At 47.9% G+C, this 144,179-nt stretch overlaps 1 long non-coding RNA gene across 1 annotated transcript; it reads right to left on the reverse strand.

Annotated features, from left to right (window-relative positions):
* Positions 1-110,414: 110,414 nt before the first annotated feature.
* LOC149357047 (uncharacterized) lies at positions 110,415-113,974 on the reverse strand. Its single transcript, XR_016289860.1, has 2 exons — positions 113,279-113,974; positions 110,415-110,583 (listed from the first exon to the last, which is right to left on the reverse strand). It is a non-coding gene; the product is annotated as an uncharacterized LOC149357047 (long non-coding RNA).
* Between the last annotated feature and the right edge of the window lie 30,205 nt (positions 113,975-144,179).

The following is a 144,179-nucleotide window of genomic DNA, read 5'->3' on the forward strand; positions in this document are numbered from 1 at the left end:
TGAAGTTCCTGTAGAGGACACAATCAGATTTCTAGACTTGAGCCTGCAGTTTTGACCTTGCAGCGTGTGCTGGTCCTTCGAGCCTAGGGCTAATAAACCGTTGCTACCGTATAGTTCCGCGCACTCGAAGCTTCTTAAAAGAGGAATTGTCATGTTAAGCTTCAGGAGTGCACTTACAAAATCCTGTCAACATAAAACCGCACGCAGCTTTAATAACCAGTTAGAGAGGCTTACTGCCTGTGGCTATCCGCTTCATGTTCTTTCTTCTGTGGCCGATGTTTTGTTGAGGAAACTGAAATGCTCCCCGAGTCCTGAATGTCAAACAAGTAAGCCAGTAGCAGCCATTCCCTATATTTACAAGATATCACATAATTTGAAAAGTGTTGGAAAAAGAGTCGGAGTGGATGTTATTTTTCTGCCCCCAGTAAGTTGTGCATGCGTGCCAACAATCCAGGGAAAACTATCCCCGTTTGCCCGAAAAATCATGAGTGCAAATTCGTGAAGTGTCAAAAAAATGTCGTGTATTCTATTCCTCTCACTTGTAATAGGTTTTATATTGGTCAGACAGGACAGTGCTTAAATGATAGGCTTAGGCAGCACCGCAACAATGTTGATAATAAAGAGTCCCGTAACCTCCGCATGCACTGCCCTCAGTGCGAGTGCACCCCACAGTTTGAATCTTGCAGAGTTGTGGATAGGAACAGAGATAAGCTGTGCCGTGAAATAATCGAGGCTTCGAACATCAAGACGCATGGTGACACATGTGTAAGCGCTCCATCAGTGTTTTTATCTCAAAAAGAACTTCGCTTCGTGAATTGCACATCTTAGCTTGTGTTGGCGCGCAGAATCCCAGCGCATGAATGAGCTCTTTGCTTTGTTTTCTATTTTGGTGCCTGAATGTATGTATACGTGCAGCGTGCCAAATAAATGTCAGTTGTTAGTTCAGCGCTGTGCCTTCCGTTTCCTTCTCTGCTCTATTCTTTGGCTTCGGCCTTGCGCTGCTTCAAATCGAACAATGAATAACCAACTCGCCCATCAGCTTGTGCTTTCAAGTTAAAAAAGCTTTTTGCAGACCCAGTTTTGCGTCCGCACTGCAGCTCACCTGGATGAGGCAGAGCACATTTCATATCATCTCGCACTACAAGAGAGGGAATTTCTAATATTAGATAGCCTTCTGTGAGATGAACCATGTGAATACTGTGGCTGTGAATAATGTGTGCGAACATGCGGCTGTTGGAAAAGCAGATCAACGCGCTAGGAAAGCCGAACTCAAACGCGCCCCACGACAAGATCGCTTACTTTCCGAGCAAGGTGTGTTGCTGGGCGAGTTGGTTGGGGTACATCTTGAGAAAAAACAGCGCTTGCAGACAAAGGAGCAGAACAAGAAGGATCGATCCCTTTACCCTGCGGCAGGAAGTGCATCGGCCAAACAGGCCGATGTATCAACAAGCGGTTACTAGAGCATAAAGCTAATGCTGAGGATAAAAGGTCCGGTAATTTGGTCATCCACTGCCGTGATTGCAGTCCTTGCCGACGCATCTCCCCCACTTTCAAGGAAAAAGATATTCTGGCAAAAACCTTAAATCAACTGACCCGAGAAATCATTGAAGCAGCCACTATTAGCAAGCTAAAAGATGAGTGCGTTAGCACACCATCAGTTGCGCTGTTAGAGAAAGAGTGTTCATTCCTCTCTGCTTCGATTTGATTCAGTGCATTCTTTTGGTTTCATCCCGTGATGTTTTGTTGGCGCCCACTTTTTGCGATTTTTGCCATCTTAAACTTTTCTGTAAAAACTTCTCTGTTATTTCACCTTAGGTTTTATCGCCCACACGTTTTTTACGATTCATTGCTTGTTTTTAGGGATTTGTAGTCTGATCAATTTCATTTTTTAGTGACCACCTTTCCTGCTTGTTTTTATTCTCTTCGGCTTCTCAGGTTTTTGCTTTTATCTGTTTTAACGCTTTTGGTTTGGTTTATGGGGTTTAACGTCCCAAAGCGACTGAGGCTATGAGAGACGCCGTAGTGGAGGGCTCCGGAAATTTCGACCACCTGGGGTTCTTTAACGTGCACTGACATCGCACAGTACACGGGCCTCAAGAATTTCTCTCCCAAAGAAATTCTATCCGCCGCGGCCGGGATCGAACCCGCGTCTTTTGGGTCAGCGTTTTAACGCTTTTAATTGCGTCATCTTTTCGGCGTGCCGATTTTTTACATCTTCCGCAGGCTTTTCCTGCACCTTTTATGCTTGTCTGTTCAGTTTTTAGTGCCTTCATCTTTGTCACCTTTCATCGTCATTCGTTTAGGCGTGTTGGTTGTTGGCTTCTTCGGGATCTTTTTAGAACTTTCCGGAATTGTTTCATTACGCTTACGCTCCCTGCCTTTGTTTCCCCCGTTGTTTCTTTCCTTTTTTTCTTTTTTCTTTTCTCGCTTGTTTTGGCTGCGTTGTTGGTTATCAGTGACGATATGAATAGTTGGTCTACGTGTTGGCTCTTTCCATGCTCCCACTTTGCTGATCTGTGCGCGTGCACATCATTCCCTCTAGTTCACAGCGCAGTTGTGTGTCCTTCTTGTTCTGGTCCTTTGTCTGCAAGCGCTGTTTCTTCTCAAGATGTACATTCCGAGGTCCAAAATGCTTGCGCCCCCAAAATCTGGTCAGAATGACGTATACGGGAGTCCTGAGCTTTGCGGGCATGTCATTCTGTCGCTGCAATTCCCGCTACTAGTGGTAACTGTTCCGCCAGATTTAGTGCAGGAGTGCAACCCGCGGCGGAGCAATTAGGTCAGCTTCGCTGGCCACTGCACGAGGACGCGATGCTATTACCGCAACCGATGACGTCTCGGGTTAAACTGCAACACACTTTCGCGCTGTGGGTTGCAGATCGCCTCTTCAACAGCTTCCAGCCGCGGCGCTCCGCTCGCAACACGTTTCCCACAACCGGTAGATAGCCGCCGTGGTGGCTCAGAGGTTAGCATGCTCGGCTACTCAGCAGGAGTAACCGGGTTCGAACTCAGCCGCGGCGGCCTGCGCTTCGATGAAGGGAAAACACAAAAAGCGCCCGTGTGCTGTGCGATGTAAATGCACATTATAGATCCTCGGGTGGTCGAAATTATTCTGGAGCCCTCCACTACGGCCCCTCCTTCTCTCTTTCTTCTTTCACTCCCGCCTTCCTCCTTTCCCTCACGATGCGGTTGGGGCTTCCACCGAGATATGTGAGACAGATACTGCGCCACTTCCTTTCCTCAAATCCACGTATATAGAGGTATATATAGAAGGCACAGTGACCAAATCACAAGTTTCTATTTCACCAGAAACAGCTCCAGGTATTCAGGCCCCTTAGGGCCTTCTTGACCATCCAGGGCCACAGCGTCATGTTTGACTACCGAGGCGTCCGGAAGGTGTGTTCCCGCTGCGGGCAGGACGGCCACATCGGCGCGGCGTGTCGATCGCCGCGGTGCGCTCGCTGCGAGGTGTTCGGCCACGGCACGGCCGGATGCGGAGCGGCTTGCAGGCGCTGCGGCGGAAGCCACGCCACAGCGGACTGCCTGCGACCACGGTCCTATGCGGCGGCCGCCGCCTCGAGAAAGGAACCGAGCAAGGACAACGTGGTCGCAGAAACGCGGAGCACACCAACCGTCCGGACGCCTGTTGCCGACGCGGACCCTACGACCAGCAGCCCGAGGGAGCCCGAGCCCACCCCCGCGACGGAGGTGCCCGTGAAGGAGCAGCTCGAGGGGACGCCTTCAAACGAGGTGGAGCCGTTCGGTGCTGTTTTCGCGGAACCCTTGCCGCCGCTACCCCGCACAGCTTCCTTCAACACCGAGAGCAGCAGCGGCGATGAGTCGAGCGTGGCGTCGGGCGACCTGGTGGACGTACCGGACAAAGTCACGCCGCTTCGCCTGACAGGCGACTTGACGTGCGGCCAGGTGTCAGGACCGACGACTCCTGGAGGTGCGGACGACGCGCGCTTCCCGTCACCAGCCAGCCACACCCTCCCATCGGCGACCCTGGCGTCGGCATCGGCTTCAGCTGCGAGCGTCGCCAAGACCACGCAGCAACCGGTGAGCGAGGCCACAAGCGCCGACGACCCCGAAAACATGGACTTTTCCCGACCAGACTTCAAACGTGCCCACCCCCAATCATCGGAATCTGAAGGGACAGTTAACGAACGTTGTAGTAAAAAAGTGCCGAGCGCGTCAAGCGCCGCCCATGGCAGCGCTATTTATGTTGTATGTTATGCCGTCAGTGCTCTTGGCAGTCATGGCGGTTGTGCATCTCCTCTCCCTGAATGTTCAGGGATTTCAATCCGTAGACAGACAGAGAGAGGTGATGCACTTTGCCAGGGCTAGAGGCGTCGACATCCTGTTTTTACAGGAATGCAACTTCCGTACTTCACTTGATGTGCTGAATTTCACCACCCGGTTTTCTGTTTTTGCTTATTTTTCGTTGACTGATTTTCATATGTGCGGTGTTGGTGTCGTTTTTGTAAACCCCTGCCTGCGCGCGGGTGCTCATTGCACTTTCGGGCTGGACGGCCGCACTCTTGCGGTCGACTTCACATTAAACCAGCGGCGGGTGCGTGCGTTGGTTGTATATGCGCCAGCACGGCAGACTAGTAGTTCTGATTTTTTTGAGCACCTCGACTCATTCCTCCTTATTCCTACCCCACTTTCATCGTCGGTGACTTCAATTGTGTACTTAACATCGACCGTGACGTCCGCGGACAGGGTCACGGTCGCCGTTATTGCGGTGCCCCCGCGCTCCGCGATCTCGTGACTCAGTTCCGCTTGTCTGACGCGTGGGTGCAGCTTCACGGGGATGCCTTTGGAGCGACGTGGGAGAGAGCACAGTCAGCGAGTCGGAAGACAAATTCTATTTTCCACCAGAGCTCGCTTCTTTTGTCGTTAGCTGCGAAGTTCTTGCGTTCCCTGCAGGCACGCCGGTGATTTCCGATCACCACCCCTTGTCAGTCAGGCTCGACTTTGGTGAGGACACCCCACGTACTGTTACGTGGCGCATGGACACGAGCCTACTGGCGGACCCGGAAAGCGTGGCGTCGCTGCGTACGGCGTTGGCCGCATCGTGCAAGAGCTTCGTTGCGACTGATTCATGGGACACACTCAAGGCTCGTTGGCAGGCAACTCTGGTGGCAGCCGGTCAAGACCGCAGACGCCGGGTAACTCATGCACTGAATGACAACCTCAAGCGCATCCGTATAGTGCAAAGGGGAGCACCCTTAACCTTTGCCATGAGCGATTGCCTGAGCCTACTCAAAGCACGTTACCACGTGTTGCTCTGCCAGTCATCACGGGCAGCTAGTCGCGCACACCAGCTCTGGCGGCCTATATCAGACCCGGCTGTGCTACGACACGTACGCGCATGCACGGCAGAGGAATTCGCTCCCGCTACTGTGCCTTTCGTGACACTCTCAGACGGCACCCAAAGCAAAACCGCGTCCGATATCTGCACGATCTTTGCAAGTCACTTCTCGAACCTGTTCTCTACGGACAGTTGGCTAAATCTTCAAGATGGTTATGACAGGCTTCTACAAAGCTTTTTTGGAAACTTGCCACGAGTAGCTGAAGAGCTGCATGAAAACCTTTGCGCACCAGCCACAAGCCAAGAGCTGCACGCCATCCTGCAGAGTATGAATGCAGCCTCTGCCCCCGGTCCAGACGGCATTCCAACAAGTTTTTATTCAACTTTTTTTTACCAGATCCAAGGAGCACTGCTGAAAATGGTCAACGGCTTTCTCGCGGATGGGTTACGTCCGAACTCTTTCCGCGAATGTCGCATCATACTCATTCCGAAAGCGGGCGGTGACCCCTCCGACCCGCAAGCATGGTAGCCCATAAGCCTCTTAAACACAGACTACAAAATAGTCGCATCTTTACTAAACAGAAGAATGCGGACGATCCTGCCTCACCTAATCCACCGTGCTCAAACCAGCAGCGTCCATGACCGCTCTGTGTTTTCTGCATTGGCACTCACAAGAGACCTGTTCACATTTGCCAGCAGGACGGGCTTCACCGGGTGTTTTGTTTCACTTGATCAGGCGAAAGCATTCGATCGGGTGGAGCACTCCTATTTGTTCGGAGTCCTCGAAGCCTTCGGATTCCCGCCGCAAATTGTCAGCAGGCTGCGCCTACTTTACGCAGACCTGAACGCTCATCTCACCGTAAACGGCCACCAGAGCGCTCCCTTCTCAGTCACCCGGGGCATAAGGCAAGGATGCCCTCTCTCCCCAACATTCTTCGTGTTATGCCTGGATCCACTCATCCGGCGCATTAACGACAGTCCATCCATACGCGGCTTCCCTCTGCCTGGCCAGGGCCAAATCAAAGTTTCGGCCTACGCCGACGACGTGTCGCTTTTCCTCAAGGACGAGGATAGCTACGCCGCTTTTTCGCGGCTGTTTCTCGAGTACAGCGAGATATCAGGGGCCCTATTGAACAGGAGAAAAAGCAAGGCACTAAGGTTTGGCACCTTCACACCGAACCTTGCGGGCGAGGTGGAGTGGGTGTAGGGAGTGAAAGTCCTGGGAGTAGTATTCCTCGCCAGCGGAGAAGTAGCCCGCGAAACCTGGACTAACCTCCGCACGAACGCTGAGAAACGCCTCTCGGTGGCGTCAACGTTCCGCCTTTCAATGGCAGAGCGCTGCTATTTAGTTAAGTCCACAATCCTAGCCGCATGTTTTTTTGTCGCCCGCGTCGCAAGCCCACCGCGCACGTTTGCTCGCAGGCTAACCTCGGCCTGTGGCTCTTTCGTTTGGGCGGGCAAAACCGAACTTGTGTCACGAATGTTCATGCGCCTTCGATCGTACATGGGTGGGTTTGGATACCTTGTATCCGCACCATGTGCAATGTGCTCGCTTTGCGAGGAGTACGAGATCTTGTACACAACCCAGACTATCCCGGGAGAACACTCCTCACATACTTTCTGGGTACAGCACGTAACGTGTTTTTTACACAACGCGTGGTTGGCCCTACAGCCGAGCGGCCACCGGCATTTTTCGTTGACGTGCGTCGCACACTGGCGTCGTTGTCTGCCAGCGTGCCCGATCTGGATGTTGATTAAACCCCGCCCTCCAGGATGTGTGAAGCACTAACGGTAGCTGAGCTGACACGCGAACAACTCCAGAAAACGAGACGGGCACGCTGGCGCCAACTGACCTCAGCTGCGCTTCCTGCAGATGTCAGGGACTTCGGCTGGCTGCGAAGCTGGCGGGTCCTGCCCACAAGAGACCGCCTTGCGGCGTGGGGCGTGGCGCCCTCCGCCCGATGCCCGCAGTGCGGTCTCTTAGAAACATTGCGGCACGCAATGTTCGACTGTGCAGTGGCGCGCACCTTTTGGGTACTAGTGTCAGGAATGTTCGTAACCCGCCTCGAAGCGCGCACTAGTTCACGCGAACTGTTTACAAATATGCTCTTGTGTGTCGGCATGTTCGTTTTGTGGCGGCAGCGTGGAGCGGCTTCCTTAAATGGGCGTCTGCAAAGAGCAATGTTTTCAATGTTGCAGCGCCTCCGCACGCGCCTCTTTGAGCAAGCATGCGTGGACGCACTGTCAATGAGTGAGGATGAGTTCTTGCGCAAATGGTCGACATATTTCATCGTCCTGCGCGGCGGTCGAGTGTCGGCTTTCTTACTGCCTTACTGACGTGCTCAAGGCTGCGTCACTGTGCATGTGCTTGACTGATCAGAGCATTGAGTTCAGCAGTTTTTCATTGTATTTTTGTTCACATTACAAAAAAAATAAACTTCTCTTTCTAGGCCCCTTAGGCATTTCTTACCAGAACAGCAAATGAAAAGGCGAAATACCAACGATTCACACCACATTTCCACCATCGCGGCAAGGCTGAACAAAGTGGTTGTTGCTCGCGATATGAATAGACCAGAGCTGCATGACACCTATACCAAGCACCTGCTAGACGATAAGGCAGCAACAAAACATGCGCGAAACGAAAGAAAAAATATGGCTGAGGATTAGCTAAGGTTAAGCCTAGTCAGATGCGAAGCATATTGGTGGCTAGGCTTGGTAATACACGGCTTTCCTTTAGCGCAGGATTTAAGCATTATGAAAATGTATTTCACGTTTATTCTTAAGGCCGCCATATATTCAATCCCTATCAATGCGACTGGCATGACCTATCAACTAAACAAAATTCTCGATTGGAAAGCGTTAAGCACCTATCATGTTGCGTCAAAAAAGCAGTTCGATCTGAAACAAACCCGTAATGGCAGAAGAGCCCTCCTCACCACTTATGCGCACTTTATAACGGCTTTTAGCGCTTTTAATCTTGGTAACTGCAAGAGTACGTCATTTTTCGAAGATTCATTCATGTGAGTGTCATAAAATGACAAACATATTCAAAAATCTAACGGAAATAGTCACCCGTCGACGCACTAAGTCTGCACACGCCACGAATACGGATCACCATATTGCTGCTTCAGAAAAAAGCCGCATGATGCCACCGCCATCGCTGGAATGGCCGGGCGTTGTTTCTTAGAGAAGCAGGTGTATCTGCAGGATGTGGACGGTGCGGCTAAACGGCATTCCAGAGCATGTCACCCGCATGGCTGTACGCATCAACGGCAAGGTCTACTCGTTCGCCAGTTGCCACCCGGCATTGAACTTGGTCCACGTGTTCATCTTCGACCCCGCATCGCACCGGTGGGATGTGGTGCACACGCAACTTCCCGACGCCGGGACGATTACCATTTCCCTCCCCACAGTTGTAGCGTACGGCCACTGCGCGTATCTGTGGGGCGGCGCGCCCTACTGGCCATTTCCAAGTGTTCTTTATCGTTTCGACACAAACGCGATGACACGCAGCCGTCTGGCGGTGTCCGGTGAGGTGCCCTCATCGATGTACGGCAGCACAGCTTGAGTTGTGGGTCACCGCAAGTATATCTTCAGTGACTGGGATCCTTCGCCACATATGCGGGTCCTTGACTTGGATACCCTAGAGTGCCATCGTGTCCCCACCAGCGGAGAGGCTCCGGTTCTACATGCCTGCCAATCTGCGTCTGCCATCGGGACCCGCATGTATGTGTTCGGCGGCAGTCCAGCAAACCGTTCCCTCATCCTATACTATTTTCAAACGACGAACTGTTCCTGGGTGTGCCCGCAGGTACAAGGCGTTCCCCCTGTGTATCGGCGAGGACATTAAGCCTTCGTGTTCAACGAACAGCTGTACATTTTCGGAGGGTACAGCGATGTGCTGAAGACCTTCTTAGCAGATGCGCACAAGTACGGCCCCGTGACGTCGTGCTGGACCGATGTGAAGCCATGTGGCTCACCACCATCTCCCAGGTACTGGCATGGCTGCTCAGTGATGGGTGAAAGAGTGTTTATCTTTGGTGGCTTCGGGCCGGCACCCAACCAGGATGAGTGGCAGGTTGCTGAGGAGCGAAGGCCGCTGACGGATCTCCACGTGGTGCACTTGGCACCGGCGCTGCAGAACCTGTGCTTGCTTGCAGTGATTGATGCACGGCTGGATCTACGCCCCTTGCCAAGCTTCATATAAGAAATGGTCAACGCTATCACTTCCCTCCCATCGTAGTCGATGGTAGATGCGGCGTGGCAACCAAATGGAGTGCCTTCGGCGTAAGCCAGCTTGGGGGTGCGACGATAATACAACTTCGGTGCCGCTACTTGACAGAGCAATAAACTCTTCTTTTATACGAAATGAACGCCTTCCTTCAGTGCTTGATTTTCGCGGAAGTAAGAGAGTCACTAGTGTTTTGTTTATTTCATGAAACTCTGAAGCGGCACTTCTTTTCAAATATTACCAAGAACAAATTTTCCGAACGAAGAACTATTCTCTGAAATTGATTCCATTCCAGCCTGGTGGTTGATCCAAGAGAACCGCATCAACGTCACTTTTTCCTGAAGCTCGCGATGAAGTCTAGGTTCAGTAACACGTCCTGCTGGGCGAGTTGGTTCATCTTGGTAATGTAAAAGCTTTTAGCGCAAAAGGACTAAGAAAGGACGGGGACAGAACACAGACAGAAAGGAGCGCTACTCTGAACTAATTTTATTGCCAGATGAAACAGTCATTTTATACACTAGTTCCAGCACAGAATCTGCTCACATTCCATAGACTGCGTACATGCGCACATGCCAGGCGACGCTGTCGATCACACATTTCGTAAGATAACCCTATCTATAAACTTGTACTCGTTATAGTATCACCGAGGGGCAGCTGACGCGCACAGATCCCTTCTTCCTGATGTGGAACGCCTCTGTCAACACCCGTGAGGCATCATCATCGCCTCTTCCGATAACCCGAGTATGTTTTAGCAATGGCACGCATGTGCCTGCCCGATCACAGGATCTACAATGAACAGCCAAGTTTGTTACGGTCCCCTGCTCAAGGCATCTTTCGTGTTCCCGCAAGCGCTTATTCGAACAACGTCCAGATTGGCCAATATACACTCTTCCACTACTGAGGGGTATCTCATAGATGATTCCAACATTGCAACCAATATATCTGAATTGGTGCTTCGTTAGGCATCCCTTATTTTTCTCCTCACCATTCACTCTAGGGCACAGGCTTTTCAGCTTGCAGGGCGCTGAAAAAAAGTGCAAAAAAGTGGCATATGTGTCGGATCGTGTGTGGCGCCCGTGTTGTGCCGGATTTTGCTCTCTTCCATTGACAAAGTTTTAGATGACGCGTTCGGCCGGAACAAAGTAATCAAAGTATTCATTCATTCGTGTGAGTGTCATAATATGACAAAAGTATTCCAAAATCTGACGGAAATAGTCACCCGTCGACGCACTATGTCCGCTCACGCCGCGTGGAGTGGCTTCCTTAAATGGTCGTCCGCAAAGAGCGATGTTTCCAATGTTGCAGCGCCTCCGCACGCGCCTCTTTGAGCAAGCATGCGTGGACGCAGTGTCAATGAGTGAGGCTGAGTTTTTGCTCAAATGGTCGACATACTTCATCGTCCTGCGCGGAGGTCGAGTGCCGGCTTTCTTACTGCCTTACTGACGTGCTCAGTGCAGCGGCACTGCGCATGTGCTTGTATGATCAGACCTTTGAGTTCAGCTGTTTTGTTTTGTATGCTTGTTGCCATCGAAAAAAAAATATGTTGTTAAGCTTGGTTTAAGCCCTGTAATTGCGAAAGCAATATCCGTACGTACACCATGGTACAACTCGTAGTGTAGCTGGTGGTGGTGCTTGTTGTTAGACTTGTGGTGATGCATCACTAATACAATGCAATCCAATTCAATCCAATGCAATCCAAACCAATTCAATCCAATCCCATTCAATCCAATCTAATCCAATGCAATTCATTCCAATACAATTCAATCCACTCCACTGCAATCCAATCCAATGCAATCCAAACCAATCCAATCCCATCCAATCCATTCCAATGCAATCCAATTCATTAAACTCCACTGCAATCCAATCCCATCCAATCCAATTCAATTAATTCCACCCCAATCCAATCCAATCCAATCCTATGCAATTCAATGCAATCCAAACCAATCTAATCCCATCCCATCCAATCCATTTCAATCCAATCCAATTCACTCCACTGCACTCGAATCCAAACCAATCCAATCCCATCAAATCCATTCCAATCCAATCCAATGCAATCCATTCCAATCCAATTCAATCCACTCCAATCCAATGCAATGCAATCCAATGCAAATCAATCTAATCCAATCCCATCGAATCCAATGTAATCGAATCCAATCCAATCCAAACCAATCCAATCCCATCCAATCCAATTCATTCCACTCCACTCCAATCCAATGTAATCTATTCTAATGTAATCTAATCAAATCTAATCTAATCCAGTCCAGTCCAGTCCAATCCAATCTAATCTAATCCAATCTAATCAAATGTAATGCAATCAAGGTCAAATGAAGGTCAATGGTAGCTCCACCGCCGCGCTCGACGGGCTGTAGTGTAGCTCTAGTAATACACTTCGCATAATAAACTTCTCTTTCGATGCCGCGAATACCGATCACCATATCGCTGCTTCAGAAAATAGCCGTATGATGCCACCGTCATCGCTGGAATAACCGGGCCTTGTTTCTCACAGAAGCAGCTGTATCTGCAGGATGTGGACGGTGCGGCTAAACGGCGTTCCAGAGCATGTCACCCACAGGGCTGTACGCATCAACGGCAAGGTCTACTCGTTTGACAGTTGCCACACGGCATGGAACTTGGTCCACGTCTTCATCTTCGACCCCGCGTCACGCCGGTGCAGACGCAACTTCCCGACGCCTAGCCGATTACCATTTCCCTCTACACAGTTGTAGCGTACGGTCACTGCGCGTATCTGTGGGACGGCCCGAACAGGTGGCCAAGCGTACTTCGCTTCGACTCAAACACGATGACATTCAGCCGTCTGGAGGTGTCTCGTGAGGTGCCCTCATCGCTTTTCGGCAGAGGAGCTAGTGTGTGGGTCACCGCAAGTATATCTTCAGTGATTGTGATTCTTTTCCATATATGCGGGTCCTTGACTTGGATACCGGAGTGTGGCATCGTGTCCCCACCACCGGAGAGACTCCGCTTCTACGTGCCGGCCACACTGCGTCTGCCATCGGGACCCGCACGTAATTGTTCGGCGGCAGCCCAACAGACCGTTCCCTCATCCTACACTATTTTCAAAGTACCACCTCTTCTTGGGTGCGCCCAGAGATTCAAGGCGTCCCCCCTGTGTATCGGCGAGGACATTCCGCCTTCGTGTTTAACGAAGAGCTGTACATTTTCTGAGGGTACAGCGATGTGCTGAAGACCTTCTAAGCAGACATGCACAAGTACGACCCCGTGACGTCGTGTTGGACCGAAGTGAAGCCATGTGGCTCTCCACCATCTCCCAGGTACTGGCATGGCTGCTCAGTGATGGGTGAAAGAGTGTTTACCTTCGGCGGCTTTGGGCCGGCACCCAACCAGGATGAGAGGCAGGTTGCTGAGGAGCGAAGGGCGCTGACCGATCTCCACGTGTTGCACTTGGCACCGACACTGCAGAACATGTGCTTACTTGCAGTGATTGATGCACGGCTGGATCTACGCCCCTTACCACCTTTCATTAGAGAAATGGCCTACGCTATCACTTCTCACCCATCGTAGTCGGTAGTAGATGCTGCATCTCAAGCAAATTCAGTGCCTGCGGCGAAGCCATCTTCCTGGTACGGTGAGACCCAAGTTCGGCGCAGCTCCTTGACACAGAAATAAGCACTTCTTTTATACGCAAAAAACGCCTTCCTTCAGTGATCTATTTTTGCGCAAGCAAGAAAGTCGCTAGTGTTTTGTTTATAATCACGTCGCTCGGGGCTTCCTCGTTTTCGTAAATAATAAAGGGAACAAATTTTCTGAACAAAGAATTATTCACTGAACTCGATTCACCTCCAGCCCGGTGGTTTCTTCAAGCCAGTCGCATTAACGCCACTTCTGCTTGAAGCTCCTGATAAATTCTAGGTTATCGCGTAGCCAATGCTGGTCATCCTTTTCAAAGCAGATGGTAGATAGAGATATGTGGTGTTAGGCGTCGATTTCAGCTCTTGTCCGGAAACAACTCACTTCTTTTGCGACGACTTCAGGACGCCAGTTATAACTCATTTCCGTATGTCTGCCCTCAGATTGTCGCTGCATTAAATGTTCACTGATTTTGTAGCCTGCTAGTCATGGTCCTCTTTTCCCGATATGCATTATAAGTACAACCTGCAAGGGCCCGATCAGTATCTGTCTTGAATCGGGGCCGATAGAATTCGTCAAAGCTTGTGTAACTGATTGTATCCGGAGCAGATCGTATTAAAGGCAATCGACAGCATGCTGGCCAGTATTTAAAGCTTCTCGACAGCCTATTTACACTGGTGTGATCGCGCTCCAGCGCACCGCGCACGCCAGATACATTGTCGACGAGCCATCCCACGATGGTTTGGGTGGATGGTTGGGGAAATGTGTCTGTAGGTGACACCATCTTGAATATACAAAGTCGTTTTGTGCCATGACGCGCTTTAGCCACACATTACCTTGCGCCGTGAAAATTCATCACCATCAACAGCTAAGGGAAGATGAGAGGATAAAACGTGATAGCCTCAGTGGATGGCCGAATGGGAAACAACGACCAACTGGAGTAAAGAGGCGATGATGAAGGATTGAAACATTAGACGGTAGGAGAAAATAAAAGCAAGCATGTCGGGAAGGTAACAAGAAAAAAGCGTGTGTACGGATGAAAGAAAAAAACCGAATTAAGCATTATAACACTGCCAGAAACGCCCTGGAAAAATCCTTTTGCTCGTAAAAAAGAAAAAAAAAACGATCAGCAACTGCAGCTCTTCCGTTCTACTACCGAGCGGAAAGAGACTGAGAACAAAGAAGCGGTTGAGGTCATGCCCTACATTCATCGCGTTTCATGTAACGTCGAGGGGTCAGGTTTGTCTTCTCTACGCTGTGTAAACATCGCAGTATGTGCTCGTTTGGTGATTAATGTAAATAGTAGGCCGCAGTGTACGAAGGAGCACGATAAGAAGTTCGCGAGTGCGTTTCAGGAGTTGCGCAGAAAGTTCCCCTCACTTCCGACAGGTTCTAGATTGGACAGACTGGTATATGTTTAAATGAAGGGGCATGTGAACACAGGCTGCAAATCCAGAATAATCCAGGAGGCCATTTAGCACACCATTGCGAGAGATCTAGAGGCAAAGGTGAGGGTAAGAAAATGTTTATTGCAAACCTGTATTTGAAAACATGACCTTTTCTTCCCAACTTCCCAAAGGGTGGTCACAGAAGCGTTTCACGGTATTAAAACTTGCGACAAGTGAGTCAGCACGCCGCCTATTTCGGTTCTGCCGAAAGTTAATCTGATGTACGCAGCTTTTTTTGTGTTTTCGAATGTTTGCTACTACTATGAAGCAACTGTCAAATGCGACGGGACACAGATTGCGTTAGCTAATCGTTTCCCCTCCGATAGCACCAAGAAATTCGTTAAATACGTGAGTGGTGTTCTTCAAAGTGTTTCTCTTTTGAAACCTACCGTTGCCATTACGTCAATATTAAAATTTTAGTCAAGAGAACGGCAAGTTTCAAACGAGAAACATGCTGAAGAACACCACTCACGTATTTAATGAATTTCTTAGTGTTATGAGAGGAGATAACCCAATCAGTGCCCCGTCGCATTTGAGAGTTGATCCATAATGGTAGCAAACATGATGGTGAGTAAAATCCTTGCTAGCCACCAGGGGAATGCCTGTGCTTTTAGTCACGAAATACATTTCGGACATCAAAGATCATTTGAATATCCAAACTAAATCTACAGGGTGTGAATAAAGACTTTTAGTTTGAGGGACCTGGTTTTGGAGTCTTGTCTTAAAACCCATGCACGGTTGCGTTCGTGTTATACCACTTTCCTAACTTAAATATGCGTGCCAATGTTGAGAGGACAATGATAGTTGGTAGAATTTTCTCGAGTATGACTTTTCTTTTCAGTTCATGATCGTGGATGCCGAATTCGTGTTCAGAATCCCTTGCGATTGGGCCCGTCGGAATGTATTATTCATCTGTTGCGCCACTCAGAAGTACAAAACTCGGACAAGGGTAAGGGGAAACTGACAGGTAGAATAGCGAGCACCTGATTATAGGTCTCCTGTAGATAGCTAACAAATGCATTCCCATCTCGCGAACAAACGACGAAAGCCTAAAACCTGTCGCTGGGTTGGAAGACAACAGGCGGTTCATCTGCTTCGACTACGATGGCCCTGTAGACGTTGATTGCTACTCAATCTGAGTAGGTCGAAAGGTTTTGAAGACAACGATCACGCAGCTCTCGAAGTTGGAGTATCTGATGACTTCTCCGACGTAGCTGAGGTGACAACGAAGGTGAAGGTAATTTCTCCTAAAATGGAGGATCGACATGAGCCGGTGACAACCTTTTTGCATGGTCCGCTTTAGAAATTCTCAGCTTGATCTGAGAGGGGTGCTGAACAATTGTTTTCGTGCGCAGAAAGATTGTGAAGTGAGCCGTGGCACCGAAAAGGCTTTTGGTAGTCAGGTTTTTGAAAACAACGGTGAGATGGCTAAAAAATTTGCTTTGAAATACAAGCGTTCGACCACACTGTATCTCGCCTCCCCCCTCCCCTCAGCGTTCACTCTCGAGAAAGGAAGCTGTCCTGTATCGGCAGCTACAGACAGACATTTTGCCGACGCCACAGAACCGACGAGCCAGCCTCTCCGCCGACATAACTACAACTTGTAGCTTATGCGCAGGCTCGCAGACTCCCTGCAACATGGTCTGGGAATGCGTGGTGAGCATCCCCCAACCGCCCACCCACTGAGCCTCGTGGGACTACTGGCTGCCCAGCCACCAACTTCTGTTGGCCCGCCGTGCGCTGGAGATTATAGTCAGCGCTGGGCAATTCCAGATAAAAGTTTTACCTTCGAAGCCAAAGTCAACTTTAATAAAATTCTCTCTCTCCCCCGTACATGTGAAATTATACTTCCGTCTAATGAAAGCCCACAGAGGCATCTTCCGTCCATTTGTTTTTCCTTCCATGAGTACTCTTATATTTGTTTGTTTCTTTGTACCCTAGACGCGCTGCGATGTGTTCCTTCCTTCTATTCTTCTTTCATTAAAAAAATACTTTCTCTTTCTGGCGTCTGCTCGGTATGCCAATCTCGTCTTCGTCGTCTTCTCCGACGCCGAATATCAGGTCACTATACAACTATTCTGCGAAATGTGTTCTTCCTTTTATAATTTGCGTTATCTTAGTAAGAAATAGTGCGAACAACGAAGAATTCCTACCAGATAAATCTGTTCTGGCAATGTCCATGTCTCGCGACAGAAATAACGCGGCTTTCATATTAGACGGAGAAAGTGAATGACAATTAGGACGGCGCCAGCTCATGCCGCGCGCAAGCCGCGCGATCCACGCCCAGAGAACAAGCCCTCAGTGGTCCTGGAAAGACGCACATGTCCCGTCTGCTATCAATGGGGACCCCGGTGCGAATTGCATCACCGACGGCGAATGACAGGAGTCGTTCGGCGAAAGGCCGGAACATCCCCTTGGCCGCTATCCACGGGGTGCCGGAGGAGTCCGCGGACGAAACGGAGCTGCGACGAGAGCCGCCCCGAAGTGGAGATGAGCCCGCCGTTCTCCGCGGCCTTCCACCCCGGACGACGTATTCCCCTCTGTCCAGCGGGACGCGGTGAGCATGCCGCGGGCGTGCCTCATCTTCGCCGTCCTGGCGGTGATCGCCACCACGTGCTGCATCGTCGTGTCGCGGCTGGTCTTCTTCACACAGTGGCTGTCCGCGAACGGCCTCCCCTCCTACAAGAATCACCGAAGTCCGGCTGCCCCCGGAGCCAAGTGGTGAGCCCCGCGGACCTTCGACACGGTACCGCGAAAGGTGCCCGGGTACCTCGCCACGGTCCCAGTCGCCGGCATCACCGCAATTTTAGGTTCCTTCCTACGACCGGGACCACTACGCTGATGGTATTTCAGCCCAGAAGATGCGGTCAATAAATGTTACTATTGTACGCAAAAAAGTTCGTACCGGCACGTGATTTACACATAGCTACGTACTTTGATTTTTTTTAAAGCTGCAATGCCTTCTAAGGATTCCAAGTTAGCACACCTTTTTGCAGAACCAGTTTTGCGTCCGCACTGCAGCTCGCCTGGATGAGACAGTGCACATTTCGTATATGTATACAGCCGCAAGTGTGGGAGGGTCACCCATATTAACGTGATAGCGTTAAGGATACTGTGAAGCGGAAGACCTGGCGTCATTTCCCGTCGGCGGCGTGAACGAAAAATTCCCAGAGAAGCAACCTAGGAGGGCCATCTGGGCCAAGGGAACTTGTGACGTCATTACAATCAGCCCATCGGATTGTGAGCGAACAGCCTGCCATAGCAGTGTGTGCGAGAGGTTGCCCGCGTTTCAATGGTGTGGGATGCTTTCAGGTTCCTCTGGACCCAGAATCCCAGAGTACTGGTCTTGTTGCTCTCTGGGATCTCCTGGCCCTCTACATAGAAGTCTATGGGGCTGGCTAACTTGTAGATTCCTCCATCGTGCAACCGAATTAGGTTGGCAAAACTAATCGTCCGGTCAATCCCCACCCTTTACCTTCGTGCCCCTTCCACCCAATAACGGCGCACGCCTCGAGATCCTGCGGCTACCCGCAGGATTTATCCTCACCCTCACAAAAAGCTCAGCACTGAAGACTGAAGAAGCACCAGCTCTCAGACTTATACACATTTCCAAACCTACCCAGATACAGCAAAATGTACCCCCTAACATATTGTGGCGTCTGCGCCTGGTACGCCGATACAGATCCCACACTCTTCCACTTCTCGTGGGGGTACGGACGCAAACCACAACACTTCAAAGACGCCTAGCACGTCATTTGAGCTCTGGGAGGTGCACCTGTTCGGCGACACCCTGGCGGGAAAAGAAGCGCTCGTCCAGCGAATTCATCAAGCAGCCATGGCCACTCGAGTCCTGGAATGAGAAAGCCACCCACACGAACTCAAGATCATTTATCTCATTTGTTTCAAGAAATGTTTCTCCATTCTTCCTTACTGTCTCACAAGCCCCACCGGTGGCAGCACCTGCCATCGCTGGGCAGCGGCGGATTGCTTAACTGCTGCACCGATGCCCCAGGATTGGTATGGGAACTCCCAGGAATCTATGAATGTACAGAATGACAAATTCAGTATATATGGCCATTAACACTACCGCCTCATATGCTTAGGAAGGAACATGTGTCCCCTGCAATTTTTAATCTCGTGATCTGAGAAGAAGAGAAAGTAGCAGGAAAAACTAGTAGACGTACAAAGGATATTGCTTACCCTGCCTCGGTGGCTGAGTGCTTAGGACGCTCGGCTGCTGGCCCGAAAGACGCGGGTTCGATCCCGGCCGTGGCGGCTGAATTTCAATGGAGGCGAAATTCTAGAGGCCCGTGTACTGTGCGATGTTAGTGCACGTTAAAGATCACCAGGTGGTCGAAATTTCCGGAGGCCTTCACTACGGCGTCCCTCATAGCCTGAGTTGCTTTGGGACGTTAAACCCCAATAAACCTAAACCAAAGGATATAGCGTATACATAAAATGCATAGGCTTCCACGCTTGCGCCCGTGACGAGCAGTCCTGACCAAAGACGCATTATTTCATCCCTCACCATGGGAAATTAAGGCGTCATTTAAGGGGCGGCCATAAACATAAATATTCCTTCAGCAATGTCTAGGGGTGGATGCCGCTGCGCTAAAAAAAAACCTGGGCTCTTGTAAGAAGGAATCAGAACAAAGAACCTTCAGTGAGAGAATCCAGATATTCGGCCGGAGGAGGTAGACAATGTGTTGACATCTGTGTTCACAAATGTGTTGTCGAATCAGAACGCGAGCTGCACTTTCTTTCTTTAAATCGATTCAGAGTAATGCTCTTTGTGGACCACAGTTCATTGTAAAACTGCCAGATTGCAAACGTCTGAAGGCTGCCTTTCAGGGTTCTGTATTTTTCTCTGAAAGGATCGAAGAATAAGTGCAGGGTTGAAAATGTTCACCACTAAACACTACATAGAAGACCTGCAACTCAACGCTTATAAGCATGTGATTGCCCACTTATTGTCTAGATATTGTCTTACCTTCCGCTAACGTTCTGATTAACAAAGGAAGACTATGCACGTTGTACAAAGGCAGGTTCAAGCACTAGGCGGCGTTCATTATGCTACGAAAAAAAAAGTACTACGTCGAAGCTCATGACCTGAGGGTGTAGCCATTTGTCAAGAGCTGAATTATACAAAGTCTTATGAAAAATTTTACGCTCCCATGTATATGCACAGTCATAAAAGCATCGGCTTGTTGACCTGTTGGGTCAGTACGAGTCGTCGAAATTAGGCAAGCAAGGTTGCAGACGCGCACACAGTGGCCTGGCTTCTCGCCACAATTTCTTCACCGTGAAGGTGTTCAAAAATTATAATCTAAGCAAGATTCTTTTTAAAACTGTGACAATAGCGCAGCGGCAAAACAACGGCGCAATATATTGCTGCTGTGAAAATCATCAGCTCTCTCACTTTCCTGCAGCAACTTTCGACAGTGAACTAAGCTGGCGCGTAGGGTTTGTGATACTTATGCCAATTTTTTTATTCCCTAAAACACCCCATGATCATTCTTTTCTCGCAGAAACGAAAATGAACATGCAGGAAAATGCTCATAAAATTTCGGCTTATGCCATGAAATGCAAACAGCTTCGTCACATTTACCACCAATCAACCACAGGAGCATATTCCTTAATTTACCTGCACATTGCTTCAAAATACACGTGGCATCTGTACGTACTCGACATTCATATGCTGGCCTTCGGAGCCGTCGTCAACAGCATAATGTGTGCAGTGCTTCGCACTGCACACTTATGCTGTTGACGACGGCTGTTGAAATGGCCTCCTGGATTATTCTGGATTTGCAGCCTGTGTTCACATGCCCCTTCATTTAAACATATACCAGTCTGTCCAATGTAGAACCTATTTGAAGTGAGGGCAACTTTCTGCGCACCTCCTGAAACACACTCGCGAACTTCTTATCGTGCTCCTTCGTACACTGCGGCCTACTATTTACATTAATCACCAAACGAGCACATACTGCGATGTTTACACAGCGTAGAGAAGACAAACCTGACCCCTCGACGTTACATGAAACGCGATGAATGTAGGGCATGACCTCAACCGCTTCTTTGTTCTCAGTCTTTTTCCGCTCGGTAGTGGAACAGAAGCGCTGCAGTTGCCGATTGTATTTTTTTTTCTCTTTTACGAGGAAAAGGATTTTTCCAGGGCGTTTCTGGCAGTGTTATAATCCTTAATTCTGTTTTTTCCTTTCTCCCATAGACACTTTTTTTTGTTACCTTCCTGTCATCCTTGCTTTTATTTTCACCTATCATCTAATGTTTCAATCCTCCATCACCGCCTCTTTACTCCGGTTGGTCGTTGTTTCCCATTCGGCCATCCACTGAGGCTATCACGTTTTATCCTCTCATCTTCCCTTTGCTGATGATGGTGATGAATTTTCACGGCGCAAGGTAATGTGTGGCTAAAGCGCGTCATGGCACAAAACGACTTTGTATATTCAAGATGGTGTCACCTACAGACACATTTCCCCAACCATCCACCCAAACCATCGTGGGATGGCTCGTCGAGAATGTATGTGGCGTGCGCGGTGCGCTGGAGCGCCATCACACCAGTGTAAATAGGCTGTCGAGAAGCTTAAAATACTGGCCAGCATGCTGTCGATTGCCTTTAATACGATCTGCTCCTGATACAATCAGTTACACAAGTTTGACGAATTCTATCGGCTCAGATTCAAGACAGATACCGATCGTGTGCTTGCAGGTTGTATTTAGAATGCATATCGGGAAAAGAGGACCATATGACTAGCAGGCTGTAAAATAAGTGAACATTTAATGCAGCGTCAAAGTGAGGGTAGACATACAGAAATAAGTTATAACTGCGTCCTGAAGTCATCGCAAAAGACGTAACTTGTTTCCGGATAAGAGCAGAAATCGCCGCCCACCAGTCGCATATCTCTATCTATCATCTGCTTTGAAAGCCATGACCAGCAGGGGCTGCGCGGCAAACTAGAATTGATCACGAGCGCCTTGCCCAAGTGGAGTTAATGTGACTTGCTTGAAGAAACCACCGGGCTGGAGGTGAATCGATTTCAGTGAATAATTCTTCGTTCACAAAATTTGTTCCCTTTATTATTTACGAAAACGAGGAGGCCCCGAGCGACGTCAGTGTAAACAAAACACTGGCGACTTTCTTGCTTGCGCGAAAATAGAGCACTGAAGGAAGGCGTTTTTGGCGTGTAAAAGAAGTGCTTATTTCTGTGTCAAGCAGCTGCGCCGAAGTTGCATCATCACCGTAACAACAAGCTGGCTTCGCCGCAGGCACTCAATTTGCTTGAGATGCAGCATCTACTACCGACTACGATGTGTGAGAAGTGATAGCGTAGACCCTTTCTCTAATGAAAGGTGGTAAGGGGCGTAGATCCAGCCGCGCATCAATCACTGCAAGTAAGCACAGGTTCTGCAGTGTCGGTGCCAAGTGCAACACGTGAAGATCCGTCAGCGCACTTCGCTCCTCGGGAACCTGCCTCTCATACTGGTTGAGTGCCGGTCCAAAGCCGCCGAAGATAAACACTCTTTCACCCATCACTGAGCACCCATGCCAGTACCTGGGAGATGGTGGTGAGCCACATGGCTTCACTTCGGTCCAACACGACGTCACGGGGTCGTACTTGTGCATATCTGCTAAGAAGGTCTTTAGCACATCGCGGTACCTTCCGAAAATGTACAGCTCTTCGTTGAACACGAAGGCTGAATGTCCTCGCCGATACACAGGGGGGACGCCTTGAACCTCTGGGCGCACCCAAGAAGAGGTGGTCGTTTCAAAATAGTATAGGATGAGGGAACGGTCTGTTGGGCTGCCACCGAGCAAATACGTGCGGGTCCCGATGGCAGACGCAGTGTGGCCGGCACGTATAACCCGAGTCTCTCCGGTGGTGGGCACACGATGCCACACTCGGGTATCCAAGTCAAGGACCCGCATATATGGCGAAGAATCCCAGTCACTGAAGATATACTTGTGGTGACCCACAACACAAGCTCCGCTGCCGAAAAGCGATGAGGGCACCTCACCAGACACCTCCAGACGGCTGAATGTCATCGTGTTTGAGTCGAAGCGAAGTACGCTTGGCCACCTGTTCGGGCCGCCCCACAGATACGCGCAGTGGCCGTACGCTACAACTGTGCAGAGGGAAATGGTAATCGGCCAGGCGTCGGGAAGTTGCGTCTGCACCATATCCCACCGGCGCGACACGGGGTCGAAGATGAAGACGTGGACCAAGTTCCATGCCGTGTGGCAACTGTCGAACGAGTAGACCTTGCCGTTAATGTGTACAGCCTTGTGGTTGACATGCTCTGGAACACCGTTTAGCCGCACCGTCCACATCCTGCAGATACACCTGCTTCTGTGAGAAACAAGGCCCGGTTATTCCAGCGATGGTGGCGGCGTCATACGTCTTTTTTCTGAGGCAGCGATATTGTGATCGGTATTCGCGACGTGAGCGGACATAGTGCGTCGACGGGTGATTATTTCCGTTATATTTCGGAATACTTTTGTCATTTTATGACACTCACACGAATGAATGTTCGAAAAAAAAAGCATGTACTTTTGCTGTCTCCAAGATTAGAAGCACAAAATGCCGTTATAAAGTGCGCGTAAGTGGTCAAGAGGCTGTTCTGCCATTACGGTTATGTTTCAGAGCGAATTACCTTCTTGATGCCAAATCTTGATTTCCAATCGAGATTCTCGTTTAGTTGATTGGTCATGCCAGTCGCATTGATGGGAATGAATATCTGGCGGCACTAAAAAGAAACGTGAAATATATATTGCTTAAATCCTGCGGAGCTTTTTTCTTTCGTTTCGCACGTGTTTGGTTGCCGCCTTATCGTCTAGCAGGTGTATAGTATCGGTGTCATGCATTCACATCGTGAGCAACAACCCTTCTGTTGAACCCGCGGCTTTCGGGTCAGCACCCCGGAAGGCGCGGCCGGGATCGAATCCGCGTCTTTCGGGCTGCTGACCCGAAAGACGGGGGTTCGGTCCCGGCCCGCCGTGGCCGAATTTCGATGGAGCCCAAATTGTAGAGGCCCATGTACTGTGCGATGTCAGCCCAGGTGGTCGAAATTTCTGGAGCCCTTCACTACGTCCCTTATACTCTGAGTTTCTTTGCGACGTTAAACCCCAATAAACCAACAAACCACCAACCTGGCCGCGATGATGAAAATGTGGCGTGGATGGTAGGGATTTAACCTTGGCATTTCATCTTTTAGCAAGAATTGCCTAAAGTGGGTCAATTCCTACAGCTGTTGGTGATCAACTGGAAACATGTGATATTAGTCATTGTGCCTTCCATATATACCTTTAAATAAGGTTTTGGAGGAAAGGAAATTTTGCATTATTGTCTCACTTCTAGGTGGATACCCCAACTGCGCCGTGAGGGAAGGGAGGAAGGTGGGAGTGAAAGATTTGGATTGTGGGGGTTAAACGCTCCAAAGCGGCTCAGGCTATGAGGGACGCCGCAGAGAAGGGTTCCGGTAATTTCGACCACCTGGGGATCTTTAACGTGCACTGACATCGCACAGTACACGCGCCACTATATTAACATGGTATAACTGCTTAGGCTTCTGCGTGTTTTCTAACGTTTCTTCGGATCGCCACTTTAAGTGTATGACCAGTAATGCTAACCGTTGTCTAGGTTACTTGGAACAATCTTTCTTGTCTCTATATTCCTTTACCTACAACGTTAAAAATCACTTGTTCGTTCTAAACCTGAGAATGCGGCCTCAGTACGGCACCCTGGTCTTGATTTTCTAGTTAGCTACGAACATAATAAGAATCGGTCTGCTCGTTACATTCTCAACGGCTGTCATCGTACCACCAGCACCCCTAATATGAAAACTAATTTGTACCTTCCTCTATTATAGTTACGCAATCAAATTCTGCGGCTATGTTTTCTCCGTAAAATATACTGCCAGAAAAAAATTTACGATAATATGGTTCAGCGGCCCATTAACACATCGCGCCACTTGCGCCGCTGTGAAAAAGTTGCACTTTTTTAATGATACACGAATGCTTGTTATCGCTCATTCCATCCTCGTTCAATTCAGGACTGGAACCACTACCATTACGCGCTAGTTTCAGTCGCATATATTAATTCGTTTACAAGTGCTCTAACAGCTGATTATAGTGTTACGAATATGCAATATTTTCACACTATATATTATTTTTGTTTGAAACCACTGTATTTACGTCTGCGTTTTCTCTTTTTCCTCTGATGTAATGCCTTGAGATAAAACCTCACGTCCGCGAAGCATACGTGTAAAATGCTACAGACTTCGCGCATGACTAGTATCAGCGGCGGATAACATGCTCGCTACATTTCTGACATCCGCCATTTAATTGGATGTTATCAGAAGCGGCTCAGTGATGAACATGCCGGACCCGAAAGCAGGCCGATTAATGTGGCACGTGTGCAAGGCGCGTGCCGCTGCGATATTAAGTGTGGCGCGTGTGTGTGGCGCGCGCGCGTGTGGCGGACGTTGTTCATGTGCGTTGTTCGTGCGCGGTTTTTTTTTTGCGCGGTTTTCAACCCGGCGTGCTTCCTCCGCGTATGGACCCACTAGAACTTTCTTGGACACTTTTTATTTTTGGACACTTACGTTCCTTGTGAGTGTGTGTGCATAGGGCGACATCAGTTGCCGCAATGTATCTTTGTTTTTGTAGAGGGACAAATGTCCCGTTTTGATCGAGGGTCCAAATAAACTTCTCTTATGTCTGCCATTACTTCACCCTCCCTACCCAGAATGAAGCAAGCTCATTTCATTCTGGGTAGGGAGGTTGAGGTAATGGCACACGTGCCTTGAATGGATGATTTCTGTTTCTTTGTTTTCTCTAGTTTTACGCTTGTGAGTTGCAACAGTGTATCTGGGTTTGACAAGACGCCATTGCGTATGTTTGTGTAAATGTATAAGTTGGCTGCCTACGTGTGAATATAATTCAGTTGTAAGTTCAGCGCCGTCAGTCTGTTTCACCTTGTCCTCCATCCGTGTTCTTAAGCGCTGGTTTTTTACGATGGATCACCACCAACTCGCCCAATCCTCAGTTCTTCTGCAAACATGAGCAGGGACAACGGACAAGCTTGTTTCAAAGAGCACCACATGCGGACTGTTTGTGAAAGAGGGCGATTTTCAATAAAACACGAGGAACAGTTTTTGTGGCAAAGGCGCATCCCAGTCGGAAGATTTAACCAAGATTGACGTAGTTTACAAGAGAAAAAAAGAAACGGATAACACACGCGATCAAATGCCTTTGCCAGGTCGATTTTCGCCTGTGTAATTGTTCGTGAGCCCCACTGCAATACTTGAACACGGTACGCACTGCATTTAATTAAGCCACATGTTTGGAGAGGTTCATTCAAAGTAGGCATTGAAAGCTGTAGCCTATTTGAGAGAGCTCAAGCGAAAATCTTATAAACAAGGTGAGAAAATTCAGAGGTACTTTGGCTCTCCAAAGTGCTGGAAGGCGAAAGGCTTTCCTGGCGCACTGTTTGGCGTTGCCTGCAAGACTATTTGCGGTGTACTAGTGCTTTATTTGACTACGCACTTTGACTACTCATTTTAATTACACACTTTGACTGCTTCTCTAGCACGACTCTCTCTCTGCTTCGATGTGTTCAGTTGTATCCATGGTTCTGTTCGCAGTAATGAGGTATGTAATGTGGTCAGTCCGGACTCCTTACGCCCCCTGTCGGAGCGGACAACTATTTTATTAGTAGTCGCGCGCTCCAAAAGGGGGCGTCAGACATCCATGGGTGACCTCATTACATCGAATCTGCGCACTCTGACGTCATAACCATTTCGACCAACCGAAAAGCGTGACACCTCTGCTGACAACCCTCTGTCGACAACGATGCGACATTAAAGGCTTTCGCCTTAAAACGTGAGAGCCTCGTAGCCATGTGCCTGTCGCAGTTTTTCCTTCTCGTCAGTGTCTGGTATTAAGAGAATTCGACTTCTCTCAAATGAATGCAGCAAAAATGAACATCAATGGTGGTGTAAAAAATTTCATATTTTATTCACAAATATCAAATTTTATTCTTTCGCCTTCTCGTTCTGTTGTCTGTGATGAATTCTTATGGCGCAAGGTCATCTGCGGCTGAAGAGCGTCATGGCACAAAGTGAATTTGTTTACTCAAGTTGGTGTCACAGACATATTTCCCGAACATTTCACCCCAGCCGCCGCTGGATGGCTCGTCGAGTGTGTATGTGATGTGCGCGGTGCGTCGGAGCGCTCTCACATCCGTACATATAAGCTGTCGAGAAGCTTCAAGTACTGGCCAGCATGTAGCCGACTGCCGTGAATACTATATCCACCTGATACAATCGCTTAAGCAAGCTTTGTCGAATTCTATCGGCTCATGTTCAAGACATACACACCGGTCGGGTGCTTCCAGTTTGAAATTAAAATTTATGTCGGGAAAAGTGGACCATAACTAGCAGACTGAAGCAAATGATAACTGTTCGGCTTTCTGAAGTAATCACAAAAGACGCAAGTTACTTCCGTAGAAGATCTAACATCGACGCCTACCGCAACATCCAGCATCGCAGTCTGCCTACTGCTTTGAAAAGAATGACCACCAGGGGCTACGCGGCCACCTAGACTTAATCGCGAGCTTCTGGCCGAAGTAACGTTGATGCGATTCTCTTGATGAAACCACCAGGCTGGAATGGAATCAATTTGAGAGAATAGTTCTTTCGAAAAATTTGTGCTTGGTAATCTTTGAAAAAAAGATCCGCCTGAGAGTGGCATGAAATAAACAAAACACTAGCGACTTTTTTGCTTGCGCGAAAATCGAGCACTGAAGGAAGGTGTTCATTGCGTATAAAAGAAGAGTTTATTGTGATGTGAAGTAGCGGCGCCGAAGTTGTATTATCGTCGCACCCCCAAGCTGGCTACACCGAAGGCACTCGATTTGGTTGACATGCCGCATCTACCATCGACTACGATGGGTGAGAAGTGATAGCGTAGATGATTCCGCTCATCTTCTCGACTCACAAGAAACCTTACACATAGTAACTTTAATCTACCACCGAATTATAACGTGTACAGCGAAAGATTGGTGCAGTTTTCAGCAGCCAAGCTTTGGAATGCTTTACCCCTAGAAATAAGACAGTCTCATGAAACAAATAGAGAATTGCCAACATACTTCATGAGCCTTATTTGACATATGTGACAGTTGTCTTCGGTTTGTCTGTTGTACCATGATGTTCGTGAAAGATTTTTTTCATTCTGCTGTAAAATGCACATTATTTGATTTTTTCCTTGTTGTATGATGTATTTGGGTCTTTCGCCGTGATTTTGTGCTTTTCATTTTTCACAAGTGCTGTGTCATTGGCTTCATATATTTTGTTTCTGAACCCCACACTAGCCTCTGGCTATGGGTTCAGTCAGTGTTTTGGTAATTTGTATGGCAAAAGTAGAAATAAAATGAATGAATGAATGAATGAATGAATGAATGAATGAATGAATGAATGAATGAATGAATGAATGAATGAATGAATGAATGAATGAATTTCTCTAATGAAGGGTGGTAAGGGGCTTAGATCCTGCCGCGCATCAATTACCGCAAGTAAGCACAGGTTCTTCAGTGTCAGTGCCAAGTGCAACACGTGGAGATCGGTCAGCGATCTTCGCTCCTCAACTACCTGCTCCTCATCCTGGTCGGGTGCCGGCCCAAAGCCACCGAAGATAAACACTCTTTCAACCATCACTGAGCAGCCATGGCAGGACCTGGGAGACGGTGGTGAGCCACATGTCTTCACTTCGGTCCAGCACGACGTCACGGGGTCGGACTTCTGCACATCGATTTATTTATCTATTCACAATACCTTACAGGGCCCGGAAGGCCATTGAGTAAGGGGGGCAAAGAACGACAAATGTGCAAAAGAAACCAATTAATACAACTTGAGATACAAGAGATTAAGTAAAAAGAAACTAATGTACAAAGCAAAATTTAAAGGCGAAATTATACATAGGATACAAGGTACTTATTAGTTTCATGAATGCCGGACATACGGCCAAAACAAAACGTAATGGCAACGAAGGAACAAAAGTACACTGCGACAAAGAAAACCAAAGATAGGAGATAAAGCGATGTCATGTGAGATATCTACGTAGCTGATCCGGGAATGGTTGATGGTTGCCGATGGATGCGATATTGTCAGGAAGATCATTCCAAAGAGCGATGGCACGTGGAAGTGCAGATGAATTAAAAGCCAGGGTTCTACCGTGAATGCGTTTTATGCTCTTCTGGTTATGCAGGTCTTCAGTAGGTCTTCAGCACATCGCTGTACCCTCCGAAAATGTACAGCTCTTCGTTGAACACGAAGGCTGAATGTCCTCGCCGATACACAGGGGGAACGCCTTCTACCTCTGGGCGCACCCAGGAAGTGGTGGTCGTTTCAAAATAGTATAGGATGAGGGAAGGGTCTGCTGGGCTTCCGCCGAACACATACATTCGGGTCTCGATGGCAGACGCAGGTTGCCAGGCACGTCGATCCGGAGCCTCTCCGCTGGTGGGGACACGATGCCACTCCAGGGTATCCAAGCCAAGGACCCTCATATATGGCGAAGGATCCCAGTCACTGAAGATATACTTGCGGTGACCCACTACACAAGCTGTGCTGCCGTACATCGATGAGGGCACCTCACCGGACACCTCCAGACGGCTGCATGTCATTGTGTTTGGGTAGAAGCGATAAAGAACACTTGGAAATGGCCAGGTGGGCGGGCCGCCCCATAGATACGCGCAGTGGCCGTGCGCTACAACTGTGTGGCGGGAAATGTTAATCGCCCCACCGTCGGGAACCTGCGTCTGCACCATATCCCACCGGCGCGACGCGGGGTCGAAGATGAAGACGTGGAGCAAGTTCCATGCCGCGTGGTAACTGTTGAACGAGTAGACCTTGCCGTTGATGTGTACAGCCCTGTGGGTGACATGCTCTGGAACACCGTTTAGCCGCACTGTCCACATCCTGCAGAGAGACCTGCTTCTATAAGAAACAAGGGCCGGTCATTCCACCGATGGTGGCGGCATCATGCGGCTTTTTTCTGAAGCAGCGATATGGTGATCGGTATTCGCGGCGTGTGCGGACTTATAGTCGGATACAATTTAAGTCTGCAGAGAAGCTCCGCCCGCATTCAGCCTCGGCGTATAGAATTCCTCCACGATGAAAAAGTAGTCCGCTGCTTAAACGATTCTTGTTACCTAAACAAGAAGCTTATCACAAGAAAAAAATTATGAGCTCTATAATTTTGATACATGGATTGTTGGATATAGTCAAACATTAAAAAAATTGATTTCGTTTACTATTGTGATTGGCCAGAAGAGTAATACAAGACGCAGTGTACCGCGGCCCAGTGTTAGAAACTCCTGTTTTTTATTTTATGATGCTCAACGAATGAATGTTCAAAATCGAACATGTACTGTTGCTGTAACCACGATTAAAAGCGCTATAAGCGGCGCATAAGTGGGCAATAGAGCTCTTCTGAATTACGGGTTTGTTTTCAGAGCGAATTACCTTCTTGACGCCGCGAGATACGTTTATAACGCTTTCCAATCGAGCATTTCGGTTAGTTGATCGGCCATGCCAGTCACATTGATAGGGACTGAATATCTTGTAGCCTTAAATGGAAACGTGAAATATATATTGCCTAAAACCTGAGGTACGTTTTTTCTTTCGTTTCGTGCGTGTTTGTCGCCGTCTTATCGTCTAACAGGTGTTTGGTATAGGTGTCATGCAGCGGTTGTCTATTCACATTGCGAGCAACAATCACTTTGTTCATCCCCTCCGTAATGGTGAAAATGTGGCGTGAATCGTTGGCACTTCACATTTTCATTTCCTGTTGTGGCAAAAAATTCCTGAGCAGGTGAATACCTGCAGTTGTTTCTGGTGAAATCGAAGGCCGCTAGGGGGCCGTGTAGTAAAGACGCACCCCACATCGGCTCCGCACAAATCTGCATCACGGCTTTCCCGCTGCGATCAACCCAGCACAGGCAACGGACGCAGGTCGACGCCTTCCCGGTCGTCGTCTAGAACCAGACAGAATGGCAGCAACAACTCTTCGCGTCTCACCTGGGCAGACCGCGTTTCTGGGAAAGCCATTCGATTCAGGCACGAACGCATCGGCCCGACGCTCATCCTACTTTTCGTATTACAGTTGGCCCGGCTGTCTGGATCACCGTCGCGGCTTCCCGGTTCGCCAACACGTGCCAACACACGTGCCAACGATTGCCAACGCAACTTGCTGGCTTCTACTAACTTCGTCACACCGGGTTAAGTGGTTACTGCGTCGGCGCATGTGCGCATTCTCCAGCTCTCCGACTGTGGCGCACTGATGCAGCGGGGCGTATAAAAGCTGAACTCTTGGCCCTGGACGAACCATTGCTGAGGACGATTCAGGCACGAACGCATCGGCCCGACGCTCATCCTACTTTTCGTATTACAGGTCTGTAATACTCTTTACTTGTACACACATTTTGTAGCTTGTGCCTGGGTCGTCCTAAAGCAATGAGTGATGATGAAGGGTCCGGTACCCCGTCTAACACGAAAGAAAAGAGTGAAAAGCTATTCGACAAGGCTCCAACTACTGTGAAAGAAGTTGGAAGTTTTCTTGTGAAGCTTAATAGCAAGTTGGAAGCCTTGGGAAAGAACCTGAACCATGAGCTTGGCACCCTGCGGGGATCAGTCGAATTTATGAATGAATGTTTTGAAGAATTTAAGAAAGAACTGGCCGAGTCTCGTCGGGAGATAAGCGAGCTTAAGGAAGAGCAGAATTATCTAAAGCATGAAAACAGTGAACTTTCGAAACAGCTGCAGCGTACTAGAGCAGAGCTAACTGAACTTCAGCAGTACAGTCGCAGAAATAACCTTGAGTTAAAAGGCATCCCTACTACTGACAGCGAGTCACTGACAGGCATTGTCTCCGCTCTTGCCACGAAGGTTGGAGCAGAAATAACGGTGAACGATATTGACCTCGTGCATCGAGTGCCAACAAAAGACAGGAACAAATCGAATATCATCGTTAAGTTCAGGTCAAGTGATGCCCGTGATAAACTGCTCGAATCGGCAAAAAAAAACTCGCTTAATCACATCGGACCGTGGCATTTCTGGATCAACATCCGTGTTCGTAAACGAACATCTTTGCCCAGAGTATAAAGTGTTGCTTGCTAGGCCTATAGCGGCGAAGAAACTTCACAACTGGAAGTATGCATGGGTATCTCGTGGCCGGATCTTGGCGCGAAAAGCAGACAACTCGGACGTGATCCGAATTTCTACAGAGGCCGACCTCGGCCTTATAGTCTAGTTCACTCAAAATGCTGACTGTACGAACCACTCATAAATTTTTCACGTCAAATGAATCACGCACCATACTGCATTGCAATGTACGGAGCATAGCTAGAAATTTTGACGGCCTTTGTACGTTTCTAGCAGAGCACAGCTTTCTTTACGATGTTATAGCCATTACGGAAACCTGGCTGATGCCCGGTGAAAGCTATAACATTCCCAATTATGTATTTCTATCCCGTCCCCGCATTTCGAACAATCGAGGAGGAGGGGTAGGTTTGTACATTAAAAAGACCCTTGTACACTGCGAATGTCCGTTTCTTAACGAATCCGTCAGTAGCAGTTCGGAATTTCTATTTGTTGAACTTGAAGGTGTCATGGTTGGTGTTGTTTATAGAGCCCCCCACGCAGATCGCAGTAAGTTTGTGAATGATCTTGAATCTGTTTTTATACACGTAACCGATATGAACAAAAAAGCAATCATCGTTGGCGATACTAATATTGATACTTTAGGTGCCAACCACAGTGAATACACTGACCTGTTATTTTCATATGGATTTACGAATCTTATCTCTACTCCGACCCGAATCGCAGGTTCCAGCTCGACATGCCTCGACCATGTTCTATGCAATTTCGTGCCACCAAGTTATTTGGCTGGGGCATATGATACAGCAGTGGCAGATCACTTCGCGATTGCCTTCTTATACCGCGTAGACGATAGAGATAGCCGTAGAACTTCTGACAGCACGTGCGAACATAGGAAGAAAATTGACTATCAAAAATGCGCACTCAGGCTCTCTGAAATGAGCTTTGCAGACCTCGCCGATATGAATGCCAATGAACACTGCTGCAGCCTTGTCGATAGAATTAAAGCTGTGATAACTGATTGTAGTTTTACGCAGAAAAAAACGTACTATACACATCCAGTGTGCCCTTGGATGACAGCAGCTGTGCTAAACATGATAAAAACGCGCGATCACTGGCACACCAAAATGAAACAAAACAGAGGGAACGCATATTATAGTGCTCAGTATAAGATTCATAGAAATAAAGCTGTTGCTACCATGCGTGTACAGAAGAAGGTATATTTTAGTAACCAAATAAACGCATGCGCCGGCAATTCTAAGAAACTCTGGGCTACAGTGAACTCGATAATTCAGCCTACTTCATCAAACCGAATACTTCCTGACATGGCCCTTTCCGCAGATAAACACCTGCTATCAGATCAGTTTAACAATCATTTCTGCTCAGTGGGTGCTGATTTACGTTTAAGTATGGGTCTCACAGACGAACCTTCTCTGCCTGAGTATCTTGAAAAGACCTTCGGTTTTATAGAAATAAGCAGTGACGAAGTAATGAGTGCACTTAATTCAATGGATGCCACTAAGGCCACGGGTCTCGATGGTATTCCGGTTTCCATAATTAAAAACAACAGCGGCGTCCTAGCTGCCACCCTAGCCTCTTTATTTTAATAAAGCGTTTCTGTCCGGCATCTATCCTGATAATTTGAAGCTCGCCAAGGTAGTCCCTATCTACAAAAGTGGGAATCCTAATGAACTCGGAAACTATAGGCCGATCTCAATCCTTAGCTGTATCAACACTCTCTTCTAAAAACTATTGGCTAAAAGAATTACGCAATTCCTGACTGAAAATGCAATTCTGTCTACGTCCCAACATGGTTTTCAGAAATTTAGATCGACCACCACGGCTGTGCTTTCTATAACTGACTCAATCAATGAAGCACTCAATAATAACAATATTTCTGTTGGTGTATTCCTGGATATTAAGAAGGCATTCGACACTGTGGATCTCGATATTTTATGCAAGAAACTAGAACGATATGGGTTCAGAGGTGTATCACTCGATTTCTTTAGAAGCTATTTAACAGGGCGACGGCAGTGTGTTATTATTGATGAACACGCGTCAAGTTCGCGTTCTATTTCCGTAGGTGTTCCGCAGGGCTCAGTACTGGGGCCTATACTATTTACACTCTACATAAACAACTTACCCGATTGCCTAATAAATACCCGTGCCATTATGTACGCCGACGATACCTCATTGTTGGTGACCGCTAACTCCGTTGAAACAGCCAAGCATATTTTAAACTCAGAACTTCAGAGAGTCAATAAATGGTTTTTAACAAATAGACTGACTTTGAACATAGGCAAGACTAAATATGTTATATTTGCATCCCCTTATAAAAAATACCAGAATACCTGCTCCGCAATATCGATAGGAGATAAAGAAATTGAAGAAGTTAAAACTATTCAGTACTTGGGTGTAACCTTAGACGCTGCATTAAACTGGAAACCGCATATCGAAAAATTGCGCAGCAAACTATCTTATGCATGTTTCGTTCTGGCCAAAGCTCGGCGACATTTCGAAATACACACACTAAAAACAATATACTTTAGCTTTTTCCAGTCACAATTAACTTACTGTATAGAATCATGGGGGTTCATTTACATCACTTACATTGAACCTGTTTTACGCCTACAGAAGCGGGCACTGAGAATAATGACTTGCACAACACCGTATACGCCTTCTCGCCCTTTGTTTTTTAGACTCCAAATAATGCCGGCATTGCAGCTTCGAGATTTTCGCGTTGCACTACTCGTACTAAGAGTCCTCTCCGGCATCTCCACCTTTCCTTTGAACACATTCCATAGAGCCCCAACTAACAGCCGTTCAGCAGCACAGGGAAGATTTCTGGTTCCTACATCTCGCAATGACTATGGCTAGCGCCGCTTCGAGTATCAAGGGGTAAAAACTTGGAATAAACTCCCCTGTGCAGTCTTTGCAACGTCTAATCCTTATATTTCACTGAAGACCTTTTTTCTGTCACAAATAATTACCTGATTTACAATGCTAACCGCTTTGTGATTGTTTCTTATTATTCTCTGTAGTGTCTATGTTGGGTTTGCCATTTATATGTCCTTGAATAATCACTTCTAAGGCAACTGCGTTTATTTTGTATAAGAATGCTGTTCCTGCCTTCATGTTTTTTTGCACACTCTTCTATTTTTTTGTAGTGAGCCCTCTTGTATTTCTGTAATTTGAACCCTCTTGCTTGTACGCTTTGCATTTTTCCACCATTCTTATTTGTATTATTTTGGCATGCATGTAGAAAGCATTTGTCCTCACTAATATCTTTGCTTTTATTGCATGGATCCATAACTAGCCATTGGCTAAGGATCCAGACAGTGATGTTATGTACTGTGCTGAAGAAATGATAATAAAAAGAATAGAATTGAATTGAAATCCCCACCATACCAGTCCTCCCAGGCAGATCCGAGAGACCAGGAACTCAATGCCTTGCATGACGAGGTAAGCTGCCTTTCCTCCCTCCTAATTACCCCCGCCGCCTCCATGCCCCCTCAACCCGCACCCCCTGTCATTAACCCGACCACATCATCTACAGACACTTCGAGCACCCCTCCTGCAAAGAAGCAGCGCACCTCAGACGCCGCACCCCCTTCCGTTCCCCCAGAAATAGACGGTAAATTAGCAGCACTCGAGGCCAAATTTGACCACAAATTAAAAGAGCTAGACGCCCGCCTCGAGGCCAGATTCAATCACCTTGCCGCCACCCTCACCGAAAAACTAGAGCAGCGTATGGACACTATGCTTACCAAGATGATGGAGCTCTTGGAACATAACCTTACCCATCGCTTCACCCAACTTCAAACCCCCCCCCTCCCCCCAAGCTACCTCCGCAAGCACAAACCACCTTTCCTGAGCCACACATACCAATTGACACCCGTCTTACTACCACTGACAATACCGTCTTACTACCATTGACTCCACCATTGACAATAACGTAACCGAAATTTGCACAGATTCCCAGGCCGCGTACCGCCACTACCTAAAGGGCGTGGCGACGCCTGCAACACATCGTATTCTTACCACAGTCACCTCTCTCGACCGAACGGTTACTCTGTCGTGGGTCCCTGGGCATGCCTCGATCCCCGGTAATGAGCGCGTTCATGCGCTGACTCGAGAACTCTCTTCCCGGACCCCGGAAGATCAGGCACCCAACCCTGCGAAAGAGGCTACATCGGTCCTGAATACATATCATCAAATTACAACATTCTACAAGCTCAGCCGCATGACACTGCCACCACCCCACAGTACCTTGTGGTGGTGGTGGTGAAAAACATGTATGGCAAATTAAGTTTTCTACAGAAAGGTGATTGGGGTAGGACCCTATTGGCCCTTTCCAGTTACAATACTGGGTGGAGCCCCTATTCCGGTGCCCCATTGGCAAGCAACGCCGCCCGCGTCCGTTGAATCAAAGCCTTTTGGCTCTTTAGGTCTTGACAGCCGAGCAGGGCCGCCTCCCAGTCCTCTCGGGTGGGGTTGGGGTTGGGGGGATAGATGGGTTTGATTGACACGCCCAAATCATGTGGAAGGTGTCAGCCGCCTCCCCACAGAACTGGCACGCGCCATCAAAGGATGTATTGAAATGTTTAAGCACCGCCGGGCACAGTACAGTGTTGGTAAGAATTTTGATGAGGAGGCACTCGTAAGCGCGATCCAGACATTACAAGGGGCCGGGTAGCGCCGGTGCTCCTCCTTGTAGTAATCGGTGATTTCTTTGAATGTAAGGGCCAGAGTGTCTGATTGGGAGTACCCTTCCAAGGACATGGAGATAGCCCGGGGAGAGAGTGCGCGGGCGGCCTGATCGGCCTGGTCGTTTCGCTGGAGTCCCTGGTGACCGGGGGCCCAAATCAGGTAGCGTGGAGTTGGATCTTCGCATCGACAGCTATATTCCAGTATGCGCCAGGCAAGCGGAGGAGCCCAGCCCAACTCGTAGTTCCGACAGGCCCCTCGCGAGTCGGTGATGATGTGTTTTGACTTGGGATTCGTGAGAGCCAGAGCAATGGCAATCTCCTCTGCGTGTGTTGCGTTGTAGGCTTTGAAAGTGAGCCCGTTAACTGTGTTTTTGTTGTGTACGACTGCGGCCGTGTACCACCCCCCGTGGTGTGGGCCGGCAACGTCCACATAATACACGTGTTCCTGGTTACCATAGTATCGCGCCAACGCTTCCGCGCGCGCCTGGCGACAACCGCTATGGTCTTCTCTGGACATGTTGCGGGGAAGGGGTCGGACCCGGAGGGCGCGTGTCCAGGGTTCTGGCACTCTCTCCCTTTCCTCAATGTGGTAGTCATGTTTTATGTGTAGCCGGTCCAAGAGGCGGCGACCGGACGTGGTCTGTGCAAGACGCGTGTATTGGTTCACTAAGTAGGCTTCTCGAAGCTCCTGAGATGTGTTCACCAAGCCCAAGGCCAGAAGCCTCTGGTTGGACGTGGTGACCGGGAGATCGAGAGCCCGCTTGATGATTTTCCGCAGGATGACCTACAGTTGGTCATCATCGTATTTGCGCAGGTGCAAGTAGGGAGTTGAGTAGAGGATTCTACTCGTTACGAAAGCATAGGCAAGCCGCAGTGCATCATAGCTTCGTAATCCGCCCCGCTTGTTGGAGACCCGGCGGACCATGCGCCCACCTGGTCTCCCAGCGTGCGAAGTTTGGCTAGGGCGGTGTCGACTCTGCGTTGGTGGTGTATGAAGAGGCCAAGGACGCGGATCTCCTTGGCCTCCCGGATCGGTCCCGAGGGGAGACTGATGAGAAGCGGTGTTGTGTCCCGAGGGGAGGGACGTAAGTGCACAAATTCTGATTTAGCTGGGGCGCACTGGAGTCCGCAGTAGGCCGCGTAGTCGTCGACTAGGGTCGCCGCTGCTTGCAGGCAGGACTCCATGTGGCCCAGGTTACCTTGCGTGGCCCAGATTGTAATGTCATCCGCATAAAGAGCGTGATGTATCCCGGGCAGAGAAGGCAATTTGGAGGGAAGACGAAGCATTGCCAAATTGAAGAGCAGGGGAGACAGGACCGCGCCTTGAGGTGTTCCCCTCGAGCCGATGGTGTATGGCCCGTGTTCGGCATCTTGTATGCGTATATAGGCTTGACGGTCTGTAAGAAATTGTCTTATGTAATGGAATGTTTTGTGGCCACAGTTGGTGTTACTGAGGTGGTCCAGGATTGCTTACCTTGTCGCTCTCATCCAGCGCCGCATGGCGACAATTACAGACAGGCTGTTTTATATCCCCCCACCGTCTCTCATGCTTTCACCCCACCTTTCCTCCTGATTGTAGCACCTGTGGCGTGCCCAGATCCACACGTTTCCACTACCTTTGGGAATGTCCTTCCCCAAAGGCAGTACCCCCCATCCCCAATCCCACTCATTCTTCCTGGGAGGCTGCTTTACGGACCGCTCAGCCCGCCGGCCAGAAATGGCTGGTGGATCGCGCTTTACGTGAATCGAAAGCCCGTGGACTCCTATACCAGCAGGGGACCACCCTGGAAGATTTTTTTTTGTGTAATAAAGTTGTTTCCATCCACCCATCCTGCTGAGTAGCCGAGCACGCCAACCTCAGAGCCACCGCGGCGGTAACTACCGGTTGTGGAAAACGTGTTATGAGCGGAGCGCCGCAGGTGGCACTTGTTGAAGAGGCGATCTGCAAGGCACAGCGTGAAAGTGTGTTGCAGTTTAACACGAGACGTGATCGGTTGCGGCGATAGCATCGCGCCCTCGTGCAGTGGCCAGCGAAGCTGACCTGTTTGCTCAGCCACGGGGTTGAAACGTCGTTGTGGCAATATTAATCTCTTGAACTCATGCGCGCTAACGGTGTCCGATAAATTACGTTGGTTTTACCCTTACGGTACTGTGTGAATTGAGAATGGAATAGACGCTTCATTTGCAAACACCGCTCGCCTTTTTTTTTATAACTACCGGGCATAATTTCTTTAGTTATTGAGCCGCACAAAGAACATTAGCACTGCATCTGAATGCCTTCTATCGACTTAAAGGCCCCGGTGTCCTCGTCGGCGTTGTGAGCGAGAAATCATGGGCATGGCTCTGGCAGGTGGTTCCCAGAGAGCAACCTAGGAGGCGGATGGGCCGCCTTGGTCACGTGTCCTTGTTGTGGCATCACAACCTTCCCACCGGATAGTGATCAAACTGCCCACCGTGGCAGTTAAATAAATTATTGGCCGCTCGGGCAGGGGAACCTGGGTCCCACAAGGCCCATCGCTTAACCACTGCACCAGTGCGACTGGAGGGCTATGAGGACTCCCAAGGATCTATCAGTGTAAAATAGTGAATGGACTGCATATACGGGAATTAACCCATCATGCTATCGCGTCGTACTCTTAATGCGCAGTTTAAGTGTCCCCTCCAATTTCAATTTTTTTTACGCGACCGGATTAAAAGTCCCGTTCGGCCGGAAACCCATCGTCAGCATCGTTGACACTGGAAAATCCTGATTGGTCGAGAAGGTAGTGGAGGAGGAAAGTTATTTGGCTTATATTAAAAAGCAAATGGGGTCAGTCGGAATCGAAACCTCCACTGAGCAACCTGCGATAAGTTCGATAAATAGAGGCCTTGTGGGAGTATCTCCCACCGCACAGCAGGAAAATTACACGAGAGGGCCACATAGCTAATGAGGGTCAATAGTTATAGGCACTAAATAATGTGGACGACGATGTGCAATAAAACAGTTTATGATTTCAAAAGGTGTGTGTCGGTGTCTGCAAAACGTTGCGCCAGGGGACACCCTAGCGACCGTACGGACACTTTAACGCTATCACGTCGTACTATCAAGATGAACTGAAGTTTGTCAGTTTTTTCCTGTCAAGTAACAATCCTTAATCATGCCGAATATGCAATGCTAGATTAAAACTAAAGGAGCAGTTACCACCAGTAACGTGAATTGCAGCGAGGCATTCGCTAGCACGCAGATCTGAGGACTCGCGACAACGTAACTCTGTCCTGATACTCGGACCAGTGCCATGGTTATACGCGCCCTGGGCACATGCGCGTAATATGAGGGCTGCGCCGTGCCCCTGTGGCCTTGAACGGTCCAAACTCGCTTGCATAATAAAGTTTTCCATCCATCATGGGGGCGCAAGCATTTGGACGTCCGGATTTGAGGGGTCCTGTCGCGTAGCGCGTTTGAGGTCGCCTTTCCTTTTGCGTTGACCCCTTTTCCAACGGCCGCATGTTAGCTGGCTTTGGCCTCCCTCTGATGTCAAGTGGCCCAAGCCCGAGCCTGCCTCCTGACTCCATCCACGGCTGCCCAATGCTGATGTTAGCATTTATTTGTTACCTCAGCTGCCCGTCTACGCAGGTCTTCTTAGACACCGGGCTCGTTTTTGCAATCTTACGAGCGCCGCAAATCTTGTGTGTGCGCAGGGCCTACAGTTCCGTGGCTTCCGAAACAACCACACAATGCCTTTGCTACTCAAGAGGTTCAATATTACTATCGCTTCACGCCATCACACCGAACGATGCATTAGGCTGTAGCGAGGAAAAATGTGTCTCGGTGTCACACACGCATGCGCCACCCAATGCGTAGCGTCCTCGCTGCTCTCCTCGTGTCCCCTCTTTCCCTGCGCAACCCTTCTCACACGCTTTCCCTCTCCCTTCTTCGCGTAAGCCCAGGAACAGTTGTTATATCGTCATGGCAGCAAAGGGTGCGTTAGAAGCTTTCTCACTAAAATCACCACAGGCTTGCAGAAAAAAAAATAAAAACGCCTACCATACCTGTTCTTACCCACTGCTTGCTCTTCAGCAGGGAGGAAAAACTAACGCTCGGTTTCATTTATGAGAAGATTGGTTACCACTGCACGATGTGGAACATGCTGCTGAACAGCGTTCCAGAACTCGTCAACGACATGCTGTCGCCATCAAAGGAAAGGTCTACTCGTTCCACCCGTTCTACAACTACCACGATGACAGCGATGAAATCTTAGGCATCCGCTTAGGCGTATACATCTTCCACCCTGCAACGTGCAGGAGGGGTGTGCCGCTGTCTGTGCTGCACCCCGAAGGCGAGCCCATTAGCTTTAGCGACCACAGCGTTGTCGGCTACGGTGACTGTGCCTACATGTGGGGGAGCTCCTCGGACATAAGGTCACGGATTGGCGGCTTATACCGGTTGTATACCCTCGCTATGACATGGCGCCGCTCGGAAATATGCGGCCAAATGGGGGTACTGAGCATCTTCTTCTCTGCTTGTGTGCTGCGTCAACGGATGTACATCTTTGATTTCTTGGACCCGGAATCCTCACACCGTGTATATTATCTTGACCTTGAGAGCCTGACGTGGCATAGCGCTCCGACCAGTGCAGAGGCCCCGGCTAACCGCTGCTTCCACACGGCGTCCGCAGTCGGAACCCGAATGTATGTTTGGGGTGGCCAGGCGGTGGACACAGAGGTCAACGACTTTTCAACTATTACTGTTAGCCTCCCTCTGTGTTGGGAGGAGTGTAGCTCACCGCGAGTAATATCCTATCAATATTTAGAACTTCGAATACAAGGTTACTCTCGACGCAGTGACGTGACAAATTTTGGCTTTTTCGACGGGTTACATGTACAGGATCTGTTGTTTTGCCTGCGGGCTTTTCGAAAGTGCAGGTATTTTGGCGCGGTGTGAGCAAAATTTGTTGGGCTATGCGTAACTGCGTTTTGGAAATTCTAAAAACTGATATGGACATTACTTGAAGTCAACTACGTGGCCTTCAATTAATAGAGACTAGCACTAAGAGAAAAAAAATTGGCGGGGATTATCTTTGGTTAAGCCTGGTAGGTAGCGAAAGGAGGTGTTTTATACTGAATATGCAGCGCCTCTAGTGGGAAGAGCGCGGCGCGCCGTGCCAAGCGGTAGCCGTTACCCGACGAGCCGAGTTGTAGCCCGTCTCTCGCTCCTGGTTTGACGTCACGATGTCACATCGCTAGGTATGGTATGACGTCAGAGGTCAATCTAAAGGTCAATGTGACAGGTGGTTGCCGCTATGCGAAAGGCCGTTCTTGGGAGTAGTATGGCCTTCGCAATAAAAATTGGCAGAGGTGTAGCTCTGGTTAAACCGGGTAAATTGCGTTAGCAATGGTGCGCGCGTCATTCTGGTGGTCAGTCGGCGCGTTGCTTCCGGCTGGTAGCATTGCGGCGTTCCTGAGCAGTCAGGTGTTGAGATTCATCGGCGACCGATGGCCTCGAACAACTCTGCGAGGTAGAACGGTGTCGCCGAGCTGCATCCTTCGCACGACGCTTTGCAAGGCGTTCTTCACGCTGTTCTGGCGTCTCTTGCGCACGTTGTCGCTTTCTCGCTTCTTCCTGTCGCTGCCACTTCTCTTTAGAGGACTGCATAGCAAAGCATTCTCGCCAAAGCAAGCGTGCATTTATAGATGCTCTACAGCGCGGGAGCATGGGCCCCGCCATATTTGGTCACGTCACCATTCCGCCACGCTGCCAGGGAGTCCACAGAACGCCATCGCCCTTTCGGCTGTACGCCTTGCTCGTCGGTTAATTGGTTTCTGAGGAAGGGAAGTGTATCCGTATCACATATCTCGATGGACACCTGAACCTCGCCGTAACGAGAATGGAGGAAGATTGGAGTGAACGAAGACACTGTATTCATTAGACGCGCCTTTGTTGATTCGAAACCATCCAGCTGGAATAGCGGAGTGGTTAGCGTGCTCGTCTCGCACTCCGGAGACCCTGGTTCTATTCCCCAACTCGGCCAGTTTCCTACTGGGTGGTATTTATATATGTGGTCTGATTAGAAATTAAGCGAATTGCTTAACCGATATTATTCGAATGCCATCGATGCACTGCGCGCCAATGTTGCTAACGTCGGCTTCGAAGGCCAGAAGAAGAAACACGGTAAAGGAATAAAGGCATGGCCAGAAATGGTTACAGACAAGCAAGGCGAAAACAGCCCGTGAAAAGTAGCGAAAACGTTTACAATCGGCTTCCCAGAAAAGCGATTTCTTTCGGCAGGAGCGAAATAGACGGCGTGCCGATACACTTGTCAATGGGTTTAGTCCTCTCAAACGCTTCTGCGACCACCATTTTTGTATTGTGTTTAGTTAACAAAAGCTCATGTTTTCAAATACAGGTTTGCAAGGAACCTTGCTTACCCTCATCCTTCCCTTTAAATCGCTTACAACGGTGTCATAAATGACCTCCTGGGTTATTCTGTATTTGCAGCCTGTGTTCACATGCCCCTTCCCTAAAACATATACCACTCTGTCCTATGTAGAGCTGTCGGAATTGAGGGTAACTTTCTGCGCAACTCTTGAAACACACTTGCGAACTTCTTATCGTGCTTCTTCGTGCACTGCGGTCTATTCTAATTTACGTTAATCACAAACGGACACATACTACGAAAATTACACAGCGGAGAGAAAACAATCTTGAGCGCTTGAAGGCTTGCCACTTTTTTGATGTTACGTGAAACGCGACAAATGTAGGGCACAAGCTCCACCGCTTCTTTCTTGACGGTCTCTTTCTGCTCGGTAGCGGAACGGAAGGGCCACAGTTCCTGATTGTAATTTTTTTTTCTCTTGTATGATCAGAAGAATTTTTCCAAGGCGTTTCTGGCCATTTTTTTATTATGTTTTTTCCTTTCGCTTATACACCCGCTTTATGTTGTTACATTCCCATCATGCTTGTTTCCATTTTCACATGGCATATAGTATAATAGTCCTGCATCGCCTCCTTTACTCCGGTTGATCGTCGTTTCTAATTCGGCCATTCACGTAGCCGATCACGATTTATTCTCGCACCTTCGCCTTTACTGTTGATTGTGATGAATTTTTATGGCGCTAGGTCATCTGTGGCTAAATAGCCCCATGGCACAAAGTTGCTTTGTCTATTCAAGTTGGTGTCACAGACACATCTTCCGAACATTTCACAAGAGCCATCGTGGGATGGCTTGTTGAGAATGTATCTGGCGTGCGCATTGCTCTGGAGCGCTCTCGCATCAGTATAAACAAGCTGTAAGGAAGCTTCAGATACAGTCCAGCATGCTGTCGACTGATTTAATTTGATTTGCACCAAATACGATCAGTTACACAAGCTTTGACGCATACTATCACCTCAGCTTGAAGACAGATGCGGATAGGATGCTCCCAGATTGAAATTAGAATTTATATAGGAAAAAGAGAACCATAACTAGCAGACTATAAAATCAGTGAACCTTTAAAGCAGCATCAAAGTGAAAGCAGACATGCGGAAAAAAGTGATAACTGTTTGGTTTGTGCAGTCATCGCAAAAGATGCAAGTTGTTTCCGGACAAGAGCAGGAATCGACGCCTACCGACACATATCTCTATCCACCATCTCCTTTGAAAAGGATGACCAGCAGTGGATACGCGGCTAACTACAATTTAACAGGGGTTCATACCGAAGTGGTGTTAATGCGACTTGCTTGAAGAAACCACCGGGCTGGAGGTGAATCGATTTTAGTGAATAACTCTTCGTTCAGAAAATTTGTTCCCTTTATTATTACGCAAACGTGGCGGCCCCGAGCGACATGAATATAAAAAAAACACTACCGACAAAACACTAGCGGGCACACAAGGAAGGCGTCCTGTGCGTATATAAGAAGAGTTTATTACTGCGTCAAGTAGTACTGAAGGAAGGCGTTCTTTGCGTACAAAAAAAGCGCTTATTTCTGCGTCAAGTAGCTGCGCCGAAATTGCATCATCACCGTACCACCAAGCTGGCTTCGACGAAGGTACTCAATTAGCTTGCGATGAGGCATCTGCCATCGACTACGACTGGTGAGAAGTTATAGCGTAGACCATTTCTCTAATGAAGGGTGGTAAGGGGCGTAGATCCAGCCGTGCATCAATTACTGCAAGTAAGCACAGGTTCTGCAGTGTCGGTGCCAAGTGCAACACGTGGAGATCCGTCAGCGCCCTTCGCTCCTCAGCAACCTGCCTCTCATCCTGGTTGGGTGCCGGCCCAAAGCCGCCGAAGATAAACACTCTTTCACCCATCACTGAGCAGCCATGGCAGGACCTGGGAGACGGTGGTGAGCCACATGTCTTCACTTCGGTCCAGCACGACGTCACGGGGTCGTACTTGTGCATATCTGCCAAGTAGGTCCGCAGCAAATCGCTGTACCCTCCGAAAATGTACATTTCTTCGTTATACACGAAGGCTGAATGACCTCGCCGACACACAGCCTTGTACCTGTGGGCGCACCCAGGAAAAGGTGGTCGTTTCAAAATAGTATAGGATGAGGGAAGGGTCTGCTGGGCTGCCGCCGAACACATACATGCGGGTCCCGATGGCAGACGCAGGTTGGCAGGCAAGTCGAACCGGAGCCTCTCCGCTGGTGGGGACACGATGCCACTCCAGGGTATCCAAGTCAAGTACCCTCATATATGGCGAAGGATCCCAGTCACTCAAGATATACTTGCGGTGACCGACAACACAAGCTCCGCTGCCGTAAATCGATGAGGGCACCTCAACGGACACCGCCAAACGGCTGCATGTCATGGTGCTTGTGTCGAAGCGGTAGAGGACACTCGGGGCTGGCCACCTGTGCGGGCCGCCCCACAGATACGCGCAGCGGCCGTACGCTACAACTCTGTGGCTGGAAATGTTAATCGGCCCGCCGTCGGGAAGCTGCGTCGGCACCATATCCCACCGGCTCGAAGCGGGGTCGAAGATGAAGACGTGGAGCAAGTTCCATGCCGCGTGGTAACTGTCGAACGAGTAGACCTTGCCGTTGATAAGTACAGCCCTGTGGGTGACATGCTCTGGAACGCCGTTTAGCCGCACCGTCCACATCCTGCAGACACCTGCTTCGGTAAGAAACAAAGCCCGGTAATTCCAGCGATGGTGGCGGCATCATGCGGCTTTTTTATGTGGTGATCTGTATTCGCTGCGTGAGCGGACATAGTGCGTCGACGGGTGACTATTTCCGTTAGATTTTAAAATACTTTTGTCATTTTATGACACTCACACGAATGACTGTTCGAAAAAAAAACATGTACTGTTGCTGTCACCAAGATTAAAAGCGCAAAAAGCCGTTATAACGTGCTCGTAAGTGGTCAAGAGGCTCGTCTGCCATTACGGGTTTGTTTCAGAGCGAATTACCTTCTTGACGCCGTGAGATACGTGGTTAACGATTTCCAATCGAGATTTTCGTTTAGTTGACTGGTCATGCCAGTCGGATTGATAGGGACTGAATATCTGGCGGCCCTAAATAGAAACGCGAAATATATATTGCTTAAATCATGTGGAGCTTTTTTCTTTAGTTTCGCACGTGTTTGGTTTCCGCCTTATCGTGTAGCGGTGTTTAGTATCGGTGTCATGAACTCACATCTCAATGAACAACCCTTCTGTTGAACCCGCGTCTCTCGGGTCAGCAGCCCGGAAGGCGCGGCCGGGATCGAACCCGCGTCTTTCGGGCTGCTGACCCGAAAGACGCGGGTTCGATCCCGGCCGCGGCGGTTGAATTTTTTGGAGGAGAAATTCTAGAGGCCCGTATACTGTGCGATGACCGTGCACGTTAAAAAACCCCAGATGGTCGAAATTTCCGGAGCCCTCCACTACGGCGTCTTTCATAGCCTTAGTCGCTTTGGGACATTAAACCCCAATAAACCAAACCAAACTAGGAGGCTTTAAAATCAGTTAACATTTAAAGCAGCCTAAACTGAAGGCAGACATGCGGAAATAAATGATAACTGCCCGGCTTTCTAAAGTAATCACAATGCCGCCGCGGTGGCTCAGTGGCTATGGTGCTCGGCTCCTGACCCGAAAGACGCGGGTTCGATCCCGGCCGCGGCGGCTAGAATTTCTTTGGAGGAGAAATTCTAGAGGCCCGTGTACTGTGCGATGTCAGTGCATGTTAAAGAACCCCAGGTGGCCCAGATTTCCGGAGCCCTCCACTACGGCGCCTCTCATAGCCTTAGTCGCTTTGGGACATTAAACCCCATTAACCAACCAACCAACTAAAGTAATCACAAAAGACGCAAGTTGTTTCCGGAGAAGATTCAAAATCGACGCCTACCTCCACATTCAGCATCTCAATCTGCCTTCTGCTTTGAAAAGGACGACCACCAGGGGCTACGCGGCAACCTAGACTTCATCGCGACCTTCAGGCCGAAGTAACTTTGATTGCGATTCCCTTGAACAAACCACCAGGCTGGAGTGGAATCAATTTTAGAGAATAGTTCGTTTGGAAAATTTCTTGTTGGTAATCTTTCAAAAAAAGTTCCGCCTGCGAGTGGCGTGAAATAAACAAAACACTAGCGACTTTCTTCCTTGCGCTAAAATCAAGCACTGAAGGAAGGCATTCATTGCGTATAAAAGAAAAGTTTATTGCTGTGTGAATTAGCGGCGCCGAAGTTGCATTATCGCCGCACCCCTATGCTGGCTACGCCGAAGGCACTCCATTTGGTTGGCGTGCATCATCTACCATCGACTACGATGGGTGAGAAGTTATGGCGTAGACCATTTCTCTAATGTAGGGTGGTAAGGGGCTTAAATCCAGCCGCGCATCAATCACTGCAAGTAAGCACAGGTTCTTCAGTGTCGGTGCCAAGTGCAACACATTGAGATCCGTCAGCGGTCTTCGCACCTCAACAATCTGCCCCTCATCCTGGTCTGGTGCCGGCCCAAACCCACCGAAGATAAACACTCTTTCACCCATCACTGAGCAGCCATGCCAGTACCTGGAAGATGGTGGTGAGCCATAGGGCTTCACTTCGGTCCAACGCGATGTGGCGGCGTCGTACATGTGCACATCTGCTAAGTAGGTCTTCAGCACATCGGTGTACCCTCCGAAAATGTACAGCTCTTCGTTGAACTCGCAAGCTGAATGTCCTCGCCGGTACACAGGGGGAACGCCTTGTACCTGTGGGCGCACCCAGGAAATGGTGGTGGTTTCAAAATAGTATAGGATGAGGGAACGGTCTGCTGGGCTGCCGCCGAACACATACATGCGGGTTCCGATGGCAGACACAGAGTGGCAGGGACGTAGAACCGGAGCCTCTCCGCTGGTGGGGAGACTATGCCACTCTAGGGTATCCAAGTCAAGGACCTGCATATATGGCGAAGGATCCCAGTCACTGAAGATATATTTGCGGCGACCCACAACACAAGCTGTGCTGCCGTACATCGCTGATTGTACCTCACCGAACACCGCCATACGGCTGCATGCCATCGTGTTTGGGTCGAAGCGATAAAGAACACTTGGAAATGGCCAGTAGGGCGGACCGCCCCACAGATACGCGCAGTAGCCGTACGCTACAACTGTAGGGAGGGAAATGGGAATTGGCCAGGCGTCGGGAAGTAGCGTCTGCACCACATCCCACCGCTGCGATGCGGGGTCGAAGGTGAACACGTGGACCAAGTTCCATGCCGTGTGGCAACTGTCGAACGAGTAAACCTTGCCGTTGATGCGTACAGCCCTGTCGGTGACATGCTCTGGAACGCCGTTTAGCCGCACCGTCCACATCCTGCAGAGACACCTGCTTCAATAAGAAACAAGGGCCGGTCATTCCAGCGATGGTGGCGGGATCACGCGGCTTTTTTCTCAAGCAGCGATATGGTGATCGGATTACCGGATATGGTGATCGGATTACCAAGATTAAAAGCGCTAAAACCCGTTATAAAGTGCACATAAGTGGTCAGGAGGGCTCTCCCATTAGGGGTTTGTTTCAGAGCGAATTACTTTTTTGATGCCACGAGATATGTGGTTAACGCTTTCCAATCGAGAATTTTGTTTAGTTGATTAGTCATGCCAGTCGCTTTGATAGGGATTGAATATCTGGCGGCCTTAAAAAGAAACGTGAGATATATATTGCTTAAATCCCGCGGTACTTTTTTCTTTCGTTTCGCGCACGTTTTGTTGCTGTCTCATAATCTAGCAGGTGCTTGGTATAGGTGTCATGCAGCTCTGGTCTATTCACATCGCGAGCAACACCCACTTTGTTCAACCTTGCCGCGATGGTGAAAATGTGGTGTGAATCATTCGCATTTCACATTTTGATTTCCTGCTCGGGCAAGAAATGCCTAAGGGGGCTGAATACCTGCAGCTGTTTCTGGTGAAATAGAAAATGGTGATTTGGTCACTTTGCCTTCTATATATACATCTAAATACGTGGTTTTGGGGAAAGGAAGTGGAGTTATATCTGTCTCACATATCTCGGTGGAAGCCCCAACCGCACCGTGAGGGAAAGGACGAAGGCGGCAGTGAAAGAAGAAAGAGAGAACGAGGGGCCGTAGTGGAGGGCTCCCGATTAATTTTTACCACCCGAGGACCTTTAACGTGCATTTACATCGCACAGCACACGGGCTCCTTTTGTGTTTTTCCTTCATCGAAGCGCATGCCGCTGCGGCTGGGTTCGAACCCGGTTACTCCTGCTGAGTAGCCGAGCACGCCAACGTCTGAGCCACCACGGTCGGTATCTACCGGTTGTGGGAAACGTGTTACGAGCGCTACGCCGCAGGTGGAAGTTCATCAGCGCGAAAGTGTGTTGCAGTTTAACACGAGACGTGATCGGTTGCGGCGATAGCATCGCGCCCTCGTGCAGTGGCCAGCGAAGCTGACCTGTTTGCTCCGCCGCCGGTTTGAAACGCCGTCGTGGCAATTAATCTATTGAACCCATGCGCAGTAACGGTGTTCGATAAATTGGTTCGGTTTATGGGGTTCGACGTCCCAAAGCGACTAAGGCTATGAGAGACGCCGTAGTGGAGGGCTCCGGAAATTTCGACCACCTGGGGTTCTTTAACGTGCACTGACATCGCACAGTACACGGGCCTCTTGAATTTCTCCTCCGAAGAAATTCAACCGCAGCGGCCGGGATCGAACCCGCGTCTTTCGGGTCAGCAGCCGAGCACCATAACCACTGAGCCACCGCGGCGGCGGTGTTCGATAAATTAGGTTGGTTTTACCCTTCCAGTACTCCGGGAATGGACAAAGGAATAGACGCTTCATTTGCAAAAACCGCTCGCCTCTCTTTTTTGAACTACCGGGCATAATTTCTTTAGTTATTGAGCAGCAGAAAGAAGAACGTTAACACTGTATCTGACTCCCTTCTATCGACTGGATGGCGCTGTTTTAACGCGACAGTGTTAAAGGCCCCGATGTCCTCGTCGGCGTTGTGAGCGAGAAATCACGGGCATGGCTCTGGCAGGTGGTTCCCAGAGAGCAGCCTAGGAGGCGGATGGGCCGCCTTGGTCACGTGTCCTTTCTTGCGTCATCAAAACCTTCCCACCGGATAGTGAGGAAACTGCACACTGTGTAGTTAAATAAATGATTGGTAGCTCTGGAAGAGCAACCTGGGTCCCACAAGGCCCATCGCATAACCCCTGCACCAGTGGGACAGGAGGGGTATGAGGACTCCCAGGGATCTACCAACGTAAAATAGTGAATGGCCGTCTGCATATATGGGAATTAACCCATCATGCTATCTCGTCGTACTCTTACGGGGGAGCTTAAGTGTCCCCTCCAATTTTATTTTGTTTACTCAACAGCATTAAAAGTAGCCGTTCGGCCGGAAACCCATCGTCAGCATCGTTGACACTGGAAAATCCTGATTGGTCGAGAAGGTAGTGGAGTAGGAAAGTTATTTTGCTTATATTAAAAAGCAAATGGGGTCAGTCGGAATCGAAACAGCCAGTGAGGAACCTGCGTTAAGTGCGATAAATAGAGGCCTTGTACGAGTACCTCCCACCGCATAGCAGGCAAATTACATGAGAGGACCACATAGCTATAATGAGGGTCAATAATTATCGTCACTAAGTAATGTGGACGATGATGTGCAATAAAAGAGTTAATGATTTCAACAAGTGTGTCGATGTCTGCAAAACGGTGCGCCAGGGAACACCCTAGCGACCGTATGGACACTTTAACGCTATTACGTCGTACTATTAAGGTGAACTGAAGTTTCCCACTTTTTTTCCTGTCAAGTAACAATTCTTAATCATGCCGAATATGCAATGCTAGATTAAAACTAAAGGAGCAGTTACTGCCACTAATGCGAATTGCAGCGAGGCATTTCGAGGAGGTACACAGATCTGAGGACTCGCGTCTACGTCACTCCGTCCAGATACTGGGACCAGTGCCATGGTTATACGCGCCCTGGGCACATGCGCGTAATATGAGGGCTGCGCGGTGGCCCTGAGGCCTTGAACGGTCCAAACTCGCTTGCACAATAAAGTTTTCAATCCACCATGGGGGCGCAAGCATTTGGACGTCCGGATTTGAGGGGTCCTGTCGCGTAGCGCGTTTGAGGTCGGCTTTCCTATTGCGTTGACCCCTTTTCCATCGGCCGTATGTTACCTGGCTTTGGCCTCCCCCTGATGTCAAGTGGCCCAAGCCCGAGCCTGCCTCCTGACTCCATCCACGGCTGCCCAATGCTGATGTTAGCATTTATTTGTTACCTCAGCTGCCCGTCTATATAGGTCTTCTTAGGCTCCGCGCTTGTGTTCGCAATCTTACGAGCACAGCAAATCTTGTGTGTTCGCAGGGCCTGCAGTTCCGTGGCTTCTGAAACAAACACACAATGCCTTTGCTACTCAAGAGGTTCAATATTACTATCGCTTCACGCCATCATATCGAACGATGCACTAGGCTGCAGCGAAGAAAAATGCGTCTCGGTGTCACACACGCATGCGCCACCGAATGCGTAGCACCCTACCTGCTCTCCTCGTGCCCCCCTTTCCGTGCACAACCCTCCTGACACGCTTTTCCTCTTCTTCTTCGCGTAAGCCCAGGAACAGTTGTTATATCGTCATAACAGCAAAGGGTGCGTTAGAAGCTTTGTCACTAAAATCTACACAGGCTTGCAGACAAAAAAATAAAAACGCCTACTATACCTGTTCTTACCCAGTGCTTGCCCAAGAGCAGGAAGGAAAAACTAACGCCCTGTTTCATTTCTGAGAAGATTCGTCACCACTGCACGATGTGGAACATGCTGCTGAACGGCGTTCCAGAACTCGTCAACGACATGCTATCAAAAGAGTAGAAAACTGAGCTAGTTGGTTCGTACTTCTTGGTGGGAACAGCCGAAATAACAAAATGCACACACAGAAAGGAACACACAGAACGTAGACGAAGCTGACTGTCAACTAAAATTTTATTGGAAAACCCGCGCTTTTTGTTTCCTTGTCAAAAAGATCTTGCTTTTATCTCCCGTGGGGTTCGTTCAAGAAGGAAATCTCTTTTCTTGATAGAGAGATTGATGGTGTACTAACGCGCCGCTGTCCTGTTTCCCGTATCGCCAATGTCTCAAGGATCTCACGTATCACTTGGTCTGCATACCTTTTCATGACTTGAACTTTATGCAACTTGGGCTCACACTTGCGCACTTTTTTGCCTTTTCTGTTTTCTTTACAATCTCTGGAATGCAGGGCTATATTGCTGTTTGGAGCACCTGATAGCGATGATGCATGTTCTCTTATCCTATCATTAAGGCACCTTCCCCTCTGCCATATATATTGTTTTCCACAGGCCAGAGGCAGTTGACAGTCAGTTTCGTCTACGTTCTGTGTGTTCCTTTCTGTGTCTGCGTTTTGTTATTTCGGCTGTTGGTTGGTTGGTTTATGGGGTTTAACGTCCCAAAGCGACTAAGGCTATGAGAGACGCCGTAGTGGAGGGCTCCGGAAATTTCGACCACCTGGGGTTCTTTAACGTGCACTGACATCGCACAGTACACGGGCCGCGAATTTCTCCTCCAAAGAAATTCAGCCGCCGCGGCCGGGATCGAACCCGCGTCTTTCGGGCCAGCAGCCGAGCACCATAGCCACTGAGCCACCGCTGCGGCTTATTTCGGCTGTTCCCACCAAGAAACATGCTGTCGCCATCAAAGGAAAGGTCTACTCGTTCCACCCGTTCTACAACTACCACGATGACAGCGATGAAATCTTAGGCATCTGCTTAGGCCTATACATCTTCCACCCTGCAATGTGCAGGTGGGGTGTGCCGCTTTCTGTGCTGCACCCAGAAGGCGAGCCTATTAGCTTTAGCGACCACAGCGTTGTCGCCTACGGTGACTGTGCCTACATGTGGGGGAGCTCCTCGGACATAAGGTCACGGATTGGCTGCTTATACCGGTTGTATACCGTCGCTATGACATGGAGCCGCTCGGAAATGTGCGGCCAAATGCCGACACTGAGCATCTTCTTCTCTGCTTGTGTGCTGTGTCAACGGATGTACATCTTTGATTTCTTGGACCCGGAATCCTCACACCGTGTATATTATCTTGACCTTGAGAGCCTGACGTGGCATAGCGCTCCGACCAATGCAGAGGCCCCGGCTAACCGCTGCTTCCACACGGCGTCCGCAGTCGGAACCCGAATGCATGTTTGGGGTGGCCAGGCGTTGGACACAGAGGTCAACGACTTTTCAACTCTTACTGCTAGCCTCCCTCTGTGTTGAGAGGTGTGTAGCACACCGCGAGTAATATCCTATCAATATTTAGAACTTCGAATACAAGGTTACCCTCGGCGCAGTGACATGACAAATTTTGGCTATTTCGACGGGTTACTTGTACTGGATCTGTTGCTTTGCCTGCGGGCTTTTCGAAAATGCACGTATTTTGGCGCGGTGTGAACAAAATTTGTTGCGCCGTAGGTAACTGCGTTTTGGAAATTCTAAAAACTGATATGGACAATACCTAAAGTGAACAGGTGCCTTTCAATTAAGAGAGACTAGCACTAAGAGATAAAAAAAATTTGGCGAGCGCTTCTCTTTGGTTAAGCCTGGTAGGTTGCGCAAGCAGGTGTTTTATACTGCATATGCAGCGCCTTAAGCGGGAGGAGCGCGGCGCGCCGTGCCAAGCGGCCGCCGTTGGTCGACGAGCCGAGTTGTAGCCCGTCTCTCGCTCCTGGCATGACGTCACGCCGTGACGTACTAGGCATGGTATGACGTCAGAGGTCATTCTAAAGGTCAAACGTTACAAGTGGCCGCCGCTACGGGAAAGGCCGTTCTTGGGAGTAGTATTGCTTTCGGAATAAAAATTGACAGTGGTTTAGCTCTGGTTAAACCAGGTAAATTGCGTTAGGAATGGTGCGCGCGTTATTCTGGTGATTCTTCGGCGCGTTGCCTTCGGCTGGTAGCATTGCGGCTTTCCTGAGCAGTCAGGTGTTGAGATTCATCGGTGACCGATGACGTGGAAAAACTCTGCGAGGTAGAACGTTGTCGCCGAGCTACATCCTTAGCACCACGCTTTGCAAGACGTTCTTCAAGCCGTTCTGGCGTCTCTTGTGCACGTTGTCGCTTTCTCGCTTCTTCCTGTCGCTGCCACTTCTCCTTACAGAACTGCATAGCAAAGCATTCACGCCAAGGCAAGCGTGCATTTATAGACGCTTTGCAGCGCGGGAGCATGGGCGCTGCCATATTTGGTCAAGTGACCATTCGGCCACGCTGCCAGGGAGTCCACAGAACGCCATCGCCCGTTCGGCTGTAGGCCTTGCTCGTCAGTTAATTCGTTTTTGAGGAAAAGAAATGTATCTCTTTTGCATATCTCGGTGGCCACCTTAACCTCCCCGTAACGAGAAGGCAGGAAGATGAGAGTGAACGAAGACAACGTATTCACTAGACGCGCCTTTGTTCATTCGAAACTATCCAGCTGGCATAGCGGAGTGGTTAGCGTGCTCGTCTCGCACTCCGGAGACCCTGGTTCTATTCCCCAATTCGACCAATTTCCGGTGTTAGTTATTTATGTGGTCTGATTAGAAATTAAGCTAATTGCTTCACCGATATAATTCGAATGCCATCGATGCACTCCGCGCCAATGCTGCTAACGCCGGCTTCGAAGGCCAGAGTGGCGGACCTCTATAGTGGCGCCATCTGTCGTAGACAGAGCAAACTACTCGGCGCCGCTGCCGTGCGGAGTGCCGACGGTGTTGCCATCTGGTGGAGCGCGGCTGAAGCAACGCTGTTCACGGTCAAGGTTCAATGCGAAACCTACAGTAGTATTGCTAACGCAATAAAATTAATTAGTCAATTTCAGATATGCTCCTAGTCACTTTCAGCTATTTTGGTTAGAGCATTTTAGCTGTTTTCGGGCAGGCTACCGCGCTGAGAATGCTAAGCCGTAAAGACCACTCCTACTGAAAAAGGCCGGTTTTAAAAATTGCGGGATAACTTAGGTTAATCATCCGGCATACGCCTAATATGGTGATGGAACACATTCAGGAGAGTTTAACATGCCCAACGCTTTCCTTTTTTTGTTTTTATGGTAATAAAGATTACAATTTGGATTTCGTCGGGTATGGAATTTTTTTCTTTCTTTTGGGGCCACCCACTGGATACATGGAATAAGAAGACCTGTACCCACATAGCATGTTCGGCTTTCGAGCGAAGCTATCCACGCAAGACGTTCTCCTACAGATCATGGAAGAGGTCCTCAGTAACATCCCGTACAACGGAGAAAACAAAATTACGAGGAACTTTCGCGGCTAAAGTGGTGAAAGGCAAAAGCCTGAGTGCTGCATTCTGCTACGCGATTGTTCACTTCACATTTTGTGGGTGCATTAATTAACTGCCAATTATTGACGATTAAGCTTCGCCTTTAGGAGTGAAACGCGACAGCGTGTTGTAGCGCTGCCACGGAGTCCAAGGAACGCCACCACCCGTTCGGCCCGACGCGTTGCCCTTTGAACGCAACGCTTTTTGAGGAAAGGAAATCGGGTTGTAATTCTCTGTCATCTCGGTGGACACCTGAGCCGCACCATAAAGGAAGGGAGGAAGTGTGAGTGAAAGAAGAAAGAGGGGCCGTAATGAAGAAAATGAAAATTGTATTTGAGGAAAGGAAATTACGCATTAAATGTCTCACGAATCTCAGTAGGCACTAGTCGAAAATTGTATTTGAGGAAAGGAAGTTGCGCAGTAACTGTCTCACATATTTCGGTGGACACCCGTCAAAATTCGCGCGCGGTGACGTCACGACAACTTGGACCAATTTGAAACGCGGACAATTACGCCTTGGTCGTCGGTAAATTGGTTTTCGAGGAAAGGAAATGTATATCTCTCTCATATCTCGGTGGACACCTAAACCTCGCCGTAACGGGAAGGGAGGAAGATGGGAGTGAACGAAGACATCGTATTCATTAGACGCATCTTTGTTCTTTCCAAAGCATCGAGCTGGCATTGCGGAGTGGTAACGTGCTCGACTCGCCTCTGGAGACCAGGGTTCGATTCCCAAGCTCGGCCAGTTTCTTACTGGATTTTATTTATTTATCTGGCCTGACTAGAAAGGTTAGACTAATTGGTTAAGTAAGCAATTAACTAAACTCAGTCAAACTTCGTTGGAGAATCACTATACGGTCCCTTTAATTGGTTGCATGGTAGCCAAAGTACAATTCGCCCCGTTTGAAATTCGCGCACTCTGACGTCACGACCGTTTCGACCAATTGAAAAGCGTGACATTTCTGTCGACAGCTCCTGCTTACAACGATGAGGCATTAAAGGCTTCCCCCTTAATAATCCTGGCGCTGGACGTGAAAGGGGCCTTCGACAACGTAAGCCACGAAGCCATCATGAAGGAGCTAAACGACCTCAACAGCGGTGACAGAATGCACAGCTGTGTTAAAACCTTTCTATCCAACCGCACGGCTACGGTGGGACTGGGCGACCTACGCAGCGTCAAGTTTCATACCCCCAACAAAGGAACGCCGCAGGGATCGGTCATCTCACCCATACTTTTTAACATCGCTATTATCGGGCTGGCCCGCAGGCTTGAAAAAATCGAAGGCATCCAACACGCCATCTACGCCGACGACATCACAGTCTGGACCAACCAGGGCTCGCTCAGCCATAAGGAAGAATGCTTGCAGGTGGCTGCCACATGCGTGGAAAAATACGTCAGAGAAAGAGGCCTCACCTGCTCAACGGAGAAGTCCGAACTTCTGACAATAAGGAGAGGAAAGAAGACGGAGGAAAGCCTCAATGTCATCCTCGAGGGACAGAGGATACCGGAGAAAGACCAGATCAGGATCTTAGGAATGTGGGTGCAGAGCAACCAGAGGTGCTCTCACACACTCAGCCGCCTCAAACAAGCAACAGCGCAAGTCGAAAGAATGATAACCCGAATCTGGCAAAAGAGAAGCGGCATGAAGGAGGGAGACACGATCAAGCTTGTCAGGAGCCTCGTGATCAGCCGAGTCACGTACTCCCTTCCATACCACAACGCCAACAAGGGTGAAAGGAATCAAGCAGACACCCTCATAAGAAAAGCGTACAAGAAAGCTCTCCATCTCCCATCCAATACAGCAACGAAGAAGCTGTTCAGCCTCGGGGTTCACAACACCTTCGAAGAGCTCAGGGAAGCACAACTGGCAACGCAGCGATAGAGACTCCAGCAGACTCTCGCTGGCAGAGCGGTCCTATTAAAATTAGGGTATCCAGAAATTAAAAGACTAGAACAAAAAACTGCGAGCATACCAGACGATATCCGCTGCACGCTTACGGTAAGCTCGCTGCCAAAAAACATAGATCCGAACCTGCACGAAGCCAGGCGAAACGCGCGAGCAAAATATATAGAAAAGAATCTGTAAACTAAGGCGAATACGGTATACACCGACGCCGCGCAATACCCCTACAAAAGGGGGAAGATAAAGCAGAAAGCCGTAGCTGTAGTGATAAATTTGGACTATAAGGAAATAACTTGCGCATCGGCATGGGATTGCACGATAACCGAAGGAGAAGAAATGGCTGTTGCTCTAGCGGCCGTGGAGGGATATCGCGCAAACAGACCCCTGGTAATACTCATAGACTCCAAAGAGGCATGCCGTAACTATATGAATGGCAGAATCAGTAGGAAAGCACTTCGCATTCTCCTTCGCGCAGACTTTCCCAAAGAACCAGTCAGACACACTATTTTCTGGATACCGGGACACACTAGAATCGGGGGCAACCAGAGGGCCGACGAAGTAGCTCGCGAGCACACGAACCGAGCGCTTCAACACGCGGCCCATGAGGAGTTCCCCGGGTAGTCCGAGTATTCGGAGATATAGAATTATTACAGAGGAATGAGGGCAAAGTATCCTCCCCCACAAAACCTTTTATATCAACAAGAAGCAGTATACTGGCGGCAACTGCAAACGGGAACCTTTGCGAACTTACATATATTAAGCAAAATGTACCCGGATCAGTACAGGGACATATGGCCATGGTGTGGGGCCAAATCCACCGTATATCATATCACGTGGGAATGCAAAAGAAGCGAGGCTTTCCATAGATTACAAAATCCGAGTGCGGAACAGTGGGAGAGTTTGCTCTCCAGCGCCAACCCGGTTCTCCAGAGAGAACTGGTCATCCATGCCCAGCGAGCAGCCAAGCTCAGTGGTGCCCTGGAATAGGGCGCCGACCTCTGTCGACCGTAATAACTTTCAAAATAGAGCAAATAAAGTTTATCCTATCCTATCTTTATTTCGAATTCACTCATACAGAACAGAAGAAACTCAACAGACTTGACTCCAACATCATTACATAGTAATTTGGATTGCAGGTAGATGGTTTCGCGTCAAAACAAAAACCCCAGTTGAAAGTAGAGGTGGTAATGGGTGCCGATTTTGGGCTTCGCCTGGAATTGTGGGCATGGTAGAAAAGTTATTTCTTGACACTCTCCAATGAAAAAAATATATATTTTATTCCTGCGTAGCTTCTGGAAGTAACTCTTTGCCCATACGTTATTATTTTATCGTTTCAACAGGTTTGAATCCAGAAATGCATCTAACAATTGCTTTTGCTAATTTAAAGTTTTTTTTTTTCAAATTGCCCAATGCTGATGAATGCCCTGGCAAGACGGCTGCAAGAAAAGCTTGACAAGGCCAGGACACTAGCGAATGGCAGAACAAGAGTGCATAGATGAGACTGAATAGCATACAAATTAACATTATAAATATCATGCGGATTGGCACCCGAAAGAAAAGGAAAAGCAGAACCTGTTTATAAATGCATTAAACCTGTTTTATAAACACTTTTATAAAGAGGTGCGCCTCGGAAGTGAATGTCAAAAAAATAAACTAATGTGAAATAAATACTGCACAATATATAGCAGCGACTCTATATGAATACATAATATTCCATTGTCTGCATTCGTACAAAATACTGCCTCCAACGTCTTTAAAGTGAGCATTTCGGCATAAGGTACTTAAAAAAATGACTTGGAGGGAAAAGAAACAGCAATGAAGCTGCATCCGTGTCGCGGTGCGGAGTCGAGCAGACTAACGTTCTGCAGGCAATATGATCCATTTGTTAACCATTAGTGATGTTACAGTTGAACATGTCATGTAGCGCTCTAGGAGATTACGTACTGCAGTACAGGCGGCAACTATCTAATTTATTTAATATATCTGCTGCGTTATGCGCCACCGACTGTCTAAATCAAGTCGTGCGATGACGTTGCATTACCAACTTCACATAAATTGGAGTCAGACGCGTATTATTTCTTTCTGCCAGGCCTGACAGGTTATTGAAAATGTTTCGTAGTTGCCTTTCCTCTATATTAGCCGGTAGAGCAGAAGGTATTTGTAAAGACGTTCGGTATTTTTGTTCTGTGTGAAAGAACAGTTCTTTAGCTGGGTGCATGTTGACACCTTGGAAGTAGAGCGAACTGCTTTTAACGCTGTAGTGGTAAGGGTACCGTTAAACGGAGAACTCCGCGTAGTTGGCGTCTTCACTGGTGTGCTCGGAAAACCGGATTGGTCGAGAGGGTGCTGACGTCACACGTGGAGCCGTGGAATGAAAAGTGATAAAAACTCCAAAACTAATGAATAGAAGGTGGAAACATGATTGGAATGTCATTGGACGTCTAAGTATATAAAACAATTCAGTTGTGCAGAAGCAAATTTTTGAACAATTAGTCGTGAATCGAACGCTTCACCTGTCAGTTGCGAGTTTTGGCATGCCGACCTTAGGCCAGGCAGGCTTTTTTTTCTCTAACAAGATACCTGCCACCAATCTGGAAATAAATAATCTATGTATAAATTATTTACAAAGAACTCAGCTAGCGGCTGCCCAACACTACCATGAAAGAAGACAACACAACTAAAAGGGCTAGGCAGACTTTTGAAGGAAAAAAAACATAGGCAAGACATGTCCCTTTTCTTCAACATGGTATTTATTACATTCATGCAATGTTCTACGTATATGAACTGTGTGCCAACCTTTAGAAAAAAATGTTGGATTAGCACGACGCGTTCAAGTCACCAAAGATTGGCAGAGAAACTATGGAGAGCACATGACTAATGCATCATAATACGACACAGCTAAACAACGAAGCAACAGAAAAAAAATGCAATGAACAGCCCATCAGTAAGAGTGAGTGCCATTCGGGTCTGAACACATTGTGGGCTTAGACACCATTAAAGTGAACAATGGTCATTCCAAAGCCACTTGTGCAGAAACAAGATTCACAATGTCAGTTTATAATGAGCGCTTCGCAGAAGCCGGGTAGTACAATTAAAAAGAATGAAGGGTCATTAGCAAATCAAAGTGCAGTGTGATATCGTACAGAATGCGGTGTCTAAACTTCTTTTGCAATGTCGGTTGCATGATATCCCAGAAGAGTACTCAGTCTTTTCGATTGATGAAGCAATGCTCAATTTTTTCTGGAGCGTCGCAAATGGAGGGGGGGGGGGGGGGGTTGCTTTACAGTGACGGGAATTCACCCTTGACACAAAAGTTTTCCTTTCCCCTAATCACGTTTTAGCGGGTAATGTGTCAGTGTGTAAACGGCGAGAGAGGGATTTCACGTTGTCTTTTTTTGTATACCATGTCCCGTTAATTAAATACGTAGCGCATTACATGGGCGGAGAAAATAGCCTAGACTAAATCCTTCTACAACCATTTTCTAGATACTGAAAACCGCAAATCAGGGGAAGTACGAACAAGTCGGAAACGAACAGTAAAATACACCTCATGCATTAAGCCTGAGAAAAAGGGGTTATCAGAAATATCTGATGACGCAGTAATGTTCGGTAAAACAAACTACCTCGACTTGGAATAACGCATGCACTATTGCACGTGTAATGTCTAGGAAAATCATAAAACGTGAAACTGCCTATCCCATATACAGGAGAATAAACGAAGGCCGCCAGCGTTTACAGACCAGAACTGGTAATCAGATGACAAAGGTTCAAAATATGAATCTCACATAAAAATAGCGAAACTTTTTGAAAACCTGGATAAAAAGTACTGTGCAATTAATATCTTGGAGTACATAAGGAATTTTAGGGCGAGAGACAGTTTTCAGGCGGTCGCCGTGCCAGAAATCGAGATACCGTAAGGGACACGTGTTTGAGAATAGGGCTGAAGAGTTTGCACGCAGTCTTTTCAAGTAATGAGCCCTCTTATTACGATCACTCAAAGAGACGCCAAGGTGCCTGAGTGGCCTGGGTGTCCAAGCCACACCAGCATATTCAGCCATAAAACGCGATATATGAGATATGAAAATGCAAACAAGTAACATGGGTGGGTAATTACAAAGAACACTTGGATGGGCGAAAAGAAGAAACATGGCAAAGGAGTAAAAATATAGACTGAAATAGTTAAAGACAGGCACGGCGAAAAAAAAAAACCCGTGCAAAGCAGCGAAAAGGTCTGCAATCTGATTGCAAGGAAAAAGAATTTTTTCGGCAAAAGCGAAATAGACGGCGTATTGACATACTTGTCACTAGTATAAATATCGTGAAACACTTCCACCCTCTTTTGTATTTTGTTTAGTTCTGAACAAAAGGTCATGTTTCCAAATGCATGTTTACAAGGAACATTTTCTTCCTTACATTTTAGTCGCTTACAAATGTGTGCTAAGTGGCCTCTTGGATTATTTCCTCTTTGCAGCCTGTGTTCACATGCCCCTTCATTGAAACGTGCATCGGTCAGTCCAATGTAGAATCTGTCAGAAGGGAGGGGAACTTTCTGCGCAACTCTTGAAACACACTTGCGAACTTCTTATCGTGCTTCTTGGTACACATCGGGATATTCTTCTTTACATTAATCACAAACGGGCACCTACTACGAAGTTTACACAGCAAGAGAAAACAATCTCGACCGTTTGAAGGCTTGCCACTTTTGTGATGGTACGTGAAACGCGACAAATGTAGGGCACAAGCTCCACTGCTTCTTTCTTGACGGTCTCTTTCTGCTCGGTAGCGGAACAGAAGGGCTACAGTTGCTGATTGTATTTTTTTTCTTTAGTATGATCACAAGAATTTTTCCAAGGCGTTTCTGGCCATGTTTTTTTTATTCTGTTTTTTCCTTTCGCCCATACACCCGTTTTATGTTGTTACATTCCCATCATGCTTGTTTCCATTTTCACATGTCATATAGTGTTTTAGTCCTGCATCGCCTCCTTTACTCCGGTTGATCGTCGTTTCTAATTCGGCCATCCACGTAGGCCACCACGATTTATTCTGGCACCTTCGCCTTTACTGTTGATTGCGATGAATTTTTATGGCTCTAGGTTATCTCTGGCTAAATAGGGCCATGGCACAAAGTTCCTTTGTCTATTCAAGTTGGTGTCACAGACACATCTTCCGAACATTTCACACCAGCCATCGTGGGATGGCTTGTCGAGAAAGTACCTAGCGTGCGCAGTGCACTGAAGCGCTCTCGCATCAGTATAAATAAGCTGCAAGGAAGCTTCAGATACAGTCCAGCATGCTGTCGACTGCCTTCAATATGATCAGCACCAAATACGATCTGTTACACAAGCTTTGACGCATTCTATCAGCTTAGGTTGAAAACATGGATACCGATTGGATGCTTCCAGATTGAAACTAGAATGCATACAGGAAAAAGAGAACCATAACTAGCAGGCTATAAAATCAGTGAACCTTTAAAGCAGCGTCAAAGTGAAAGCAGACATGCGGAAATAAGTGATAACTGTTTGGTTTCTGAAGTCATCGCAAAAGATGCAAGTTGTTTCCGGACAAGAGCTGGAATCGACGCCTACCGACACATATCTCAATCTAAGATCTGCTTTGAAAAGGATCACCAGCAGTGGCTACGCGATAACCTAGAATTTATCACGGGCTTCATACCGAAGTACTGTTAATTCGACTTGCTTAAGAAACCACGGGGCGGGAGGTGAATCGATTTCAGTGAATAACTCTTCGTTCAGAAAATTTGTTCGCTTTATTTTTTACGAAAACGTTGCGGCCCAGAGCGAAATGAATATAAACAAAACACTAGCGACTTTCTTGCTTGCGCGAAAATAGTGCACTGAAGGAAGGCGTTCTTTGGGTATAAAAGAAGTGCTCATTTCTGTGTCAAGCAGCTGCGCCGAAGTTGCATCATCACCGTACCAGCAAGCTGGCTTCGCCGAAGGCACTCAATCTGCTTGAGATGAGGCATCTACCGCCGACTACGATGGGTGAGAAGTGATAGCGTAGACCATTTCTCTAATGAAGGGTGGTAACGGGCGTAGATCCAGCCGTGCATCAATTACTGCAAGTAAGCACAGGTTCTGCAGTGTCGGTGCCAAGTGCAACACGTGCAGATCCGTCAGCGCCCTTCGCTCCTCAGCAACCTGCCCCTCATCCTGGTTGGGTGCCGGCCCAAAGCCGCCGAAGATAAACACTCTTTCACCCATCACTGAGCAGCCATGCCAGTACCTGAGAGATGGTGGTGAGCCATAGAGCTTCACTTCGGTCCAACGCGATGTCACGGGGTCGTACTTGTGCATATCTACTAAGAAGGTCATCAGCAGATCCCTGTACCCTCCGAAAATGTACAGCTGTTCGTTGAACACGAAGGCTGAATGTCCTCGACGATTCACAGGGGGAACGCCTTGAACCTCTGGGCGCACCCAAGAAGAGGTGGTAGTGTCAAAATAGTATAGGATGAGGGAAGAGTCTCTTTGGCTGCTGCCGAACACATACATGCGGGTCCCAATGGCAGACGCAGTATGGCCGGCATGAAGAACCCGAGCCTCTCCGCTGGTGGGGACACGATGCCACCTTAGGGTATCGAAGTCAAGGACCCGCATATATGGAGAAGGATCCCAGTAACTTAAGATATACTTGCGGTTACCCACAACACAAGCTGTGCTGCCGTGAATCGATGACGGCACCTCACCGGACACCGCCAGACGGCTGCATGTCATCGTGTTTGCGTCGAAGCGATAAAGAACACTTCGAAATGGCCAGCTGTGCGGGCCGCCCCACAGATACGCGCAGTGGCCGTACGCTACAACTGTGGGGAGGGAAATGGTAATCGCCCCGGCGTCGGGAACTTGCGTCTGCACCACATCCCACCGGTGCGACGCGGGGTCGCAGATGAACACGTGGACCAAGTTCGATGCCGTGTGGCAAGTGTCGAACGAGTAAACCTTGCCGTTGATGCGTACAGCCCTGTCGGTGACATGCTCTGGAACGCCGTTTAGCCGCACCGTCCACATCCTGCAGAGACACCTGCTTCAATAAGAAACAAGGGCCGGTCATTCCAGCGATGGTGGCGGCATCATGCGGCTTTTTTCTGAAGCAGCGATATTTTGAGCAGTATTCGCGGAGTGAGCGGACATAGTGCGTCGAAGGGTGACTATTTCCGTTAGATTTTGGAATATGTTTGTCATTTTATCACACTCACACAAATGACTGTTCGAAAAAAGGCATGTACTCTTACTGTTACCAAAAGCCGTTACAAAGTGCGCATAAGTGGTCAGGAGGGTTCTTGTGCCATTACGGGTTTGTTTGAGAGCGAGTTACTTTTTTGACGCGACGAGATATGTGGTTAACGCTTTCCAATCGAAAATTTTGTTTAGTTGATCGGTCATGCCAGTCGTATTGCTAGGGATTGAATATCTGGCGGCCTTAAAAAAAACGTGAAAAATATATTGCTTAAATCCTGCGGCACTTTTTTCTTTCGTTTCGCGCATGTTTTGTTGCTGCCTTATCGTCTAGCAGGTGCTTGGTATAGGTGTCATGCAGCTCTGGTGTATTCACATCGCGAGCAACAACCACTTTGTTCAACCTTGCCGATATGGTGGAAATGTGGTGTAAATCGTTGGCATTTCGCATTTTCATTTCCTGTTCTGGTAAGAAATGCCTAAGGGGCCTGACTACCTGCCTTAATATAAGGGCCCTGAATATTTCTGGTGAAATATTAACTTGTGATTTGGACACTGTGCCTTGTATATACACTTCGAAATACGTGGTGAATTGTGAATTGGCAGTGTGAATTGGCAGTGGTATAGACGCTTTATTTGCAAACACCGCTCGCCTCTCTGTTTTGGACTACCGGGCATAATGTCTTTAGTTTTTGAGCAGCAGAAAGAAGAACGTTAACACTGCATCTGACTCCCTTCTATCGACTTGATGTCGCGCTGTTTTAACGCAATAGCGTCAAAGGTCCCGGAGTCCTCGTCCGCGTTGTGAGCGAGAGAGCACGGGCATCGCTCTGGCAGGTGGTTCCCAGAGAGCGACCTAGGAGGCGGATGGGCCGCCTAGGTCACGTGTCTTTGTGGCGTCATCAAAACCTACCCACCGGATAGTGAGCAAACTGCACACTACGGCAGTTAAATAAATGATTGGTAGCTCGGGAAGAGCAACCTGGGTCCCACAAGGCCCATCGCTTAGCCACTGCACCAGTGGGACAGGAGGGGCATGAGGACTCCCAAGGATCTGTGAGTGTAAAACAGTGAATGGCCTGCATAAACGGGAATTAACCCATCATGCTATCACGTCGTACTCTTAAGGCGTAGTTTAAGTGTTCCCTCCAATGTTATTTTTTTTACGCGACAGCATTAAATGTCCCGTTCGTCCTGCAACTTAGCGTCAGCATTGTTGGCACTGGAAAATGCTGATTGGTCGAGAGGGTAGTGGAGTAGGAAAGCAATTTTGCTGATATTAAAAAGAAAACGTAGTCAGTCGAAATGGAAACCGCCGCTGAGGAACGTGCGTTAAGTGGGATGTATAGAGGCCTTGTACGAGTACCAGCTACCCCACATGTCAGGGACCTTGTCGTGTAGCGCGTTTGATGTCGCCTTTCCTAGCGCGTTGATCTCCTTTTCCAACGGCCGCATTTTCGCAGACTTTCGCCTCCTCCTGATGTCAAGCGTCCCAAGCCCGAGCCTGCCTCCTGGGTGCGTTCATGGCTGTCTAATGGTGACGTTCCCATTGTTTTGTGACCCTACCTGCCCGTCTATGTAGGTCTCCGCAGACTGGATCGGCGCCTCTGTTCGCAATCTTACGAGCACGGCAAATCTTGTGTGCGCGCAGGGCCTACAGTCCCGTGGCTTCTGAAGCAATCACAGAAGGCGTTTGCAGTCAAGAGGCTAAATATTCCTAGCGCTTCACGATATCACATCGAACGATGCACTAGTCTGTAGCGAAGAAATATGTGTCTCGGTGTCACCCACGGCTGCGCCACCTAGTGCGTAGTGCCCTTCCTGCCCTCCTCGTGTCCTTCTTTCCCTGCGCAACCCTCCTTACACGGTTTCCCTCTCTCTTCTTCGCTAAGCCCAGGAACAGTTGCTATATTGTCATAACAGGAGGGGATGAGCCAGAAGCTACCACACTACAACGAAGAGAAGCAAGAAAAAAAAACGCCTACCAAATCTGTTCCTTCGTAGTGCTTGCCCGATTGCAGGAAGGAAAAATTAACGCCCGGTTTCATCTCTGAGAAGACTGGTCATCACTGCACGATGTGGACTGTGCGGCTGAACGGCGTTCCAGACCTCGTCAACAACATGGCTGTCACCATCAAAGGGAAGGTCTACTCGTTCGACACGTTCTACAACTATCACGATGAAAGCGATGGAAGGTTATTGCAGCCGCTTAGGCGCATACACCTTCCACCCCGTAACGTGAAGGTGGGGTGTGCTGCTGACCGAGTTGCACTCCCAAGGCGAGCCCATTAGCTGCAACGACCACGGCATTGCCGCCTACGGGCAGTGCGTCTACATGTGGGGGAGTTCCTCGGACATAAGGTCGCGAATTTGGCGGCACATACCGGTTCGGTACCTTCGCTATGACAGGGAGCCGCAAGGAGATGTTCGGCCAAGTGCCGACAATGAGCATCTTATTTCTGTTTGCATGCTGGGTCAATGGATGTACCGTCTTTGTCAAAAGTAACCAGTCTGCATGGTTTGCTTCAAGCTTGTATAGTGGGGCCCTTGTGGCTTTCCTGAAGATCAAAGCGTATTGGAGGGTAAGAAGACCCCCAATCTTTACCTTTAACGACCATTTCAGCTTGAAGGAAGCCGTAAGGGCTCCACTGTACGAGCTAAAAGCAAACCATGCAGCCTGGTTACTTTTGACAAAGGCTGTACATCTTAGATAACTTGGACACGGAATACTCGTACCGTGTATATTTTCTCGACCTGGAGAGCCTAACGTGGCATCGCGTTCCGACCAGTAGAGAGGCCCCAGCTAGCCGCTGCTTCCACACGGTGTCCGCAGTCGACATCCACCGTCTTTTACCGGCCCCTGCAAAGGGGCTGAGTAAGACGGAGGAGTGAACTTTAAGACGCCTGCAGACAGGTACTCTACTCTGTCCGGCAATCTTAAAGCATTACGATCCAAACACGGATGGGCGATGCCCGCACTGTGGGGAGACCTGTGATATTGTTACGTGACGGCAAGCGATGAAGAAAGGACTGCATGACCGATGGCGATGATATGATTTAATGATGATGATGATGTCCTCGGGCTGAATGGCACATAGCCACGGCGGGGGATTGGCCAGGGTGCATAGCGGATACAAACGCACTCAAGTACAGGGAATGGAGTATAATTAAATCTAAAATTTGGGACACAGAGCTAGAATTTGTACAATACAAAAAATACGGAGAAAGAAAAGTTGTGAATTCACATTCTAGCAGAGGAATCTACCAGATGAAATTATATAATTGTGAATAGAATCGAACACTGGTTTCAGGGCATATCCCTTGGCGCTTGCCCCGAAGGATAAGAGAATTGGAATAGATAGAGGAAGCCCAAGCCGAGCGAGGGGGATCTCCAAGCAAATTCTACGGAGAGCAGCGAGCCGCCTGCAGGAGAGGAAAAAATGTTCTATAGACTCAATTTCGCCACAAGACTCACAAAGGTTGGATATCGAAAGCCCCGATCGGCATAAATAAAGATTTAGCCGCGGTATTCTGCAGCGCAAAAGGGTCATGGACACCTCACATTGCCTCGAACTGCACATCCGCACACTCCAAGGAAATGCCAGGTGTTGAAAATCCGCTGCAGCGAGGAGAGGCTCATGACTCAAGGTGTGGAAACGCTGGAATCGCTGAAAGCGTGCTAGAGTCAAGTAAATAGTATTTGGGACGAAAGGGACAATAGGACCATCAAGGGCAGACTTCGCTAAAAAATCAGCCCTCTCATTAGAAACAACGCCACAGTGCCCAGGGACCCAGTGAAAGCGAACTTCTGAAACATGTGGAGGAATAAAAAATTGAAGGGAACGGCTCATAGGAGTATCACTCGAGGTTTCGAGCGCTGCCAAAACAGAAAGGTTGTCTGAGAGTATAATAACCCGAGTGACACTGCAGGGAATCCTTATTAAGGCCAACTCAATGGCCAGAAACTCAGCTACAAAAATAGGGGTATAGTCAGGGGCCCGAAATGAGTAACTCCAATCAAGAGCCCTTGAGTAAATACCAATAGCGGCCTTTTCATTTTGCTGGGAGGCATCTGTATAGACGGCAATATGGTTAGCAAAATTGTCTAGGTACTCCTCTATGAGCCCATTTAACATATTGGCGGGCAGGTTCTTAGCATTCCTTGGGAGGGTGTTGTCAAAGAAGACCGCCGTGTCAGCCCGCCTGTGGTTGACCAGTACTAAAGATCTCACTGATACAGAAATATTTGACAGCAGGGAGTTAGTGAACACCACCTGAGGGAGCTTATACCGAGGCCAGGGAGTACCAAAGAAGAGAGTTGGGTTCGTTGTAAATATAGGGTTAGCCAATCCAGGAACAGGCTCCAAAGACCTTAAAAATGTCCGCACAGTGATAAGCTCAAACCGGGAATTGAGATCAGGTATCCGCGCCTCCAAGTACAGCACAGCATTAGCTACTGATTTAGGCAGACCTAAGCAAAGGCGCAGAGCGCGTCGCTCCATAACAAACAGGGGTTCACGCTTGTACTTTGGGCACCCAGAAAAGAGAACGGAGCCGAATTCAAGGATTGGCCGTACATAGGTCTTATAAAGAAGTAGTAGAGTGTCTCGTCGCATACCGAATTTTTTGTTGCTGATCCTCACCAACCGGCCGAGGGCACGCTCACCCTTAAGCGCAATGCTTCTAATGTGTGGCCGCCAGTCTAAATGCGGGTCATATATTATACCCAAGTATTTTGTTGAATCAACTTGCGGGATGAGGATAGAGTGATACGACAGAGAGATGAAAAGAGGGGTTGCTTGTGGGAAAACAAGGACGGCACATTGGTTCACATTTAAAGTTAACTTTATGCTGTCTAGCCAAACTTCCAGAGCATTTAAATACTCTTGCAGTAATTGGTACAGGATATGAATGTCTTTAGCAGAAGCGAAAAAAGCAATATCATCCGCATACACATAAACTTTGACGGCAGGGTGAATAGGGATATCACGCATTAGTATGTTAATGTCTCCGAGCCTAGCACGAGCGCTCCTGCCCATGCCACTGCCCGCTTCGTCGTCTTCTAGGCCGTCACAATATCTTCCACATGGTGTGGGCATGTACTCAAAATCCCCACCTCCCCCCTCCCCCTACCCCTTCCAGAGAGGCATAGAGACTGCCCTCCTCAACTGCTCCTCGCTTGAGTCTCAAAGGGCTCTGGTGAAACGGGCGATAGACGGGGCATTGTCATGCGGTGTCCCGGACTAGGGACGCCGACCATGTAGCGGGGCCACTCTGTGGCTCCCAAACTCTATTTCAACAATTAAAAGTTTTCACCACCACCACCACCAGTCGGAACCCGCATGTTTGGGGTGGTCAGGCGTTCGACATAGAGGTAAACGACCGGTACGATGATTATTTGTATTATCTGGAAACCACCAGCTCGATGTGGGTGCACCCAAGTGTGGAAGGTGTGCGCCGCAATGGTCGCAGACATCACTGTGCCTTCGTGCATGACGAAGGCCTGTACATCTCTGGTGGCTGCAACGGACAGGTGGGCGCCTACTTTGGAGACATGCACAAGTATGACATCGAGAACTTGAGTTGGGTTGAAGTGACACCACGAGGGTTACGCCCATCTGCTAGGCGCTCGGCCGGCTGGAGCGTGATGGGAGAGAGGGTGTTAATTTTCGTTGGCTTCGGATCTGCACCACACCATGCAAACAGAGAGCGTGGAGACAATGCTTCTGAAGAGGGAAAGGTGGTGACGGACCTGCACGTGTTGCACTTAGCACCGACACTGCGGAACTTTTGTCTCCTTTCTGTCATCGATGCAGGTCTTGATGTAGGTGGATTACCGGCAGCTATTGGAAACCGGATCTACGCTATCTCTTCTGGCTCATCATGACAGCGCACTTGTGCTGCGCCTCATACGAACGGCGCGCCTTCTGCAGAGCCACAGACGGTGGTGAGGCGACGACGGTAGTGATTTCAGGGCCTGTACTTAGGTAGGTAATAATTCTTTTTTTCTGAGAAACACCTTAAAAACCGAGCTTCCGCGGCGGGCAGCCATTGGCCCCCTATCGCCTATGAGCGCCCTGCTCTGCGATTTGCGTTCCACCCTCGGCAGCCAGCGGAACCGGGACCAGCAGGATTTGACTGAACCACGCTCAATCGTTCGTCATCCGTCAGATGGCGCTGTCGGCGCTCGCGGAATAAAGTCACTAGAACTCTATTGCAGAAGGGCGAAGGAACTTTTTCACCCGCTGTCATGGCGTGGCTGACTAGCTACGGCCATGGCACTAACAAAATAAACAAAATAAAAATAAATCTTGCAAAATCAGGGAAAACTTTCTTTCCCGTTTTTTTTTCCATTTCTCAGAAGGAAAAAACGCTCGAAAATTTCCTACAGTAGTTACGGGCACAGTACCACATCATTGCGCACTGCGAAAATTGTTCCAAATGAGCTGTTTGCAAGTCTTCCCAGCAGCTGCAGTTGTCCACATGGTGGCAAGGTCGCTGCAAGAATTAAACCCTGACGTCGGTCCCGTTTCCGCAACTCCTAATTGCGTTATCTTCTGTTTCGACGACAGCGCAGATTTTTCTTGAATACGAACTCCTTAAAGCTGTCGTTTAAGGAGCTCAACTCACGCTTTTTACGCTCCCGCGTTAAAACTGAACTTTTTCACACCAATTACAATAGAAGTTCTTTGCTACTCTGCTGCTGTGGTTTAAATCTCCCATTGTTTTTAGAGAGTTCCTCCATTTTGGTCAGGCGGCACTTCCTTTCTTCCGTTCCGGGTGACTTGCTAAATCCTCGCCCTATGGCGCTTAGGGGCGCCTTTTTGGGCGAATTTTTTTTCGGCTCCAAGTTTCCGCATCCTCTTGCCTTTCTTCTGACTCGCGCACGTGTTGAAAATGTCGAAGACGACGATATGCAAAGCACAGCGCGGAATATCCGGGTGAAAGGCTGCGACGAGGGCCGCATGGCCTTAAAGGAGTGCAGACACCTAACTTTTAGGTGCATGTTTTCTTGTTTGTAATGATGCATAAGGTATTATTATACATGGATTAAAACGTGGTATTCTCCTACGACGAATAAATAATTTATAATCGAATTTCATTCTCGTGCTGTTTCAATTTCAACAGCCGAACGATTGATTGTGACGTCAAGAAGTGGTTTTAGATCGCGTGAGACATGAAAAAACTGCAATATAATCTCTGATTCTACATTCATTGTCATTCTGTCTCTTGAGGAAGGCTGGCTTTAGCACTCCTAGGAATTAAAGCAATGAAGCAGTGATTATATCGACGTTTATTCTTGCTTTGCATGACATGAAACTACTGCTCGACCTCAAAGCCACCGTTCGGCTGCTAAACCGTAACAGCGCGACTGGAAAAATTGGTTATAAATTATTTAGCGGTGGTAGACGAATATACCACGTGCTGATTCGTGCATAGTAACATCTTCCGTATCGCTGTAGAGAAGAAAACATTCCATCAAGATTGGGTGCCTATATACTCCTTTAACCGGTGGAAAATGAGGCTGATATATTCGAGCTCCGCATATTCGAAGCCCGCTGTAGACTCTAAGCATGGTGAGTTTTCCAATTCCACTTCCAGCTATGAGGCTTCACACTTACGGCGGACGGAGTTTACGCAAATGGGGCTTATAATCCTAACGCAAAAGAAAAAAAACGAATTTCATGACGCAAAGGCGCTTTGACGCATCCGTAGACATGCGCTTCTATCCGCCACCGCGATTTTAAAAGTATTTTCAAGAATCAAAACCCATAAGGACGGGCGGTGTCGGAATGCTCGACAAGAATTTCGACGTCAATTTGGCGTCATGTTCGTCATCGCATTCGCCGTGGTTTCCGGGTGATGTTCGCCTGAACCTGCCAAGAATGAGATCTAAAAATCTGGCAGTGGCTCCGCTCAGCTATGCCAGGATATACGTAGTAAAAGCAGTTTTGTCTGCTGACGTTTCGGTAGCGACACGACGTCGTTGTCGTTCAGCAGTTTGGTGGTGTCTCTTCGCGAAACGTTCCTCTCGTTCATCGGGCGTATCGTCCGCCAGATTAGCCTTTCGCGCCTCGTTTTCACGCTGCCCGCCGGCCTTGTACCATGCGACGATTTCTGGGTCGAAAGACTCAATTTCACGCAGCCTGTACTTCTACCATGACGAGCGCGGCCGCTCTACTTCCTCCATGGTGCGCGTCTGACGAGCCAGCGCATCGCTTCCGGATTGTATTCCAGCTGCACGGCGTAACTCTGCGCATGCGCACTGAGCTGATTGCTATGGTAACGGCGCATGCGCAGTAGTGGCCCTTTGCAGGCACCGCAAAATGCGCTTCTGCTAGCCTAGTGTAGCTTTCGCTACAAAAGTGTTTCGTACCTCACAAGCAGCTTCGAATCACACGTCTACATATAACCTTTTTTTTCTCGAATGCGTGCATTTAATTCAAGATTTGATGAGACGGAAAGTTTAGGAACAAATCAGAGATCATTTCCAGCGCGCACTAAAGCAAATGGCGATGACGTCAGTTGTGGCAAGTAAGATGCGCTTCGCTGCGGCCACAGGAAAATGATGAGGGCGAGGCTGGCCAGGCAGCTCGCGCTTCTTAATTTTTGTGGGTAGCAAGGGTGGCTGAGGCAGGTATTTACCTCTAGCACGAATACTTTCAGTGGCGGCCGGCTTCACATAGTTCAACGACACGTTTAAGAAAGCGGCTTACGTGTGTTTGAATGGGCAAGCGTTCCCCGCAAGAAAAATTATCCTCTCCAATCATGTTATTGACTACACGCTAGGCATGGTGCGCTCTGCATTTCTGCAGCGCAGTCTGCCTACTGAGGTTTTATTCCATCAAAGAGTCCATACGAACCGTGAAGATATGGCACAAAAAATAAATTCCACATGCAGCCCTAATCCCGAACACTTGTTAGCTTACGAAGGTTTTTTTTATGTCTACCAAAAAAAGCTTAGTAAGTTCGGATTCGGATGTTAGATAGTTCACCTTCCGAAAAAGATCATCTTTATTATGAGGCCATTCATGAATTTTAAAGTTTTACGCCAGCAATACTCTCCGAGGCTATTACGCGTTAGCGTTGAAATTCCCTTTCTGCTGAAAGTTCAGCCTCGGTGGTGAGCGATGAAGCAGGTATCCCACATGTAACCTAGGTCACGTGACCTGTAATAATAATGTTTATTTTGCCACCATGCAGTACATGATGGGAGGGCGCCCGTAGAAAAGCTGTCTTCTGACAGCTTGACTACGCCATGGGCACCCGGCCTTAACACTTGGCGGCACACAGTAGTGGCTAACAACATGAGATAATACAATGCGTACAATAGACAATTATACGTCGTTTAGGGATAATTATACAATAACAGATAAAACAAAACAAACGCCAAACAAAGAAACAAAAGCAACACTGGTTTATACACAGTTCTCAGTGAAGATGAGTCAAAAAATAAAGCTAGAGCCGACGTCATGCGACATCATGACAACCTGCCCGCCGTGGCAGATGGCAGTAAAATTATTGATTGCTTGCGAGAGGCTGCTCGGGGAGAGCAATGTGGACAGGAGTGGTAAACTTCCATACACACAACTGTCCAGCAAATGCAGACGCCAGCGCCACTTCCATCCATATATCGTCTGCAGGGACGCACACTGTAGCGTCGTGCCGTCGTCATGAATGCCGTATCGAGCAGAAAAAGCTTCATCCCCGAGCAGGACTCAAACCACTGCCAGCGAAGAAGAGCAGCGTCGTGTCACGGTTCCTCAAACAATTCGGCTACAGCGGCAATCTTATAACGCGGTACATTTCACCTTCAGTCGCCAGGTGCGCTGCAGTAGGCGAAACAGAAGCTAACCGGAGTTTCTCGCCTACAAGCCCCACCGGTTGCTGTGTTTGAAACAGCCGCCTGTCGGAGCAGTGGCGCATCCCCGCGCTGTGTGAATGGGAAGTACAGAATTGCCATGCCTGGTACGTCATACCCAGGGGACCCCAAACGGGCTCAAGGCTCCAAATAACGCTATCGCATCATGCTCTTAAGGCGGTGCTCTTAAGTGTGCCCTCAGGTTTTACCTACCGTCTGATCTTCTGAACTTCCACATTGGCGCGCTCCGCATCAACCTTCTCAGCCCTCTCTTTGAATGCTGCAGTCCCAGTTGACTCTTGTTTTACCTGTGATAAATGACTTTGATCGAGCAGGTGTTGAACAGGCTATTCTACCTTGTCGACCATGTCCATGAAAAATAGAATAATTATCTGGTTAATTTCGGCTATCCCGATAAGCTTGCTCCTACTTCTGTCGGAACACTTAAACTGGGCTTCTTTTTCTTGTGCAAATTAGGAAATTATTCCGCCCCTCGTAGCTTATAACGTGAGATGTTTGCCACTTCCAATTTTTTCCTCTTCCCATCTGAAGCCTTAAAAATGACTTAGTTATGGAAATTCCGTGGCTAAGATAAGATGAATAATCACATAATCGCATTGGCAGCTTTTGAAAGACAGTATTCTCCAGAGGCACCTCGTTACAAAGTAAAATCACATCGGAATATTACATAGAATAAATGTATTCACAAACACAGCAACTGAGGAAGAGTGGTTAGAAAGATTCATCAGCAGCAAGCCAGGAACAATGATGTGGGCAGAACTTTAAAGAAAAAAGCTTACTCTGAAATCGTGCCAATCTGCAAGGCTTGGGCGCCGGGATTAAACGCGTTGCCGCAATTATCACCACCACCGTTGAGCTAAAGTCACATAGGTACACATTCTTACATTCTGCACACTCAAGAAGCGCAGTGTCACTGTTAACACTACGCGCAAACTGCGCGGCTGATTTCCTTTCATAGGACAGCACATCCAGAGTGTCCTGACACGGCGCGGCTACCGGACGACGACCAAACAGAACTTCAAGCCAGTCTTCTCGATGCATGCAAAGGCTCACTCTTGTTCCACCCCTGGAGGCCGCACTGCTACACGCCGAAAGAAACGCCGTAGGGTACGGGATAAGCTCCAGCCGCCTGTATGCCTGCAGCAACTCGCGACGCTTACAGACACTGAAGTTGGCCAACGCACCGCCACATATGGCAAAGTCGACACGAGCCCGGTGACTAAGATTGCCCTGATTTGATGGTGTTGATCTCTTTTATAATCAGTTCTGGTAATTCGCCCACATCCAGACCTGCAACGATGACAGCAAGCATACACAAGTTCTGCAGCGTTGGTGCTAAGTGCAACACGTGCAGGTCCGTCAGCTCCTCATCTTCCTCAGAAATGTCTTCGAGATGCTCTTCCTCCTCAAGCCTGGGTGGAGGCCCGAAGCCACCGAAGACCAACACCCTCTCTCCAAGAACACAGCAGCCGGGCGAGTGCCTCGCACACGGGCCTGATCCAAATGGCGTTACTTTAGTCCAGCACGACTTTTCAACGTTATACTTGTGCATATCTGCAAAGTAGGTTTTCAGCATTTCGTTGTAGCCACCGAAGATATACAGCTCCCTCTGGTACACGAAGCCACCGTGACACTCGCGCACCTCCGGGGCGAAGCCTTGCACTTGTGGGCGCACCCACGTCGCAGTGGTCGTTTCCAGATAATATAAGCAATTGTCATAAGGATCGTCGGGTCGTGAGAATCCTAGGTTGCCACCCCAAATGTACATGCGGGTTCCAATGGCGGTCGCCGTGTGGTAGTAGCGCCCGAGGGGGGCCTCTCCGCTGGTCGGGAGACGATGCCACTTTAGGGTCTCTAGGTCCAGAAAACGTACAAAGTTCGATGAATCTCTGTGCAGTCCACCAAAAATGTACATCCTGTGATCAAGCACGCACGCCGAGTGGTTAACATCAGCACTCGGTACTTCGCCCCTTACCTCCGGACGGCTCCATGTCATGGCATCGGTATCGAAGCGGTGGAGGCCGGTTACCTCTGGGCTGGTGTGTTGTCCGCCCCAAATGTAGACGCAATGGCCGTAGGCTACAACGCTGTGGTCCATGATGTTAATCGGCTCATCTTCGGGAAGTGACCGAGTCTGTATCCTATCCCACCGGTACGAGACGGGGTCGAAGGTATACACGTCGACGATGTAGCCTGAGATTTCATCACTGTCCGGGTAGCAGATGTCGAAAGAGTCGAACGAGTAAACCTTCCCTTCGATGGTGACCGACCTTTCGTTGAGGAAGTCAGGAATACGGTTGAGCCGCGCCGTCCACATCGTTCGATGGCAGCCAGTTCTTGCGAAAAGGATATCGGGCCGCTTTGTTCCTTTACAGCTAACGGCCGCGCGCTGAAATCAAACCTGGTGGTAGGCGTTACTTGCTCTTCTTCGTCTTTTGTTTCGCAGAGCGAGCTGCTGGTGCGCCGCCTGCCGGAATCACTGCGTGGTCGGTTTTGTTCATAGAGAGAGAGAGAAAGAAAAGGACGGAAAGGCAGGGATGTTAACCAGGCGATATGCCCAGTTGGCTACCCTACACTTGGGGAGGAGAACAAAGGGGAAAAAAGGAAAAAGAGCAGCAATGAAATGAGTTTTGTAAGTGTCCAGCGACCACTATGTCACGGGGACAGAGGGCGCTGCACGCAAAGACATTCGATAGGTTGGGGCAACCAAAAGGAAATAAAAATAATAAGCCCCTGCACGCAAAGACAGGGGGAAGACGCGATAGAAGGCCGTCGTCCGAAATGGTACGAAGCAGGTGGGAGAGGGGGATAGGCGCTGCACAGTCGGCGGCGCATGCGAATTTGAGCGCGAGACTTTTCGTGTTTCCCTTCAGCTTTCTACAGAAAGGTAAACCAACGCAAAACACTGGACGAAGGAAGGAAATGACACACAACGCGCTGTCTAACAATTCAAGTTTAATTTATTTATTTATTTATTTATTTATTTATTTATTTATTTATTTATTTATTTATTTATTTATTTATTTATTTATTTATTTATTTATTTATTTATTTATTTATTTATTTATTTATTTATTTATTTATTTATTTATTTATTTATTTATTTATTTATTTATTTATTTATTTATTTCCTCAAAGGCCCCGGTTGTGGGGCATTACATGAGGGATGGGCAGATTACATGCAGATTATATAAAGATTACAGAGTACATAAAGATCAGGATACAAAAAGATTACAGGATACATAAAGATTACTGATTACATAAGGATGGCCTCAATCTTTTTCTTGAAGTCGATGCAGTTGACGATGAGTACGGCTTCCGGCGGCAGATCGTTCCTGTCGCGAGATGATATGACAAAAAAAGAACGGAAATGAGATGTAGTTCTTGCTGCGGGTGGGTATACGGTCTTGATGTGGTTGTTGCGGCTAGAAGGACGATGAGCTGTTGATATGATAGATGATCCTAAAGGTGAATGATAGAACTTGTGGAATAGGCATAGTCGAGATATTTTTCTTCTAGTTTCAAGGTTAGGCGAGGATGCTCTGGATTTTAAAGAGGACACGCTAGTATAGTAAGTGTAGTCACAATAAATAAAACGGATAGCGCGGTTTTGAACTTTTTCAAGGATTATAGAGAGGTTAGATTGACGAGGATCCCGTACCGCTGATGCGAATTCTAGTTTAGGTCGGACGAATGTTTTATAAGCTAATAATTTGATAGAAGGGGTAGTAAAACGAAGATTTCGACGTAGGAAGCCAAGGGTGCGGTTAGCGTCGTTAGCGATGTTCGTGATATGCGAAGACCATGTTAGGGTATGAGTTAAGGTGATGCCAAGATACTTACAGGAAAGAACAGATGATACTTCAGAACCGAAAAGTACATATTTTGAGGGAATATGGGATTGCCTGCGATGAAAAGAAATCATGCATGTTTTAGTAATATTAAGGGACATTAGCGAATGCTTGCACCAAGTTTCGATTTGGGTTAGATCAGTTTGGAGGGTGTCAGAGTCAGTTCTGCTGGTAATAGGGCGGTAGATTACACAGTCGTCGGCAAATAATCGGATGTTCGAGTTGACGTTAGAGGGAAGATCGTTAATGTAGATTAGAAAAAGCAAGGAAGACGCGGGTTCGATCCCGGCCGCGGCGGTTGAATTTCTTTGGAGGAGAAATTCGAGGCCCGTGTACTGTGCGATGTCAGTGCACGTTAAAGAACCCCAGGTGATCGAAATTTCCGGAGCCCTCCACTACGGCGTCTCTCATAGCCTTAGTCGCTTTGGGACGTTAAACCCCATAAACCAAACCAAACCAGAAAAAGCAAGGGTCCAAGCACTGTGCCTTGTGGTACACCTGAAGTAACGGGGGAAAGAGGTGACGATGATTTGTTAGCGTAGACAAATTGCTCTCTGTTGGTCAAATAATTTTGTAGCCATTTTAACACCAAGTGGCTAAGGTTAAGACGTGAAAGTTTTAGTAGTAATCTTTTGTGGGGTACCTTATTGAAGGCTTTTTCAAAGTCAAGGAAGAGCGTGTCAACGGGAATGTTTAAGTCAAGATGAGAACTAAGATCACTAATAAAAAGGGCTAGTTGGGTGTCACAGGAAAGTCCTTTTAGGAAGCCGTGTTGGTTAGGATGAAAAAACTTCACCGAAATTAAAAATTTAACGATGTGAGAATAAATAACATGTTCCATTAGTTTTGAACAGATGCTAGTAAGAGAAATAGGGCGGCAGTTTTTACATGAAAACGATGAACCTTTCTTGGGGAGTGGAATGTTCTTACCGATTTTCCATTTTTGCGGAAGCACGCCTGACGAAAATGACTGTTGAAAAAGATGGCACAAAATGACGCTAACCACGGTTTTAGTATTTTTTAGCACTTTAGAGTTCAAGCCATCAATGCCAGATGAAGATGACACTTTCAATGATTCAATTAGTTTCTGAATACCATTCCTATCGAACAAAATGTCTGGCATAGCTGGATGATCGAAGACAGGGAAGTGCGGTAATTCGCCGTCCGGTTCGTTAGTAAAAACTGAACAGAAAAAAGAATTTAGAACGCGACAGCAACGAAACTTTAGAATCCTCCAGCAACGAAACATCTTTGTTTAATAACAATAATAATTTGTTTATTTCCATGAGTGATGGGGGAGACCTATTGAAGAAGATTGAAAAGAAAGAACGCCTGTTTAAAACATTTATGCGAACTCGTACAGCATCTGATCTCGCTACGTTCAAAAATTTCGTAATGACTTGACTAAGCAGCTAAGAAAAGCAAGAGAACTATACTATCAGAACATGTTCGGTTCCAACGTAAAGCGGACTGACTTAATGTGGAATAACTTAAATGCACTGATGGGTCGGAGCGAGAAAAAACAGATAGTTGAAGAAATTTTTTATGAAGGACAGATATTAAAAGGAGAAGAAATGGTAAATATCTTTAATGACTACTTTGTTAACAGAGATTTTACTAAAAACCCGACAACATCATACAAAACTTCAGGTCAGAAAAACTCTAGCACAATATTTTTTGAACCAACAGATGCAAATGAAGTGTGTTCTCTCTTTTTTGAGTTTAAATAATTCTCATAGTGTTGATGCCGATGGTATACAAATAAGACCCGTGAAGTATGTGATACGTATAATCAGCCCCATTCTAGCGCACATTTTTAATCTCTGCATTTCTACCGCTGTTTTTCCAACAAAAATGCAAGTCGCCCGTGTGATAGCCTTATGTAAGAAAGGTGATAAAAATGATGTATCTAACTACAGACCGGTGTCAATTCTTCCTGCCTTCTCGAAAGGTCTAGAGAAAATCATCCTAGATAGAATATCGCGCTTCTGCAGCAAGCATAATATTATAACTACTTCGCAATATGGTTTTAGAAGGGACAGGTCTACAGAGCTGGCGCTGTTGGACCATAAGGAATATATTCTAAAACAGTTTGAAGAGAAATGTATTGTTATGGGTATTTTTGTTGATTTTAGCCAAGCCTTCGATTATATTAGTCACACTATCCTTTTTGAAAAATTGCATCATTATGGTATACGAGGACATGTTTTGGCTCTGCTCAAAAGTTACCTATCAAATAGATTTCAATATGTCGACATAAATGGTCTCATTTCTCACAGCAAAAAAATAATTTCAGGAGTCCCACAGGGTAGCATTTTAGGCCCTGTCCTATTTAATTTGTACATTAATGATATTGTACACATCTGCTCAGATACCAAGTTCGTTATATATGCCGACGATACGAGTGCTTTGGTGCCATCACGTTCTGAAGCTGAAGGAATTACTACAGCAAATAATGTTCTGCGCAAATTGGACTCGTGGACTTCCAGCAATAATTTAAAACTTAACGCAAACAAAACAAAGGTGGTAATTTTTCGACCAAAAAGTAAACAAATTTCGTTACAAGGAACCGTAATGTTTAGATCCGCAGCCATTGATGTGGTAGATACTGTCAAGGTGTTAGGGGTATATTTTAATTCAACTTTACAATAGAATAATCATGTAAATAGTATAGTCAGCAAACTGAGCTGCATAACTGGAATTTTAAATCGCAACCGCTATACTCTTCCAAAAAAAGTTAAACTAATGGTCTATAACGCTCTCTTTGTCTCCCACCTAAATTACTCTCATTTAGTTTGGGGAACAACAACGAAAACTAAGCTGTTGAAGCTTGAAAGGCTACAGAAAAAAATAGTACGAATAATTGAAAACGTTGAATACACAGCACCTTCTTCACATATCTTTGCTTCGCTTAATTTATTAAAAGTAAGAAATATATACGAATACAAACTATGCAGGCAGTACCGTTTAAGCGTCCAACGAAAGAGCACAGTTTTTACTGAAATGGCAGAATTAAGGCCCAATTATCCCACCTACAACACCAGAACTCCAGAACGATGGAAAATTCCAAAATGTCGCACTGCCTATGGACAACAAACACTCCGGTATAATCTTCCGCGATTATTGAATGCTGCAGAAAAAGAAGCCGCTGATGTATCCAATATGTCTCTTCCAAATATGTACAAATATTTTGCTACTCATACTTTTCTTTTTTTGTGTGAATGAACGCACCGATCTATCCTTATATTCAATTGTTTATGTTCGACTGTTTATTGTTCGACTGTTTATTGTTCGACTGTTTATTGCCCCACTCTGCTGCTGTATACACTGTAAGGGGGCGGAGGATTTTTCAAACCGCAAATGTACGGCTTTTCCCTCCGCCTCCTTCCACTTCTTTGTGGAGAATAAAACTTGTATGTATGTATGTATGTATGTACGAATGTATTTAAAAGGGTTGGCAGTGTGTATGATACTTTTTGCCTGGAATAATTTACCCGCGCAGTGACCACCTTCCACGGTTCTGTGTAACGGGTGGTGTAGGAATGTGTGTTTTTATCGGGATCTGATAATTCATGAAAAAAACTTGAGATTTTCTTTCACCTCCCGTTTGAAAGCCAGACTTAACTTATAGTTGTAAAGATTAAACGCGCGTATTATGTTTGCTTTCAAAAATAGCTCTGAAGTGTGGGAATGATACGATACATTAAAAAGTGCTCGAACAATTTTTTTTTTGCAGTATATGTATTCTTTCAAGATTTGTACGTGTTGTGGTACCCCATACCAATACACAATAATAGAAAGAAGAAAAAAAGAGAGTATTGTAAATAAGAAGCTTTATATTGAAAGGTAATATAGCTCTGTGTCGCGCCGTCATACCAACAACACGAGATAGCTTCCCTGAAACAGATTCAATGTGCGCATCCCAAAGCATATTCTGTGTGAAGATGACTCCAAGTATTTTAACACTACTATCTATTTCGATTTTTTCGTTCTCGTAAAGAAGGGTGATTAGACTGCTGTTTATTTGCTTCGATTTCGGCCTGAAGATTACGGCTTTTGTCTTTTTGGTATTAATTTGTAGACTGTTTGCTGCGGACCATTTATGAAGGGATCTTAGAGCAGAGTTGGCTTTATTCTGAAGGCTACTAGGCTCAGGTGATGAAAAAAATATACTAGCGTCATGAGCGTATAAAATGTATTTTGCATCTCTGTAGATATGAACTAAGTCATTTATATAGACTATAAAAAGGAACGGGCCAAGAATACTGCCTTGAGGAACACCTCTATTGATTTGTTTCAAATCTGAACGGCAGTTCTCTATTTGCACATATTGATGGCGATGATCTAGGTACTATTTTATGAGGTTCTGACTGTGCCCTCGAACGCCGTAAGTCTCAAGCTTTTCAAGTAATATGGAATGATGGATGCAATCAAATGCTTTAGTGAAATCTATGTAAAGGCCAAGCACAATATTCTTGTCAAACTGCGACAGAATAAATTCTTTTTGCTCAAGTAGTGCTAATTCCGTCGATCGGCGTTTTCTAAATCCAAACTGGGCAGAGGAAATATGATTATGCTTATCGAAAAAATGAGATATTTGCATATGGATTAGCTTCTCTAATCCCTTGGATTGCACCGGTAAAATGGAAATAGGCCTGTAATTTTTTATATCGTTTACGTCACCTTTCTTAAACAGGACCGAAACTCTTGCAATCTGCATCCTCCTCGAAAAGATAGCGCTCGCCAAAGACATATTAAAGATACAAGTGAGATAAGGAGAAAGAATATCGAGCACATATTTGATTGGCCGGACCAGCATGACTTCTATGTCGCCACTAGAGCTATTTTTGAGTGAAATGAAAACTGACTGTACCTCAAGTTCCGTAAAAGTGCGAAAAAAAAGTAAAAATTGGTTGGTTGGTTTATGGGGTTTAACGTCCCAAAGCGACTAAGGCTATGAGAGACGCCGTAGTGGAGGGCTCCGGAAATTTAGACCACCTGGGGTTCTTTAACGTGCACTGACATCGCACAGTACACGGGCCTCTAGAATTTCTCCTCCAAAGAAATTCAACCGCTGCGGCCGGGATCGAACCCGCGTCTTCGATCCCGGCCGCGGCGGTTGAATTTCGAGTAAAAATTGATTTCTATCAGGCAGTAATGTCGAAATATCAGTCGATGCACAACTATTGGAGTAGCCCACAAAATAATCGTTAAACGTATTTGCTAGAGCACTTCCCGATATTTCTTTGCCACCAAGAAGTAGCTTTTCTACACGCGGAGATGACCTAGCTGCGACGATTCAAGAGGGTATTTAGCTATGGTTAAGCCTGGATGCACAAGCGAAAAGCTTCAGTTGTGCTTGGTTTGACGGCCGTCCACACACTGCCTGTACGGAGGCGGGGAATTAGATGGAAATCGGCGCGGTTAAAACTGCCCGCAGCAATGCGGAGAGGAGGGTTGCCGGCTGCGACGCGGGCAACACGAGGCTGCAACGGAAGGCCAAACGGCAGGTAGGAGAGGAGCGCGCGCAGTAGTAGCGGCGGTGAGAAGGCGGCGCACATGCGCAGTAGTGCGCGGCTGCGTCGAACGCTGCGCGTGACGTTACTCGGTCGTGGCTTACGGCATGCGCGAAACTCTACTCCTACCCTCGTAGTGAAGCTTTTCGCTTCAAAAATTGGAAGCGCCAAACATATGATGTTATAAGCTACGAGGGGAAAAAATTTTCCGACTTTGCACAAGAAAAAGAAGCCGAGCTTAAAAGTGTTCTGACAGAAGTAGGAGCAAGCTTATTGGGATAGCCGAAATTAACGAGATAGTTATTCTACCTTTCATGGACATGGTCGTCAAGGTAGAATAGCCTGTTCAACACCTACTCGATCAATGTGACATTTATTTATTAAAGATAAAACAAGAGTCAACTGGGACTGCAGTATTCAAAGAGAGGGTTGAGAAGGTTGAAGCAGACCGCACCATTGTGAAAGTTGTCAAGATAAGACGGTAGGTAAAACGTGAGGGCACACTTAAGAGCACCGCCTTAATAGTATGACGCGATAACGTTATTGGGTGCCTTCAGCCGTGTGGGGTCCCCTGCGTATCACGTAGCGAACATGGTAATTCCCTACTTTACGTTCACAGATCGCGGAGATTCGCCACTGCTGCGACAGGCGCCTCTTTCAAACACAGCAACCGATGGGGCTTGTAAGACCCTGGCAAGAGGTGAGAAGCTCCAGTTAGTTTCGGTTTTATCTACTGCAGCACACCTGGCGACTGAAGGTGAACTGATGTTTAACATTTGAACGGTTTCTGCGTAGACACGTACCGCGTTATAAGACTGCGACTGTAGCGGCATTGTCTGAGGAACCGTGATACGAAGCTCCTCTTTTTCGCGGGCAGTGGTTTGAATCCCGCTCGGGGATGAAGCTTTTTCTGCTCGATACCGCATTCATGATGACGGCACGACGCTATACAGTTTGCGTCCCTGCAGACGATATATGGATGGAACTGGCGCTGGCGTCTGTATTTGCTGGACGATTGTGTGTATGGAAGTTTCCCACTCCTGTCCAGATTGCTCTCCTCGAGCAGCCTCTCGCAACAATCAATAACTTTACTGCCACCTGCCGCGGCGGGCAGGTGTTCATGATGTCGCATGACGTTGGCTCTAGCTTTGTTTTTTGTTTTATCTTCACTGAGAACTGTGTAACTACCAGTAGTGCTTCCGTTTTTTTCTTTAACGTTTGTTCTGTTTTATATGATGTATAGTGTATTATCTCATGTTGTTAGCCACCACTGTATGCCGCCAAGTGTTAATACCGGGAGCCCGTGGCGTAGTCAAGCTGTCAGAAGAGAGCTTTTACGATGGGCACCCTTCCATCATTTACTGCATGGTGGCAGAATAAACATTATTATTATAAGTCACGTGACCTAGGTTACATGTGGGACACCTGCTTTATCGCTCAACTCCGAGGCCGAATTTTCTGCAGGAAGGGAATCTCAACGCTAACGCTTTATAGCCTTGGAGAGTATTGCTGGCGTTAAATCTTGAAATTAATGAATGGCCTCAGAATAAAGCTGATCTTTTTCGGAAGGTCAACTACCTAGCATCCGAATCCGAACTTACTAAGCTTTTCTCGGTAGGCATAAAAAACCTTCGTAAGGTAACAATAGTTCGGGACTGTGCTATGTGGAATTTAAATTGTGTCGCATCTGCACTGTACGTATGGACTCTTTGAAGGAATAAAAAATTCAGGAGGGCACTTTGGTGACCTGAAGTGCGGTGAGGCGAAAGCCTTAAGCGCAGTGTTGCTGCTTGTGTCACTGATGTGTGGCTAATACGTTTAGTTTCGCCTGTAAGAGTGGAACGCGACAGCGTCTTGCAACGCTGTCAGGGAGACCACAAAACGCCATCGCCCATTCGGCTCTTCGCCTTGCTCGACGGTAAATTGGTTTTTGAGGGAAGGAAATGTATATATTTGTCTCGCATATCTCTGTGGACACCTGGACCTCTCCGTACTGGGAAGGGAGGAAGATGGGGGTGTACGAAGACACCGTATTCACTAGACGCGCCATTGTTCATTCCAAACCATCGAGCTGGCAAGGCGGAGTGGTTAGCGTACTCGTCGCGCACTCCGGAGACCCTGGTTCGATTCCCCAAATCGACCAATTTCCTACTCGGTTTTATTTATTTATCCGGTACTATTAGGAAGGTTAATTAGGCTAATTGGTTAATTAACTAAACTCAGTCCCACTTTCTTGGAGCATCACTATACCATCCCTTTAATTGGTCGCATGGTTACTGGCCAAAGTACAATTGGGCCCGTTTGAAATTCGCGCGCAGTGACGTCACGACCATTTCGACCAATCTGAAACGCGGACACATTTGCTAACACGTCTTGGTCATGACAGTAAGAGGCACTAAAGGCTTTCGCCTTATAACCTCAGTAGGCAGACTGCACTGCAGAACTGCAGAGCGCATCATGCGGCGTGTGTAGTCAACGTGAATGGAGAAAATTTTTCTTGCCGGGAACGCCTGCCTATTCCAACACAGATAAGCCGCTTTCTTAAACATGTTGTGGTACTATGCGAAGCCGGCCGCAACCGAAAGTATTCGTGCTAGAGGTAAGTACCTGCCTCAGGCACCCTTGCTGCTCACAAAAATTAAGAAGCGGGAGCAGCCTGGCCAGCGTCGCCGTCTTCATTTTCCTGTGGTTGCAGCGCAGTGTATCTTTCTTGCCACAACTGAGGTCGTCGCCATTTGCTTTAGTGCGCGCTGCAAATGAACTCTGATTTGTTCATAAACTTTCCGTCTCATTAAATCTTCAATTAAATGCACGCATTCGAGAAAAAAAAAGTTATATGTAGACGTGTGATTCGAAGCTGCTTTGAGGCATGAAACACTTTTGTTGCGAAAGCTACACTAGACTAGCAGAAGCGCATTTCGGAGTGCCTGCCAAAAGTCACTACTGCGCGTGCGCCGTTACCATGGCAACCAGCTCACTGCGCATGCGCAGAATCACGCCGGAAGCGATGCGCTCGCTCCTCAGACGCGCACCATGAATGAAGGTGAGCGGCCGCGCTGGTCACGGCAGCGTTACAGGCTGCGTGAAATTGAGCCTTCCGATCCAGAAGTCGTCGCGTGGTACAAGGCCGGCCGACAGCGTGAAAACGAGGCGCGAAAGGCTAAGCTGGAGGCCGATACATCCGAAGAACGAGAGGAACGTCTCGCGAAGAGACACCGTCAAACAGCTGAAGTCTCTACTTAAATGTCAGTAGACGAAACTGCTTTCGCTACGTGTATCCTGGCCTAGCTGAGCTAAGCCAGTGCCAGATTTTTAGATCTCGTTCTTGGCAGGTTCAGGCGAAGATCACCCGGGAACCACGGCGTACGTGATGGCGAACATGACGCCAACTTGACGTCGAAATTCTTGTCGAACATTCTCAAACTACCCGTTCTCATGGGTTTCGATTCTTGAAAATATCTTGAAAATCGCGGTGCCGAATCGAAGCGCACGTCTACGGCTGCGTAAAACCCCGTTTGCGTCAGAAAAATTGTTTCCTTGCGTTAGCATTATAGCCCCCATTTGCGTAAACTCCGTTCGCCGTAGTCCGTGCGCAGCCTCATAGCTGGAAGTGGAATTGGAAAATTCACCATGCTTATAGTCTACAGCGGGATTCGAATCCGCAGAGCGCGAACATATCAGCTTCATTTTCCACTGGTTAAAGGAGTACAGATACCTAATTTGGATGCCACGTTTTCTTCTCTACAGTGACACGGAAGACGCTACTTTGCATGAATCAGCATGTGTTATATTCGCCTACGACTGCTGAATAATTTATACCCAAATTTTTCTGTCTTGCTGTTTCGGTTTCAACAGCCGAACGATGACTGGGAGGTCGGAGAGTGGTTTTATGTCACGCGAGACAAGGATAAAACTCGATATAATCACTGCATCGTGGCTTCAATTCCTTACAGTGCTGAAACAAGCCTTCCACAAGAGCCGTTATGACAATGAATGTAGAATCAGAGATCATATTGCAATTTTTTTCATGCCCCACGTGATCAAAAATCACTTTTTGACGTCGCAATCAATCGATCGGCTGTTGAAGCCGAAACAGCACGAGAAAGAAATTCGACTATAATTTTTTTAGCGGTCGTAGGAGAATACCGTGTGGTAATCCATGTGTAATAATGATGCGTCATTACAAAGAAGAAAACATGCACCTGAAAAAAGGCGATTCGGCCATCGCCGCAGCGTTTTACCACGATATTCCGCGCTGTGCTTTGCATATCGTCGTCTTCGTCAACTTCCATACGTCCGGCGAGTCAGTAGAAACGCAAGAGAACACGGACACCTGAAGCCAAAAAAATGCGCCCATAAATGCGCTCTGAAGCGCCATAGGACGAAGATTTCGCAAGCCACCCGGAACGGAAGAAAGGAAGTGCCGCTTAACCAACATGAAGAAAGTCTCAAAAACAGTGGAGAGATTTATACCACTCCAGTAGAGTAGCAAAGAACATCAATTGTAGTTGCTGTGAACGAACTCAGTTTTAACACGATAACGTAAAAACTGAGTTCAGCTCCTTAAAGGACAGCTTTAAGGAGCTCGTGTCTAAGAAAAACCTGCGCCGTCGTCGGCATCTGTTGTCGAAACAGAAGATAAGTCAATTCGGAGTTGCGGACATATGACCAACGTCGGCGTTTATATATTGCAAAGACCTTGCCACCATGTGGACCACTCCAGCTGCTGAGCACACTTCCAAGCAACTCATTTAGAAGAATTTTTGCAGTGCGTAATGATGTGGGACTCTGCAGGTAACTACGATTGGAAATATTGGCGGGTTTTTTCCTTCTGAGCGATAAAAAAAAGCGAGAAAGCAAATTTTGCCCTAATCTGTCGAGGTTTTTTTTTTTTTTTGGAGGGGTGGGGGGGCACTTACATGTTTACTGTCGTGGCCGTAGCTAGTCAGCCGCGTCGCGGCAGCGGGTGAATAAGTTCCTTCGCCATGACGAATTCCGCGAGAGCCGGCAGCGCCATCTGACGGACGACGGACGATTCCGCGTGATTAGCACAAAGTATGCTGGTCCCGCTTCTGCTGGCGGCGGAGGGTGAAGCGCAAATCTCAGGGCAGGGCGCTCCTAGGCGATAGCGGGCCAATGCCGGCCCGCCGCGGAAGCTCGGTTTTTAAAGGGACACTGAGGAGAAATTTAAGTTGGCTTGTATCGATAGAATACCAGCTCCTGATTACAAAAACGCCACTCATACTGACAACAAAGCTCTTGTAACGAAGAGCAAGAACCAAAATACAGGTATCGCCGCCACAGGCCAAACTCGCAAGTACAAGCGTGATGACGTCATAGGACAAAACAGTGTTGCTAGAACCAATAGTTCTAGCAGCACTAGGACACGACAAGCCACGAATCACTGAGGCGCAGCCAATGCACGCGCAAATCTGCTTGACGTCGCCAGATGGCGCCACGCACCCGGCAGCTACGCGCGCGCCTGCAGCATCAGAACCAATCAGCGCCTGCTCACCGGCGGTAGGCGGGCTCCCGGTATGCTGCTAACGGTAACAAGGTACACGGTATGCTAAAGGTATCTATTTTCGAGAACTTCGTTGACCACTTCGAGAGCGGGATCCATCGTAACGCTGGCAAAACGCCGGTGCAAACGTAAACGAAGCGACGGCCGCAATAGCCGATAGATGCCTTCAACGCGCGGCCGGCGGTAGCTTTTTTTTTCGGCTGCTGCTAGGCCGCACTGCTGGCGACCAGAAATCACGGAGTCTGCGTTACGCCATGGTCACGTAATGTTTCACGTCACTTAGTCCTGTATCGTCATAAGAGAGTCCCAAGTTTCAATCAGAGTGGCGGGAAAAACTTTTTCAACTTCGAATCCAAATTTCTTAGAAATAAATGCATCTTTCGCTGCCGGCCAAGTGGCAACAAAGCCATGAAATGCCGAACTATCGCATTTTGCTATAAAAAATATCAATAGAGGTCTCCTCACTGTCCAGTTAAGGTGTTTCTGAGAAAAGGAAAAAAACAACGATATTTTTACCTACCTAAGTAGGGGCACAGAAGTCACTACTGTCGTCGGCTCACTGCCATCTGTGGCTCTGTTGAAGGCGCGAAATTTGTATCAGTTGCAGCGCGAGTACGCTGTCTATGATGAGCCAGAAGAGATAGCGTTGTTCTCGTTTCTAATAGCTATCGGTAATGCGCCTACATCAAGACCTGCATCGATGATAGCCAGGAGACACAAGTTCTTCAGTGTCGGTGCTAAGTGCAACACGTGCAGGTCATTCAGCACCTTTTCCTCTTCAGAAGCGTTGCCTCTGTGCTATCCGTGTGGATGGTGTGGTGCAGAGCCGAAGCCACCGAAATTTAACACGCTTTCTCCCATAACACTCTTCGTCTCTCGTCTCTTGTGTCCTCGTCTTTTGCTGCGCTACAGTGTATTGGCACTGCAGCCGGCCGAGCGCCTAGGCGATCGGAGTAGCCCATGTGGTGTCACTTCGATCCAACACGACTTCTACGATGTCATACTTATGCTTGTCTGGAAAGCTGGCGCCCAGCTGTATGTTGCAGCCACCAAAGATGCATATCTCTTCGTCGTACACAAAGGCACAGTGATAATTGCGGCAGGTTAGGTGCACACCTCCCATTCTTGGGCGCACCCAGATCAAGGTGATTGTTTCGAAATAATACAAGGAAGTATGGCACTCGTCGTTGCCTTCTCCGTCGAACACCTGGCTACCGCAAACATACATGCGGGTACCGACTGCTGACACCGTGTGGTAGTAGCGCACAGCGCGGAGCTCTCCACTGGTAGGAACGCGATGCCACGTCAAGCTCTCCAAGTCGATAAAACATACATGGTCTGAGTATTCGCGGTCGAAGCCATCAAAGATGTACAGGCCCCGTAAAAAGTAAATGGAAGGCAATATTAACGAAAAAATTTAATCATTGCCCACTCAATTCATGCACCCTTCAATACATATGTGCAGACTAATTGTGACTGTGCGAATGGGCGAACGGTGGGCTCGGAGACAGCACGGCGATGCGGACTACTTATGCCAACCGTTTCTTCATTGTGCAGATTTTCGCATTCCTGGCATCTTCTGGATACGCCGCCTTCAACGAAAGCACCGTCCTGTTCGCGCCTTATCACGAGCCTTGGATTCCAGTGGAAACGTGCCACAGCACAGAGCAAGACAGTCTAATCTACAGCGCTGCGGCTTTAAAGATCCCGCCAACTACCTTCACATCATCGACTACAGTGACGTCATCCCTGCCCGACGATATAAACCAAGCGTCGCCACAGGGACCCTTCAGTGGGCTCGGAGACAGCACGGCGATGCGGACTACTTATGCCAACCGTTTCTTAATTGTGCAGATTTTCGCATTCCTGGCATCTTCTGGATACGCCGCCTTCAACGAAAGCACCGTCCTGTTCGCGCCTTATCACGAGCCTTGGATTCCAGTGGAAACGTGCCACAGCACAGAGCAAGACAGTCTAATCTACAGCGCTGCGGCTTTAAAGATCCCGCCAACTACCTTCACATCATCGACTACAGTGACGTCATCCCTGCCCGACGATATAAACCAAGCGTCGCCACAGGGACCCTTCAGTGGGCTCGGAGACAGCACGGCGATGCGGACTACTTATGCCAACCGTTTCTTCATTGTGCAGGTCAGTTGCTATCCGTCTCTCTATAGCAAGAAAACCGGAGATCGTTGCCTTTTGCTGTTTCCGAGCCCAGAAGTGCTTATTTCTGTGATATCTGAGTGTGCTGATGTCGTGAAAGTGTTATTACTAATTGCTGGTGATGTTGAACTAAATCCTGGCCCTGGCCCTGGTACGAGGGCTAATACACAAAGCATGGATCTAGAAGAAATATCAAAGCTGCTTCGCGACGTACACTCAAGAACTGTCGCGGTGCAAAACAGCCAAGAGCTACTTCAAGCTTCAGTTACTGAAATTAGCAATAAGCAAGATAGCTTAGGTCAAAAACTGACAGAAGTTGTCGACCGGCTAACATGCCTGGAAGAAAAGGTGTCTGTTATCGACACTCTGCAAACTGATATGCTGGCGACACAAGAAAATATTGAAACCCTCCAGCAGGAATGTGCTAACTTACACGCACGCCTAGATGACGCCGAAGATAGATCCAGGCGCAATAATCTAATCTTTTATAACATACCTGAAGTGCCCCAAGAAAGCCCATCGGACGCTGAACAAAAGTTAATTTCAGTACTCTCCGAATTACCAGCCTTTTCTTCTTTAAGCTCCGATGACATTGAGCGTGCACATCGGCTCGGACGTGCCGGAGAGAATTCTTGCAGGCCTATTATCGCCAAGTTTGTTCATTCCAAGACTAAGGATCTAATTCTGTCCAATCGAGACACGATAAAAAAGAACAAGGTTTCTGTCGGCGAAGACTTCTGTCCCTCAACTAGGCTAGCTAGAAAAACGCTTTTACAATTTGCCAAGACTCGCAGCACGTCATACCAATTGAAGTATAAAAGGCTCCACATGAACGGGAAGTGCTACACCTACAACCCTACCACGAAAACCGTCATTGAATCTCAACTAAACAAGGCTGTGACCACCCAGAAATCTGTCGCTGACCTTGCGCTATCCTCTAGCCCTTCTCCCAGTGGCGTCATCCAACCTTCTAGTTTATCACCTTAGCGGTCACAGAGGGGTCGTGGACCTTTTAATGAGCTTTCTGTTGTGTATACTAATATTCGAAGTGTCCTGAAAAACCGTGAACAGTTAAGTTCATTTATTGATTCTTGTGCAGCCCACGTAGTAGTACTAACAGAAACATGGCTCTCAAGCAAAATACGCGACCATGAAATTTTAGAATGTAACAAACGCTACAACTTTTACCGTAATGATAGAAATTGCAGGCCAGGTGGCGGAGTACTAATTGCCGTAGACCATAACATATCCTCATGCGCAATACATGTGACAAGCAATCTAGAAATAACGTGGGTTTTATTAAACATAAAAGGCAGGAAGATCACAGTCGGTGTATGTTATCGTCCACCACCCAGAGACCTCGAATTCATTAACAACCTACACGATGTCATTAATCTAATCTGTGTTCGGTATCCTGGTTCTCCTATTTTTCTTTTGGGTGATTTTAATTACCCTAATATCTCCTGGGGCGTGGATGGCCCCAGTAGTCTTCCTACTGATTCAGAATCTAAATCTTTTATTAACTTGTGCTCAACGTTCCATTTTTCTCAAATCGTCACACTGCCTACAAGATGCACTAGTCATTCTGAAAACACTCTTGACCTTATCTTAACTACATGCCCTGAATCAATTTCAAACCTCAGCATTCTTCCAGGACTTAGCGACCACTCACTCCTTGAATTTACGCTCGGATTCCCTGCCCCCCGAGCAGGAAAAAAAATGAAGATTGTTAGGAATTACAGCCGAGGAAATTACGACGAAATTAATCGTGCATTATCTTCTTTTTGTGACGAATTTTTGAGAAATTTTGAACATCGCAGCCTACAATTAAACTGGGACTTGTATAAAACCAAAACAGCCGAGCTCATCAACAAGCACATCCCCATACGAGTAATTAAGTGCACCAAATCACCATGGTATAATAAAGCTCTCGGAAGACTAGCCAATAAAAAGAAGCGTTTATACCGCCTAGCTAAAACCTCAAAACTATCAGAGCGATGGCAAGCCTATCACACCGCGAATGCTAGTTACAGTCGCGCCTTACGGGAATCCAAACGCTATTTCTTTCAACACACCCTCCCCAATCTGCTACGTTCTAATCCTCGACAGTTCTGGCGAACAGTAAAAGGCCCTGAAAGCGATAGGATGATTATTAACTCCAGTGATGGTCTACCGTTAACAGATGAACAATGTGCCTCTACATTCAACGATTTTTTTGCAGCATCGTTCTCTAGTCATGCAGACGTCCCTAAACCTCTGTTCGACATACCTCCGCTATCGCCAATGCCTCCCATCACAGTTAATCCAGCTGGTGTCGAAAAGATTATTGATTGCCTGAAGCTCTCTTCTGCTGCTGGTCCTGATGGTATCACGTCAAAATTCCTTAAAAACACCAAATTTTATTCATCTATCATCTTAACAAAACTTTTCGACCAATCTTTATCCACCGGCTTGGTTCCTGATGATTGGGCGGTAGGGAAGGTGGTTCCCACACATAAAAATGGTGACAAGCATGATGTTAAAAACTATCGCCCCATATCTTTGACATGTGTTCCATGCAAAATTCTTGAGCATATCATATCATCCCAAATCGCTACCCATCTTGATTCTCAATCTTTTTTTCATAGTTCCCAACATGGCTTCAGAAAATATTATTCATGTGAAACGCAGCTGGCATCTTTCACTCACTTTCTTCACAGCGTCCTCGACCACGGCGGTGTTGTCAACTGCATATTTTTAGACTTTTCTAAGGCTTTTGACAAGGTATCACACACTCTACTCCTCTTTAAATTACACCAACTTAACCTGGATCCCAACGTTTTTGCATGGTTGAGAAGTTTTCTTACTAATCGCTCCCAATACGTAACGATTAACGAAATCGACTCCAATAATGTCCCCGTTGTTTCCGGCGTGCCACAAGGCTCCGTTCTTGCTCCCTTGCTCTTTCTAATTTACATAAATGACTTACCCACCAAAATTCAATCTCGCGCTGGCCTTTTCGCAGATGACTGTGTAATTTATCGTGAAATAACCAATCCTAATGACGAAAAGATTCTGCAATCAGACCTTAACGCAGTAACTGCATGGTGTCAGGATTGGTTAATGACTCTTAACTCTAACAAGTGTAACTTAATGCATGTATCTCGAATTAACTCTAATGTATCTTCTTATATTCTTCACGATTCCCCGCTTGAACAGGTAACATCTTACAAATACTTGGGCGTCTTATTTTCATCCAAATTATCATGGGAACAGCACATCAACTATATAACTAGCAACGCTAACAGATCTCTAGGCTATCTGAAACGTAATTTTGCGAACATTTCTTCATCTCTTAAATTACAATTTTATAAAACACTTATCCGTCCAAAGCTTGAGTATGCTGCTTCTGTATGGGATCCCGGCCTTGATCATCTGGTAACAACCATCGAAGCTCTTCAGAATCGGTCTGCCCGCTACATTCTCAGTAATTATCATCGTACTGCCAGCACAACTAACATGAAAAACACATTACACCTACCTCCACTCTCCTTGAGACGTCAGATACAGCGACTTTGTTTGCTCCATAAAATATACTACCACGACACACTTCACAATCTTTTACTCCACCGGCCCTCTTATGTGTCACATCGCGTGGACCATCGTCATAAAATTGGATCTTTCGCATGCCACACGAATACCTTTCATAATTCATTTCTCCCGCGCTCAATAACAGAGTGGAACCACCTTCCCGAAGATCTTGTGTCTATTACTGATGTTACATTGTTCAAAAATGCCTTAAAAGCTCATTTTGGTGTTCCTGATTAATCGTTACGCACTGTTTATTTATTTTTTACCCCCGTATTACTACTTGTATTGTGTTCTACAGTTATATATTGGTGTTCCTTACTTGTAGTACTTGTATTGAATTCTTGGATGTTTATTGTTACCTTCTGGTGTTCCTTACTATTTTTGCACTGTTTTTGACACCCCTATATATATGTGTATATATATGTATATATATATATATATATATATATATATATATATATATATATATATATATATATATATATATAATGTGCCTGTGCTTTTATCTTAATTATGTTGAGTATTCCACTCCCCTCTGTAACGCCCGACCCGGGCCCTGAGGGTATTCGAAATAAATAAATAAATAAATAAATTGCACTATGCACCAACAAACATGCACCATTATGCTTTAGGTTTAAAGAAATTAAATTTTTTTCACAAAGTCGCCTTCTATTTACTTTTGACGGCGGCTTTACATCCGTTGACCCAGCAAGCAAGAAAAAATGAAGATGCTTAGTGTCGGTACTTGGCCGCGCATCTCTGGGCGGCTCCATGTCACAGCGAGGGTATCGAACCGGAATATGCCGCCAATCCATCACCTTACGTCCGAGGAGCTCCCCCACATGTAGACGCAGGGGCCGGAGGCGACAACGCTCTGGTCGATAAACTTAATGAGCCAAATTTGAGATTGCAGCTCCGTCAGCAGCACACCCCATCTACACGACACGGGGTGGAAAATGTATACGCCTAAGCGGCTGCCTAAGATTACGTCGCTGTCACCGTGGTAGCTGTAGGGCAGGCCGAACGAGTAGACCTTCCCTTTGATGGTGACAGCTATGTTGTTGAGGAGTTCTAGAACGCCGTTTAGCCGCACAGTCCACATCGTGCAGTGATGACCAATCTTCTCAGAAATGAAACCGGGCGGTAGTTTTTCCTTACTGCTATCGGGCAAGCACTGCGAAAGAACAGATCTGGTAGGCGTTGTTTTTTTCTTTTTTCGAGCTTTTCTTGGTTTTGTGGGAAAGCTTCTAAAGAACCCTTTGCTATTATGACGATATATAGCAACTGTTCCTCGGTTTACACAAAGAAGAGAGAGAGAGAGGGACAGCGTGTAAGAAGGGTTGCGCAAGGAGAGGGGGAGACGAGGAGGGCATGGAGGTAGCTACGCACTGGGTGGCGCAGGCGCATGTTACTCCGATATTTTTCTTCGCTAAAGTCTAGTACTTCATTACATGTGATGGCGTGAAGCTCTAGGAATATTTAATCTCTTGACTGCAAACGCCTTGTGTGATTGCTTCATCAGCCACGGAGCTGTAGGCCCTGCGCACACACAATATCTGCGATGCTCGTTAGATTGCGAACACAAGCGCTGATCGAGTCTGCGAAAACCTACATAGACGGGCAGCTGAGGTCACAAGGAAATGCGAACATCCCCATTAGACAGCCGTAGATGCAGCCAGGAGGCAGGTTCGGGCTTGGGACGCATGACGTCAGGGGGAGGCCAAAGTCTGCGAACATGCGGCCGTTGGAAAAGGATATCAACGCGCTAGGAAAGGCGACATCAAACGCGCTACACGACAAGATCGCTCACGTCCCGAGGTCTAAAATGCTTGCGCCCCAACATCTGGCCAGAATGACGTAGACGCGAGTCATCAGCTCTGCGGGTAACCCAATCTGTCGCTGCAATTCCTGTTACTAGTGGTAACAGCTACGTCAGTTTTAGTGCAGGAGTGCAATTTCGACGTGATTAAGGATTCTTACTTGATAAGAAAAAAAATTTGCCAAACTTAAGTTCATGTAAGAGTATGTAGCGATAGTGGTTCCTACGGTTGCTGGGGGGTCCCTTGGCACACCGTCACTCAGATATAGACACACTTGTTGCAAACAAAATGGTTTTATTGCACATTTTCATCCATATTATAAAGTGACGCTAATCAGTGAAACTAATTAATTAAGTGGTCCTGTAATGTAACCGCCTGCTGTGCGGTGTGAGGTACTCTTACAAGGCCGCTGTATATCCTACTTAACGCACGATCCTCAGTGGTGGTTTCCGTCCGGACTGGCCACCTTTTTTTTCATATGAGCAAAATTGCTTTTCTTCTCCAGCACCATCTCGACCAATCAGGATTTTCCAGTCACAATGACGCTGACGCTGGTCTTCCGGCCGGACGGCACCTTTAATGCTGCCGCGTTAAAAAAAAATAGAGGGGTGCACTTAAGCTGCGCCTTAGGGTTACGACGCCATAGCCTGATACGTTAATTTGGATGTATGAAGACGACCATTCTCTATTTTACATTGACAGATCTCTGCGAGTCCTCGTACCCCTCCTGTCGCAGTGTTGCAACGGTTAAGCCATGGGCCACTGCCCGGGGATGGCAGGTGCTCCCGGTGGTGGGCCTTGTGGGACCCAGGTTACTCTTCCCGAGCGACCGAACCTTTATTTACTTGCCACGGTGGGCAGTTTCCTCACTATCCACTGAACAGGTTGTGATGGCGCAGCAAGGTCCCGTGACCCAGGTGGGCCACCTTCCTTCTAGGTTACTCTCTGGGGACCGCCTGCCAAAGCCATGCCACTGATTTTTCGCTCACAACACCGACGCCGACAACGTCAATGCCGACAACGCCGGCACAAAATTTTGTGGAGAACGGGGCCTTTAACGCTCTCGCTTTAAAACAGCGCAGTCCAGTCGAAACAAGGCAGCCAGGTACAGTGTTAACGTTCTCCTTTCTGCTTCTCGATAACTCTGCTGCTCTCGCTTGGAAGTACGCCGACATATTTTTGCACTAAGGGCGCAAAAGCCGCAACTACCGCAAAGTTAACTTCTGAAAATTGCGTGCGTACGCTAACGCTGTTTCCCCGCTAGCGTTCTGCGCATGCGCGCTCTGCAACCGCTATTCCGGTATGCATGAAATTGCACGCTATGCACGAAAAGCGCTTTTATCTCGGTGAGGGCAACAGTACATGTTCTTTTTCGAACATTCATTCGTGTGAGTTTCAAAAAATGACAAGAACGCTCCAAAATCTAACAGAAATAGTCACCCGGTGATGCATTACGTCCGCTCACGGCGCGAATAGAGGTCGCCATATCGCTGCCTCAGAAAAAAGCCGCATGACACCGCCACCATCGCTGGAATGACCGGCCCTTGTTTCTTACAGAAGGAACTGTCTCTGCAGGATGTGGACGATGTGGCTATACGTTCCGGAGCATGCCACCCACACGGCTGTACGCATCAACAGCAAGGTCTACTCGTTCGACAGTTCCCACACTGCATGGAACTTGGTCCACGTGTTCATCTTCGACCCCGCATCGCACCGATGGGATATGGTGCATACGCAACTTCCCGACGGCGGGCTGATTAACATTTCCTTCCAGACAGTTGTAGCGTACGGCCACTTCGCGTATCTGTGGGGCGGCCCGCCCAGCTGGCTAGCCCCGGGTGTCCTTTACCGCTTCGACACAAGCACCATGGCATGCAGCCGCCCGGAGGTGGCCGGTGAGGGGTCGCCATCGATTTACGGCAGCACAGCTTGTGTTGTGGGTCACCGCAAATATATGTTAAGTGACTGGGTTCGTTCGCCATATATGCGGGTCCTTGACTTGGATACCCTGGAGTGGCATCGTGTCCCCACCAGCGGAGAGGCTCCGGTTCGACGTGCCTGCCAACCTGCGTCTGCCATCGGGACCCGCATGTATGTGTTCGGCGGCAGCCCAGCAGACCCTTCCCTCATCCTATACTATTTTGAAACGACCACCTCTTTTTGGGTGCGCCCAGAGCTTGAAGGCGTCCCCCCTGTGTATCGGCGAGGACATTCAGCCTTCGTGTTCAACGAAGAGCTGTACATTTTCGGAGGGTACAGCGATGTGATGAAGACGTACTTGGCAGATATGCACAAGTACGACTCCGTGACGTCGCGTTGGACCGAAGTCAAGACCTATGGCTCACCACCATCTCCCAGGTACTGGCATGGCTGCTCAGTGATGGGTGAAAGAGTGTTTATCTTCGGCGGCTTTGGGCCGGCACCCAACCAGGATGAGAGGCAGGTTGCTGAGGAGCGAAGGGCGCTGACGGATCTCCACGTGTTGCACTTGGCACCGACACTGCAGAACCTGTGCTTACTTGCAGTGATTGACGCGCGGCTGGATATACGCCCCTTGCCACGCTTCATTAGAGAAGAGGTGGAGGCTATCTGTTCACACCGATCGTAGTCGGTATTAGATGCCTAATCTCAAGGAAATTGAGTGCCTTCGGCGAAACCAGATTGGTGGTACGGTGATGATGACACTTCGGCGCAGCTACTTGACGCAGAAATAAGCACTTCTTTTACGCGGAAAAAACGTCTTCCTTCAGTACTCTATTTTCGCGCAAGCAAGATAGTCGCTAGTGTTTTGTTTACATTCATGTCGCTCGGGGCCGCCACGTTTTCGTAAATAATAAAGGGAACAAATTTTCTGAAAGAAGAGTTATTCACTGAAATCGATTCACCTGCAACCCGGTCGTTTCTTCAAGCAAGTCGCATTATCGTCACTTTGGCTTCAAGCTCATGATAAATTCTAGGTTTTCGCGTCGCCACTGCTGGTCATCCTTTTCAAAGCAGATAGTAGATAGAGATATGTGGCGGTAGGAGTCGATTGCAGCTCTTTTCCGGAAACAACTTGCTTCTTTTGCGACGACTTTAGAAAGCCAAGCAGTTATCACTTATTTCCGCATGTCAGCTTTCGCTTTGACGCTGCTTTAAAGGTTCACTGATTTTATAGCCTGCTAGTTGTGGTTCTCTTTTTCCCTATATACATTCTAATTTCAATCTGAAAGCATGCGATCGGTATCTATGTCGTCAACATTAGCCGCTTGAATTCTTCAAAGCTTGTGTAACTGATCGTATCAGGTGGAGATCGTATTGAAGGTAATCGATGGCATCCTGGCCAGTATTTCAAGTTTCCGGACGGCTTATTTACACTGATGCGAGAGCGCTCCAGTGCACTGCGCACGCCAAATACATTCTCGACAAGCCATCCCACGATGGCTGGTGCGAAATAATGGGAAAATGTGTCCGTGACACCAGCTTGAATAGGCAAAGCAACTTTGTGCCATGGGGCTATTTAGCCACAGATGACCTAGTCCCATAAAAATTCACCAGAATCGAGAGTGAAGGCGAAGATGAAAGAATAAAATGTGATAGCCTATGCGGATGGCGAATGGGAAATCCAGAGCTACCTTGCCTGACCTTGAAACTAGAAGAAAAATATCTCGACTATGCCTATTCCAGAAGTTTTATCATTCGCCTTTAAGATCATCTATCATATCAAGAGCTCATGGTCCTTCTAGCCGCAACAACCACATCAAGGCCGTATATCAACCCGCTGCATGAACTACATCTCATTCACGTTCTTTTTTGTCATATCATATCGGGACTGGAACGATCTGGCGCCGGAAGCCGTACTCATTGTCAACTTTATCGACTTCAAGAAAAAGATTGAGGCCATCCTTATGTAATCAGTAATCTTTTTTGTATCCTGTAATCTTTATGTATCCTGTAATCTTTATGTCCTCTGTAATCTTTATATAATCTGTTGGTCAAATGTTTAGGGGAATCCCCAAAGGTGGAGTAGATTTGTAATAAGGGAGTAATTACTCATTGGCATCCACCCGAGCGCAGCCATACGGCTACAAAGGAAAGCTATACAGCTTTCTGAGAAACTTCGTAGTTAAAGAAAAATTCGTCCTGGTCCGGGGTATAATCTGGATATAATCTGCATGTAATCCGCCCATCCCTCATGTAATGCCCCACAACCGGGGCCTTTTAGGTAAAAAAAAACGAAACAATCAAGCCGAGTAAAGGAGGCGATGGAGGACTGAAACATTATATGACATGTGAAAATGGAAGCAAGGAAGATGGGAAGGTAAGAACATAAAGCGTTTGTATGGGCGAAAAGGAAAAACAGAATAAAAAGAAAGAAAACACGCCAGAAACGCCCTGGAAAAAAATTTCTGATCATAAAAAAAGAAAAAGAGATGCAATCAGCAACTACAGCGCGAAGAGACTGCCAAGAAAGAAGCGGTGGAGTTTATGCGCTACATTCATCGCGTTTCACGTAACATCAAAAGAAGTGGTGAGCTGTTAAGCGGTCAAGATTGTTTTCTCTCCGCTGTGTAAACTTCGCAGTATGTGCCCGTTTGACGATTAATGTAAAGAGGAATAGACCACAGTGTTCCAAGAAACACGATAAGAATTTCACGAGTGTGTTTCAAGAGTCGTGCAGAAACTTACCCTCAATTCCGACAGCTCTACATTGAACAGAGTGGTATATGTTTTAGTGAAGGGTCATGCGAACACAGGCTGCAAATACAGAATAGTCCAGGAGGCCATTTATGACACCGTTGTAAGCGATTTAAAGGTAAGAGTGAGGGTAAGAAAAGGTTCCTTGCAAACCTGTATTTGAAAACATGACATTTTGTTAACTAAACACAATAGAAAAAAGGTGGTCGCAAAAGCGTTTGACAGTACTAGACCCAGTGACAAGTGTGTCGGCACGCTGTCTATTTCGCTCCTGCCGAAAGAAATCGCTTTTCTGGCAAGCCGATGGTAAACGTTTTCGCTACTTTTCACGCGCTGTTTTCGCCTTGCTTGTCTGTAACCATTTCAGGCCATGTTTTTATTCCTTTGCCGTGTTTCTTCTTTCCGCCTATCCACGTGCTTTTTGTTGCTACCCTCTCGTCATGGTTGTTTCCATTTTCACATCCCGTATATTATGTTTTACTCTTTCCCAATCGCCTGCACTCCGGTTGCTTGTTGTTTTTTGAATTGAATTGAATTTGCTTTTTATTTGCAGGAAACAATACAGATGAATCCCTGCGGGTGGCATAAGGCTAAAGGCTTGGAAGCCTGACGAGGCCTTAGCCCCCTCACATCAGTTACCTCTATCATTTCCTCTATCTACTTTGGCATATTATGTTTCATTCCCACACCTTTGCGTGTACTCGTATTAGCTGTTCTTTTCCATTCTGGCGACCTTGTTGTCCTAGCATGTCTTGTTCCCTCGCTGTTCACCTTTACGCTGGTTGTCCTTCAGTTATTACATCTTCATACCATTGTTCATGTTATTTACGCAGAGCGCTCAGGGGCGTAATAGTATCTGAGTACCCTGATGGTACCGTGGTCTGATTCTCAAATAGCTCGCTTTCTGTCTATGATAATGGTGCTTCCTGAAAATGTGTGCACGATAATAAGTGGTTCTTTAACCTTGGGTGAAGTAGACGGCGAATTTGGTCGATTGCCGCTTTGCAAAACCCCGGGGCCTGCCCCGGGGTATTACAAGACATTTGAATCTGTTTTATCACTTGTCCTATTCGAAATTTTAACCCCAGTATTGATGTTCGATTTTTGCTGCATTCATTTGATAGAAGTCCTAATCTCTTAATACCAGGCACTCATCAAAAGGAAAAACTGCGATTGGCAGATGGCTACGAAGCTCTCACGTTTTCTCACCTTGTTTGTAAGATTTTCACTTCAGCTCTCTCAAGTTGGCTACAGCTTGCAATACCTGCTTTGATTGGACCTCTTCAAACATGTTGCTTAATTTAAGACGAATGCGTAAGGTGTTGAGATATTGCAGTGGCGCACACGAACCACTGCACTGGCACAAATCGGCCTGTCAAGGGCATTTGATCCCGTGAGTTATCCTTTCCTTTATTCTCTTGTAAATTTTGCTCACACCGCGCCAAAATAAGCGCGCTTTCGAATAGCCCGCAGGCAAAGCAACAGATCCATTACAAGTAACCCGCCGAAATAGCCACAATTTGTTACGCCACTGCGCCGAGGGCAACTTTGTGTTCGAAGTTCTAAATATTGACAGGATATTACTCGCGGTGAGCTAAACACCTCTCAACAGAGATCGAGGCTAACAGTAATAGTTGAAAAGTCGATGACCTCTATGTTTTGAAAGAATGTCGTACGCCAAAAAAAGACGAAACAGGAAGGAAACATAGAACAGGAAAGAGGCGCAACATCCAAATTTAATAACAGGAAAACGTAACCAGGCGCTCTTTTATAGCACCTGAGCTGCATGAGGGTGAGTGTACGTAGCCGAAAAACTAAAAACAACTGCGGTGATGGACGAGTGATAACAGCACAAGTCATAAGGAGGTCACTATTACAAAAAGCAGGGTTGATAACACTTGCGAGTGTGAATGACAGCACAGGTTGAAAGATTATGAATAAGGATAACAACCAACGCTAAGATCTTAACAATCATAAAACCTCTTGAAGGAAGCAAGCGGACTTTCGAAAGGGCACCTAAACGAAACCGTCCAAAAAAGCTTGTTCGTTTCTGGTGAGGAGAACAGAAGGCGTGCTAACGCAGTTGTCCTTTCTTTGATGAATATAAAAAGCCTCAATTATTTCTCTTTCTATTTTTTCTTTTGCCCCGGCTAGAAACCTGGTTTCGTTAAATTTCGGACAACAATCTTTACACCTGCCACAATGTATAGCTAGGTTGCTTCCCGTCTTGCTTTTTAGGATCACATTGTGCTGTCGAGCACGCTCATTGAAACACTGTCCGGTTTGCCCCATATACACTCTGCCACACGTCAAAAGGATCTCGTTTACCACAGTAGTGGTGCATTTTGCGAACACTGTTTAATATTTGACAGTACAGGCCTTTTTGACCCGCTTTCCTGATACCATCGGACATAAACTTGCCAGTTTGCAGGGGGCTGAAAAAATCAGCTGCACTCCCTGCCTAGAAGCCACTTTTTTCAAATTGTGCGAAAACCCATGCAGGTAAGGTAAGACCTGCACAGGTTTGTTTCTAATGTCACGCTTGTAGCCCGGTTTCTTCATTTTTTTGAAGGAGGCTTTCAGACACGCTGGTGACCAGTTGCGATGGGTAACCTGCTGACATAACTCTTCCGATCTGATACTGGAAGCTTTCACTCATCTTGTGTGGACAAGATTTTTCTAGGGCCGACCTAACCCTTTGTGGGACAGCGGGACTCATACGTCCCACTTTTTTCATGGTAATGTTTTGATTTTTGAGCTGAAAACTGATGAATTAATTTTGCTTAAATTTCCACTGCAACCTCCTGGATGTCCAAGGAAGCTGTTTTAATAGCAATGTTGTATTTAGCGGCGCACTTACAGCACAGGCGTGCGTCTCAAGCGAACTGTTGTACTTGCGCGCGGTGCATGCTGTTTTCAGCAGATTTTGGCACTCTGTCCAGCCGGTTGATTATGAACGACAAGTTTCAAAAGTTTTCTTTTTACTGACTAGTTCTTAAATATGCTTTATACATCATTTTCGTTTTTCCTGTGTGTACTGTTTGCAAAAAAAATTTTGCATTGTCAAATTCAGCATTCTTCATCCATATATTTCGGGAAGCATATCCAGTCTAAAGCTCTTTTGCCGCTCATCGGTGGATGGGAGTTTCATTCTCTTTCATGCACGGAAGTCTCTGTCCATGCAGGAAGTAGTTGAGCTGGTGTTTAGACTCCTGGACGACTTACGTGGTAATTAAATACATGCCGACAGGGCGGAGAATCAGGATGATGCAAATCCATTGTTAGCGACTCATATGTCCCACTTTTTTCGTTGTTACACTGACTTTTGAGGTTAAAACCGCTCGAATCAATGCCGTTTTTACTTTTACTGCCACCTCGCGGATGTTCAAAGAAGCTCTCTTGATGGCTCTTTACAAGAGCGCCGAGCGGAGGCAGCACATACCTGCGCCACAAGGGAACCGATCCCCTTGCGTGCGTTGCGTGCAGTTTTCAGTATATTTTGGCGCGCTTTTCAGCCGGTATTCGCCATGAAGGGTAAGTTTCAACCTTTCTTTTTACTGACGAAATCTGCGAATAATGCCATTTTGTACTATCCTTCGCATACTGCTTGCTTCAAAACTGGTGCCAAGTGAAATTCCCCATTTCCAGTGGCATATTTCGCGAACTGTAGTGAGTTTAGCGTTATGTGCAGCTCATTAGCGCTACCACTTTTCATTCTGATTTATGCAGGGAAGTCACTTTCCGTTGAGGAAGCAGTTGAACTGCTATTTAGCCTCCCAGACGACCCATGTGACAGCGAAATCGATGCTGACGCCGTGGAGAGTGACGAGATGCAATTTCAACGCTAGCGCCAGTGGATGAGAGTGACCGAGATGTTGAACTTGATCAGCCATCTACGAGTGCGGGCATCAAAAGGCGCAAGTCATATGTGAAGAAAAAGCCAAAAAAGCGGAGGAGGCGATTGCTCTCTCCTGTACCCGTAGACGACGAGGAATGTGCAGAGGCTGACAGCGATGCGACTGCTCTGTGGACAGTGACTCCACCAACTGTTGTGAAACGCGAGGTGACGACCGACCCGCAGTATTCTGAAAAGTTGCCCGATTCTTGCAAGCCGATACAGGCGTTTAGTTTGTACTTCGACGATGAAGTACTTGAAATGATAGTACTAGAGACAAATCGCTTTGCGTCGCAAAAATCGAGGAAAGGCTGGCGTGACATCACGAAAGAAGAGCTGAAAGCATATTTCGGCATCTTGCTCCTCATGAGTGTGAATCCTATGCATCACGTCTACCTCTACTGGAGCAGTGATAGATTTTTCAATGTTTCTGAGGTCTCCAACATCATGACTTTCAAACGATTCCAGGCCATAATGAACTCATTGCACCTTACCGACAACGAGAAAATCAAGCGTCGTGGTGAAGAAGGCTTTGATAGACTTGCCAAAGTCAGGCCGCTTGTGAACGCTCTAAATGAGCGCTTCCGCACTGAATACAGGCCATCAAACCACCAGGCTATCGACGAGTCGATGGTTCGCTTCAAAGGTCGATCAGCACTGAAGCAGTACGCACCCATGAAGCCAATAAAGAGAGGCTACAAGGTGTGGTGTCGCGCTGACTCTGCAACGGGCTATCTGTGCGAATTTCAGATTTACGAAGGAAGAGCTACTGAAAGAGAGGCCGGTCTGACCCTTGGAGAGCATGTCGTTCTGTCGCTCTGTAGTGATTTGGAAGAGGGCACTGAGCTCTATTTTGACAATTTTTTCACCACTACAAGACTAATGGAAAAATTGTCTGAGAAAAACATCCTGGCTGCTGGTACCGTTCGCAAGAACAGAAAGGACATCCCCTGTGAAGTAAAGCACGACCAACAGCTAAAGAGGGGAGAGTATGTTTGGAGGGCCAAAGGGCAGGTGTCTGCATATCAATGGAGAGACAACAGAACTGTCACTATGATCTCCAATTTTCATGACCCTTGCGAGATAGTTGAAGTTAATCGCACACTATCCAACGGGTCTAAGATAGGCGTAACTTGTCCAAAAGTGGTCTCTGACTACAACAAGTACATGGGAGGAGTCGACCGCTTCGACCAGAAGAGAAATGCCTATGTGTGCGACAGGAGGTCCAAGAAAGGATGGCACCGTTTGTTCTATTATTTGTTGGATGCTGCAGTCGTGAATGCATTCATTCAGTACTCTCACCATACACCAACGGAGTATTTGTGGTTTCGGTTGGTTCTCGGCAGAGAACTAATCGCTGGGCGAACCTTCAGACAGAAAAATGTATCGCCTGCATTCCAGTGCAAGAAACGTGGAAGCGAGTCCGGACAGAGGATGGTTGGCGTTCCTCAGGAGGTTAGGTACCTTGGCGCTACCCACCACCCTGTTCCAATTGCAAACCGAAGGAGATGCAGGTGGTGTTCTACAAAAGCAAAAGAAGTACGAACACGATTCACCTGCAATGTCTGTGACGTGCCCCTTTGCGCAACATGCTTCTTGCCTTTCCACGACAAAAAGTAAACAGCGGAAAGCGCGCCCATGTTCATTCTCTGAAAGTGACTGAGTGCTGGACATAGATCGATATTTTTTAGATTTTTATCATAGAAAGTAGGCTTTTGTATTTTCCGTACTTTGTTTTTGGTATGCGCACCACAATTTTGACATTACAAAATAAAATTACTTTTTTTCTTGAGCGACTGTGCTTCAGAGGTCAGCGGGACACATATGTCCCACTTTCTCAAACGCACTCATGGTGCGGTGGGACTCCTGTGTCCCACTTTTATCTCGAAAACCGCTAACTCTAGAGAACTGAAAATTTGCATATTTCATAAAAAGCTGATAAAAACGAGAATCCCGCCCTGAACAGCCGGTGTGCATTGCTCACAACTTCATGTCTCATAAAGGGCTAATGAAAAGAGAAACTATTCCTCGTTTTACTAATTTGGAGTGGGCGCTATCGTAGGCTAACAGAGACTTCTTTGGCGAGGCGTTCAACCTCTATGTTGAACGCCTGGCCACCCCAAACATACAATCGTGTTTCGACTGCGGACGCCGTGTGGAAGCAGCGGCTAGCAGGGGCCTCTGCACTGGTCGGAGCGCTATGCCACGTCAGGTTCTCAAGGTCAAGATAATATACACGGTGTGAGGATTCCGGGTCCAAGAAATCAAAGATGTACATCCGTTGACACAGCACACAAGCAGAGAAGATGCTCAGTGTCGGCATTTGGCCGCACATTTCCGGGCGGCTTCATGTCATAGCGAGGGTATACAACCGGTATGAGCCACCAATCTGCGACCTTATGTCCGAGGAGCTCCTTCACATGTAGACGCAGTGGCCGTAGGCGGCAATACTGTGGTCGATGCAGCTAATGGGCCCGCCTTGGGAGTGCAACTCGGTCAGCAGCAGGGGTCGAACGAGTAGACCTTCCCTTTGGTGGAGACAGCCATGTCGTTTTACGAGTTCTGGAACCCGGTGTAGCCGCACAGTCCACATCGTGCAGTGGTAACCAATCTTCTCAGAAATGAAAGCGGGCGTTAGTTTTTCCTCCCTGCTGTCGGGCAAGCACTGGGTAAGAAGAGGTTTGTTAACCGTTTTTCTTTTTTTTTCGCAAGCCTGTGTTGATTTCAGTGAGAAAGCTTCTAACGCACCCTTTGCTGTTATGACGATACAGCATCTGTTCCTGGGCTTACGCGACGAAGATAGAGGGAAAGCGAGTAAAAAGTGTTGCGGGGAAAGGGGAACACGAGGAGGGGAGGAAGGGCACCACGCACTGGGTGGCGCAGGCGGTTGTGACACCAAGACACATTTTTCTTCGCTACAGACTAGTGCATTGTTCGATGTGATATCGTGAAGCGCTAGGAATATTTAGCCTCCTGACTGCAAACACCTTGTGGAATTGCTTCATAAGCCACTCGACTTTAGGCCCTGCGTACACACAAGATTTACGGTGTTCGTAAGATTGCGAAGGCGACCTCAAAGTCTGCGAAGACCTATATAGACGTGCAGCTGATATCACAAAGCAATGCGAGCATCCCCATTAGACCGCCTTAGATGCAGCCAGGAGGCAGGTAAGGGCTTGGGACGCTTGACATCAGGAGGCCAAAGCCCGCGAGCATGCGGCCGTTGGAAACGGAGATCAACGCGCGAGGAAAGGCGACATCAAACGCGCTACACGACAAGATCGCTCAGGTCCCGAGGTACAGAAATGCTTGCGCCCCCAACATCTGTGCAGAATGACGTAGACGCGAGTCCTCAGCTTTGCGGGCAAGCCAATTTGAAGCTGCAATTCCCGTTACTGGTGGTAACTGCTTCGTTAGTTTTAATGCAGGATGGCGATTTCGACGTGATTAAAGATTCTTACTTGACAAGAAAAAAGTGGGAAGCTTCAGTTCCCTGTAAGAGTACGACGTGATAGCGTTAAATGGTCCGTACGGTCGCTAGGGTGTCCCCTGTCGCACCGTTTCACAGACATCGACACAATAGTTGAAATCAAAACTGTTTTATTGCACATCATCTTCCACATTATTTATTGACGATATTTAGTGACCCTCATTGCCTGTGTGGTCCTCTAAGTAATTTGCCTGCTGGGGGGTTGGTGGTACTCGTACAAGGCCTCTATATTTCCCACTTAACGCACGTTCCTCAGTGGCGGTTTCGATTTCGACTGACCACAGTTTCTTTTTAACATCAGCAAAATTGCTTTCCTACTCCACTATTTTCTTGACCAATCAGGATTTTCCAGTGACAACGATCCTGACGCTGGGTTGCTGGACGAACGGGACCTTTCATGCTGTTGCGCAAAAAAAAAAAATTGGAGGAGACACTTAAGCTTAGCTTTAAGAGTACGACGAGATAGCATGACGGGTTGATTCCCATATATGCAGAAGGGCATTCACTATTTTACACTGATAGATCCCTGGGAGTCCTCATAACCCTCCTGTCCCAGTGGTGCGGGGGTTAAGCGATGGGCCTTGTGGGACCCAGGTTGCGCTTCCCGAGCTACCAATCATTTATTTAGCTGCCAGTGAGCAGTTTGATCACTATACGGTGGGAAGGTTGTGATGACGTAGCAAGGACACGTGACCAAGGCGGCCCATCCGCCTCCTAGGCTGCTCTCTGGGAACCACCTGCCAGACCCATGCCCATGATTTCTCGCTCAAAACGCCGGCGTGGACACCGGGGCCTTTGACGCTGTCGCGTTAAAACAGCGCCATGAAGCCGATAGCAGGCAGTCAGATACAGTGTTAACGTTCTTCTGTCTGCTGCTCAATAACTAAAGAAATTAGGCCCAGTAGTTCAAAAAAGAGAGGCGAGCGGTGTTTGCAAATGAAGCGTCTATTTCATTGTCAATTTACACAGTACCGGAAGGGTAAAACCAACGTAATTGATCGGACACCGTTACTGCGCATGATTTCAATTGATTAATAAGCCACGAGGGCGAGGGCGTGATTAAGCCACGAGGGCGTTTCAAATCCGCGGCGGAGCAGACAGGTCAGCTTCGCTGGCCACTGCACGAGGGCGCGATGCTCCCTTATAAAAATTTCTATAGACACTCCATAGACTGTCTATAGACTTTAGTCTATGAAGTCTATAGACTGTCTATAGACAAATCCTTTAGACTGGTCTATAGACAGTCTATAGATTTATGGCCATACACTTTTAGTAGACTTTTGTCTATAGACAGTCTATAGACAAATGTCTACTGAAAGTCTAAAGGTATATAGGAAGTCTATAGACACAGGTCTATAGACAGTCTATAGACGATCTATAGACTTATGGTCATACATTTCCTATAGAGCTGTCTATAGACCGTCTATAGACACTTGTCTATAGACGGACTATAGACGACCTATAGACTTATGGTCATAGACTTCCTGTAGATTACTGTCAATAGACAGTCTACAGACAAAAGTCTACTGGTCCAGTAGACATATGTCTATAGACTGTCTATAGACATTCTATAGGTGTGTGGCCTGGGAGTGCTATAGACCTTTGTCTATAGACAGTCTATACACCTCTGTCTACTAAACTATTAGTAGACCATTATCTATAGACTGTCTATAGACTGTCTACAATCATTGAAAACGGTCACCAGACAGAGTTCACACATGAAACAATCAATATACTTACAAATTTACTTTATTTCCAAGCTATCCAGGCTGGGAATATGCAATACATGCACCATAAGAATGCACCACAGTAACATAAAAGTTGAAAGTAACAGTCCGGCTAGTTTCCTCAGAAGCATCCTTGTGGCCTGTTGTCTGCAGTAAATCATCCGGGCATGTTCACCTGTACAGCACAAAAGAAAAAATAATATAAGAGGAACTCAAAAAAAAAATTCCCATTCCATCTCTACACATGTGCTTTACAATGCAAGGCATATCCTGGCTATGCCATTCTAGAAAGGCAATCTTGATCTTTTGGTTTGGTTTTATGGGATTCAAAGACCCAAGGCGACACAGGCTAAGAGACGCTGAAGTGAAAGGCTGGGGAATAATTTCGGTCACCTGTGCAGAGTACACAGGCCTTTAGCATTCTGCCTCTATTAAAATGCGACTGCCTAGGTCGGAATCGAACCTGCATCTTTCAGGTCGCCATACGAACATGATAGCCACTGAGCTATCACGCCGGCTCAATCATTTCAGTAAATACACGACAGATCATAAGTGTCGTCATAAAACATTGTAACAAAGACCCCTAATCCCTGGAGCACTCTACTCTGAATCCAGTACTGATACTGATTTCTGTATGGCAATACTGTTACAGTCAATACTGATCTCTTTATGGCAATCTTTTTACACTATTTGTAACAGAAGACTTCGAACAATTGTGCCACATATCTGCATTGACTCGCAAGGAGCTGTTAAGAATGCCACCTCCATAAAATACAGATTCAGTGCACCTTACACAGGGATCCAAAAAGGAGAATATTGCAGCATTTATTCTTATAACCGCTATAGAAGAAGCGCTTCAGAATACCCTGCGTGAATTAAGCCTGGTACACCCGGCCAAATTTTTAACTGGCTCGGGTGTTGCATCGCTAAATGCACCTTGTAAAAAAGGTGCCTTTCGGCTACACTGCTGGCATATTCATGCTGTAATTTAGCGAGTGAAATGTCATTTCGTGGTTCCTTTGTGTTCATATGTAATGTTTGAGTGCAGTACTTGCGTGTTTAGATCAACATTATCAGAAACATTCGTAGCCACTACGAACAGCTTAAACAAGCGGCGTACGCAGCAATGGATCTGGTCCATATGGCCTCATCCTCTGAGTAAAGTACCACTCCTTTCATGGCGGACAAACCCAGATTAGTGCCAATGCGCCACCAGAACCATTGCTGCATACTCCGCTTGTTTCGGCTCTTCGTAGCGGCAGACGATAAATATTTCTGATAGCTTTGATCTAAACATGCAAGTACTCCACTCAAACATTATATTAAAAAAAAGAAACAATGAAATGCCATCTCACGCATCAAATTACAACATGAATATGCCAGCAGTGTAGAAAAAAGGCGCCTTTTTACAAGGTGCATTTAGCGATGCAACACCTAAGCCAGTTAAAGATTTGCCCGAGTGTACGTAAGCCGATACTCAAACGGGCACAAGCTATACAAAACCAGCAGGCAGAAACAACCAGTTCACCACAGATTTGCGCCTATAACTTGAAGCACAAAGACGGAACAGCATACTCATACATCTGCGGGCGCTGTTAGAAACAAGCGGGTTGCAGCGCTTCCATGCCGCACTCAGTATTCAGAAAACTAATACAGCACACAGAGGCTGCAGCTGCGCCGTTTCAAAAGCAGTCGCGGCATGGAGACAGCAAATTACTGTCACGATAATACCGTCTGAAATTCACTTAGTTTTTCCTTCAAGTGCAGCTCCAACAGCGCAGTAAAGAGGTGTGTTTCTTGCATGGAGGCTGCCTAACCCAACGCTGCTAGAAAAATCAGCGAAAGCATTGAACGTGCTCAAAGTAGGAAGTATTTCAATGAAACAATTAACGCCTTCAACAGGCGCAGCTATATTAACACGAGAGCTTAATTTAATTTTAGGCGCAAATAAGCGGCGAGTCACATCGGCGCTTTCGTAACGTAGCAGTCTGAAATCAGAAACATACTTTGCCTCTCGCGCAAATGGTATTCGAGAAATCTGTGCACGCGTGAGCGGGATTCATGAACGAACCACTCGGAACGAAATGTAAGCCACCTCTTGTCGAGCCGACCTTTACCCAGCTTTCAAAATGAAGTGCCCGCAAGCCAGCAGCGGCGGCCAACGGCTCTGATGACAGACACGGACGAATCCATACGTGTGCAACGAAGGGGAGATGGGATGGAGCTCGTGGGTTCTTCGCGGTGTTTGAGCACGCCGGCGATTCGCGCCGGCAACGAATGTTATTCACCCATCACACTACAAGCATTCCTCCAGCACCGCTTGAATACAACTTTGACAAACGTCTCGCGCTCAAACGTCGGCGTCCACGACGCGCACCGAGGGAGTGTCCATACGTAGCAAGCAATGCACACCTCAAAAAGAACAGCACTCAATAGTCCAGACAGGCGATAACACAAAGATAAGAAAATAAATGTAATCCACCACTGAACGAGACTATATGTAAGTACCTTTCGGAGGTGCAAAGTAAATTGAGCTCACACGGCGCTAACTAACACACCGTTCCATTTCGGCCGTCATTCACAGGCTAAAGGACATTTCTGGCCGCGCATCTACCTTGAAACACGAAAAATCTAGTAGACAGCTCGCGAGGAGCGGCTTATCATCAAGGTCATCGCACAGACTGCCTTTCCGCGCGTTAGTAAAGACAGCGGGACAGAGATAAGCGGCATTGGTCGAGAACCCGACGGCTTCCGCCTTAGAAACGAAGATAGGACGTTTGTAACTGCGCACATAATCTGTTCTGCACACACAGCTCTGCTTAGAGTTGTTTAGGAGACCAAATGAATAAAATATAAAAGTGTAGACTTACGGTAAGCGGACGATGAAGCTGGATTTTGAAGAACACGCAATCCGCGAAAAACACGCCAACGCATGCGCCAACGCCATTGATGCAGCCACGCACAGGGTTGTTTGCAGCTTGAATGATTTTCCGCCGTCTCGCAGTAAAATGGGTAAAACGTGAAACAGAAACCCATTTCACGGTCGTATCTTTATCGCTCGCACTCTTGCCGTGTGCAGCTTGATCTGATATCCAAGACCACAGAAGGCAATTGGTTTGTAAGCTTAAATTCTTCGCTTACCCTCTAAAAATCTTATTGTTTTCGTGAAAACAGAACCTAAATCTAACTTCTTGTCGGTATACGCGCCGCATCTCCCACCGAATAGTATGTGGTACAAATCTCAAATAATAATTATAAGGTTGCATAGCATAACGTCTTTTTTGCGTGTGTTTGTGTTTAGAAAACTGATATGCGCCACATCAGCGTGTCATCGGCTCCGAAGCAACAGGTGCAAGGGTAGGAATGAAAAAATACTGGCTTTGTGATTGTTGCGTCGCCGCACTTATTCACGTGAATGCAAACTGCAAAGGTAGAAATGGCAGATGTTAATCGCACAGAGGACCAGGCTCTTTGAGATTAATCTAAGATGTTTCTAAGGGATGGGCGCTTTCTTGAATTCTCACACCCGTATCTCCCCCTTTATTTTCAGGACGTTTTAAAGAGAAATGTAGAACCGTTGATGAAATGTTTCTGATTTCAGCGCGTTGAACAGTAACGATGGAAAGATGAAATGGAATTGTGTAGAGCAATTCCTTTAAGGGACAGCGTATTCGTTCGATGTAGTACAGTTTGCGGGCGCCCTTACTTCAAGAACGGCTGCCTTTCCTCGGCTTACTTGTTAGCATTAAATATGTAATTGTATTGACAATATACGTCACGGTATAACGAAAAGGAGCTTGTCAAGGCTCCTGAAAATAATATACAGGAGGGTGTTGTAATGGCATTACGCAATACTTTTTAATTTCCGCAATAGCGAAGGAAGTGGGGGACTCCCGACATAGTTGCGGTCACTAGATGCAGGTCCCCTCAACATGCAGTGGAAAAAGAAATTGACATTGTTCTGGACTTAGTCGAAAGTCAGTGTATCGAACATTGTTAGATAAAACTACGATTCTTATAGACTGGTCTATAGGCAGTAGACTATCTATAGTGTACAGTCTATAGACGAAAGGAAATTGAGGTAGTTGTAGACTGTAGTCTATAGAGAGTCTATAGACCGTCTATAGACGAAAGGAAATTGAAGCAGCTATAGACCGTTGACTATAGACAGTCTATAGACCGTCTATAGACGAAAAGAAATTGAGGCAGCTATAGACCTTGGTCTATAGAGAGTCTATAGACGGTCTATAGACGAAAGGAAATTGAAGCAGTTATAGACTTTAGTCTATAGAGAGTCTATAGACAAAAGAAAATTGAGGCACCTATAGACCTTAGTCTATAGCTAGTCTATAGACCGTCTATAGACGAAAGGAAACTGAAGCAGTTATAGACTTTAGTCTATAGACAGTCTATAGAGAAAAGGAAATTGAGGCAGCTATGGACCTTAGTCTATAGCGAGTCTATAGACCGTCTATAGACGAAAGGAAATTGAAGCAATTATAACTTTAGTCTATAGATAGTCTATAGACAAAAGGAAATTGAGGCGGCTATAGACCTTAGGCTATGGAGAGTCTATAGACCGTCCATAGACAAAAGGAAATTGAGCCAGCTATAGACTTCAGTCTATAAAGTGTCTATAGACAGTCTATAGACAAAAGGAAATTTGAGCCAGCTATAGACTTTAGTCTATAAAGTGTGTATAGACAGTCTGTAGACAAAATGAAATTGAGGCAGCTATAGACCTTAGTCTATAGAGAGTCTATAGACAGTCTATAGACAAAAGGAAATTGTCGCAGCTATAGATCTTAGTCTATAGAGGGTCTATAGACAGTCTATAGACAAAAGGAAATTGAGGTGGCTATATACTTTAGCCTATAGAGAGTCTATAGACCGTCTATAGACAAAAGGAAATTGAAGCAGCTATAGACTTTAGTCCATAGATTTCCTATAGACTGTCTATAGACAAAAGGAAAAGTCCATAGGATGGCTATAGAGTCTATAAAAAGTCTATAGACCATTTTTATAAGGGCTATCACCGCAACCGATTACGTCTCGTGTTAAACTCCAACACACTTTCGCGCTGTGCGTTGCAAATCGCCTCTTCAACAACTGCCACCCGCGGCGCTCCGCTCGGAAAACGTTTCCCACAACCGGTCGATACCCGCCGCGGTGGCTCAGAGGTTAGCGTGATCGGCCACTCAGCAGGAATAACCGGGTTCGAACCGAGCCGCGGCGGCCTGCGCTTCGTTGAGGAGAAAACACAAAAGGAGCCCGTATGCTGTGCGATGTAAATGCACGTAAAGATCCTCGGGTGGTCCAAATTTATCCGGAGCCCTCCACTACGGCCCCTCGTTCTCTCTTTCTTCTTTCACTCCCGACTTCTTCCCTTCCCTCACGGTGCACTTGGGGCTTCCACCGAGATATGTGAGAAAGATATAACACAACTTCCTTTCGTCATAACCACGTATTTAGAGGTATACATAGAAGGCACAGTGACCAAATCACAACTTTCTATTTTACCAGAAACAGCCGCAGGTAGTCAGCCGCCTTAGGCATTTCTTGCCAGAGCAGGAAATCAAAATGTGAAATGCCAACGATTCACACCACATTTTCACCATCGCGGCAAGGTTGAACAAAGTGGTTGTTGCTCGCGATGTGAATAGACCAGAGCTGCATGACACCTATACCAAGCACCTGCTAGACGATAAGGCAGCAACAAAACGTGGCCGAAACGAAAGAAAAAAGTACCGCGGGATTTAAGCAATATGTATTTCACGTTTCTTTTTAAAACCGCCAGATATTCAATCCCTATCAATGCGACTGGCATTACCGATCAACTAAACAAAATTCTCGATTGGAAAGCGTTAACCACATATCTCGTGGCGTCAAAAAAGTAATTCGGTCCGAAACAAACCCGTAATGGCAGAAGAGCCCTCCTGACCACTTATGTGCACTTTATAACCGCTTTTAGCGCTTTTAATCTTGGTAGCTGCAAGCGTACATGTCCTGATTCGAACATTCATTCGTGTGATTGTCATAAAATGACAAACATATTCAAAAATCTAACAGAAATAGTCACCCTTCGACGCACTACGTCCGCTCACGCTGCGAATACCGATCACCATATCGCTGCCTCAGAAAATAGCCGTATGACGCCGCCACCATCGCTGGAATGACCGGCCCTTGTTTCTTACAGAAGCAGGTGTCTCTGCAGGATGTGGACGGTGCGGCTAAATGGCGTTCCAGAGCATGTCACCCGCATGGCTGTACGCATCAACGGCAAGGTCTACTCGTTCGACAGTTGCCAGATGGCATGGAACTTGGTCCACGTGTTCATCTTCGACCCCGCACCGCACCGGTGGGATGTGGTGCAGACGCTACTTCCCGACGCCGGGCCGATTCCCATTTCCCTCCCCACAGTTGTAGCGTACGGCCACTGCGCGTATCTGTGGGGCGGTCCGCCCTGCTGGCTATTTCCAAGTGTATTTTATCGCTTCGACCCAAAGACGATGACATGCAGCCGTATGGCGGTGTCCGGTGAGGTACCCTGATCGATGTCCGGCACCACAGCTTGCGTTGTGGGTCACCGCAAATATATCTTCAGTGACTGGGATCCTTCGCCATATATGCGGGTCCTTGACTTGGATAGCCTAGAGTGGCATCGTGTCCCCACCAGCGGAGAGGCTCCGGTTCTACGTCCCTGTCACTCTGCGTCTGCCATCGGGACCCGCATGTATGTGTTCGGCGGCAGCCCAGCACACCGTTCCCTCATCCCATACTATTTTGAAACGACCACCACTTCCTGGGTGCGCCCACGGGTACAAGGCGTTCCCCCTGTGTACGGGCGAGGACATTCAGCCTTCGTGTTCAACGAAGAGCTGTACATTTTCGGAGGGTACAGCGATGTGCTGAAGACCTACTTAGCAGATGTGCACATGTACGATGCCGCGACATCGCGTTGGACCGAGTGAAGCCCTATGGCTCACCACCATCTTCCAGGTACTGGCATGGCTGCTCGGTGATGGGTGAAAGAGTGTTTATCTTCGGTGGCTTTGGGCCGGCACCAGACCAGGATGAGGGGCAGATTGTTGAGGAGCGAAGGGTGCTCACGGATCTCCACATGTTGCACTTGGCACCGACACTGCAGAACCTGTGCTTACTTGCAGTAATTGATCCACGGCTGGATCTAAGCCCCTTACCGCCCTTCATTAGAGAAATGGTCTACGCTATGACTTCTCACCCATCGTAGTCGAGGTTGATGCTGCATGTCAACCATGCATGTCAACCATGCCTCATGTCAACCATGCCTCGTGCTTTGCTTGTCGGGTGACGTAGAGCTAAATCCGGGACCTCAGAACGCCGACACACCCGCATCGCGTGAATCCATTTCGCAGACTCTCGCTCGCTTAGAACTGTCCCAAAGCAGCGTTCTTGCCGAACTCTCGCTAATCCGCTCTGCTCAAACTACCATAGAAGATATGGTCGGCCGGCTGTCTTCCCGTGTCGACGCCCTGGAAAAAGTTGTCGAGAATAATCAGCTGAACGACCAGAACTCTTCTGGCATCTTCCAAACAAGTATGGAAAAAATTTCTGCTGAAGTTAAGGTTCTCACCGACAAATGTGATGATACAGAAAATCGCCTCCGCCGATCCAATTTGCTTTTTTTCGGGATTAACGACGCTAATGGGGAAACGTGACCTGAGTCGGAGTCTCAAATTATTTCTTTTATGCGAAGCATACTAAAATAGCCCAACCCAGCTCCTCGAGCGCGGCGGTGTCGTTACCATTGACCTTTCGTGACCTCCATGTCATACCACGTGATGCGTGACGTCACAGCCGATGAAAAACGGGGGCCCAACTCGCGCCGTCGCGCGAGGCCTCGTGACCAAGGATGACCACGTGGTGCGTGACGTCACAGCAGATGAGAAACGGGGGCCCAGCTCGCGCCGTCGCGCGAGGCGTCGCGACCAAGGAGGACCACGTGATGCGTGACGTAACGACATAGGAGAAACGGGGCCCCAGCTCGCGCCGTCGCGCGAGGCGTCGCGACCAATGTGTTTCTGCTTCTGCCCCTAGGTGCGCTGTAGTGAACACGTGATGCTGGAGCGGCGGTATACAAGGGGGTGCGCCTGCCTCTGCTAGGCGTACACGGGATAGAGATGCCTTCTGGAGACAGGGCTGCTCGTTGGAATGAGAAGCAAAAGTTGCGACGTGCTACAGAGACTGATGAAGAGCGTGAAGAACGTCTAGCCAAGCGGCGTGCTCGATATGCAACTCGGCGACAATATGCTTCGCATCTGACTAGGCTTAACCTAAGCTAAGCCTGAGCCATTTTTTTGCTCAGAAAAGCTTGGCCTTACCGTGAATCCTGATGATATAGAACGGGCACACAGACTAGGGCGCTTCCAGCCAGGAAAGAATCGCCCAATAATTGTAAAATTCACGCGTTTCAAGGAGAAATCAAGGATTCTGTCTGCGGGACCGAAGCTCAAAGATTCGTCCTATGCTCTTCGTGATGATTATTCTGCAAGTGTGCGAGCAGCCAGGAAAATGCTTTACAATTACGCCCAAGGAAGAAGCTCCAACTTCAAGATCAGATTCGACAAGCTTGTCATGAATGACAGGCACTTTAGACACAACGCAAACACGAATTCTTTCGAGGAAGTGCAATTATAGCCATTGCCGCCCGCTTCCAGGCCGCCTCCACGCCCCCCGCCACAGCCCCCACGCGTGCGTCACTTCACACCGACTTGTCAGACATTAGCCGTCCTACTAGCCAACATTCGCAGCTATCTGCCCAAGAAAGACGCTGTAGATGCCTTCCTAAACGATAGCGGTACAGATATAGCTATACTTACTGAGTCGTGGCTAACGTCGGATGTTTCGAACGACGAGCTTCTGCATGATGCATCATCATTTACGGTCTACAGGCGTGACAGAGTGGGCCGGAGGGGGGGGGGGGGGGTGGTGTTTTTGTTTTAGTGAAATCGAATGTGCCATCTTTCTCCCTTTTATCAACCAGCAATCATGAAATTGTTGCTATTAAGTTATCGCTTCCTTCTAGTACAATCATATTAATGGCATGCTACCGTCCTCCTGACTGCGACACTTCATTTCTTGACGAACTGTATTCAATACTACTGGACCTCAAGGCCCGTTTTTCCCATGCAAGTCACTTAATTTGTGGCGACTTCAACTTCCCTGATATTAACTGGCCGGACTTATCTGCACATAGCGCCCAATCGAAGCAGTTTTTTGATATAGTGCTTACTTTTAACCTTTCTCAACAAGTGGACGTACCAACACGACTCAACAATACTCTTGACCTTGTTCTTGCTTCTAACCCCGATTCTATCCAGTCATTATCTTGCATTGCTGGCTTCAGTGATCATTGCACCTTATTGTTCAACTTATCTGTGCCGGTCTCTACTCGTCAACCATCACTCAAGTATATTCGTGACTATAACAAGGCCAACATTGCAAGTATTATCTCAGAGTTAGGCAACTTCCTCAATCATTTTCGTATGTGCTCCGCAGGAAGAACAGTTAATGATAATGCGCCTTTTTCACGACGCGACTGCGCATGCGCCCATCCCCTGGCGGCGGTGTCGCGAAACATACTGGAAGTGTAAACAAACCGGCTTCCTAAGCGGCGGGGTGCTTTGCTGCAGCCTTCGGGCGCTCAGCACGACGCATTTGGCGATGCCTACGACATGCGTTGCATACGGTTGTAATGCCCAATATGTAAAGGGAAGCAAAGTCGAATTTTTTCGCTCTGCGAACGCTTCCCGGGACCGCCTTCGACGCGAAGCGTGGATAAAAGCAGTTCGCCGGCTCGACGATCGTGGCCGCCCTTGGGCACCGTCAAGAACGTCAAAACTGAGCGGGAATCACTTTGTGACAGGTACGGACTAGTTACCGCGGTTAAATGCGCATGTAGTCTATCACGAAACCTTTTTTCGGGGGCAGGAAGGCCTCGGCACCACGGCATCCAGACTTCCCGTCGCTGATCTCAAGATCGCGGTTTGGATGCACACCACGACAGCCGCATTTCAGTGGAGGCGAAATACAAAAGCACTAGTGTGCTGTGTATGTCAATGCACGTGAAATAAGTCCAAGTTGCATATATTAATACGGAGCCCTGCACTGAAGCATTCCACAGAGCCCATGTGTCAGACGTTCAAATCCACGTATAATGCCATGGCGTGCGCTCATCGCAGGCAACTGCTTTTCAAGAAACCAGCAAAGGTGCACTGCGGCGGTAGCCTCACACGCTTCCAGTTTGTCACCAAAAATGGATTTAGGTTTGTAACCCGGTAGGGCAAAAAGTGAATCGGATATATTTAAGTTACCTCCAAAAGTTTTGCAGCACGCACATCCGTACGGATCCCTACGGGCGGGCGGAGGGTGGAACTGAAGAAAAAATAGAGGACACTCGAGGCAAAAATGGGGCCATTTCATCTGTTCCTATATTAAAACACTGCAAATTGGAATCGCACACCAGCAAGCACATACGAGTTTGCACATTCAATATCGCGACTGTATGCAGACCGGCCTCCATGCAACTAAGCTGCGGCACGTTTTGGTAAAGCTAAACAGCACTACCACCAATAAATGGAAAATGATCGGGGATATTTCATTGAACATTACGTTCCGAATGTAGCCTTCATCTTTGAAGCGGCGGCCCTTGCTTAGCTGGGTATCGCATCGCATGCTGGATGATCGGAGATACTGAAGAATTTGCCCTTTGGTGGGCACAGCAGCCTGCCTCGGACTTCGCACTCAGCCATCAGTCAGCCGTAGAAATTCTCCAGATACCAGGTGCTGCCCAGGACACGCCATCGTCGACAGATTCCAACAAAACGTGCTCCGCAGCGGCACTGAGTCCGGCCGGGTTGGGCGCGCAGTACCCTTCCAGTGAGCTTCCAGCGTTGTACGCGTGGTGGCAGCACAGGAAAATGAAAAAGGCCGATTGGTTGCTATTCAAAAGAAAGTTATTATCACTTATCGATATACACGTTCCCCTTGTATGCATTCGTGGTGACGCAAGCAGACCATGGTTTTCTAATGCACTCAGAAAACTTTCAAGGAGAAAGAAACGCCTCTTCCGTGTAGCAAAGCACTCGGGCTGCCCACAACAGTGGAAAAGGTATTTCTCGTGTCTTCGCGAATACACTAAACTTCTTCGAGAATCAAAAAAGAAATTTTATCATCAACATCTGGTAAGCATTATTCACTCCAACCCCCCAAAATTCTGGAAACTTCTAACTCCAGGTGACAGGTCATCACGCAATATCTCATTAGTTGATAATGATGGATCTGAGGTTCCATCAGACCAACGCAGTGCGGTTATGAACTCTTACTTTTCTTCTGTTTACACCAAGGAACCTTCCTTAAATATCCCCCCCCCTTACAAAAGCTTCCATTTTCTCAGATGCCGCCCGTTACTATCAATGCCAACGGTATTGAAAATCTCATAGATAAGCTTAAGGTTTCAAGCGCCCCAGGACCTGATAATATACCTTCAAAGATACTGAAATGCTCTAAGGATATCTCAAGCCAGTTTTTGCAAATAATATTCGAGCAATCGATTGCTACAGGTTCAATTCCAGACGACTGGAAGATGAGTCGAATAGTTCCGGTTTTTAAAGCAGGTAAGCGGTCCGATTCTTCTAACTACCGTCCGATTTCTCTAACATGCATTGCCTGCAAGTTACTAGACACATTATATATTCGCACGTGGCATCTCATCTAGATTACAACAGGTTCTTTTCCCCTCATCAGCATGGTTTCAGATCCGGTTATTCATGCGAAACCCAACTTTCTCATTTCACTACCGATCTCAGCCTAAATTTAGATTCGTCATTTCAGACCGATGTCATATACCTGGACTTCTCGAAAGCTTTTGATCGTGTACCCCATCAGCGCCTTCTAGCCAAACTTTCATACTTATGCCTCGATCCCCTGGTTTTAACATGGCTGCGTTGTTTTATAACCGCTCGTTGTCAATACACCATTATCGATGATGATCAGTCGCCTGCAAGTGAGGTTTTGTCCTGTGTCCCCCAGGGCTCGGTGCTCGGTCCACTTCTATTTTTAATTTTCATAAATGACCTTCCTGCAGGCATCTCATCGACCATTCGTCTTTTCGCAGACGACTGCGTCTTGTACGGTCGCATAACCACTAAAAAAGACCAGCTAATCCTTCAAAATGACTTAAGAAGAATTGATGAATGGTGTTCCACATGGCTAATGCAGCTCAACGTTTCAAGCGTAAGTACATGCAGGTAACACGCAAGCGCACCACTGTCAACTACGCATATTCATTGAACTCAACCACCCTTTCCAAAGTCGTTTCATACCGGTATCTAGGAATTAGTATCACCAACAACCTCACGTGGTCCGAGCACATTACGAAACTGGCAGCTGATGCTTCGAAATCACTCGGGTTTATCAGACGGCACCTTGGTTCTTCCCCACCTTCTATCCGAAAACTAGCCTACATTACTTTCGTCCGCACTAAACTAGAATATGCCTCTCCTATTTGGAACCCACACCAAGCTTACTTAATCGACCCCCTAGAAGCTATTCAAAACCGTGCAGCCCGCTTTATTTCATCCGACTATCACACCCACTCTAGCGTTACAAATATAAAATTGTCTCTCGACATAGAGCCTCTGGTGCACAGGCGGAAAATTGCCCGTTTGTCAGTGTTCCACAAACTTTACCATTGTTTTCCATCACTTCCGGACTCCATTTTGCTTCCGCCCCTCAGAACTTCGCGCCGTCTCTTTAACTCCATGAGCATTCTACGCGTGCACGGCTCCACTAACGCATTTAACAAGTCTTTTCTACCCGTTGCCATCGAAGAATGGAATTAATTACCCGAGTGCATTGTCATCGAACGAGATCCGTGTAAGTTCCGCATATTGCTGCTGTCGCACTTAAAAACCTGATGTTGATTATTCTTTTTGTGTTCAACTACCGTTTCATAAATATTTGGCCACTCTCTGTGATGGGTTCATGTACATTTTTTTCTTTATATCCTGCCAGTACATTTATAAAGCACTGATTGTGACCTGGTGTATTTTTGTTATGTAACGCCTCCCCCCTATGTAATGCCCCACCACCCAGGGGCCTTTAAGGGTCAATAAATGATGATGATGAAATTGAGTGCCTTCGCCGTAACCAGCTTCGGGGTGCGGCGATAATGCAACTTCGGCGCCGCTAATTCACACCGCAATAAACTCTTCTTTTATACGCAATGAATGCCTTCCTTCAGTGCTCGATTTTCGCGCAAGCAAGAAAGTCGCTACTGTTTTCCTTATTTCATGCCACTCTCAAGCGGAACTTTTTTTCAAAGATTACCAAGAACAAATTTTCTGAAAGAACTATTCTCTGAAAGTGATTCCGTTCCAGCCTGGTGGCTTCTTCAAGGGAATCGCATCAAAGTTACTTCAGCTTGAAGCTGGCGATGAAGTCTATGTTGCCGCTAGCCCCTGGTGGTCATCCTTTTCAAAGCAGTAGGCAGATTCAGATGCTGAATGTGGCGGTAGGCGTCGATTTTGAATCTTCTCCGGACAAAACTTGCGTCTTTTGTGATTACTCTAGAATCATTAGTTGTCATTTATTTCCGCATGTCTGCCTTCACTTTGACGCTGCTTTAAATGTTCACTGATTTTAAAGCCTGCTAGTTATGGTTTACTTATCCTGATATACATTTTAATTTCAATCTGGAAGCACCCGACCGGTATCTGTCTTGAACATGAGCCGATAGAATTCGTCAAAACTTCGGTAACTGATCGTATCAGGTGGAGATCGTATTGAAGGCAATCGATTACATGCTGGCCAATATTTGAAGTTTTTCGACAGCTTATTTATACGGATGTGAGAGCGCTGCGGCGCACCGTGCACGTCACATACACTCCCGACGAGCCTTCCACCGACGGCTGGGGTGAAATGTTCGGGAAATGTGTCGGGACACCAACTTGAATAGACAAAGCAATTTTGTGCCATGGCGCTCCTCAGCCGCAGATAAACTTGTCCCGCAAAAATTCATCACAGTCAACAGTAAACGCGAAGGTGAGAGTATAAAATGTGATATTTGTGAATAAAGTGTGAATTTCTTTAGACGAGCATTGATGTTCGATTTTTGCTACATACATTTGACACAAGTCATATTCTCTTAACACCGGACACTGGCGAAAAGGAAGAAGTGCGATAGGCATATGGCTACGAAACTCTCACGTTTTAAAGCGCAAGCCTTTCATGCCTCACCGTTGGCAACAGAAGGTTGCCAGCAGAGGTGGCATACTTTTCGGTTGGTCGAAATGACGTGGGCGCAAGGCGTCCGCGGCTCACGACATTACATACCTCATTACTGCGAACACAGCCATGGATACAACCGAACTCATCGAAGTAGAGAGAGAGTCGTGCTAGAGAAGCAGTCAAAGTGTGTAGTCAAATAAAGCACTAGTACACCGCAAATAGTCTTGCAGTCAACGCCAAACAGTGCGTCAGGAAAAGCTTTCGCCTTGCAGCACTTTGGAGAGGCAATGGGCCCCTGAATTTTCTCACCTTGTTTATAAGATTTTTGCTTGAGCTCTCTCAAATTGGCTACAGCTTTCAATGCCTACTGTGAATGAACCTCTCCAAACATGCGGCTTAATTTATATGCAGTGCGTACCGTGTTGAAGTATTCCAGTGGGGCTCACGAACAATTACACAGGCGCAAATCGACCTGGAAAAGGCATTTGATTACATGTGTTATTCGTTTCTTTATTATCTTGTAAACCACGTCAATCTTGGCTAAAGTCTTCCTACTGGGATGCGCCTTTGCCACAAAAACTGTTCCTCGTGTTTTATTGAGAATCGCCCTCTTTCACAAACAGTCCGCATACGCTGCTCCCTGAAACAAGCTTGCCCGTTGTCCCTGCTCCTGTTTGCAGAAGAACTGAGGATTGGGCGAGTTGGTGGTGATCCATCGTAAAAAAACCAGCGCCTAAGAACACGGACGGAGGACAAGGTGAAACAGACTGACGGCGCTGAACTTACAACTGAATTTTGTTCCCTCGTAGGCAGCCAATTTATACATTTACACAAACATGCGCAAAGGCGTCTTGTCCAACCCAGATACAATTTTGCCACTCACAAGCGTAAAACTAGAGAAAACAAAGAAACAGCAATCATCTATTCAAGGCACGTGTGCCATTACCTCACCCTCCCTACCCAGAATGAAATGTGCTTGCTTCATTCTGGGTAGGGAGGGTGAGGTAATGGCACACGTGCCGCACTAATGCACACGTGCCGCATTAATGGTCCTGCTCTCGTGTACGGCATGTTCGCCACTGAGCCGCCCCTGGCAACTTCGAATTAAAGGGCTGATCAGAAGTTTAGAGAGCATGTTATCCACCGCTGATACTAGTCATGTGCGAAATCCTGATAGCATTTTACACGTATGCTTCGCAGACGTGGGGCTTTATCTCATGGCAGTACATCAGAGGAAAAAGAGAAAACGCAGACGTAAATGTTATGGTTTCAATCAAAAATAATATATAGTGTAGAAATATTGCATATTCGTAACCCTATAATCAGCTGTTAGAGCACTTGCAAACTAATTAATATATGCTATTGGAACTAGCGCGCCATAATAGTGGTTACAATCCTGAATTTAACGAGGCAGGAAAGAGCGATACAAAGCATTCTTGTATCATTAAAAAAGCTCAACTTTTTCACAGCGGTGCAAGTGGCGCGATGTGTTAATCGGTGGTGGTGGTGTAAGACATTTATTTATACTATATATGTTAATGGTGGTGTTAGTTCGGGGCGTGGGAGCCCCGCATGCGAGGAACCTCTCAAGCAGTTGCTGGTTGGAGACTGGGGGTTTATTACCGTAGAGGGAGAGAGAGAGAGAGAGAGAGAGAGGGCGAGTGTACAAGAAAGCACTTTCGCCGCTGTGGGAATGCAGACGGTCACGGCAAGGAAATGGGGAATGCGCCAGTCGACGGGGCCGTGGGGATCAGACGTCGTCGGGGGGGACAGACGCCTGCCTGCTTTTGTGGGTAATGGCCGGCCCGCGCTTGTTTCTTGGAAGCGGGCGGCGGGTATGCGCGGAGGAGGCAAGGGCTGCTGGAGCGGCCTTGAGTCGCAAAGGTCGACGAGCACGACACCCCTTCCTCCTTAGTTGGGGTCACCGTACCGGTCGGGCGGGCGCCGTTCACGCTGGGGGCGTAGCGCTTGCTGTGTCGTGGACCCGTTGGGTTGGTCTCCGCCAGGTTGTGTCGCACGGTCGTCCAGACTGGCCACAGGTTCTCCATGTTCGGAGGGGGGCGCTGATGGTAGGTCGTGCGCAGGCGAAGTTTCCGCTGGCAGCGTGATCACGTACGTAGCTGGCACAGTGTATTGTTCACTTGCTGCTGGTCCGTTCGTCCGATGGTCTGGCGGCGGATCATCCGTCGGGTAGGCTGCTGCACCTGGTTTAATGTGACCAAGGTGCCTACGAACCGTTCCGTTTCTGTGTTGAGAAGTCTTGTGGACTTCTGCGGAGCTCGTCACTCCCTTGAGTCCTCGCTGCTGCCTTGACGCACTTTTTGATGGCAGGGCCAGGTCCAAAGCACGCTTCTGGTGGCGTCGATGTTGCAGACGTTGTCGTCAGCACTCCAGAGTTGCAGTCGGCTGTCAAACTTCTGAGGCTGCGACGTAGCTGCTGATCGAGTGGCTTTCTGTCGGCTGCGTCGATGTTGCAGACGTTGTCGTCAGGACTCCAGGGTTGCAGTCGGCTGTCAAACTTCTGAGGGCTGCGACGTAGGTGCTGATCAATTTGCTTTCTGTCGGCGTCGTCGATGTTGCAGGCGTTGTCGTCAGCACTCCAGGGTTGCAGTCGGCTGTCAAACTTCCGAGGGCTGCGACGTAGCTGCTGATCGACTGTTACGGCAGTTGGTCACGTCACTGGAAAACGTTACGGCTGTGCAGCTCGGATGGTCAAGCGTACCGGCTGTACAGCTCGGATGGTCTACCATCGACGTGCTTCCGGAGAAGTGTGACTAGGTCTCCATAGCTGACTTCTCCGGGTGATCTAAGATCGAAGTGCTTCAGGAGAAGTGTGACTATAGGTATCCATAGCTGACTTCTCCGGGAGTCTTCGGTGTGACCAGCACGCGAGCAGTCTCGAAGGTGTCGGTCCGCATAGCGTCAGGAGGAGCGCGTGCTTCTTTGCTTCGTCGGAGACATCGTTTGCCACGAGGTAGAATGTGAGGCACTGAATCCACGATCCACGAAAAGGCTCGATGACACCGTGCAGTCCTCCAATAGCCATCGGCGACACCTCGAACTGCGTACGCTCTACATCCCACTTCTCGTCGCCAGTGTTAATGGTGGTGTTAGTTCGGGGTGTGGGAGCCGCGCATGCGAGGAACCTCTCAAGCCGGTTGCTGGGTGGAGACTGGGGGTTTATTACCGTAGAGGGAGAGAGAGAGAGAGAGGGAGGGCGAGTGTACAAGAAAGCACTTTCGCCGCTGTGGGAATGCAGACGGTCACGGAAAGGAAATGGGGAATGCGCCAGTCGACGGGGCCGTGGGGATCAGTCGTCGTCGGGGGAGACAGACGCCTGCCTGCTTTTGTGGGGAATGGCCAGCCCGCGTTTGTTTCTTGGAAACGGGCGGCGGGTATGCGCGGAGGAGGCAAGGGCTGCTGGAGCGGCCTTGAGTCGCAAAGGTCGACGAACACGACAATATACAAGAGAGGTATTGCTTGGGCCGTGCCTGAAGGGCCCGGCCCTCACAATCACTAGGAGGGATCCCTAGTCCGGGACCTCTGTGGCCTCCGCGGCGGCCCGGGCTCTTGTCACCAGGGCTCGTTGGTTCTGGAGTGTTGAGCCGCTGAATCAAAATATCGTAAATTTTTTCTGGCAGTATATCCGCAGAAATTGATTACGTAACTACAATAGCGGAAGGTACAATTAGTTTTCATATTAGGTGTGCTGGTGGTACGATGAGAGCAGTTGAGAATGTAACGAGCAGGCCGATTCTTATTAGGTTCGTAGCTTACTAGAAAATCAACCAGGGTGCCGTACTGAGGCCGCATTCTGAGGTTTAGAACGAACAAGTGATTTGTAACGTTGTAGGTAAAGGAATATAGAGACTAGAAATTTTGTTCCAAGTAACCTAGGGAGTCCGGCTGGACGTGGCGTGGATCGGACGCTCGCGCGAACGCTCCTCGCTTGACCCATGCCCACCGCTCAATTCAGCGACGGTCAACACCGCTCTCGCCTGGATTTCGTCTTTGAAGCTCGGATAACGCCGTCGGACGCACCGGCAAGTCCCTTTTTGCCAGAACGGAAGAAAGGCAGAAATCACAAACATAGAACAATGGGCGGAGGAACCCGCAGGGATGCTAAGAATGCCACTAAAACGCTCGACGACAACGCGGAACTTGAAGTACTAGACAGCCGCCTTCTTCATATGTGGGAGGCCAAAGCTAGCATGGAAAAGCGATTAAAGAGACAAAAGTGGAATCGCAATCTCAGAAGACGCCTAGCGCGCCACAACAAAGAGATTGGGGCATATGCACTTAGACTCTGCGATCAGAACTGGGAAAAAATGTGTGACCAGCTTGAGGGCAATATGGGCCTTGCCAAAACATGGAACCTCCTTCGGCACCTCCTCGATCCAGAAGGTAGTCAATTAACACAGAGACAAAATTCACACAAATTAGGATATAAATTTGAAGGTTCGGAGCAGGAACTCCTCGATGCAATTTGTTGTCGATATATAGGCTCCGCCACCAAACTTCCTTACCGCGCTATGCGGGTAAATCCAACAGCGTACTAGACGCCCCTATTCACGAATTCGAGGTTCGAGCAGAAATATTAAAACTGAAAACCAAATCAGCCCCCGGACTCGATGGTGTAACCAACAAAATGCTTAGAAACCTAGATGATATATCTATAACAGCGCTGACCAATTTCATGCAATAATGCTGGGAGAAGGGTGAGATTCCCAAGCAGTGGAAAACCGCTAAGGTAATTTTCATACCTAAGCCAGGAAAACCGCTCAATCTAGAAAATCTAAGGCCTATATCCCTCACACCTTGCGTTGGAAAACTGATGGAACATGTCATACACACGCGACTAAACAATTTCATGGAAGACAACGACTTATAGCCCAATTCGATGATAGGTTTTAGATCGCATTTGTCCACTCAAGATGTCATGATACAGCTCAAGCATGACATATTAGAAACTAAGTCGCTCGATGCGAAAGTAATAGTGGGACTTGACTTCACTAAAGCTTTTGATAATGTAAAACACGAGGCGATACTAGAAAACCTGGCTCTTATAAACGTCGGGGAGCGAGCATACAACTACATTGCCAATTTCCTTTCCGGCAGGATAGCGCGCATCCATTTTGGTGAAGGTCAGTCTCAAGACATACAATTGGGCAGCATAGGCACCCCTCAGTTTTCGGTACTTTCCCCTCCTCTCTTCAACGTGGCCATGATACGGCTCCCGAAGAGGCTGGAGGGGATAGATGGCTTGAATTTCTGCATGTATGCGGACGACATCACCATGTGGTGACCCGTGGACACGACGCGCACATCGAAAGTACGCTACAGAAGGCTATAAATGAGGTAGAAAACTGTCAGCCGTAGGGGCTTGCAATGCTCGCCGCAGAAGTCTGAACTTCTTTTTTATCGACCTTTGCATCAAAGACAAACTAGAACCATCCCTAACATCAAATTACAAACTCAAGGGGCGGAGATTCCTCATGTTGAAAAAATCAGAATTTTAGGAATGATTATACTAAGCAACGGGTATAACGGTGATGCCATAACTAAGATGGAAAACTGCGCGCCACAAACGATGCCACTCATTCAGCGGATTGCCAACAGGAGACATGGCATGAAAGAGCAGAATCTCCTACAGCTGGTACAGGCCCTCGTAGTTAGCCGTATCTCGTATGCTGCCCCCTTCCTTGATCTTGAAGTTTCAGAAAAAGAAAAGATAAATGGAATTATCAGACAGTGCACGAAACAAGCTCTGGGATTACCCATCCGTACATCCACTCACCGCCTCCTAGAGCTAGGCATGCATAATACCCTGGAGGAAATTACGGAAGCAGTGAGAACGTTCCCACTCGAACGCTTATCCGGGACCACAACCGGCATGGCCATTCTAGAAAAACTCAATCTGAGCCGAGATAACAGAACAACCGCCAAAGTTGACATGCTAGAAGAAATTCGGGACAATATAGTTGTTCCCCCATTACCCAGAAATATGCATCCTATTCATCCCTCAGTGCGCCGGGCCAAGCGGGCAGAGGCGCTACAGAAACGCTTGCGCTCCTACAAAGACGAGGACGTGGTCTACGTGGATGCCGCTGAGTATGGTAAGAACACGATGACCGTCGCGGTCGTCAATAATAAACAACTCCACAAAATAAGTGCCTCCATACTCTCGGGTAACCCAGAGACTGCAGAGGAAGCTGCCATAGCACTGGCCTGTGTAGGCACAAAAGCGAGGTACATAATCAGTGACTCCAAAGTTGCCATTCTAAATTTCAGCAGGGGCCGGGTCCCCCCTCTAACGAATGCAATTCTAAGCCGTCATGTAAAAAATTCAGGGGGCACTTTGGCTGTCTAAAGTGGGTAGAGGCGAAAGCGTTTTCCGCACCACTTTGACTGCTTCAGTGGAACTGGTGGCGTCACATATAATTCAGTACTAATTACTGTGATGACAAATCAGTAATTAATGGTTAATTACTGATTAATGCCTGAATACTAATTAAGTGCTAATTAATGACGCTTAAGCTTCGCCTTTAGGTGTGGAACGCGACAGCGTGTTGTAGCGCTGGCAGGGAGTCCACGGAACGCCACCACCTGTTCGGCGCGATGCCTTGCCCTTTGAACGCAACGCTTTTTGAGGAAAGGAAATGGCGCAGAAATTGTGTCATCTCGGTGGACACCTGAACAGCACCGTAGAGGAAGGGAGGAAGTGGGAGTGAAAGAAGACAAAGAGGGCCCGTAATGAAGGAAATGAAAGTTGTATTTGAGGAAAGAACTGTCTCACATATCTCGGTGGACACCCGTCAAAATTCAAGGGGGCACTTTTTTTACCTTAAGTGTGGTCACTGATGTGTGGTTAAGATGTTAAGCTTCGCCTCTAAGAGTGGAACGCGAGAGCGTCTTGCAACGCTGCCAGGGAGTCCATAGAACGCCATCGCGCATTCGGTTATACGCCTCGCTCGTCGGTAAATTGGTTTTTGAGGAAAGCAAATATACTCTCTCATATCTCGGTGGACACCTAAACCTCGCCGGAAGGGAAGGGAGGAGGATGAGAGTGAGCGAAGACACCGTATTCACTAGACGCGCCTTAGTTCATTCCGAACCATCGAGCTGGCATGGCGGAGTGGATAGCATGCTCGTCTCGCACGCCGAAGACCGGGGTTCGATTCCCGAGCTCGACCAATTTCCTACTCGTTTTTATTTGTTTATCTGGTCTGACTAGAAAGGTTAATTAGGCTAATTGGTTAAATAAGCAATTAACTAAGCTCAGTCCCACTTACTTGGAGCATCACTATACGATCCCTTCAATTGGTTGCATGGTTACTAGGCAAAGTACAATTGGCCCCGTTTTAAATTCGCGCACTGTGACGTCACGGCCGTTTCGACCAATTTAAAAGCGTGACATTTTCTGTCGACAACTGCTGCTTACAACGATGAGGCATTAAAGGCTTTCGCCTTAATAGACAGGAAAATTGCACTAGTCTGGACACCAGCGCATGCATCCCTGCCTGGTAATGAGACGGCCCACGAGTTCGCACGAGGATTTTCCTTCCAGGCGGACCCGAGTGAGGTGGTCTTTACAGACAGGGTTCGCATGGTGACCTACAGAGAAATTACACAGCACTATCGATTGCAACGAGCTATACTTCCTCCAGCGGATAGATCCTTGTCCAGATACCAAGCTATCAACTGGCGCCGGTTACGAACTTACACCTTTCCAAACCCAGCCCTTTGGTGCCTTATGTACCCAGGGCAATTTTCAGACAAATGCGCAGACTGTGAACTTAGGGCCACCTTGGACCACACACTATGGGAATGTCCTCATGCCCCCCGGGAGGGACAAGGTATAAACACAAAAGATCAATGGGAGACCTTACTACTGAGCTCCGACCCGGCGACTCAGTTACAACTCGTCCGACTGGCCGAAGCCGCCACCGAGAGTCAAGACCTTTCGGCCGTCGTCCAGACGGGTAGCCCTCTGGCTACCCTCTGTCTGTTGGACATTAAAAGTTTTCTATCCTATCCCTTTTTGCCTGTTTGTGCGGACTTTTCTGCGTTTCGGCTCTCGCCGGTAACTCATTCGCCGCATTAGTAACCGCCACTCAGGCTAGAGTGAAAGCAATACTCTCCGTTTAGTACAAGCCTTTGTGATCAGCCGCATCGCTTACGTATGCCCTTACCTACATCTAAAGTCAGCTGAAAAAGAGGAAGTGGAGGCCATAATCAGGAAATGCGTCAAAGAGGCAGTTGGTCTACCCATGTTCACAGCGACAGAGAAAGTGTTAGGTCTCGGTCTTCATAACACCCAAAGTGAGATTATTGAAGCGGTAACCGACTCGCAGTACAAACGACTAACGGCCACATAAACTAGCAGACACATTCTGTCCACACTAGGCATAACATACAAACGACAAGGCGGACCAACAACTGACCTTCCCAAACATATACGCGAGCTTCTGGCCATTCCTCCGCTACCTCGGAAGATGCACCCAGATTTCCACGCTGAACGTCGTGCAGAGAGAGCCAAATCATTAGGCAAACGCTTCCTCTCTGTGGTACCTCTGTGGTATATGTTGATGCAGCAGATTCTTCGGCTGACAAGATGGTAGCTGTGGTCACCACGGAAGGTGGTACACTCATAACTGGGGGCACTAGACGCACTCAGCACACACATGTTGGAGAAGAAACAGCCATTGCTCTAGCCATTGCGGGATCCTCGGCAGAAACCATTGTCAGCGACTCGAAATTGGCGATACGTAACTACACGTTTGGAAGAATCTCTCCACAAGCAGCATGAATTCTGCTAAATTATCAGCCCACGCGGCGCATTCGATTAATCTCCACGCCTGCTCATGCCTCCCTTGCTGGTAATGAGGCGGCTCATAACGTAGCTCGAGAACTGTCCCGCCGAGATGGGTCGTGCAGTCCGCCCGCCCTATACTCCGGCAAGGACAGGTTGTTTTCTTACAGAGAAATCCTGCAGCACTACAGGCTTGCAAGACTCAGATTCCCCCCAGCAGATAATACACTCTCGAAGCAACAGGGCAAAGCCTGGTGTAAACTTCAAACTAACACCTATCCAAATCCCCAATTGTGTAGCTTCTATTCGGTTGGACTCTACTCAGACAAATGCAAAAATTGTGATGCGAAAGCCCATCTAAATCATATGATCTGGAACTGCCCGCAGTCCCTACCCGCGAGTAGATTCAATACCGACTCTGATCATTGGGAGGCTCTATTGCTCAGCCCCGACCCGGGGACACAGATCAAGCCCCTCCAGCTGGCTGACGACGCCGCCGCTGCCCAAGGGATTGCGCCCGCCGTTTAAGCGGGGGACGACTTCGAGTCGCTCCTCTATATCCGCTGGAAATAAAGCTCCACCACCACCAAGTAACCTAGAGAACGGTTAGCATTACTGGTCACACAGATAATGTGGCGATCCGAAGAAAGGTTAGAAAACATACAGAAGCCTAAGCAGTTATACGATGTTAATATAGTGGCCCGTGTACTGTGCGATGTCAGTGCACGTTAGAGAACCCCAGGTGGTCGTAATTTCCCGAGCCCTTCTCTACGGCGCCCCTCATAGTCTGAGCCGCTTTGGAGCATTTAACCCCCACAATCCAAATCTTTCACTCCCACCTTCCTCCCTTCCCTCACGGCGCAGTTGGGGTGTCCACCTTGAAGTGAGGCAATAGTGCAAAATTTCCTTTCCTCCAAAACCACTTCTTTAGAGGTATATATGGAAGGCACAGTGACTAAAATCGCATGTTTCCAGTTCATCAGCAACAGCTGTAAGAATTGACCGATATTAGGCAATTCTTGCTAGAAGATGCAATGCAAAGGTGAAATCCCGACCATCCACGCCACATTTTCATAATCGCGGCCATGTTGATGGCTTGTTGGTTTATTGGTGTTTAACGTCCCATAGCAACTCAGACTATGAGGGACGCCGTAGTGAAGGGCTCGAGAAATTTCGACCACCAAGGGGTCTTTAACGTGCGCTGACATCGCACAGTACACGGGCCTCTAGAATTTCGCCTCCATCGAAATTCGGCCACCGCGGGCCGGGATCGAATCCGCGTCTTTCGTGTGAGCAGCCCGAAAGACGCAGGTTCGATCCCGGCCGCGCCTTCCGGGCTGCTGATCCGAAAGCCGCGGATTCAACAGAAGGGTTGTTGCTCACGATGTGAATGCATGACACCGATACTATACACCTGCTAGACGATAAGGCGGCAACCAAACACGTGCGAAACGAAAGAAAAAAGCTCCGCAGGATTTAAGCAATATATATTTCACGTTTCTTTTTAGGGCCGCCAGATATTCAGTCCCTATCAATACGACTGGCATGACCGATCAACTAAACGAAATTCTCGATTGGAAAGCGTTAACCACGTATCTCGCGGCGTCAAGAAGATAATTCGCTCTTAAACAAGCCCGTAATGGCAGAACAGGCTCTTGACCACTTACGTGCACTTTATAACGGCTTTTGGCGCTTTTAATCTTGGTGACAGCAACAGTACATGTTTTTTTCGAACATTCATTCGTGTGAGTGTCATAAAATTACAAAAGTATTCCAAAATCTAACGGAAATAGTCACCCGTCGACGCACTATGTCCGCTCACGCCGCGTATACAGATCACCATATCGCTGCTTCAAAAAATAGCCGTATGACGCCGCCACCCTCGCTGGAATAGCCGGGCTTTGTTTCTTACAGAAGCAGGTGTCTCTGCAGGATGTGGACGGTGCGGCTAAACGGCGTTCCAGAGCATGTTACAAACAGGGCTGTACTCATCAACGGCAAGGTCTACTCGTTCGACATTTACCACGGGGCATGGAACTTGCTCCACGTCTTCATCTTTGACCCCGCGTCGAGCCGGTGGGATATGGTGCAGACGCAGCTTCCCGACGGCGGGCCGATTAACATATCCTTCCAGACAGTTGTAGCGAACGGCCACTGCGCGTATCTGTGGGGCGGCCCGCCCAGCTGGCCATCCCCGAGTGTCCTTTACCGCTTTGACACAAGCACCATGACATGCAGCCGCCCTGAGGTGGCCGGTGAGGTGCCGTCATCGATTTACGGCAGCACAGCTTGTGTTGTGGGTCACCGCAAGTATATCCTAAGTAACTGGGATCGTTCGCCGTATATGCGGGTCCTTGACTTGGATACCCTAGAGTGGCATCGTGTCCACACCAGCGGAGAGGCTCCGGTTCTACCTGCCTGCCACACTGCGTCTGCCTTCGGGACCCGCATGTATGTGTTTGGCGGCAGCCTAGCAGACTCTTCCCTCACCCTATACTATTTTGAAACGACCACCTCTTCATGGGTATGCCCACAGGTACAAGGAGTTCCCCCTGTGTGCCGGCGAGGTCATTCAGCCTTCGTGTATAACGAAGAACTGTACATTTTCGGAGGGTACAGCGAATTGCTGCAGACCTATTTGGCAGATATACACAAGTACGACCCCGTGACGTCGCGTTGGACCGAAGTGAAGCCATGTGGCTCACCACCATCTCCCAGGTACTGGCATGGCTGCTCAGTGATGGGTGAAAGAGTGTTTATCATCGGCGGCTTTGGGCCGGCACCCAACCAGGATGAGGGGCAAGTTGCTGAGGAGCGAAGGGCCCTGACCGATCTCCACGTGTTGCACTTGGCACCGACACTGCAGAACCTGTGCTTACTTGCAGTAATTTATGCACGGCTGGATCTACGCCCCTTGCCAAGCTTCATTAAACAAATGGTCTGCGCTATCACTTCTTCGTAGATGCTGCATCTGAAGCAAACTGAGTGCCTTCGGCGAAGCCAGTTCTGTGGTGCGGTGATGATGCAACTTCGGCGCCACTAGTGGACGCAGTAATAAACTCTTCTTTTATACGCAAAGAAGTCCTTCCTTCTGTGCTCGATTTTGGCGCAAGCAAGAAAGTCGCTATTATTTTTTTTAGATTCATGCCGCCTGGGGCCGCCACTTTTTCTTAAATAACAAAGAGAACAAATTTTATGAACGAAGAATTATTCACTGAAATCGATTCAACTCCAGTCTGGTGGTTTGTTCAAGCGAGTCGCATTAACGTAGAAAGAGAAGTTTATTTTTTTCTAATGTCAACAAAAATACAAATCAAAACTGCTGAACTCAATGCTCTGATCAGTCAAGCACATGCGCAGTGACGCAGCACTGAGCACGTCAATAAGGCAGTAAGAAAGCCGACACTCGACCGCCGCGCAGGACGATGAACTATGTCGACCATTTGCTCAAGAACTCAGTCTCACTCATTGACAGTGCGTCCACGCATGCTTGCTCAAAAAGGCGCGTGCGGAGGCGCTGCAACATTGGAAACATTGCTCTTTGCGGACGCCCATTTAAGGAATCCGCTCCACGCTGCCGCCACAAAACGAACATGCCGACACACAAGAGCATATTTGTGAACAGTTCGCGTGAACTAGTGCGCGCTTCGAGGCGGGTTAAAAACATCCGTGACACTAGTACCCAAAAGGTGCGCGCCACTACACAGTCGAACATAGCGTGCCGCAACGTTTCTAAAAGACCGCATTGCGGGCATCGGGCGGAGGGCGCCACGCCCCACGCCGCAAGGCGGTCTCTTGTGGGCAGGACCCGCCAGCCTCGCAGCCAGCCGAAGTCCCTGACATCTGCAGTAAGGTGACATGCGGGTGACATGCTCTGGAACGCCGTTTAGCCGCACCGTCCACATCATGCAGAGACAGCTGCATAAGAGACAGCTGCAATAACCGCTTAAATGGCACAGCTGTTGCAGCAGTTTCTCGCTTTGTGGATGACTATCTAGTTTTGCTCACCTGTGACCGCGAAGCCTTTAGTAGGGAAGTGTCCAATGTTCGAGGTGTATTTTCTGATGTTCTTGCCCCTTTGGAATAACTCATGAAGTTCCTGTAGAGGACACAATCAGATTTCTAGACTTGAGCCTGCAGTTTTCACCTTGCAGCGTGTGCTGGTCTTGCCAGCCTAGGGCTAATAAACCGTTGCTACCATATAGTTCCGCGCACTCGAAGCTTGTTAAAAGAGGAATTGTCATGTCAAGCTTCAGGAGTGCACTTACAAAATCTTGTCAACATAAAACCGCATGCAGCTTTAATAACCAGGTAGAGAGGCTTACTGCCTGTGGCTATCCGCTTCATGTTCTTTCTTCTGTGGCCGATGTTTTGTTGAAGAAACTGAAATGCTCCCCGAGTCCTGAATGTCAAACAAGTAAGCCAGTAGCAGCCATTCCCTATATCCACAAGATATCACATAATTTGAAAAGTGTTGGAAAAAGAGTCGGAGTGGATGTTATTTTTCTGCCCCCAGTAAGTTGTGCATGCGTGTCAACAATCCAGGGAAAACTATCCCCGTTTGCCCGAAAAATCATGAGTGCAAATTCGTGAAGTGTCAAAAAAATGTCGTGTATTCTATTCCTCTCACTTGTAATGGGTTTTATATTGGTCAGACAGGACAGTGCTTAAATGATAGGCTTAGGCAGCACCGCAACAATGTTGATAATAAAGAGTCCCGTAACCTCAGCATGCACTGCCGTGAGTGCGAGTGCACCCCACAGTTTGAATCTTGCAGAGTTGTGGATAGGAACAGAGATAAGCTGTGCCGTGAAATAATCGAGGCTTCGAACATCAAGACGCATGGTGACACATGTGTAAGCGCTCCATCAGTGTTTTTATCTCAAAAAGAACTTCGCTTCCTGAATTGCACATCTTAGCTTGTGTTGGCGTGCAGAATCCCAGCGCATGAATGAGCTCTTTGCTTTGTTTTCTATTTTGGTGCCTGAATGTATGTATACGCGCAGCGTGCCAAATAAATGTCAGTTGTTAGTTCAGCGCTGTGTCTTCCGTTTCCTTCTCTGCTCTATTCTTTGGCTTCGGCCTTGCGCTGCTTCAAATCAAACAATGAATAACCAACTCGCCCATCAGCTTGTGCTTTCAAGTTAAAAAAGCTTTTTGCAGACCCAGTTTTGCGTCCGCACTGCAGCTCACCTGGATGAGGCAGAGCACATTTCATATCATCTCGCACTACAAGAGAGGGAACTTCTAACATTAGATAGCCTTCTGTGATATGAACCATGTGAATACTGTGGCTGTGAATAATGTGTGCGAACATGCGGCTGTTGGAAAAGCAGATCAACGCGCTAGGAAAGCCGAACTCAAACGCGCCCCACGACAAGATCCCTTACACTCCGAGCAAGGTGTGTTGCTGGGTGAGTTGGTTGGGGTAAATCTTGAGAAAAAAACAGCGCTTGCAGACAAAGGAGCAGAACAAGAAGGATCGATCCCTTTACCCTGCGGCAGGAAGTGCATCGGCCAAACAGGCCGATGTATCAACAAGCGGTTACTAGAGCATAAAGCTAATGCTGAGGATAAAAGGTACGGTAATTTGGTCATCCACTGCCGTGATTGCAGTCATTGCCGACGCATCTCCCCCACTTTCAAGGAAAAAGATATTCTGGCAAAAACCTTAAATCAACTGACCCGAGAAATCATTGAAGCAGCCACTATTACCAAGCTAAAAGATGAGTGCGTTAGCACACCATCAGTTGCGCTGTTAGACAAAAAGTGTCCATTCCTCTCTGCTTCGACTTGATTCAGTGCATTCTTTTGGTTTCATCCCGTGATGTTTTGTTGGCGCCCACTTTTCGCGATTTTTGCCATCTTAAACTTTTCTGTAAAAACTTCTCTGTTATTTCACCTTAGGTTTTATCGCCCACACGTTTTTTACGATTCATTGCTTGTTTTTAGGGATCTGTGGTCTGATCAATTTCATTTTTTAGGGACCACCTTTCCTGCTTGTTTTTATTCTCTTCGGCTTCTCAGGTTTTCGCTTTTATCTGTTTTAACGCTTTTGGTTTGGTTTGGTTTATGGGGTTTAACGTCTTAAAGCGACTGAGGCTACGAGAGACGACGTAGTGGAGGGCTCCGGAAATTTCGACCACCTGGGGTTCTTTAACGTGCACTGACATCGCACAGTACACGGGCCTGAAGAATTTCTCCTCCAAAGAAATTCTATCCGCCGCGGCCGGGATCGAACCCGCGTCTTTTGGGTCAGCGTTTTAACGCTTTTAATTGCGTCATCTTTTCGGCGTGCCGATTTTTTACATCTTCCGCAGGCTTTTCCTGCAACTTTTATGCTTGTCTGTTCAGTTTTTAGTGTCTTCATCTTTGTCACCTTTCATCGTCATTCGTTTAGCCGTGTTGGTTGTTGGCTTCTTCGGGATCTTTTTAGAACTTTCCGGAATTGTTTCATTACGCTTACGCTCCCTGCCTTTGTTTCCCGCGTTGTTTCTTTCCTTTTTTTTCTTTTTTCTTTTCTCGCTTGTTTTGGCTGCGTTGTTGGTTACCAGTGACGATATGAATAGTTGGTCTACGTGTTGGCTCTTTCCATGCTCCTATTTTGCTGATCTGTGCGCGTGCGCATCATTCCCTCTAGTTCACAGCGCAGTTGTGTGTCCTTCTTGTTCTGGTTGGTTTGGTTTATGGGGTTTAACGTCCCAAAGCGACTGAGGCTATGAGAGACGCCGTAGTGGAGGGCTCCGGAAATTTCGACCACCTGGGGTTTTTTAACGTGCACTGACATCGCACAGTACACGGGCCTCTAGAATTTCTCCTCCAAAGAAATTCTAGCCGCCGCGGCCGGGATCGAACCCGCGTCTTTTGGGTCAGCAGCCGAGCACCATAACCGCTGAGCCACCGCGGCGGCTCTTGTTCTGGTCCTTTGTCTGAGCGCTGTTTCTTCTCAATATGTACATTCCGAGGTCCAAAATGCTTGGGCCCCCAAAATCTGGTCAGAATGACGTATACAGGAGTCCTGAGCTCTGCGGGCATGTCATTCTGTCGCTGCAATTCCCGCTACTAGTGGTAACTGTTCCGCCAGATTTAGTGCAGGAGTGCAACCCGCGGCGGAGCAAGCAGGTCAGCTTCGCTGGCCACTGCACGAGGACGCGATGCTATTACCGCAACCGATGACGTCTCGGGTTAAACTGCAACACACTTTCGCGCTGTGGGTTGCAGATCGCCTCTTCAACAGCTTCCAGCCGCGGCGCTCCGCTCGGAACACGTTTCCCACAACCGGCAGATAGCCGCCGTGGTGGCTCAGAGGTTAGCATGCTCGGCTACTCAGCAGGAGTAACCGGGTTCGAACCCAGCCGCGGCGGCCTGCGCTTCGATGAAGGGAAAACACAAAAAGCGCCCGTGTGCTGTGCGATGTAAATGCACATTATAGATCCTCGGGTGGTCGAAATTATTCTGGAGCCCTCCACTACGGCCCCTCCTTCTCTCTTTCTTCTTTCACTCCCGCCTTCCTCCTTTCCCTCACGGTGCGGTTGGGGCTTCCACCGAGATACGTGAGACAGATACTGCGCCATTTCCTTTCCTCAAATCCACGTATATAGAGGTATATATAGAAGGCACAGTGACCAAATCACAAGTTTCTATTTCACCAGAAACAGCTCCAGGTATTCAGGCCCCTTAGGCATTTCTTACCAGAACAGGAAATGAAAGGCGAAATACCAACGATTCACACCACATTTCCACCATCGCGGCAAGGTTGAACGAAGTGGTTGTTGCTCGCGATATGAATAGACCAGAGCTGTATGACACCTATACCAAGCACCTGCTAGACGACAAGGCAGCAACAAAACATGCGCGAAACGAAAGAAAAAATATGGCTGAGGCTTAGCTAAGGTTAAGCCTAGTCAGATGCGAAGCATATTGATGGCTAGGCTTGGTAATACACGGCTTTCCTTTAGCGCAGGATTTAAGCATTATGCAAATGTATTTCACGTTTTTTCTTAAGGCCACCATATATTCAATCCCTATCAATGCGACTGGCATGACCTATCAACTAAACAAAATTCTCGATTGGAAAGCGTTAACCACATATCATGTTGCTTCAAAAAAACAGTTCGATCTGAAACAAACCCGTAATGGCAGAAGAGCCCTCCTGACCACTTATGCGCACTTTATAACGGCTTTTAGCGCTTTTAATCTTGGTAACTGCAAGAGTACGTCCTTTTTCGAAGATTCATTCATGTGAGTGTCATAAAATGACAAACATATTCAAAAATCTAACGGAAATAGTCACCCGTCGACGCACTAAGTCTGCACACGCCACGAATACCGATCACCATATTGCTGCTTCAGAAAAAAGCCGCATGATGCCACCGCCATAGCTGGAATGACCGGGCGTTGTTTCTTACAGAAGCAGGTGTATCTGCAGGATGTGGACGGTGCGGCTAAACGGCATTCCAGAGCATGTCACCCGCATGGCTGTACGCATCAACGGCAAGGTCTACTCGTTCGCCAGTTGCCACCCGGCATTGAACTTGGTCCACGTGTTCATCTTCGACCCCGCATCGCACCGGTGGGATGTGGTGCACACGCAACTTCCCGACGCCGGGACGATTACCATTTCCCTCCCCACAGTTGTAGCGTACGGCCACTGTGCGTATCTGTGGGGCGGCCCGCCCAACTGGCCATTTCCAAGTGTTCTTTATCGCTTCGACACAAACACGATGACACGCAGCCGTCTGGCGGTGTCCGGTGAGGTGCCCTCATCGAAGTACGGCAGCACAGCTCGAGTTGTGGGTCACCGCAAGTATATCTTCAGTGACTGGGATCCTTCGCCACATATGCGGGTCCTTGACTTGATACCGTAGAGTGCCATCGTGTCCCCACCAGCGGAGAGGCTCCGGTTCTACATGCCTGCCAATCTGCGTCTGCCATCGGGACCCGCATGTATGTGTTCGGCGGCAGCCCAGCAAACCGTTCCCTCATCCTATACTATTTTCAAACGACGAACTGTTCCTGGGTGCGCCCGCAGGTACAAGGCGTTCCCCCTGTGTATCGGCGAGGACATTAAGTCTTCGTGTTCAACGAACAGCTGTACATTTTCGGAGGGTACAGCGATGTGCTCAAGACCTTCTTAGCAGATGCGCACAAGTACGACCCCGTGACGTCGTGCTGGACCGATGTGAAGCCATGTGGCTCACCACCATCTCCCAGGTACTGGCATGGCTGCTCAGTGATGGGTGAAAGAGTGTTTATCTTTGGTGGCTTCGGGCTGGCACCCAACCAGGATGAGTGGCAGGTTGCTGAGGAGCGAAGGCCGCTGACGGATCTCCACGTGGTGCACTTGGCACCGGCGCTGCAGAACCTGTGCTTACTTGCAGTGATTGATGCACGGCTGGATCTACGCCCCTTGCCAAGCTTCATATAAGAAATGGTCTACGCTATCACTTCCCTCCCATCGTAGTCGATGGTAGATGCGGCGTGGCAACCAAATGGAGTGCCTTCGGCGTAAGCCAGCTTGGGGGTGCGGCGATAATACAACTTCGGCGCCGCTACTTGACACAGCAATAAACTCTTCTTTTATACGAAATGAACGCCTTCCTTCAGTGCTCGATTTTCGCGGAAGTAAGAGAGTCACTAGTGTTTTGTTTATTTCATGAAACTCTGAGGCGGCACTTCTTTTCAAATATTACCAAGAACAAATTTTCCCAACGAAGAACTATTCTCTGAAATTGATTCCATTCCAGCCTGGTGGTTGATCCAAGAGAACCGCATCAACGTCACTTTTTCCTGAAGCTCGCGATGAAGTCTAGGTTCAGTAACACGTTCTGCTGGACGAGTTGGTTCATCTTGGTAATGTAAAAGCTTTTAGCGCAAAAGGACTAAGAAAGGACGGGGTAGAAAGAGAAGTTTATTTTTTCTAATGTCAACAAAAGTACCAAACAAAACGGCTGAACTCAAAGGTCTGATGTCACATGGACATGCTCAGTGCCGCTGCACTCAGCACGTCAGTAGGGCAATAAGAAAGCCGATACTCGACCGCCGCGCAGGACGATGAAGTATGTTGACCACTTGCGCAAAAACTCCGCCTCGCTCATTGACAGTGCGTCCACGCATGCTTGCTCAATGAGGCGCGTGCGGAGGCGCTGCAACATCGGTAACATTGCTCTTTGCGGACGCCCATTTAAGGAAGCCGCTCCACGCTGCCGCCACATAACGAACATGCCGACACACAAGAGCATATTTGTGAATAGTTCGCGTGAACTAGTGCGCGCTTCGAGGCGGGTTAAAAACATGCGTGACACCAGTATCCAAAAGGTGCGCGCAACTACACACTCAAACATAGCGTGCCGCAATGTTTCGAAGAGACCGCATTGCGGGCATCGGGCGGAGGGCGCCACGCCCCAAGCCGCAAGGCGGTCTCTGGTGGGCAGGACCCGCCAGCCTCGCAACCAGCCGAAGTCCCTGATATCTGCAGGAAGTGCAGGTGAGGTCAGTTGGCGCCAGCGCGCCCGTCTCGTTTTCTGGAGTTGTTCGCGGGTGAGCTCTGCTACCGTTAGTGCCTCACAACCCTGGAGGGCGGGGTTTCATCAACATCCAGATCGGGCACGCTGGCAGACAACGACGCCAGTGTGCGACGCACATTAACGAAGAATGCCGGCGGCTGCTCGGCTGTAGGGCCAACCACGTGT

This window comes from Amblyomma mixtum, chromosome 3 (assembly GCF_055824585.1).
Source record: "Amblyomma mixtum isolate Tamu chromosome 3, ASM5582458v1, whole genome shotgun sequence".
Lineage (NCBI taxonomy): Eukaryota > Metazoa > Arthropoda > Arachnida > Ixodida > Ixodidae > Amblyomma > Amblyomma mixtum.